Source organism: Mustela nivalis (assembly GCF_964662115.1).
Source record: "Mustela nivalis genome assembly, chromosome: 16".
Classification (NCBI taxonomy): Eukaryota; Metazoa; Chordata; class Mammalia; order Carnivora; family Mustelidae; genus Mustela; species Mustela nivalis.
The window spans coordinates 48,512,066-48,647,460 of record NC_139035.1 but is presented as its reverse complement, the minus strand read 5'-3'; the positions used below and the strand labels follow the sequence as shown (position 1 = coordinate 48,647,460).

At 38.4% G+C, this 135,395-nt stretch overlaps 2 long non-coding RNA genes across 2 annotated transcripts; one reads left to right on the top strand and one right to left on the bottom strand.

Annotated features, from left to right (window-relative positions):
* Nucleotides 1–14,110: 14,110 nt before the first annotated feature.
* LOC309850269 lies at nucleotides 14,111–128,766 on the top strand. Its single transcript, XR_014304160.1, has 3 exons — nucleotides 14,111–14,190; nucleotides 51,083–51,255; nucleotides 128,715–128,766. It is a non-coding gene; the product is annotated as an uncharacterized lncRNA (long non-coding RNA).
* On the bottom strand, nucleotides 55,083–84,563 carry LOC309850230. The gene is made up of 3 exons (XR_014304145.1): nucleotides 84,417–84,563; nucleotides 57,289–57,434; nucleotides 55,083–56,661 (listed from the first exon to the last, which is right to left on the bottom strand). It is a non-coding gene; the product is annotated as an uncharacterized lncRNA (long non-coding RNA).
* Nucleotides 128,767–135,395: the final 6,629 nt, after the last annotated feature.

The following is a 135,395-nucleotide window of genomic DNA, read 5'->3' as shown; positions in this document are numbered from 1 at the left end:
TTTATTGGCAGTCTTAGCGTCAGGGGCTAAAGTAGAAGGAGTCGAACCTCAGCCATTGATTTATCCCTGAGCATGGATTTGGATACCAGCTGAGAAGCTTAAGTAAGAAGTGATGTGGGAACTTCCACTTACCTCAGCTGTTGAAACAAGGATTTTGTTTTTATAGGATCAAACTACATCTTGTGCCTCACTAAAGTCAGGTTAATAAGAAATGATATATGTTACAAAGATTCTTTGAGTCTCATTTAATTGTGATAAATATTTTCTTTCTCTTTTTAAATTATAGTACATTGTATGTGGACAAAGAGAGTAGTTAAATTTAAGGACAGCTGTAACCTTTGTTTAAGGTATTGGTGATTTTATTCCTTTAGCATAGCATAGTCATTGAACAGAATTCCAATTTTCCTCATCTTTAAAGTTCTGCTGCTGTTTGTGGCTTAATTTCATGGCGCGTGTTGTATTTATTCTTTTTCATTCATCGTGCTTTTTAAAAAAAATCTGTGACACATCACTTCTGGTCTTTACCCTGGCCCTGAGATCTCCCTCTACTATTTCCTGTGTTTCCTTTCACGGATAGGACCCACTGAGCAGAGTACTGGATGCCAAGGAAGATATGAGTTATGGAAAACATGATCTTTGCCCTCATGTTCTCCAGTCTTAAATATGATTCATATAGAAAGTCAAACATCGTTGTTTTCATTTACAGAAGGCCTGATCAAGTGTGAAATCTGCTGACATCATGCGTGTGATCTAGGGTTCACTCCCAGGGTTCCCTGTAGGGCAGCCCAGAGGAAAGAGCATTACGGTATGAGTCTGAATCCTAAGCAGTTGTTCCAGGTGTGTGGCTCTCTAGCCATCTAATCTTTTGAGAGCTCTCAAAGACTCTCTAAGCCTTGGTTTCCCCATCTATAAGATCAGGATAGTAATATTTATTTTAGCAACTGGATGAAGTTGTGAACATCAAATGAGACACAGAGAGATTGTTGAAAAATTGAACTATGCTATATGAATGTACCATGAAATTGATATTTTATAATGATCAGTTGTATTTGTGAAGTTGTCATTTTTACTGCCTGAAACAGAGACCCAAATTAACAGTGCCTTGAAAAAGATGGAATTTTATGTCTCACTCATGATGTGCATAGTCATCAGGGAATCAATCTTTTTTATCTCGTTATTCTGCCATCTGTAGACTTTTGTTCTCATTTGCAAGGTCCAAGGTGGTTCATCACTTTATCTAAATTCCAGCGAGTAGTGGGAATGAGACAAAAGGAATGGAAGACGATATCCTTTCTCTTTAAAAGCCACGCATCACCTCCTTTCATTCTTTCATAGACCATTCACGGTGCAAAGCCAGGGGACTGCTCTTCAGCACCGCCCCACCCCCGCACCCCGCCAGCCCCACGCTGGATGGGAGGCTGACAACTGTGGCCTTCGTTCTGGTAGTCACCTACCCAGCTGAAAATTACAGGCACTATCACCAAAAAAGAAGGCAGGGTAAAAAGATCCTGGGATACACTTCTAAACCCGTGCCACATGAATTGAGAAGAATAATAGTGGCCTGAACTTTAAAAGGCACATTACAGAAGCCCTGTCACATATGTAATTTCTAAATCCCGAGTAGCCACATGAAAAGGTAGGAGAGAAACAGGTGAAGTTAATTTCAATAATATGCTATATTATATATATTTTCCAGTCCACTTCCTACCAGAAGTAGCTCTTAGAATAAGAATATGAGAAGAGTAAATATGAGAATACAGACAGATTCACAGAATCATGGAAGAGCTTTGTATTCACACACGAAGTCAAGTAAATCAGGCGAAGGTTATTTGGGAAAGAGGCAATGAGATGTCGATCCCAAAAGGAGACAGGATGGGTGTGTGCATGCCCCTTATTTAAAGGTTGAGAACATTGGTCCAGTCATTGGTTATTGTCCATCCAAACAGCAGATAAAGCTCTATATTGGCAGGTGCTTGGTTTCATGGCTTTCAGCTGGAGTGGCTGTTCTAAAAGTTAGAAGGTCCAGCTGCTGGGGGTGCTGGGCTACTTGCACTCAAGATGCATTTAGAAGGAAACAAAACAGAAGCCTGGTCACTAAGTCTCATAATTGAGGGTGGGGACCTAGGAACCAGGGCCAGACCTCAATCAGACGCATGACAAGTTCCACTTGCCATGTGATGTTTCCAACCATAAGGATAGCAATAGCATCAGGATTTGTAGTGGGGCAGAAATCTGTTGGTATAGATTTAGGAGCTTCATTTGGTCAAGTGTGAGGGCATCCTAGGGCAAAGAAATATAATTCTTACACAAACCTTCAATGTAAATAATAAGGATGGAGTGAGAATATTAGAGAGCAAGTAGCACTAACTCATTACTAAAATGCAAAGAACAGTTTCCTCATAAAGTTCTCCTACCCCAAATGCCCACATCAACACAGGCATCAGGGATCTTCAAGATGCAATGTGCAATTAGGTGGAGGTCCTGGATTCTTCTTAAGGATTTGATTGAGATAAACAGGCCCAATATACATGAAGCATGATCTAGCACAGTGGTTCTCAACTCTGCCTATGCATTAGAATCCCCTGAGGAGCTTTTAAAATTCCTGATGTACCAGCCTCATCAGGGCCTAATTGACACCAAAATCTTTGGGGAGTTGGTCCTAGCAGCATTTGGTTTTTAAGCTCCCAGGTGATTCCAGATGTATAGTCGAAGTTGTAAACCACTCTCCTAGGAGAATTCAGCAATTAAGACAAGGGATATTGGGAGAAATGGCCAAATGAAGTTAGAGCTAGAATGGAGGATAAGGTGGTAGCTGATTAAGAATTCATTAGATGACTAAAAGCAAATAGTTCAGATTAAGGTAAGGGGATATTACATAATTAGAAAGTCAATTTTTAGCCAAAAATAGGTAGATGCCATGCTTTCCTATTATTCTGCCTTATTGGAATTTTTTTTTTTTTAAGATTGTATTTATTTGGCACAGAGAGAGAGAGAGAGAGACAGGCAGAGGGAGAGGGAGAAGCTTCCTGCTGAGCAGAGATCCTGACATGGGGCTCAATCCCGGACCCTGGAATCATGACCAGAGCCAAAGGCAGATGCTTAATCGACTGAGCCACCCAGGCACCAGCTTCTTGGTATTTCTTAATGAAATTTCTAGGTGTATTTTCTGTGATATTTGTTTCCTGTAATGTTTGCCAATAAGACCAATATATTTGTTGCCACATTGGAGAAAAGCTATTTGTAATTTATAAAGTACTCTTCTTTGAGAAAAGGAAGATTTCAGTGGAATTTAAAGATAAGTAAAATGAGGCAGTTTGAACTAATTTGTTGCTGATAAGACACAATTCCTTGAATTCTAAATGCTCTCTCAGTGATTTTAAAACATTTTCAAGTGAGATATGCAATGTACGTAAAATGAGACCAATATGGTGAGAAATTGTTGATATTTTTGCCTTGATATCACCTTGGTTTCTTTATTTACTCATTCAGTTAGTTCCTTGATTAACCCATCCTATATCATTTATCCCATCTTAGAGTGCTGTACTGAGCATTATAAGAATTATTAAGACAAAGATGAATAAAGCTTTCCTTGCTCTTAGGAAGCTGAAGAAGAGAGAGAAATATAGAGAATTATTAAACAATATAGAAGAATGGTCATAGAGATACACATTAAAGGTAGGAAAGAGAATCTATGAAGGCTTCTTAGGAGATATGTCAGCTTTAGTCTAAAAGGATGGTTAAGATTAACCTTGAAGCTCCAAAAGAGAAGGCCATTTCAGGGACAGAGGCAGAATTACCTTTTGAGTCCTTCTATTTTAGATTCAGGAAAAAATTGCTGAGCATTGGGTGTATGCACAGAGGAGTAATTTATGACTTCTATCACTATCGGAATCACAGATGAATTTATAATACCGTAAGAGAAGATGGAGTCGGAGAGTTGCTATTTCAGAGGTTATATGATCTGAGATGGGTTTTTTATTTGTATATTTTATATATTTTTTAAAGCTTTATGTACATAATAGAGCTTTCTTGGCAGTTCCAGATACATTTTAATAATAGTAATAATAATAAAAACAAGCATTTTTTGAGTGCTTACTATATGCAGGCTCTATTCTGAGTACTTCTTAAGCATTAATTAATTTAATCCTCACACCCAGCCTGTGACATACAGAAAACCCTAAGAACAGAGAGCAGTAGTATAGCTTGTTCAAGGTCATCTATTAATGAGAAAATCCAGAATTTGAACCAAGGCAAAATTTTACTGCTGACTCTCATTGACAGTCTTAAAGCTTCCATGAACAATAATAGAACATGAATCAGAAAGTATTAAAACATTGAGTTTATTATTCCTCTGGGGTGATAATATTGCCATTCATCTTTCCTGACAATGATAAATGCATGGATAAGGCTTGATTGGGAAGGAAATCTTTTATTGGAAGAAAAACTGAAGAGAAAGTACATTCAAGCCAATTTTAAAGTAGCATTTGAGGAGCTGAGAGGAGAAACTGTCTCTTAACACAATACTCCTCAAACTGCCTGTCACAGGAAACCTCCAGAAGGAATGTGTGGGGGAGGGGCCGAGGGGACACATAAAACCTGTGGTCACGCTAACTCCTTCACCAAATAAAAAATGGATTTTGAGAGCTCTAGCATATTAGACACTTGTCAAAATATCAGCCCAGGAGGGAGCTTGCCCAGAAGGAACTTGACAGACTGCAGGCTTGGGGGAGCACAGGAACCAGACGTTGTCACGCGCGAGCATGCGGACAATTACAACAGAGACTAAAACAAAGTACTTCACTTGAAGAAAGTCTAATAATAAAAAAATCCAGTGTGTATCAGTATACCACATTATCTCCCAACGGGAATGGTGCTATCAAGTATTAGACACATTCACCAATCACAATTAATTTTGAGGGAAAAGTTGTTCTAAGTCTGTCTTGGTTTTTTGTTTTGTTTTGTTTTTTTAAAGATTTTATTTATTTATTTGACAGAGATCACAAGTAGGCAGAGAAGCAGGCAGAGAGAGAGGAGAAGCAGGCTCCCCGCTGAGCGAGAGCCCGATGTGGGGCTCGATCCCAGGATCCTGGGATCATGACCTAAGCTGAAGGCAGAGGCTTTAACCCACTGAGTCACCCAGGCGACCCTAAGTCTGTCTTGTTATAAGTAAGTTATTAGGCTTAACAGTTAGCCCAAATCCCGTTTGTCTGGATCAGTTTCACACTGGTTTTAATTCATTTCGAAAGACTTCACGTTAGTAAGGAAAAAGCACATGGCAGTGAAAATTCACGGCTCTCATATGCAATTCTGAATTCTAAAATTCTCTGTAAAATGAAAGTTTTTAAAATAAGTTTGGCATCAAAATGCATTTGGATATAAAACCTGACCTGAACTGACATAAGGTTATATGTGTTTTTATTTGCCACACTTTATGTGGATATTCAGATAATTTTCAGTAAAATGAATTTCATTCTGTGATTCTTCTCTAGACTATTGTGGATGTTATAAATAGTGTATATGCGGTATTAAAATTCTGACTTCTTGAATGCATCTGGCCCTGTGGCTTGGCTTGGCTCTTCTTTTCTTTTCTCTTCCTTTCTTTCTCTCTCTTTTATTTCTTTACTTCTTTCTTTAAGATTTTATTTATTTATTTGAGAGAGAGAGAGATTGATAGAGAGCAAAGCAGGGGAAGAGGGAGATGCAGACGACTCCCCACTGAGCAGAGAGCCTGAGACAGGGCTCAGTCCCAGACCCCGGGATCATGACCTGAGCTGAAGGTACATGCTTAACTGACTGAGCCACGCAGGTGCCCCTTGGCCCTGTGTCTTTTCAAGGAAGTGTTATAGATACACGCTGGCAAACTGAATGAACTGTGAACTTCCTGTCTTTATTTAGATTATGTTCATATTATTGCCTTAGTTAAATCTTTACGGAGCAGTCAATATATAACCTGTATGAGTCATTCATATTAACAAAGCCAGGGTAAGGCAGTAAAATTTTCTGAAATGTTTCAAAGAAAAATTGAGTTTCTCTTTCTCTTCTGAAGGCAGTTAAAACCAAGGTAGGTCTTCAAATCATTGGTGGAATAGATATGAAAAGATTAGATACTTGTTAAACCAAATTTCTCAAACACGTAGTTTTGCTACTGTACGCCAAAGGTTAATTTAACTTTTAAAAAGGAAACCAGTAGAAAGACAAAAAGAGCTATTACAAAGGGTTAAGTATTGATAGATATACAATGTCCTGGAAAGGAGAGTCTAGATAAAACTCCTAAGTTATGTACATGTCTGGTTACTATTTAATAGATCCGTTAGGCTATAATACTTTATTTTTTTTCCAGACTTAGTTGTTTTGAGAGAGAGAAAGAGGGAGAGCATGAGCAGGGGGTAGGGACAGAGGGGGGGAGAGAGAGAGAGAGAAACAAACTCCCCACTCAACAGGGAGCCTGCTGTGGGGGTTCGATCCCAGGACCCTGGGATCATGACCTAAGTCAAAGGCAGGCACTTAACTGACTGAACCCCACAGGTGCCCCTAGGCTATAATACTTTAAAAGTTTATTTTCTTGAGGCTTACAAAGTTTTATTGAATGCGCCAGTTAAACAGCTATAAAGTCATTGCATACTTAATAATTTTAGAGTTTTGGTCAAATATATAAAAGAAGGGACAACTGGTGTGAACTATTGAAAGACCCGCGGATCCCCTTACCCAAGAATCCAACACTGCCACTGGATGCAAACAGCAAGAGGTTTATTGTCACGCAGGTACCGGCGGGTGTTCGGCAGCTCCAGCTAACCGAGCACCCCGACCGGAGCCAAGCGGGGTCTTTTATAGGAAGGTACAAACAAGTTTTGGGTGGGGCGCAACTGATTGGTGGACAGTTTGAACTTTTGAAAAAGGCATACTTGGGTTTTGCTGATTGGCTCTGAGGACCCCCGCGCGCGAAGAGAGCGGCGGGAAGGGGGAACAAGCTGATTGGTTATGAGGGCCCGCCGCGAAGGGAGAGGCGGGAGAGGGGAACAAGAAGGGGGAAGGGAGGAATGCCATCATGGCGTCTCCATTATATCTATAAGCCAAGCAGTTGCAGAAAAGAAGAAGAGCAGTTAATCACACAATTATTAACCTAATCTTATACCTAAAGCCAGCGGTTCACAGAAAAGCAAACAAGCGGTTAGTTATCCTATCTATCTTCTAAGGGAGGGGGCTTTCCAGGGCAGGGGTCTTTCACTATGAACCCTTCCATGGCAAAAAGGACTTGCCCCAACACTGTATTAAGAGATTTCACCAAATTTTAGCCTGGCTTCCACCCGCTCTAGACTATGTTCTCATGGTGACCCCGGCTCCCATGCTGAGTTTTGTTCAAAAAACACAATGCTGCCAAACCACCAAGTGTTTGTTGTCCAAACCCACTTCGCCAAACCATTTTCAGTAATTCTCCCTTTCCCCTCCTTCTCTAATTTTCCATTTACCCCTTGTCCCTCAAGCCCTCTTTTGTTCCCTGCTTTTCATTTCTGTACAGTCAGTCCCTTTCTTATTCCCTTAGTCACCTTTGCCTTAGAGCTGAGCTCAGTTTCTACCAGAGTCTTCTCTACTGAAATAGTCTGAATACAATCTCTGCGGCTTCCTTGAACAAGTGTCCAGCACTGTTTCCCTCTCACCCTGGTTTCTAGTCTGCTGTGTAAGGTTTTGGAAGTCCTCCCTCTATCCTTACAAGTGAGAGTCTGAATAAATTCACTTCTTATATCTGTCAGAGAATTAAGGTCACAGGGCAAACCACTGCCCCCCCCCCCAATTGGAGAGGCAGACAGGTAGACAAAGAGAGTCACCGTCATCGAAGGATAAACCCATGAGCAGTAACTTCCTGGGGAACCAGTGCTGGAAGAGGAAAACCTGAACTGGGATTTGAATCCTGGAGGCTCAGTGTGGACAAGTCTGAGAATTAAAAACTCTAGTCTTAGAAAGGCCCCACATTTTTGTAAATTGGATTTCCTGGAGCCCAGCCAGGTTCTCTCAGTAATGACTGGAGGAAAAAAATCCCATTCTGCTTCAGAGGGAGGGGGGAAAGTCATCATTTTGAAACATGCATTCTTTTCTTCTTAATAAATCTTGCCATCAAGAGGGACTGTTTTTCTGGAGCCTAACATACTTTGGGGAGGCAAAAATAGTACAGCCACTTTGGAAAAGAGTTTGATGGTGTCTAACAAAACTAAGCATACCCTTATCAGCGGTCCAGCTGTCATGCTCCTTGTTATTTACCAGAGAAGTCAAAAGCATTTTCACATGAAAATCTGCACATGGATGTTTATAGCAGCTTTATTCATTAGTAATTGCTCAAACTCAAAAGCAATCTTCACTTATTCCTTCTCTAAAATACTTCCTTTCTTTATGTAGATTTGACTTTCTGACCTATAGCCTTTACTTTTCCTCTGAAGAATGTCTTTTAATATTTCTTTAATAGGTCTACTGGCAACAAGTCCAGTTTTTGTTTTTCTGATATAGTCGAATTATCTCTCACTTTTTTTTTTTTTTTTTTTGAGCTAACATCCTCACCATACTTGGTTATCAGATTTTTTTTTTTCTAATGATGAAAACATTTTTTGTTATGAAAAAATTTGAGATTTTAGTCTCTCAGAAACTTTTAAATATGCAGCGTCCTATTAACTATAGTTGCCATGCTGTACATTGCATCCCTATTACTTACTCATTGTATAAATGGAAGTTTGACCTTTTGATCACCTTCATCCAGATTGTACACTCCTCACCTCCCACTTCAGCAAGCACCAGTCTGTCCTCTGTATCTATAAACTTGTTTTTTTTTTTTAATCCACATATAAGTATGGTCATATGGTATTTGTCTTTCTCTCTCTGACTTATTTCACTTAACATAATGCCCTCAAGCTCCATCCATGCAGTTGCAAATGGTAAGATTTCTTTCTTCTTCTTCTTCTTTTTTTTAATGGTTGAATAATAGACCATTGTATGTATCTTGGCTATTGTAAATAATGCTGCAGTGAACATGGGAATACATGTATCTTTTTGAGTTAGTGTTTTTGTTTTCTTTAGAAAGTGGAATTGCTAGATCATATACTAGTTGTAGTTTTATTTTTGGAGGAAACCCCACACTGACTGCCACAAAGGCTGTACCAGTTTACATTGCCACCAGCAGTGCGTGAATGTTCTCTTCTCTCTACCCCCTCCCCAACACTTATTTCTTGTCTTTTTGGTGCCAGCCATTCTAACTTTGGTGATGGGATACCTCATTGTGGTTTTGATTTATATTATCATTCACTTTTCCTGATAAAAATTCTCGTTTGGTGGTTTTCTTCTTTTACCACTTGAAGTATTTCCTTCTGTTTATTTCCGGCTTGCCTGATTTCTTGGGAGAAGTCTGATGTCGTTCCCATTTGTATGCTTTCATAGATAAGGAGTTTTGTTTTACTGGCTTCTTTCAAGAGTTTCTCTTCGCGTTGGTTTTCTGCAGTTGGAATACTATATGCTTACATGTAGAATTTTTGTCTTTTATCCTGCTTGCTATTCTCAAAACTTCCTGGTTCTGTGGTTTGGTGTCTCTCATTAATTTTGGAAAAATATCAGCTATTATTACTTTAAATATTTCTTCCGATCCGTTTTCTTTTTCTTTTCCTTCTGGTGTTCCCATTACCTATATGTTATACTTTTCTAATTGTCCCACACTATTTGAATATTCTATTCTTTTTAAAAATACTTTCTCTTTGTGTTTCAGTTCTACTGTAACTGAATAAAAAGTTTTTATTAAATTTCAGAACAGAAGGTTTTATAAACATATCTTCAAGTTCAATTATTCTTTCCTTGGCCATGTCCAGTTTACTGATAAGCCCATCAAAGATATTCTTCATTTCTGGTACAGTGTTTGTGACTGCCAGCATTTGCTTTGGATTCTTTCTTGGAGTTTCCATCTCTCAGCTACATTTCCCCATCTGTTCTTGCATGTTGTTTACTTTTTTCCACTGGATACTTAACATATTAATCACGGGAAGTTACACTGCTGATTATTCTAAAATATGTGCCATATTTGAATCTTGTTCTGCTGCTTGTTTTGTCTCTTCAGATTGTTTACTTTTTCTAGACTTTTAACATGTCTTGTAATTTTTGATGAAAGCCAGACTTGGTGTGTCAGGTAGCAGAAACTGAGGTAAGCAGGACTCACACATGGAGTTCTATGTCAGTCTGGCTACGAGCTGGAGTATGTTTAAGGTTTTCTATAGCTGTAGTTTCTAGTAGTGTCCTGTAGTTTTCCCTCTCTCTTGTCTTTGGGTTTCCCTAAGAAATTTTTTTCAGATAGTCTGTCTTGTAGCCCAATCAGTTGAAATTCACTGTTACTATACTGGAGACCTGCTGATGTAGTGATAAAGTGGGTGGGAGGAGCAATGTTTCATAATCCTATAATTAAATCACAGTCTTTTAGTGCACCTGAGTCCTTGGGCTCTGGCCATTATAGGGGTTCTTTGCCTTCCCCCCGCCCCACCTTAGGTAAAAAGAAAATAAGACTCCCAGATAGACAAGGCTCTGATAAAGTAGTTTCTCTTGAACAGCAAGCCTTTGCTATGTAAAATATTCTGGATTTATTAAAAATGGTTACTCTCCCCCTTCCTCTGCCTGAAATAATTTGTCATTTCCCCCTCAGATTTTCACTGTGAGAAACTGTGGCATTCCTGGAAGTAAAACCCACAAAACACCGGGCCCCCAGAAGTTTATCACTTGTAAAGCTAATCCACACTCTGCCTCAAGCAGTTGGTCTAAATTACCTATCAAGAGTTCTTATCAGCCTATGGCTCCAGTGGCTTTTGCTCCAGGTAAGCTGATGGTGACTGTTATTCTCTATATTTGCCTGTCTCATCAAATTTCAGGATGATTATTTCCCTGTGACCTCATTTTTGCAGTTGATTTAAGAGAAGTCATTGATCTGCATTTTGCTTTTTTCTTGTTGTGAAGACAGAAGTGATGGTCTCCATGTTGGAGCTGAAATTGGAAGTCCTTCATTGCATTTAAAAATACACCATGGAACACTTCTTTCTCCCTGGTAGAGCCATTTTAGTTAAGATGTAGAGTAATGGGAATTGTTAGAAGATCAAATGAGGTGAAGTGATCTTTGAGGAATTTGTTGAGTTAAGAGAGTTTACTTAAAAATAAAACAGGGATTCTTTATTTTCATGAAGAATATTTTTTGTCCTTAGCTATATAGCTGTATTTTTGAATAAAATAGTGTCAATGAAGATAAAAATGTCAATATAGACAGCTTATAACTGTTATATTCCTTGGAGATTTAAATTACCAAGGAGATATAGATATATTTATAATACAGTTCTATATATTTTTTCAATCTACTGACCCAAAGTTTTGAAGTTTGTTTGGTTGGCACTGATTTAAGCACTGTGGGGGTATCTGCCCTCAAGTATATTACAATCCAGTTGGGAAGCTAAAACTAATATGAAACAGGGAGCCACTAAATACAACTAGCTGAACTGAAAAAATGACAAGACCTGTGACTGATTAGAGGTAGGAGTTGAATATTCAAACATGGCTCCAGTTTGGAGAGGTATATTGTTCTGTGAGATGTACTTTGTTGGCACCATTGCCCATTGACAGCTCAAAATAATCATATTTGCAAGTAATATGCAGTTGGCATACACTTATAGTGAAATTCTAGTAAACAGCTGCTCCCCTGAGTCCCATGCATGTCCGCACCCCCACCCTCCACAAACCCTGTCCATTCCCAACACTGCCCCAGGGTCTCCTGGACCTCCACATGATCAGGCAACTAAAGGGCTAATGGCTGATACAACAGGAAGACTCTAGGACTCTTCTCTGATACCCAAGGCATTTTGGTTGATTGTTGTTAAATATTTTGAGTAGAATCTTGTGTGTGTGTGTGTGTGTGTGTGTGTGTGTATAAAACATATATATTTTCACTTATCTAGAAGGTGGTGATATACTCATAAAAAAATGAAATATTGTATTTATCATTTAGATGCTGAAGAAATCCAATCAGGTGGTTGAAAGTTTCCAACAGAGTCTTAAACTAAGTGATGGTGAACTGCTAACTTCTCCTTGGAAAGGCAGGTCACAGAACTTGCTTTGTGTTAGGATTTTAGAATGAACTGGGTGTGATGATAAAAAGGATCATATAAAATAATCTCTCTCAAATGATGTTTCTTTGGACCTTGTTCATCATTAAGAAGTTGTACCATGGTGAGGTGAAGAGAATTTGTTTTAAACTGTAGATGAAAAAACCTATTGGATTTTACTTTTCTTGTATTGTGTAAATCAGGGGTCAGGAAACTATAGACCATACACCAAATCAACCTGCTGCCTGTTTTTTTAAGTTGAGTTTTAGGGACACACAGCTATGTCCACTTGCTTGCATATCTTTTGTGGCTTAGTTGCTGGTCCTTTACAGAATAAGGTTGGAAACCCCTGGTTTGAATGCTGAAAACAAACTTTTTAAAGCATCAGATCAAGCACACACCTGTTCTAGGCAACCTTAAGTAAACAAGTCTTTTCAATTTTTTAAGAAATTATTTTTGTGAAAACAATTTACAAAGGTTTAGTTGTCTATGTTTTGCATCTGTCTCTTATCAAAAAAAGTTGCTATGTATTGCTTATTTAAAAATTTCTATTTTTCCCTTTTTCTACCCTTGCTACTTGAAAATTCTTCTAGACTAGTTAAATAAAATATTGGAATTCAATGTCATGTCCATAGTTCCTTTCAAATTTCCACTGACAATAAAATGCATTTTGTGTTATGACATTTCTCGTAAGAGCTAAGTGTTGGAATAGAAGATAAAATATCAGAAGATATCTAATAACCAGCTTTATCTAGCAGAATTCTGAAGTATCCTCCTGAGTTCAGGAGGTGAATGGATATTCTAGATAAAGCAGCAACATTTCAGAGATTTTATTTTTTTCTTCTTCCTTCTAAAATAAGTACTGACTTTATGAGTTTAAATAACCCTATAAGATTCTCTTGAAAGATATATTTATTTTAAAAGCTAGACGCTTCAACTCAATTATACATTAATTTTATTGTTGTCATTTAATACAATGCCTGGCAATTTAAAATTAAGAACATTAATACAACTATATCCTCAGAAATAATTGAGTTGTAATACAACAGCCTTTTCAAAAAATTAAATTTCCTATCAAATGAGGATCATTCGGAACAACCAAATACTTAAATGCCCTTGATTAATATTTAAGGATCTTTATGAATACATTTGCATTCATATGTATTATGAAAGCACTATGTGAAATTAGTTCCAATTTGAAATAAAGATTTGGGGAAGAGCATTTATATGCTTTCCACTTTCACCTTGTATCACAACAAAAGGTAGATTTTCAAACAAATGAGAAACTCACATTATTAGAACCATGTGATAAGATTTAAATCCACTGGGGCGCCTGGGTGGTTCAGTGGGTGAAAGCTCTGCCTTTGGCTCAGGTCATGATCTCAGGGTCCTGGAATCGAGCCCTGCATCTCATCGGGCTCTCTGCTCAGCAAAAAAAAAAATTAAATACACTGATTATTTGTGTATCTGCTAAGTCTAATTTCATTATAATTTCCTTGTATTTTTGACAAATTTTTATAAACATGTATCAGATACTTATTCAATTATCTTACTGCAGGAAATTCTGGGTATTATAGAAACTGCCATCAAGGAGTTTATATCTTAGAAAAAAGATAAAAAAATAGATTAAAATAATCATTTATTCATTTAACAAATCTTTAGTCTGTAGTTGCTGTATGATTAGCATTGTCTATGAGCGAGGCCCGAGGGCAACAGTGTACAGTGTAATCTTGCTTTCATAAGATGTAATATAGAAAAAGCTGAGTGAATAAAGGCCCCAGGAGAAGAAACAAAGCATGCTAAGAGAGATTCGAGCAGAGAAAAATGAATTTGGGCTGTTGAGAATAAGAGTTGAAGTAGAAAAGCTTCATGGAAGATGAGGCCAATGAATTGTACCCAACAGGCTGGTGGGATTCATCACACGAGTGCGGAAAGAGCATTCCAGGAATTGAGAGGAGGATGCGTCAGGATGCAGAACTGAGAAAGTCAGGAGAGGAAGGGCAAGAACAGACCCTCTTTCAACCGGTCCCCTGATTTAAGCTGCATATCTACCAGAGCATTCTGAACACCCATGAAATCAGCCTGAAAGGTAAGATGATACAATTCTGGATCTCTGTGTGGGGAGAGGGTCATCAGTAGAGAGGTCCAGAGGGGTTGGGAGTGTCGGACAGATATCAGAGGATAACACAGAAGGGGGAGGGAGCTGCCAGAAGCCACCCATTGGAAATACTGCCCCAGTGTAAAAGTGCACTGCACTTGGGGACCAGCAGTAGCTTGGAGACAGGTGGCTGTGAGATGGGAAGGGACTGGTAATAGCAGTCAAACAGAATAAATGGACTTAAGGGATGATTGTTGGGACCAGGTGGCCGCAGGTGCAGACCTAAGCCCACCATCCCAGGACCCACTGCAGCCACTGCCCACCCACACCTTAGGGCCCAGTGCAGCTGCCGCCACCACCCACAGCCAACTCTGCTGCCTCTGCTGCCCCTGGGGCTGAGGGGACCTGACAGACTCAAGTCTGTGGTCTCCTGAACAACAGCTGTTGGGACCGGGCTCGCCAGGACCAGTATTGCTTGCGATTTTAGTGACACGGGGTACACAGGTACAGAGACAAGCAGGGCCTCCGGTGACCACTGAGACAGTGGCTGTGGGTGTGCACCACCTGTGGGAGGCTACAGCGTTCAAAGGGTTTTGCAGACAAGGGTCTGTGTGCTCTTGAGCATTCAGAGAGGAGCAGACTGTGGCTTCGCTCTGGGGAGGAGGTCTGCATGCAGACAGTTTATTCTGTTCTGAGCCTCTGAAAAGTCGAAAAGCCACCAGAAAACAAAAGCCAGAAAAACCGGTTTCCACAGAGCCCAGCCCCAGGACAGCAGGCAGGGCGACTCCACCCAAGCAGGACTGACTGAAAAACAACACGGCAGGCCCCTGCCTCAGAAGACAAGCCGAAGGAACAAGAGGACAACAACCACAGGCTCCCCTTAAAACTATAAAACCCCAACACCAGGGGAAAACAGTATATTCAGCTTCTGGTATTGCCTCACAGCCTGTATATTTCTTAGATACAACTTTCCTCTCTCTCCTTTTGTCTTTTTGTTTTTTTAATTCTTCCTCATGATTCTTATTCTATTTTTTTTAACCTACTTACCATTTCAACTAGATGTTTAATACAGCATATTCCATAGTAACTTTTTAACTTGAACCTTTTCATACACATACTTTTTTCCTATTCTTTATATATATATAGATAGATAGATAGATATAAGCTTCAATGTAGTCCTTTTTTCCCTTTTCTATAATACACACACACACACACACACACACCAGTTTTAATTTCCCTGTATCTCTAGAAAGTTGAGTCCTCCAACAAAGATAACAAGATAAACCCAGGAAGAACTGAAATACCCTTCCTTGCCTACATGGAGGGATTATAACCACCTTCCTGTCACCTCCCCACCCCTTTTATTTTGTGTGTGTGTGTGTGTTTTCTTTTTCTTTTGTCAGTCTTTCTGTTTGTTTTTGTTTTTGTACTTTATAAATCTTACTCTTTGGGTTCATTCTGGCTGTTTTTTCTTTCTTTCTTTCATTTTTGGTGCTAACTTGTGATTGCTTCACAACTTCCCAGGGTGGATCTTGCCTGGATAGTGGTTGATGTTTTCAGCTATATAACCCTTCAACAACTCAACAGAATGACAAGGAAGAGGAATTCCCAACAAAGAAAAGACCCAGAGACAATGGCCTCTCCAGCAGGTCTAATGAATACAGATCTAAGCAAGATGTCAGAGATAGACTTCAGGGTAACAGTTATGAAGACAATAGTCAGCCTGGAGAAAACTATTAATGGCAACACAGATTTGTTAAGGGCAGAAGTGAGAGCAGATCTGGCAGAACTTAAAAATGCTATTGATGAGATCCAATCTAATCTAGATAATCTGACAGGGTAAATGAGGGAGAAGATAGAAGAATTAGTGATCTAGAAGACAAACTGATAGAAGGATCAGGAGGAGGACTGGAACAAACAGCTTAGAATCCATGAAAACAGAATTAGAGAAATAAATGATACCATGAAATGTTCCAATGTCAGGGATACCAAGAGGGGGTGGAGAGAGAGAGAGAACTAGAAGATATAGCTGACCAAATCCTAGTTGAGAATTTCCCTAATCTGGGGAATGAAACAAGTAATTGTGTTCTAGAGACAGAGAGGACATTCCTCCTGCCCCAAGATCAATGAGGGTAGACAGACCCCTTGGCATGTGATAGTGAAACTCGTGAATCTTAGAACCAAGGAAACCATTTTCAGGGCAGCTGAGGGGAAGAGATTCCTCACATACAGATGAAAGAACATCAGAATAACGTCAGCCCTGTCCACAGAGATCTGGCAAGCCAGAAAGTGCTGGGAAGACATATTCAGGGTACTAAATGAGAAGAACATGCAGCTAAGAATTCCTTATCTGGCAAGGCTGTCTTTCAGAATAGATGTAGAAATAAGAAGCTTTCAGGACTGGCAGAGACTGAAAGAATATGTGACCATTAAGCAGACCTTGCAAGAAATATTAAGGGGGTTCTATAAAAGGAGAAGGACCCCAAGAGTGATATAGAACAGAGATATACAGAGACAATCCATAGAAACAAGGACTTCACAGGCAACATGATGACAGTATAATCTTATCTGTCAATAATCACTCTCAATGGCCTAAATTGAATGGCCTAAATTCTCCTATAAAATGGCCCAGGGTTGCAGACTGGATAAAAAGACAGGTCTTTTGCTTTCTGCAAGAGACTTATTTTTAACCAAAAGATACATCCAGACTGAAAGTGAAGGGATGGGGAACCATCTTTCATGCCAACGGATGTCAAAAGAAAGCTGGGGTAGCAATCCTCATATCAGATCATTTAGATTTTAAGCTAAAGACTGTAGTTAAAGATACAGAAGGACACTATACTGTTCTTAAAGTGTCTATCCAGCAAGAAGATCTAACAATTGTAAATATGTATGCCTCCAACATGGAAGTAGCCAACTACATAAGCCTACTGTTAACCAAAATAAAGAGACATATCGATAATAATACATGAATTGTAGTAGACCTTAACACTCCACTCACAACAACAGACAGATCAACTAAGCAGAAAATCAACAAAGAAACAAGGGCCTTGAATGAACCAATACCAAAAGACTGAGATTATTCCCTGAATATTCTCAGACCACAATGCTCTGAAACTGGAACTCAGTCACAAGCAGAAGTTTGGAAGAAATTCAAACACTTGGAAGCTAAGGACCATCCTGCTCAAGAATGTTTGGATCTACCAGGAAATCAAAGAAGAACTTAAACAATTCATGGAAACCAATGAGAATGAAGATACATTGGTCCAAAATCTATAGGATAAGGCAAAGGCAGTCCTAAGGGGGAAATACATAGCCATCCAAGCTTCACTCAAAAAGATAGAAAAATCCCAAATACACAAACTCTCTTTACACCTTAAAGAACAGCAAATTAAGCCTACTCCACGCACAAGAAGGGAAATACTTATTAGAGCAAAGATCAAAAAATTAGAAACCATAGATACAGTAGAACACATCAATGAAACTAGAAGCTGGTTCTTTGAAAGAATTAATAAGATAAATAAACTACTGGCCAGACTAATCCAAATGAAAAGAGAAACAACCCAAATTAATAAAATTATGAATGAAAGGGGAGAGATAATGACTAACACCAAGGAAATAGAAACAATCATCAGAAATTATTATCAATAGCTAAATGCCAATAAGTTAAGAACTGAGAAAGTTGGATGTGATATGTTTAAAGAATAGCAATTATATGAATCACTTTGGCAACCATTTTCTAATAAAGTTAAACAAATACCTCCTTCCTCACCCAAAAATCCCAATTCTAGGTATTTACCCAAGAAAAATGAATGCATATGTTCACAAAAAAAACCCACAGGAATATTCATGTTAGCTTTATTAATAATAAGCCAAATTCTCACAAAAGGAGAATGGATAAACAATTTATATTTTATCTGTATAATAAAAATAAATGAGCTGCTGATACATGCAGCATGAACACGTGGACTGTTTATGGATAAACCTCATTAACACATTGAGCTAAATAAGCCAGACAAAAGAGTACACACTGAATGATCTTGTTCTAGTGAAGTTCTAGCAGACAAAATGAATCTATGATGATAGAAATTAGAGTCATTTTTGCCTCAAGGCATGGGAGTAAATTGCCTGAAAAGGGGGCATGAGAGAACATTCTAGTGTGATGGAATTATTCTAGATCTTTATCTGGATGATGATTACATGAGTGTATATATTCGTCAAAATTGAACATGACTAATTGAACATGACTAATTTCTATCATCATAGATTCATTTTGTCTGCTAGAACTTCACTAGAACAAGATCATTCAGTGTGTACTCTTTTGTCTGGCTTATTTAGCTCAATGTGTTAATGAGGTTTATCCATAAACAGTCCATGTGTTCATGCTGCATGTATCAGCAGCTCATTTATTTTTATTATACAGATAAAATATAAATTGTTTATCCATGAACAGATAAATAAATCATGGACTATTTGATAACAACTTCTTGTGTCCACTTTTAATGTTCTATCTAGACATAAATTCAGTTTCATTGCATTTAGTGCCTTTTAAAATTAATTACGGTGTGGAGTTGTGTCTTATTTCTATTTATTGTATCACTCTGTGTCTCATTTTTCAACTGGTTTCAAAGAAGAGAGTGGAGCAGAAATGACTCTACTCTTCCCCCCCCCCCCTCTGGAAGTACTTTTTTATATTAAAATTTTCTTAGTGCAGAGTGCAGAAGCATGTTGGAGATATTTATGATGTCGATTCATGCTTAACACTGCTTAGAAAAGATGTTCCTGGTATGTTCTTTAAAATGAAGGCTTTGCAGCTGGGAAGATCTGTGTGGCCTTCAGAATGTTCTCTTGGTTTCAACTTCCCTATATGTCAAATGGTTATATCCAATAGTTACCAGGAGGCCTATTTTGACAACTAGAAATGATATAGGTACAGTGGCTACCAGAGTAGGAATACAACAGATGTCAACTATAATTATTAATTGGTGAGCTTATTGAGGTTTTTTTTTTACACCTATAAAACTTGATTATTATGCCTACATTCTATAGTCCTTCAGTTTCATTTGGCTTTGGGGATAACTGTAGAATTAATTTATTATTAATTATTCTTAATAATTTATTATTTTGTTATATTTTATGATTTTATTTTATCAACAGTATTAAGTACACTGTCTTTTTTGAATAAGCAGCAAGCTTTTTCTGTAAAGGGCAAAATAATAAATATTTTTGGCTTTGATTATCATATAATCTTTGCTGCATCTACTCATCTCTCCCACTGCAGTGAGACAGCAGCTGTAGACAGTACACTAGGGAGTGTCTACATTCAATAGAACTTCATTCACCAAAGCAGAAGACAAGCCATATTTGGGCCACAAGTTGTATTTTGGTGTTCTAGGTGCTGGCTGATTCAATTATTATGTGACATTTGTTACCTTTTTGCCATTTACTTACTTAATAATGATTACTTCCAATGATTTTATTTTGTAGATGAAATTACTTTTATCTTTGGGTGGTATTTCAAACAAGGAATTTTTTTAATGGTCCTGGATATGTTCTATATATTTCCCCCCAATTTTATGTTGGTATAGCTGACATAATTTTAAGATATTTAAAATATACAATGTGGTGATCAAACATGGAATTTTTAATATTTTGAAAATGTTTACAAGATATCCTTTACAGATAATTCATCTAAGTAACTCAAAGAAATAATATACAGAAAAAATTCAGTCATGACGTAATAGGCATTAGCTCCTGCAATCTCAATCTAAAAAATAATAGTTTGTAAATCATATCCACGGAAAAAAGTTGTGGATCTGTGTATTCTTTAAAATTTTAACATACATATAGGCCTGTAGTACTTTTCTCTCTTTAATGACTATTTTAAAGGAAGTTACTTTTTTCGTGGATTTTGGATTCCTAATTATATTTGGGTTAACCTGAGGTCTTAAAGTGAAGACTGGTGCCAGGCTATTGAGGAGAGACCTTGCCCAAAGCCCCATGAACAGTCCGGCATCTCTGTGCTTGGACTTGAGAAATTCTAGCAGGAAGTCAACAGGGAAGACATATGAACATGAAATACAGGATAGGCAACCAGCAAGAGAAACTCACATTTATGTGATGAGGGAGAAAATAGACACATAGATACATATATGTCTCTTTTAGGACCCTGTTCCCCTGTCCCCAGCTGGTGATTCTATTATCAGTTTATCCTTCAGGTAGTGATGCTTGCAGTATTGTTTCTAGAGAAATGGGCTTAATGTGTTTTCTTTTAATCACAGGACAGTGGAAGTAAACCAAGGTTATCTACGTTTGGGTTGGACTGTAGAGATTGTAGATTGTAGGTTTTTATAAAACCTGACACTTGTTATTCTACCTTAAAAGAGATTGCCCAAGATTATGGCATGAAACTGGAATTCAAGAACAGAATCTATAGTTCAAGTGTCATTTGTATGGTTTAATATGGAATTTTACCCTTCAAATAGATGCGTTTTTGATATTATCATAGGAACTACCAGAGTGCTAGCCACACAGTAGATTCTCACTAAATACTTAGGAACTCCCCAGCCTTATCATCTATAGAGTCATTCTGTTAATATTTGTAGTTGGCCTATGTGGCCTCATGCTTACTCAGTATACTGTCATTGTTAGATTTTTAGCATATGTCAGGTAGAGATAAAAAAGTACTGTACACAAAATGGTCCCCATATTTCCATGTTCAAACATGACTGTGTCAACAACCATAAAATTATATTGCAGATGTAACATAGCAGTCACAAGAACAGTATGAGGGTGTGTTAAGCTTTTAAGAAGAGTATAGCTTATTTCTGTGTCTAATAAGATGACAGTGTCATCCCTCAAAATGTAGAGTATCAATGAGGAGAATTTTCATTACTTAATTCTGACAGACAAGAAAATGTGGTTAGTGATTTATAATTGATGGGAATTGAGACAATGCCTTGTCATTCTTAAGTATGTAGAATATGGGAGAACAGGCACAGTCACATATTTCCTAAATTGAGTCAGTTCTTCAGTTAATATTTGCATGCCTTTTTATGAGCCAACAACTATACTAGTTTTGGACAAGAAAGAAAACCAAGCCCCTGATCCTCACCGAGCCCACAATCTTATAGGTGAGACAGCGGGTGTCTGAGCTATAGGAATCCATGGTATCCTCGGATAAGTGACCATTTATGCTAGCACACAAACTCAAAATTTCAGAAAGAAAGAGATTGGATGACATTGTCAGACACTCAGAACGAGAACATAAATCAAGAGTATTAAGGCCTTGTGTATATAAATGCTGAGGGTTTCCTATGTGCTAGACAATTTGATGATGTTTTGTATTAGCTCATTTACTCTTTACAACAGTGTGCCTGATTATTCATATTTTGTGGATGAGAGAGGCTATGAGAGGGTGAGTAATTTGCCCTAGTAACAGCCAATCGGTGGAAGATCCAGGACCAGATGTGGATTTGTCTGTCCCGCCTGTGGTCAGGAGCAGTCTGCGGATGGGAAGGTGTTGAAAGAAATAAATGCCTCCATCTCAGAAGCACTCTGTGGAGCTCAGAATTTAAAGAGGGTCTGTATAAAACTAGTAGGGGGAAGAAACTGAGAACCAATACCCAGAAGAGGCGTAGAATTTTAAGGGTATCCTGACCTGAAAATCCCCTAGAAAGCCTAATAAACAGAATAACTTGAAGTTCATGGAAAAGAATAGAATGTTCAGGTGCCATTAGAACGTCATTTCCCTGGAAAGTAGGTTCAATGAGGGCGAGGAATTTTGGCAAGAATTTTTGTCACTTTTTAAATTAATTATTTTTATTAAACATGTAATGTATTATTTGCCCCAGGGGCACAGGCTGTGAGTCGTCAGGCTTATACACTTCACAGCACTCACCATATCACATACCCTCCCCAATGTCCATAACCCAACCACCCTCTTCATACTCCCCATTCCCCCAGCGACCCTTAGTTTGTTTTGTGAGATTAAGAGTCTGTTATGGTTTGTCTCGCTCCCGATCCCATCTTGTTTCATTTTTTCCTACCTTACCCCCCAAAGTCCCCACTTTGCCTCTTAAATTCCTCATATCAGGGAGATCATATGATAATTGTCTTTCTCTGATTGACTTATTTCTCTCAGTGTAATACCTTCTAGTTCCATCCATGTTCTTGCAAATGGCAAGATGTTATTTCTTTTGATGGCTGCATAGTATTCCATTGTGTATATATACCACCTCTTCTTTATCCATTCATCTGTTGATGGACATCTAGGTTCTTTCCATAGTTCAGCTATTGTGGACATGGCTGTAATAAGCATTCAGGTGCACATGCCCCTTCGGATAACTACATTTGTATCTTTAGGGTAAATACCAGTTGTACGATTGCTGGGTCATAGGGTAGCTCTATTTTCAACTTCCTGAGGAAACTCCATGTTGTTTTCCAGAGTTGCTGCACCAGCTTGCATTCCCACCAACAGTGTAGGAGGGTTCCCCTTTTGCTGCATTCTTGCCAACATCTGTCATTTCCTGTCTTCTTAATTTTAGCCATTCTGACTGGTGTGAGGTGGTATCTCATTGTGGTTTTGATTTGTATTTCCCTGATGCTGAGTGATGTTGAGCACTTTTTCATGTGTCTGCTGGCCATTTGGATGTCTTCTTTGCAGAAATGTCTGATCATGTCCTCTGCACATTTCTTGATTGGATTATTTATTCTTTGGGTGTTGAGTTTGAGTTCTTTATAGATTTTGGATATTAGCACTTTATCTGATAAGTGATTTGCAAATATTTTCTCCCATTCTGTCAGTTGCCTTTTGGTTTTGTTCACTGTTTTCTTTGCTGTGCAAACTTTTGACCTTGATGGAGTCCCAGTGGTTCATTTTTGCCCTTGTTTCCCTTGCCTTTAACGATGTTTCTAGGAAGAAGTCACTGGGGCTGAGGTTGAAAAGGTTGCTGCCTGTGTTCTCCTCAAGGATTCTGATGGATTCCTGTCTCACATTGAGGTCTTTCATCCGTTTTGAGTTTATTGCTGTGGGCAGTGTAAGGAAATGGTCCAGTTTCATTTTTCTGCATGTGGCTGTCCAGTTTTCCCAACACCATTTGTTAAAGAGACTGTCTTTTTTCCTTGGACATTCTTTCCTACTTTGTCGAAGATTAGTTGACCATAGAGTTGAGGGTCTTTTTCTGGGCTTTCTATTCTGTTCCATTGATCTATGTGTCTGTTTTTGTGCCAGTACCATACTGTCTTGATGACGACAGCTTTGTAATAGAGCTTGAAGTCTGGAATTACGATACCACCAACTATGGCTTTCGTTTTCAACATTCCTCTGGGTATTTGGGGTCTTTTCTGGTTCCATATAAGTTTTAGGATTATTTGTTCCATTTCTTTGAAAAAAAAATGGATGGTATTTTGGTAGGGATTGCATTAAATGTATAGATGTAAATGTATAGATTGCTTTAGGTAGCATCAACATTTTCACAATATTTGTTTTTCCAACCCATTTCCAACCCAAGGGACATTTTTCCATTTCTTTGTGTCTTCCTCAATTTCTTTCATGAGTACTTTATAGTTTTCTGAATTCAGATTCTTTACCTCTTTGGTCAGGTTTATTTCTAGGTAGCTTATGGTTTTGGGTGCAGTTGTAAATGGGATCAATTCCTTGATTTCTCTTTCTTCTGTCTTGCTGTGGGTGTATAGAAATGCAACTGATTTCTGAGCATTGATTTTATATCTTGACACTTTACAATATTTCCTGTATAAGTTCTAGCAGTTTGGGAGTGGAGTCTTGGGTTTTCCACATAAAGTATCGTATCATCTGCAAAGAGTGAGAGTTTGACTTCTTCTTTGATGATTAGGTTGCCTTTTATTTCATTTTGTTGTCTGATTGCCAAGACTAGGACTTCTAGTACTATGTTGAATAGGAGTGGTGATAGTGAATATCCCTGCTGTGTTCCTGACCTTAGCGGAAAAGCTCTCAGCTTTCCCCAATTGAGAGTTATATTCTCTATGGGTATTTCATAGCTGGCTTTGATGATATTGAGGTATGTACCCTCTATCCTTACACCTTGAAGAGTTTTGATCAAGAAAGCATGCTGTACTTTGTCAAATGCTTTTTGAGCACCTATTGAGAGTATCATATGGTTCTTGCTCTTTCTTTTCTTAATGTATTGTATCACATTGTTTGTTTTGTGGATGTTGAGCCATCCTTATAGCCCAGGAATAAATCCTACTTGTTGTGGTGAATAATCCTTTTAATGTGCTGTTGGATCCTATTGGCTAGTATTTTGGTGAGAATTTTCGAATCTGTATTCATCAAGAATATTGTCCTGTAATTCCCTTTTTTGATGAGGCCTTTGGTTTGGGGATCAAGGTAATGCTGGCCTCATAAAATGAGGTTAGCAGTTTTCATTCCATTTCTATTTTTTGGAAGAGTTTCAGGAGAATAGGTATTAATTCTTCTTTAAATGTTTGATAGAATTTCCTGGGAAGATGTCTGGCCCTGGGCTCTTGTTTGTTGGGAGATTTTTGATGACTGCTTCAATCTCCTTACTGGTTATGGGTCTGTTCAGGTTTTCTATAACTTCCTGGTTCAGTTTTGATAGTTTATATGCCTCTAGGAAAGCATCCATTTCTTCCAGATTGTCAAATTTGCTGGTGTATATTGCTCTTAATATGTTAATATAATTGTTTATATTTATTTGGTGTTGGTTGTGATCTCTCCTCTTTCATTCATGATTCTTTTTCTCTTTTCTTTTTGATAAGTCTGGCCAGGGGTTTATCAATCTTATTAATTCTTTCAAAGAACCAGCTCCTAGTTTTGTTGATTTGTTCTACTCTTCTTTTGTTTTCTATTTCATTGATTTCTGCTCTTATCTTTATATTTTTCTTCTGCTGGCTTTGGGCTTTCTTTGCTGTTCTTTCTCTAGCTCCTTTAGGTATAGGGTCAGGTTGTATACTTGAGAACTTTCTTATTTCTTGAGAAAGGCCTGTATGGCTATATACTTTCCTCTCAGGACCGCCTTTGCTATGTCCCACAGATTTTGAACAGCTCTGTTTTCATTATCATTTGTTTCCATGAATTTTTTCAGTTCTTCTTTAATTTCCTGGCTGAGCCATTCATTCTTTAGTAGGATGCTCTTTAGACTCCGTGTATTTGAGTTCTTTCCAACTTTCCTCTTGTGATTGAGTTCTAGCTTCAGAGCATATGCAGGTAATAATTCCAATATTTTGGTACCGGTTGAGACCTGATTTGTGACCCAGGATGTGATCTATTCTGGAGAATGTTCCATGTGCACTAGAGAAGAATGTGTATTCTGTTGCTTTGGGATGGAATGTTCTGAATATATCTGTGACGTCCATCTGGTCTAGTGTGTCATTTAAGGCCTTTATTTCCTTGTTGATCTTTTGCTTGGATGATCTGTCCATTTCAGTGATGGGCAGGGCTGTTAAAGTCCCCTCCTATTATTGTGTTATTGTTGATGTGTTTCTTTGATTTTATCATTAATTGGTTTATATAATTTGCTGCTCCCAAGTTAGGGGTGTAGATATTTAAAATTGTTAGATCTTGTTGTTGGATACACCCTTTGAGTATGATATAGTGACCCTTTGAGTATGAAACGAGTGTTCTCATCTCTTATGATAGTCTGGCTTAAAATCTGATTTATCTGATGTAAGGGTTGCCACCTTAGCTTTCTTTTGATGTCCATTAGCATGGTAAATTGTTTTCCACCCCCTCACTTTAAATCTGGATGTGTCTTCAGGTCTAATCTGAGTTTCTTGTAGATAACATATATATATATATATATATATATATATATATATATATATATATATATTTTTTTTTTTTTAATCCATTCTGATATCCTGTGTCTTTTGATTGGGGCATTTAGCCCATTTACATTCAAGGTAACTATTGAAAGATATGAATTTTATGCCATTGTATTGCCTGTACGGTGACTATTACTGTATATTGTCTCCGTTTCTTTCTGGTTTACTACTTTTAGGCTCTCTCTTTGCTTAGAGGACCCCTTTCAATATTTCCTGTAGAGCTGGTTTGGTGTTTGCAAATTCTTCTAATTTTTGTTTGTCCTGGAAGCTTTTTATCTCTCCTTCTATTTTCAATGATAGCCTAGCTGGATATAGTATTCTTGGCTGCACATTTTTCTCATTTAGTGCTCTGAATATATCATGCCAGTCCTTTCTGGCCTGCTAGGTCTCTGTAGATAAGTTGCTGCCAATCTAATATTTCTACCATTGTATATTACAGACCTCTTGTCCCGAGCTGCTTTCAGGATTTTCTCTTTGCCACTAAGACTGGTAAGTTTTACTATTAGATGATGGGGTATGGACCTATTTTTATTGATTTTGAGGGTGGTTTTCTGGGCCTCCTGGATTTTGATGCTTGCTCCCTTTGTCATATTAGGGAAATTCTCTAGTATAACTTGCTCCACTATACCTTCTGCACCCCACTTCTTCTTCTGGAATCCAATTATTCTAATATTGTTTCATCTTATGGTATCACTTATCTCTTGAATTCTTCTCTCGGGGTCCAGTAGTTTTGTGTCACTCTTTTGCTCAGCTTCTTTATTCTCCATCATTTCGTCTTCTATATCAGTAATTCTCTCTTCTGCCTCATTTATCCTAGCAGTAAAAGCCTCCATTTTTTATTGTACCTCATTAATACCTTTTCTGATTTCAGCTTGGTTAGATTTCAGTTCTTTTATTTCTCCAGAAAGGGATTTTATTTCTCCAGACAGCATTTCTCTAACATCCTCCGTGCCTTTTTCAAGCCAAGTTAGCACTTTGAGAATCATCATTGTGAACTCTAGATTCAAAATATTACCAATATCTATATTGATTAGGTCCCTAGCCATTGGTACTGCCTCTTGTTTTTTGTTAGTGTTTTGTTTTGTTTTGTTTTGTTTTGTGGTGAGTTTTTGTGCCTTGTCATTTTATCCAGATAAGAATATATGAGTGAGAGAATAAAATACTAAAAAGGTGGCAAAGACCCCAGAAAAATGTACGCTAATCAAATCAGAAGAGACCCCAAAATGGGGGGTGGGGAGAAGTAGAAGGGAGGTATAAAAATATATATATTAGACTAGTGAATAGAACAGAGCCACTCACTTGATTTTGGGTTGTATTTTGGTCTCAAAGAAGAAACTACCTCCCAAATTTTTAAAGAAAGAATATATATATATATATATATATATATATATATATATATATAAAATATGATGAAGGGATGGACTATGACTGTAAAGATGAAAAATTTTTAAAAATTCTAAAAAAATTAATAAGATAAATTGGTTGGGAAAAGAAAGAAGAAAAAAAGGGGGTAGGGAGAGAATGTGCTCAGGCTGGAGACTAGAACAAAGCCCTGTGCTAGATTTAGGGTATATTTTGATCTATTAGAAGAAATTGTATCCAAAATTAAAAAAAAATACCCTATATGTATACAAAATATAAGGTTTAATACAAAGAAGGATAAAATATGACTATAATAATGAAGATTTAAATAGATTTTTTTTAGAAAGATATTGTTAAGGTAAAGTAGTTAAAAAAACATTAAAAGAGGAAAGAGGAAAAGTTTTAAAAATTAGAATAAGAAAAATATAAAATTAAAAAAATTTAATTTAACTTTGCAAGACTAAAGGATCATGGGGAGAAAGCCATGAATTACATGCATGGCTTTCTCCTTTCTCTGGAGTTCCACTGTTTTCCTTGATCGGTGAGCTTGGTCTTGGCTGGATGTTCTTGCTGATCTTATATGGGAAGGGGTTGTTGTAGTAATTCTTAAATGTCTTTTCCCAAGGTGGAATTGCATCACCCTTGCCAGGGGCCAGGCTAAGAAATCTGTTCGAGTTCACTCTCAGGAGTTTTTTCCCCCTGATCACTTTTTGTAGAGCTCTGGAGGACAGGAATGAAAATGGCGGCTTCCTAATCTCTAGCCCAGAGGAGCCAAGAGCTCGGGACCCCATTCCTCAGGGTGCCCTCAGAGAAAAGGGATTAATCACTCCTGTCTCCCTTGTCTCTGGCCACGCCCTGGGCTCACCCGGCCTGTGATTGAGCATTTCTGTCTCTGATGCACAGCCCCATTTGGGATCTCCAAACCCAGCATATCCCTGCCTCCAGAGGAGGAAGGTGAGTCTTCCTGGATCTGCCACTTGTGGGGTCCCCGCTCGAAGAGCAGTGGCCCAACAGTGCTTTGTATCATTATTTAAGGTAACCCCGAGCTGAGAGCTCACTCCTTGGCTCTGTCTCTGTAGTCAGCTTCCCCACTCTGATCTCTGGGAGCTCTCTCACACTCAGACACCCCCGATCTTTCAGTGACCCCACAGGTCCAGACACCACACTGTCCCTGCGAGGACTCCACTGCTGCTTAGCCTCTGGAGCAATATCCCTCAGTGGAGCAGACTTCTGAAAGTTCGGATTCTGTGCTCCACTGCTCCACTGCTTGCCGGGAGCCGGCCCCTTCCCCTGTGGTCTATCTTCCCATGGCTTTGGATTCACTTCTCCGCACACCCTGCCTTTCAGAAAGTGGCCAATTTTCTGTTCCTAGAATTGCTGCTCTTTTTCTCTTCAATCTCGTGTTGAGTTTGTAGGTGTTTGGAATGGTTTGATCACTATCTAGCTGAACTCCTGCAACCGATTTCATTTCAGTCCGCTACTCCTCTGCCATCTTGCCTCCCCTCCAAAATTTTTGTCACTTTTAATCAGTGCTGTATCCCTCTAGAATGGGACCTGGCATGAAACAGGCATGCCGAGTTGGCACGACACTTGGCTTTAACACAGCCCCCAGAATCCATGAGTTCTTTCCTGATAGCCTGTGGACCAGATGGAGAAATGTGATTTGACAAAGAAAATGACAGGATTAAATTAATATATTCATATAAAAATGGATGAAGTTCTCTATATTTGTCCCAGGAGACTTCTTAGCCCCATAATGAATGGGCAACTTTTTCACAAATAAAGAAATACAGAAATTCCTGGCAGCCTCTTCCTTGCACTGGACTTTAGTACATAGAACAGAGCTTGAAATGAAAGGTGAAGGGCATTGGGAGGCTTTGAAAGTCTCTGTTCTCTGTTTGCTGATAAAGAATCATTTCCTGCCATGGGATAAAAATATAGAAGGGTTGCTTTTACAATATGGGGGTGACACACATCCTGGAGAGACCTATAAGCCTGATACTATATTGAATGAATGAGGAATCAGAAGGATCACAATAGCCAAGCAGGTCAGTTTGAAACTGACAAAGATTTTTTGAAAGTAGATGGAGAACATGTATTTTGACAATATATTACGTGAAATACCTTTGGGATTTCATTGACTATAAACTGCTTAAGAGCCTGTTATAGAAACTGGCTCTTCAAATTAATATAATCTTTTTTTTTAATTAATAGAAAGTAAGAGATAGATCAATGCAGGTAACAGACCCATTATACTAGATGCCAGAGAGATCACATTCATGGTATTATGTCCCTGTCAAGGCGTTCTGCTTGAGAGGGACATTTATACACTGAGAGGACATAAAACCTAGCCTGTATAGGTGTCTCCTCTAGCTGTAGGTTAAGCCTTGGTCATATCTTGCCTGGATTATTCCAGTCTTATTCCCACTTCCCTGTCTAAAATTTTGCTTTCTTCAATCCATTAAAAAAAAGTGGGGGGAGGGGGGGCTTCCTTTTGCAGAGCTGTTGTAGGTTCACAGAAAAACTGAGCAGAAAGTACAGAGATTTCCCTTATACTCCCTACCCCCACAAAGGCACACCCTCCCCCATTATCAACATCCCCACCAGAGTGGTGCATTTATTTACAGCTGATGAACCAACACGGGCACAGTCCTAGCATCCAAAGTCCATAGTTCACATTAGGGTTCATTCTTGGCATTGTACGTTATATGGATTTTGACAAATGGCTAATGACAATGTAGCCACTATTTCAGCATCACAGAGAAAGTTTATCATACTAAATGTTTTCTGTACTCCATCTATTCATCCTTCCCACCCCCTACCCCCTAGCAACCACTGATCTTTTTACTCTCTCCATAATTTTGCCTTTTCCAGAGCCAATCCATTTTTCACACTGTGGCCAGAATGTTCTTTCTGTGATGGTAACCTCATTCACTCTCCTGGCCGTCCATCATTTTCAGAGTCAGGTGTAAACACTATGCTCATCTGGGAGCAAATTAGGTATTTATGTCCTCTCTTTTTTGAAGATTGTTCTATGTGTGTGTGTGTGTGTGTGTGTGTGTGTGTGTGTGTAGACTGATCAGTAAATTGTGGAACTAACAATAAGATTAGTTCATGTAGCAGTAAAGATGACAGGATAGAAAGTGTTTACAACATGGAAGACATCTCTGAGGTGGCAAGATTTGGGCTGAAAGTGAATAATGGGGAGTTAGCCATGGAAAGATCTTGGGCATGAGCCTTCTGGGCACAGGGAACAGCCAAATGCAAAGGTCCTGGGGAGGCTCCAATCTGGGCCAGTATTCGGGAGAGGTGTGTTCAGTAGGGGTGGTGGTTTGATGAGAATGTTGAATAACATCTATGGACGAAGGAAAAGGAACTAGCACTTTTTGAGGTTTTTTATCTTTTTAATTTTGATGATATTAGAAATTATCTATTTTTACCAGATGAGAAGAAAAGAAGGTCCTGGAAGTTTAAATAACATGCCCAGGCTTTCCCAGCAAAAGTGGTAGAATTAGAATCTGAAGTGTTATGTCTGGTTTTAAATATACTTCCCACTTTAGGTAAATTTCCTGATAAAAGAATTCAGGATGTTATTCTCTACTGAAGAGCTTATCCATGAATGTCCTTTATTCATTTTTATTTGCATAGTAGTCATCTCTTTTTATATGTGTGATATCATTCTGCATAAGAAAGTAAACTAGGAGGAGTCAGGAACCATTTCAATCTTACATTCCCCACTATACTTCCTCATGTTTAAATATAAACCCATCAGGACTGAGTGATAAATAAAGGAGTTACTGTGCCTCTCAGCAGAAACTCCCTTATGATAAGGGAACAATTTAGGACTTGAGAGATAATGGCTCATTATATGTAATCCTGGAGTTTATATTCTCGTTTTCCTTGTTGATGATGCGAAGTAGTTTAACGGTGTATGTCAAACAGAACAGAACACTTATATTTGAAAGCGATTTCCATGTTCCTGAGGGGAAATGACCCTAGAAATGTAAAGCTTTTTTTAAATGGAAAAAAAAATGCACAGGATACACTGAGTTATGGTGGTTTAACTGCAAGACAGACAGACATGGTGGACTGTCAGAGTATCCCAGGATAAAAGCACACAAGAAAGGATGTGATGAAGACTAGCCCACCTCATAAACTTCTGAAATTGCAATTGCACCTTGGCTAAGGAAGAATTAAAAATCAAGGTTGAACCTCCCAGCTTGGAATCCCCGATGTTTCCCTTTACTCAAAAAATTCTCTAATGCGCTCCCTCATTTGGCAACAATAATTAATATTACAGTTCAGATGCAGTGGCTGGAAAATGCACTTGACTCTTGTCCAAAGGCTCCAAGTTTCCACTTATTTAAAGAATACAGTGCCTCTTTCTGGTGGGCAGGGATCATTTAGAGTTGTTCTGTATCATATTTAATTATGGTTGATGAGTTTCTGCCTGAGTGGAAGTAGCCTCACTTCCTGGAAAAGTATCAAGATGGACCAGACACGGGGAGCGCAGACATTTTTTTTTTTTTTCCAGACATTTTTGACCATTGATCGATGAGCTGAGCTTTCTGCCTGGAAAGTTTGGGAGCTAGCTTGCGAACGTTACAAAGACATACAGTGAAAGGAGCCACAGTAAAAGTACTGTAGGAAAAAGCATAGTAAAGATTTCAAAAGTAGGGAAGACAATAGGAATTCTACAAGGCAAAAGGGCAAGACAGGAAATAGCTCAGGCCGCACTGAGGTGCAGACAGGACAGGGAGGATAAAATATGCAGCCGAGTGCAAGAAGCCAATCCAGGGGTCAAATAGCTGTGGAAACGTGTTAGAATCCACATCGGAATCCCGAGAACAAAGCCAAAAGCAATGGAGAGGAGAGCTGGGGGACAGACTGAAGTCCTGTCAGCAGATTGGAAGCGGCGGAGGCCCAGGTCAGGGCAGCCTCCATGATGGAATCGCAGGGAATCGGGCAATCCAAGAGGAGCGAGGTGTGGGACCAATTTCTGATTTCTCCTCCCTGCCTTTGTTTTGTGCTTGCTACCAGATCTAGCAACAGAAGCAAACATTTCAAAACTTCTGTGTAAAACTGTGGTTTCAAAGGACCAAACCTCAAAAAACAACCAGGAGATTGACTGCTTCAAAATGGGTCGCCCGGCGTAGGGTCAGTTTAGCTACGGCTTATAACCTGTCTTGAATTTTCTCCTCTGTTTTGGTTTTGTTTTTCCTCCCTTGCCTTTAGCGAGACCTTTTGCATTCTGTCAGATGGTGTATTGTCAGCTTGCAAAGTGCAGCGGAGAACAGACCGACTTTTTTATTTGAGTGCTATAGCTTTTGTTACTTAAAGTACCAAGGCATTATTAGTTAGTCAGATTGATAGATTGACTGAATGTTCCAAGAATTGGGAGAGGGGGTGAGGTGGGAAGTGCTTCGTGCTTTGGAGCTGATTGCTCTCATATAGTTATTTCTTTTCTAGAGGGTTTTTTTCCCCCCTCTGTGGTAATAACCACAAAACATGCAATCTGTTGGTATCTCATTTCATTACATTGCAGATTTTAAGTGCTCCTGTACTCTCGTATATAAATCACTTATGCTTTTGTATGACATTTACTGTTTTCAAATTCAATATAAGTTGCTGCCTGACAACGTAATTGACAAGCCTCCATTACGCTGGCAAATGCCTGCAGGGGGTCCTGGCACAGTCCACTCGGCCATTCTCGCGCTCACCCGTTGTTGTCAATCACTCAGCCGCTTTGACGGGGAAGGTCCACAAACAACGGCCATCCAGAAACAAACTTAGCAAGATTCTTGTGTTTGTTCTTGCATAGGCCAACCGCCGGTCTGATGAACGTCACTTGGCATCTTATTTAAGAAGGGAAAAATGATGGTGTGGGACAGAAGGCGTTTTATTTCAGCAAGAATGGGTTGCGTGCGGTTGTGGGTAGCTCTGGATTCCATCTATTTTGTCGTGTCCAGGTGTGCTTTCCCTCTCGTTTTCCCACTGTCCTTGCACACGGCACCACCCACAGAGATGTGCCTTCCCCTGCTCTCCCACTCTGGAGCTGGATTCTCCACTGCCATCATGGTTTAAGGGTCATTCCTTGAACAGGAGGGACCGGGGTGCAAGGGCAATTGAGAAATGTTGATTCTTGCAAAGAACACTGTCTTAGGTTTATAGATTTTCTAAAGTTTCTCTTCTTTTTCCAGCGATAGCTGGACAACGTTCTTCCAACAACCAGCTCTAGAGTTGCTCTTAGAGAGACACTTGTTATGCTTAAGGATTATACCGAGGTGGCTACTCTAGAGAAGGAAAGTGAAGGCTTAAGGTTATGATCTGCTGTGTCACGTTGAGATGGTAAATAGTGAGATGGCCCTGCCAGAAGGCGTAAGAGGAATTTGAGGAAGGGGAGGAGGTCAGAAGAGAGCAGTCTGTTTGAGGAACTTAGTACCCTATGCCTTTTGTGGTCTGCAGGTCCCTCCCTTCTCCAAGCCCCAAGCGTTGTTATTTTCCTGTTGTACCCACATCTACTACCAGTCGGCACTGAACCTTCTCTTACTGGTCCTACAAGGACAGCAAGCTTCCCCATTGTAACCCCTCCGTGACTTAAGTGGGAGCTATTTACTCTCTGCCACTTGACCCTCTGGCTTCTGCCCACCGAAGCTCCCTCCACGGAGTCTGTCTTTTGGTTTGGGGCTCTGGACAACCAACTTTGTTTTTCCAGGTGGAATACACTTTCCGTGTCCTCTCTCCAACCCCTCTTTCCTGATCTCCCTCGAATGTCCTTTTATCTCGCTCTCAACCTTAACATGATTCTAGTGAGGTGAGTTCTGTTTTAATCAATAAGCACTTTGAGTTTTAGTTGCCTATTCTGGATGGACTCTTCTGTGTTTTGTCAAGCTTCATCTTGGAACTCCAAATAAAACCAAAGTTAATTTTTAGTTCTCCAAAATCACGATCTTCTTGCTCTTTTGCCTTCTAAAACAACTGATCTGAAGTTTTCATTTCTCCCCGAGGTAGCTGCACTAAAATGCTTGACCCCAGAGAACCCTACCTGCTTTCCTCAAGGACAATACTTCATTAAAGCTCAATAGATGTTTGTTGACAAAGTAATTAAAATCAAGCTGTGGAAGAATAATTAATGACATAAATACTCATTATATATTGTTAGATTAAAATAAAGCAGCTTACAAAGATGGATGAAGAATAAGAGCTAAATTTTGTTTGAAAAGTTGATGCATGCACAAATAGAAAACAGAACTATGAGTACATGATGCCAAAATTTTAGCAGTGGCTCTCTGAGAGAATTTTGACCAATTTTTATTTTCTTATTTTGGCTAATATATTGTTTAGAGTTCCCATCTGAAAGTATTATTTTTGTAAAAGGAAGAAAAGCTTCATATAAGAGTAACATTTGAACATGCCTAAAACCCCACCTTAATATTGGATCACATCTTGCTTTATCTTTCCCTGCTAAATTCACAGTCACTTCTTGGAGCAAGGCAGTTCTTACGATGTCGGAATTTAGACATACCACAGTAAAGGGGCATTGGCCATTTTCCAAATGACTTGTGATGACCTACACTAGAAGGGTTGAGGAAGTGAAATAAAGGGGTTGATGGGATTTTAGAGGGTTAAAACCCAAACTAGGGAGTAGGAAACTGACCTAAAAGAGAGAGACTTGTGCAGATGAGATGGCATTCATTTTAAGCACTTAACAGATTGATGAAGCATGCGCTGAGCACTAGGAACTATTCTGGTGTCTGGTCCCTCCCTGCTCTTCTGAAACTTCTGTTTCAGCAGAACAGACAGAGTGTGCAAGTACATACCAATAAGTGCTATGAAAAAAGAGAGGTGTTCTCTGAGATAGAGGAGTCAGGAAGAACCTCAGTTAGCAGGTGACATGTGAGTAGTTACCCAAATGATATGAAAGAATAAAGCATGTGAGGGTCTCAGAGAAAGAAACATTTTAGGAAGAAGGAATATTGCAAGTGCAAAGGTCCTGAGGTATGAAGAAATTCGGCCTGCTAGAGGGAAAGTAGAAAGTTTGGGGTGAGAACGGTAGGAGGTTAGAGAGGGAGGCAGGCAGGGATCAGGGCCTGGTCTTGCCAAGGAGTTTGATTTTTCTCTTCTAAATGTGATGGGTAGCAATGAGACGGCTTTATGCAGAGGTGTGACAAACTGATTTACACCTCAAGAAAAATGCCATGATTACTATGCTATTTTTCCTCTACCCTGCCAAAACTTCCTAGACTTAGGGAAGAGGGGAGAACGGAAGAAAACCTCTACCATTCTTTGAAAACTTTACCTATTAAACTTGGCTATGGGAAATATAATCTTTTATCAGTCCTGTTGCGGGGTTTTCTTACACTGAGGTAAGGTGGTTTGTGGTGAGAGCTAGTCTCTGCCTGAGCAATTTTAGAAATGAAATCTTTTTTCTCCTCCGTAAGTGGTACGTGGCAGTCAGTGTAGGGGTAAGTGCCTCCTAAGATACTCTACGGGCTTTCTTCCCCCTTGAACATAGTTCAAGATTTGGTATGTAACAATTCAATCTTAAGTGGAAAAACACATCTATTTGGGGGCAATTACTTAAAAACCATACCACAGAGCTGGGTAATCAAACAGTCTCTGTTTTCACAAATTCATTAGTGAGGTTCAGGTTCCTCAGAAGGAAGGTACACAGATTTAAAGGGAACTGGTTCCTAGGAACGACACTATTGTTATCTTTACTTTAGAATCCTTCAAACACAATTAGAAAACAATTTAGTCTTCCAATTTGGCTTCCCAATTATTTTGAGAAAAAAAATATTTGCCTAAATTTTTCAATTCATTTTCCTCACGAATTAAAACAAGTATTCATAATTGAGCTGTTAGCCTCTTGTATTAGCTAGTTACCTTAATAAACTAGTCTTGTAATACCTTTACCCTGGTGTCTAATCCTCAGACGTTAAGGAAAAGGGTTAATAGATGTACAAAAGAGGCTAGCTTAAGCAAGCTATGCTGCAAATTTGGGGTTGCTCTTTCTGCACAAAGAATAAAATGAATCTAGGGAAATTTATTAAATACTAATTTAAAGGTCTGTGGCATCTTTAGGAAATTAAATCTGGTTGTGTGTGATTTAGAACAAAGGAAGCCAACTGTTCTCATTTCTTTATAGATCAGGTTTTAATCCTTTAGATTAGGATTGGCAAATAGATTTCATTTCATGTGTCAGCCCTTATTTATAGGTTGTGGTTGCTGCAAATGATATAATGAGGAAGACTCTGTGTCTTTGTCCCCGGTCCACGGGAGAGAGTACAGTGCTGTGTGGATAACATGCCCCCCACCCCAGGCTGAGGACTCAAGTGGGAGGAACGGTGCCATGCATTTGCTAGCCCTGATTTAGAGCTTCCTGAGAAGGTGTGTTCTCAGGTTGGGTGCAGCTGTGAGTAGATGGTGTTATTAGGACCATCGCTTGCATTTTAGAAACTAGCCATGGCAATGTGTGTAGCGCGAGAAGCTTTGCAGTGACAAATCGAAACCGTTTATTCTGATGTTAAACTGAAGCAGTGATCGTGGGCCTTCTCAGTGCCGATCGTCAAACCAAAGTTTTCGACATTTGCTGTAGGTTTTTTCAGGTGCTGTGGTAATCAGAATAACGCTTGGCCTTGCCTGCTTTCCTCCTTCCCCCAAGGCGTCCACCTCCTAATTCCTGGAACCTGTGGGTAAATCAGGTTGTATGGTGAGAGGAAATTAAAGTTGGTAATCAGACGACCTTGAGATGAGAAGATAATCCTGGATTATCTGGAACGGCTCACTAACGTCCCAGGGCCCTTGTAAGAGGAAGGGAGAGGCAGAAGGCATGACAAGAGAGAAGGCAGCATGAGAAAAACTCAGGCTCTGTGGCTGGTTTTGAAAATGGAGAAATGGGCCATGAGCAAGGAATGTGGACGGACTTTAAAAGCGAAAAGGCAGAAAAGGCAAACCCGACCTAGAGCATCCAGATGGAAAGGCCCAATGACATCTTCGGTGTAGCCCCAGAGAGACCCACATCAGACTTCCAACTGTAAGGAAATAAATTTGTGTTGTTTCGTGCCACTAGATTTGTGGTAATTTGTTCCAACGGCCAAAGGAAATACATACAGGCACCCTTTTACAGATTAAGGAAGTTATTTTAAAGTCTTAGTTCATAGTTTTTTTTTTTTTTTAAAGGTTTTTTTTTTTTTTTTTAAAGATTTTATTTATTCGACAGAGAGAGATCACAAGTAGGCAGAGAGGCAGGCAGAGAAAGAGGAGGAAGCAGGCTCCCCACCGAGCAGAGAGCCCGATGCGGGGCTCGATCCCGGGACCCTAGGATCATGACCTGAGCCGAAAGCAGAGGCTTTAACCCACTGAGCCACCCAGGTGCCCCCTTAGTTCATAGTTTAAAAGCATGGGCTGGTAGTGACTTTTGTCCAATGTATTTTTTTCTTCATGGGTTTTATATCTTCTAGTCTTCCAATGTGGAAGGAGTCTTGGTGCTCTCAGCTAGGTCTTTGTGTTTCCGTGAGCGGCTCAGGCATTCACAGCTTGACCTTGGTGTTCTCACAGTCACTCTGTGACCATGATGGGTCAAGGCACAAACAAGCCCTCTCTAATTATGTCTGAACAAAGAACATGAACGTCATCCAAACCACAAGAAAAGCCATAGAGCCTTCTATCCTGGCTAAGTGAGTGACCACAGCTTTTCTTTTCTCTCTCTTTCTTTTCTTGCTTCTCTCTCTTTTTTAATACCAATTATATCTTCAGTCTCAGTATAGTCATCCCTCATGCTAGATAAAATTTTAGGTGTCCAAAGGATTACTCCTGCTTACTGACAGCATCCAATCTAAAACACAGCCCAGCTTCCTTAAACTCTCCTCAAAATCATCTAACATAAACCTGAGTCCTCTAAGTCCTTCCTACTACCTTCCTGCTGAGATGCCCATTCAATATCCCTTTGGTTGTTTTATTTATTGCTGCAATGAGTAATAAACCCAGGCTGTCCAACCAGACGTGTGTTCCTGGTAGTCTTTAGCTGGAGGGCATTAACAAAGGTTAGGTTTTGTATTTCGTAGGTATCCTATCAATTTAAAAAACTGAGATGCATTTCAGATACCATAAAATTCATTCTTAAAAACTGTATAATTCAGTGGTTTTTAGTATATTCACAATGTTGTGCAATCATTATCAGTATCTAAATCCAGAACATTTTTATCACAGTCAAAGGAAACTTTATACTAATTAGAAGTCACACCCTAGTCCCTTCCTGCTCCGACTCTTGGCAACCATGGATCTATTTTCTGTCTTGATAGATTTGCATGTTTTAGATATTTCATATGAATGGAAGGACAGAATATGTGGCCTTTTGTGTGAGGCTTCTTTTACTCAGCATAATATTGTCCAAATTCATCCATGCTGTAACATGAATTAGTACCTCATTCCTTTTATGAGCGCATAATATTCCATTGTATGCGTTTGGCTTATTGACTCATCAACTGATGAATATTTGGGTTGTTTCCTTACTTTTTGCTCTATTAATAATGCAGCTAGGAACATTTTGTGTAAGTTCTTGTGTGGGCATAGGTTTGTGGTTCTCTTGGACGAATACCTAGGAGTGCAATTGCTGGGTCATATGGTACCTCTATCTTTAATCATTTGAGGAACTGGCAAACTGTTTTACAAAGCTGTTGTCCCATTTCCCATTCTCATTGGTAATGTATGAGGGCTCCTCTCTCTCCATATTGTTACCAACACTTGTTATTGTCTGTCTTTTTGGTTATTGCTAACCTACTTGGAGGGAGGTGGTACTTCATTGTGGTTTTCACTTGTATTTCCCTGGTGCCTAATAATAATGAGCAACTTTTCATGTGGCCTTTTTTGGTTTGTTTGTTTGTTTTTGGGGGGGTTTGCCCCTTTTATATCTTATTCATCTATTTTATTTACTTTTTATGTTTTTAAATATTTTGAGAGAGAGAGAGAGGTAGAAAGAGAGAGTGCACAGTGGGAGGGGCAGTGAGAGAGGGAGATGCACACTCCCTGCTAAGCAGGGAGCCAGATGTGGGCTCAATCCCAGGTCAATCTCAGGACCCTGGGATCATGACCTGGGCCAAAGGCAACAGTTAACTGCCTGAGCCACCTAGGCACCCCATCTATATAATTTTAAATATTATTTATTAGAAATGTCTAATGATGGGTGCCTGGATGGCTTAGTGGTTTAAGTGTATGACTCTTGATCTCAGCTCAGGTCTTGATCTCAGTGTCGTGAGTTCAAGCCCTGTGTTGGGCTCCAGGCTGGGCATGAAACCAACTTAAAAAAAAAAAAAGAAAGAAAGAAAGAAAAGAAAAACTATCTAATGAGATCCTTTGCTCATTTTCAAATTAGTATATATATTTTTTGTTGAATGGTTCTTTATATACTCTGGATGCTAAAATATTATCAGATATGTGATTTGCAAATAGTTTCTTTCATTCTATGGGTTGTCCTTTCACTTTCTTTGAAGCACGAACGTCTTTAGTTTTGATAAAGTGCAATTAATCTTTTTCTTTTGTTTCTAGTGCTTTTGCTGTCGTAAATTCATTGCCAAATCTAAGATTATGAAGATTTACACCTATATATTTAAAAAGTGTTCTATAGTTAGGCCTTTGATCTATTTTGAGTTGCTTTTTGTACATGGTGTGAGTGAGGGGTTTTGCATATAGATATCTAATTTTTTAGCCCCATTCTTTTATATATTTCATTCTTTGCATATAGATATGAAGTTGTCCTAGATATTTCATTCTTTTACATATAGCTATCTAGTTATTCTAACCTCATTTGTTGAAAAGACTTATCTTTCTTCATTTAATGGACTCTGCACCTTTTCTTTTTTTTAAGAGATTTTTTATTTATTTATTTGACAGAGAGAGAGAGATCACAAGTAGGAAGAGAGGCAGGCAGAGAGAGAGGGGGAAGCAGGCTCCCTGCTGAGCAGAGAGCCCAATGCAGGGCTTGATCCCAGGACCCTGGGATCATGACCTGAGCCAATGGCAGATGCTTAACAACTGAGCCACCCAGGTGCCTCTGGTTTGTTCTTCTTTCTCTAGTTTTAGATGGTGGAAGTTTAGGTTATTTTCTGATCTTATTTCATACAAGACTTTATAACTATAAAATCCTTCCAACACTGCTTTAGCTCCATCCTATATGTTTTAGGATATTATATTTTCATTCGCATCTGTCTCAAAGTATTTTCTAATTTTTTTTTCTAATTTTTTCTTTGGCTCATTTTTTAAAGAGGTGTGTTTAATTTCTACATAATTGTGAATTTTTCAAATGTCCTTTTCTTATTGAGTCCTAACTTTTTTCACTGTGGTCAGAGAACATACTTGTATAATTTCAGTCCCCAAAGATTTATTGAGGGTTGTCTTATGACCTAACATGATCTACCTTGAAGAATGATTTATGTTTAGTTAAGAAGAATATGTATTCTATTGGGTGGTATTATATAGTACCTGTTTGATTTTGTTGGTTTGTAGTGTTGTTCATGTCTTCAACTTCCTTATCGGTCTCCTATTCTGTTGTATAATATCTTTTATAAGCACTTATGGATTTAATTTGCTGAGCTTTGTTCAGAATTTTTGTATTTTGGGGGGTCTGAAAATATGTGGTCCTATGGGGATAAGTTGGTGACTGAATATGCTATGCTTCAGAGAGAAATTCCTCATTATTCATGCTGGAAGCTCAGGAGATGCCACTGACCTGGAACTACTTCATTCTCTCTTGAAGGTCTGCTCAGTACGTGAATCTTAAAATTTACCATTCTACCCCTGACCCAAGACTTAAGTTTTCAATAACAGTGGTGAAAGGGGCATCAGCATCAGGCAACCTTGCAGCTTGGGCTGTGACTCAGCCTCTTCTACTTCCTCCTCTGGACTTCCTCTGAACTGCAGTGCAGGTTTTTGTTTTTGTAAAATAACATCCCTTGACACACTTCCCAGCGATGTCTCAAAACTGTGTGTCCTTTCCCAGGTTTAGTTACTCTTCAGTGGAGGGTTTTCCAAAAAGCCTAGGATAAAAGTAGATCTCACTTACTCTTTACTTGACTGAAATATAGATACTGACCTTCCTACTGAAAGGGTGGCATTTTCTGGTATCTACTCTAAACTCCTTTTTATTTTTTATTTTAAAGAAGGAGAGAGAGACAGGAGAAAAGAGGGAGAGGAGGGGCAGAGAGGAAGAGAGAAAATCCCAAGTAGTCTCCATGTCCAGTGCAGAGCCCAATGTAGGGCTCAATCCCACAGTCCTGAGATCATGACCTGAGTCAAAATCAAGAGTTAGATGTACAACTGACTGAGCCACCCAGGTGCCCCACCTCTTGATTCTTTTTCTTCTTCTTCTTCTTCTTTTTTTTTTTTTTTTTTAAGATTTTATTTATTTATTTGACAGACAGAGATCACAAGAAGGCAGAGAGGCAGGCGGAAAAAAAAAAAAAGAGAAATAGGCTCCCCGCCAAGCAGAGAGCCCAACGTGGGGCTCCATCCCAGGACCCTGGGACCACAAACTGAGTTGAAGGCAGAGGGTTTAACCCACTGAGCCACCCAGGTGCCCCTTAATTCTTATTGAAGGTTAACTCCAATCCTTTTATTATTGATTTCATAACCTTGAGTCTCTTTACTTTTTTCTACCGTTATATTTTCTCTTCGGTGTCTTCAATTCCTACCCTACTGGTGGCTCCTTCCGCTCGGTTTGTGAGCATTCTCAGCGACTCTCAATACCAGAAAACCAGGTAACACATCTCCCTTGACTTGTCCTCTGTACCACACCCTCTTCCCACTCTTCTGAACAATAGTTTCCTTAACCACTTCGGATCACTCTGTCTTCAGGTCTCCTTTTGAATTTAAACTTCCTAAAAACAGTCAACACTGACAGGCTTCACTTTTCCACCTCCCATTTACTTCTTAACTAATGGCAGTTTGGCTTCTGTTCCTAACTCCCTTCACTAGGGTTACCAAGGGTGTTTTAGTTCCTAGAGTCAGAAAGTTTCCAGTTTTTACCTCACTTGATCTTTCTGTAGCACTTACCACTGCTGATCATTCCTTCCTAGAAGCTTGGGCTTCTCTTGGATTTTGAGATACCATTTTCCAATGGTTTTCCTAGATTTTCTCTGATCTCTCCTACTTGACAGCTTCTTTTCTTTTGCCCACCCCTTGAAATATTGGTTTTCCCCAAGATCATGACTTTGGTGCTCTTTCATCAACACACATTTATATGCTGATGATTCTAAATCTATTTTGTCATACTATCTTCTTTTCCTAAACTCAGACCAATATATCCAACTCTGCCAGCCATACCCATTCAATTATTCTATGAGTATCTCTTTCCAAACTTACCCCAAACTAAATTTATTTGTCCAGTAAATAGTATCCACTATGTGCCTGAGATGCACTTATTCCTACATTCATGAAGCTTATGGTCATCAATTTATTACACAGAGAATTGTTCTCTTTATTCTGTATTTCTTTCTTTTTTTTTTTTTTTTAAAGATTTTATTTATTTATTTGACAGAGAGAAATCACAAGTAGTCGGAGAGGCAGGCAGAGAGAGAGAGGGAAGCAGGCTCCCCACTGAGCAGAGAGCCCGACGCGGGACTCGATCCAGGACCCTGAGATCATGACCTGAGCCGAAGGCAGCGGCTTAACCCACTGAGCCGCCCAGGCGCCCCTATTCTGTATTTCTTTTGTCAGAGAGACAAATCACTATTATCTCTCTGCTCAACCAAGCCAAACCTAGACATTTCCTTGGACATACACTCTCTGTAAACTCCTAATTCTAACTTGTTTTGAAGTCCTGTCATTTCTACCTCTTCTTGATTCCTCCTTCCCCATTCACTATGTCATTGTTGTGGTTCATATCCTTAGTCCTTAGTTCTTACTAGAATGAAAACAGAACTTCCTAAGTGGTTTCCCTTTTTTTCTCACCCCTCCTTTGCAATGCTTTACATACTGTAATTCTAATGTTATGACTTATTTCAAGCCCTTCAGAGTCTTACTGTTGCCTTGGATTGGTACACAATTTTCATTCATTTCTTAGTTACTGTTATCTTCCTCCAGTTTATCTCTCACTTTTCTAGCACATTCCCCATTGTGTAGGAAACAGGTTTATTGAGGAATTATATCTTGTTGAAGTACATATATGAATTCTTGGATTTTTTTCTTAAAACACACCCTGTCAAGTTACCTTTTTCTATTGGATAATCATTCTTTGAAAGTTTTATTATGATTCCATAACTTTCTAATCATCTTTATTAGAATAGTCCAATTTCAGTGCCCAAGAATCAGTCTGGCCTATTTAAAATCTTTTCACCTCAAAATCGGTTCAGAGTTTGCTTCAGACTCTCACTTAAACTCAGTTGGAGAAAGGTGTGATCCGGCTCTGAGATATCTTTTTTCTATATCTCTTTTAAGCACCAGTTGCTCAAATGTTTGGAGTAGGGAAGAAGGTTGGAGAAGCAGAGTTAATTTGATTTACTTTTGGTGGCCTTTGCTGGTATGGTTTCCATGCAGATTTTACCTGGCCCTTCTGTCTCTGAGGAATTTACCTAGAGGAGCTGACATGTCTTACTTATTCTGATACTCCCAACATTGCTTTCTCTAGGTTGGGAATAGTATTGCTTGGTCTTAAGGCTGTCTGAGTGGTTTTATGGCTCTGTTACTCCATTAATCTCTTCATTTCTTCATGTGGAGCTACCATACTGCCAAGGTCCTCTTTCATACCTTCTCAATTTTGTGAAGTTTTGGTCCCCAAATCCTCAGAGACATTCTGTAGTTTAGTTCTTTCAGGCTCTCCCTACAAGGCCTACTCCAGCAGACCTACTGCCTCCAGAAAAATCTAAACCAGAATTCAGCATTCATTTTTTTGATGTGCTCTGCAGGTGCTCTGCCAAATTTGAGAGAACTTAATGTCAAGCATTACTTTCTTCCTTTCAGTGGGGTACCGGGGCTGGATAGGACATCAGTACTTAGGCTTTTAAGATCCTCTCCCAAGATCTGTCTCACAGTGTGAGTGATGTTACCTGGGTGATCCAGATATCAATGAGTACGTTTGACTAGGACTGGAGATTGAGGATGGTAGTGGTTGCAAAACAATGTGAATGCACTTAATGCCACAGAACTGTACTTACGAGTAATGGAAGTTCTATATAATGTGTATTTTTCCATGTAAAAGAAAGAAAGGGTTTGGTGGGAAGGGGTTTCTGCAGTTCAGCAGGCTTCTAGTTGATGAGGGGAGGCTAGTTTTCATTTCTTACAGGTGCCCTGATTGGGTTCTCTTGGAGCTGTCTCAGCTTGGGTAAGAGAATGCATCTCCCTTCCCTCCCTGATAGAGAAGAAAAGAAATAGTAGCTTTTCTCAACAGGAACTGCATGCCCTACAAGGCTGATGACTTATTTCTCCCCAGGGTTCCTTTTCTATTGCTGGGAATTAAGTGTTTGTTTCTTATTTGGGGTTTTTCTGACCTGATGCTTCTCAGTAATTCCTGTGGGAATGTGAGTAGCCCATCTACTGGGGCTGGAGTCTAAATAGAATGTGAGGTAGTTAGTATGTGCTTTGGGTATTAGCCTCTTTCCAGAATAGATAACCTCACTTGACATTCCCTTACATGAGTTTATACTGATATGTCAAAGTACAAAATGAAAAATGCTGTAATAGGAGAGAGAATAGACAGAAATTGAAGGATTTCTCATGTTGCCATGCCTTTTTAGGTGGGTGTTTCATATCTTCATTTAGAAATGAGAAGGATAAGGAAGATCTTCCACCCAAAATGCATGTTTGGGCTGCTGATTATGAATGCTTGCCTCGCTTTCATAGATGCCTGTGTTTGGTGTGTAATCAGCCTAAGATCACAGGCTGAAATTTGGAGGCAGAATAGGGATCCAACCCTAGTAAGTGAAGCTCAGTTTCAGATGTTGGAAGTGGGGCAAAGACTCTACTATGACAGTATATGTGGATGTGCCCCTCCTCCATTTATGCCTCAGTACCTTTGCACTTGCTGATATAGAATTCTAAGAGAAACCACTTACACTGAAATCAAAATAATTCTATACTAATTGTATAGAGCAGGTAACGTTCCAGAATACCTAACTTGGATCCCCATGGGTGTTCAACTGATTCTCAGTTTTTATCAATCAATTTGGGAAAGTGGCCAGGATCCCATTTGAATCTTAGTAGGTTCTGATAACACATGGATAATCTCTTCCACAACTTCAGATAAGGCATGTTTTTGATTGTGGAAAATGAAGAGACAGACAATCGATGGGAAGAATTCCCTGTAAGTGTAGTCATTGCCTGAAAGCACCACGAACTTCTTAAGCCTCACTGTGTTTGATTCTGCTGCCACTCCAGCATGATGCGAGTTTGACCATTTGGAAAAAGCAGCTATTAAGAATCTTGCATGTGCTATGCCAGCTGTCTGTCATTTTTAGAATATGGCTTTGGTTCTCTATTTTGAGAAGGCATTTTATTCAGTTTCCAGTTGGTCAGCATTACTAAGAGACACTCAATTCATCAGAGGTTACTTACAGGGCAAGCTCAGTTGAGAGAGGGAGATGCCGTGATTCTAAAGCATTATGAATGCTGTCCTTTCAAGGGAAGGCAACTGCGTTTCAACTTGAGATGCTACCATGTTCTGCTAGACAGCAGCCGCCATCCCACAGTTCAGCGTTGGGTTTTTGTTGTTGTTGTTTTCATATTGTTAAGGAATTCTTGTGAGTTATTTCAGAGATGTTTGGAATGATATTCTTTATTATTCTAGGAACTTGTTTGAGAGAGACTGTTGTGTATTCTAATGAAAGATACTAGGTCCAAAGTGTAACAACCTCTCAGCAAGGGATAACTTACAGCAAAAGCAACACTTTCTCCTGTTATCTCAGTCACTGGTTTTAACACTCAGAATGGTCAATACTCACAATTTTAGCTTAGAGCTGAATTTGATAAAAAATAGGTTTCTTTTTTTATGTTCCTTTTTTTATTGACATAAATTTTTCCTGGAGTTAAATGTGCAGATTTTAAGCATATGTAAAATTCAACGAATTCTAATATTCATTCCTGTTTAACCATCTTTAAATCAAGATATAGATTATTTCCATCACCCCAGAAACTTCCTTTATTTTTACTTCTATTCTCTTGATCCTCTTCAGGCAAATATTGTTTTTTGTCACCATTGATTAGTTTTACCTGTTCTAGAATAGCATATGAATAAACTCATCTATATGTATCTTCTATGCCTGGCTTTTTTTTCACCCATAATATTTTTGAGGTTTGTCCTCATTGTTACATGGATCAGTACTTCTCCTTAAGTTGTTTTCACCAAAAATGGGAAATTTTAGCCATTATTTCTTTTGAGTATTCCCCCCCCCCCTTTTTTTTCATCCTCTCTCCTCTCTTTTTGGGACTCTGACTCTGTGGTTAGACTGTTTAATATTGTCATTTATGTCTTTATAAAGTTTTGCTCACTTTTCCTAATTTTCATTGGAATAGATTTCTATTGATATTTCTTCAAGTTCACTAATTTTTATTCTCTAGTCTGCTCTTACATTCATCTGGTAAAATTTTTGTTTCTGGTATTATAATTTTCAGTTTTAGAATTATCCTTTGGCCTTTTTCATGGTTTCTAGATTGTTGAGATTATTATCATTTAGTTTTTACTTTAACTCCCTAAACATTATCATAACTTCTCTAAAGTATGACTATGCTAATTTTAACATGTGAGCTACCTCAGGGACTGCTTCTATTGATTCATTTTTTGTTTTTTGCTTTTTTTCCTTGATTATGGGTCTTCATAACCCTTTTTTAAAATTGTTATTTTTTTTATTATATACACATTTTATGTAATGCGTTATAGAGACTCTAAACTCCATGATCTTCCTTCCATGAGTGTTGTTTGGACTTCAAAATGAGTTTCAAACTGAATATTTTGTATTGTGCACTTAATGAACTATGAAATTTGGGAAGTGATTAGATAAATATTTACAGATATGTTTTCCTTTCTCTGTAGCCTGATCTTTTCTGCATGCCTCAGCAGTTTGAGCCTCTAGCATTTTTCCCTCTCACATTCCCAACCTTTGCTTAGTATTTTCGCTGATCACAATACTCTTTACACTAAATTGTGATAATCTGTTTACTTATTTATATACCCCTTCAACTATGGGGGCATGAGGGCTTTACCTTGTTTCGTCTAGCTCAGTATTTGTCACTGAACATACAAATATACTGATAAATGAATAAGTAAATGGAAGAATTAAACAAAATAGAAATATTTGAAATGGAAATTTGAAACTGAGATTTTCATGAAATGTCTGTTTTTACAAAGGTCTTAAGTAGTGGTTATCCTGGACTGAATTTTGTCATATGTTATCAGTATTTGAGTTGAGTCATTTTAACACTAATAAAATATTTATGTTGAAAAATATATACACGTTTATATAATTGAAAGGCAGAGGAAGTCTCGAGGTCTCTGCAGCTCGCAGCTGGAAGGTAGGAGGCAGGTTAACAGGAAAGAAAAAGATTAAATTCTCAAGCGATCTGCTCTAATTTCTCTTAAGCTGTGATTCAGGACAGGACTCTGGAAATCTGGAAAGATATGAATGCACTAATGCATTCCAGAAGAGTGGGTGACAGTGGTTTTATGTCACTTTATGTCACATAGGTTAAATTTTAATGTACAGTGAAACTCCATTTTGCCAGGTAAGAGAACCAGGGCCAATTTATACAGAAAATTCTAGTATAATAACATAACAGGCTAACATTAATAAATGGTCTGCTTTTTCTTTTTGAAATAAAGATGGCTGAGATAGTGAAAAGAAATTTTAGGATGCGGTTTGGACCTTATGAAAGGATTGGATTTAATTGTTTTGCATTCTCAAATTTTCCTGTAACATTAACTAATAAGCCTACTTATTCTTTCATTTATTCCTTTACGCACAATCATTTTTTATATGCATACTTCAGGCTAAAGGTGGTGCTAGGCCTTGGTTACGTATAAATGGTTAAGACACCATCCCTCCCCATTAGGCCTCATGGGAAACTCTATAATGTACTTCATTATATATAAATATTGACTTAAACTACAGGAATCCCAGGGAAGAATGTTTAACTTTGCTTGAAAAGAAAGAGGGAGTGTACCCGGGAGAAAGTGCCTCATAAATTAGAACTTGAAAACAAAGTCAAGGAGTTTTTTTAAAAAAAAATCAGCAAAGTTGCAGATGTAAAGAAGAAAAGGAAGGAGAGAACAGTAGAAGGAAAAGCATAGAGAGAGCTAATGCCTTAGAAGAGAAAGTGGTCTGAAGGCCAATGGAAATACGAATCAACCTGTGCAGTTTGGTGATTAGTAGTGTCTAGTGCAACATATGGCTTTGGGCAATTGTGTATCATCTTACGGTAGTGCTATTTTCTTATTACCAGTGGCCTAAAGATTAGTATTAGCCAACTTATGCTATGCAGCTATATTTGAGGGTACAGCTACAAATTTAAAGAATTTGCTCTGCGGACACGTTTTATTTGGCCAGCGCAATCATTTAAATAATTTTTTATTTTTAATGTGCTTATCAGTTTGCAACAACTTCCACATGTCTTTGTTGCTGTAGGTATGGTACTTCACACACTTAGGTTTTCTTGCTGATCCCTAAAGGTATTTTAGCATGCAGTCCTTAATCCAGAGTCTGGTTTTATGATCGTTTAAGAAATCTTTCCAACGTAAGACACAGTGTGAGTAAACAGTTGGATTGACATTGATTTCAGACGTTGTGCTGTTTTGTGTTATTGTTTGAATCTGAGGAAATTCTGTTACTTTGGGCAGTAGAATAAACAGTGTTGGTTTTAATGGTTGGATTATTGGACATTAGTCCAATTATCCAGCCAGAAGAGTTTAAATTACAAGAGCCTAGAAATTAGCTTGGACACATGCCTCAGCAGTGACTTCAGGAATGTAGTTACTGAAGCTGGCAAAAATAATTATTTTGTTGCACACTATCGTGCTTGTAGGAAGGAAGAACAGTGATAATAAAACAACAATAACGCAACAGAGTTATTTTAAGGGAAGTGTTATCCTTGATAGAAGCAGAACAAAAAGCCCCCTGAGATCTGAGTAAAGGAGATCTTAGGACAGAATCTCCAGAGGGGCAATGAGGGTGAATGCAACAGACCCCAGTGCTTTTCCCAGAACTGAACCACTCGCTTAATCCCTGTCCTTTTATCTCTTGCAGTGAAAACCTAGCTCAGCTCCCAGGGCTGTGATTCTCACTCCAAAAAACTCTCACCCCCATATTTAGGTGGAACCCCCTTGTGTTCTTTACTTCAGCACACCAGGGACACAAAGAAGTAGTAGCAAGTAACTCTCTTACATATTAAGAAAGATTAATATATATATAAAACTTAAAAGGGAAGACTTAACATTATTCAGCATAGCTCCTGATTCTCAGGAGCTACACTGTAGCCTCCTACGGACCTTCTGGTGCCTTGCTTGGCTCCCCTCCTCAATCCACACCTTTACTAGACACCTGTCTCTGCCCTTGTAGGGTAGGCACCTGCTGACGACCAATTGCTTTGCTGTAGTGACTCCCAAGAGCTTTTCTAATGACCCATCTGCTTGGGATCTAGACTACTGTAAAAGACTTCGTTTTAAATCATTAAGTCCCTTTCCTTATAAACTTGGGATCATTCGCTCTGTTTTGACAGATGAGAAACTCTTACACAGTAGATTGGCAGCCCAATTGATAATTGCTACTTCCGTCCATTAATGATGGAGCCTCTTAGGTTCAGCTGATTAGCCACACCTACTTTTGAAGCTTTCTAAGATTTGTTCATAGAAAGGAGAGAGGATAGGATTTTACTTATTTCCATCTCACGGTGGTTCTTAATCATACTATAGCAAGTATTCATGGGATAATACAAAGTTCAGCTTTTGCCCAAGTTCACCAAGAAATATATCAGTGTCTGGCACAGTTGCCCTTATTGTGTTGTTATTGCTGTAGTCCAGTTGGTAGTGCTTGGTAAGCCAATGTGAGAGTGCCCATATGCTGGCACAAAGGTCTGGATCAATCCTATGAAATTACCACCAAAGCAATCGAAGGGAAGTGTTTCACTGAGACAATCACTAAAGCTCTTAGCTCCTAAAGGAATCATTTGTTGCTCAGAGGCTGCTGGTGACTTCCAACCACTGATATGTTAATGTGGGTGTTTGTGTGTACCCATTGTGTGTATTCAGGAAGCAACCAGTAGCTAAATACATTGTTATTCTGAAAATTGATGAACAGTATTTGTTAGTATTCTTCTCTACCACATCTGCCATTCTAAGTGTGGCCATTAAACTGCATAAAATGTGTTTCTCATTAGACTTTTTTTTAGTAACTATAACATGAATTTTACATTCAAATAAATATTGAATTCACTGAAAAAAATTCTGATGTTGCTGCCTTTACTTAGAATGTTTTAAAATCTATTTTTATAGAAATCGCCTTTAGAGGTTTTAACAAATTCTTTTGCATATTCTCAGTAGTGACAATTTTTTTTTTTTTAAATCATTTCTGGGTAAGTTTGATTTTTGAAATAGTCAGGAGTTATTTGGTGTGAACTCTGGTAAAGTGGCGGGTGATCGTAGGTATCATAATCTTGCAGAAGGAAATAAAGTTGAATATGAGGATAAACAATGAGGTCTTCGTTTTGTCTTGTTTTGTAGATCAAGCTGGCTGCCTCAGATCTTCCTCTTCTCAACTATATTCTCTGCTCATCTATACAGCTGGAGAAGAAATGGTGGCGTGAATATCAGCACGATATTGGTCAATGCCTGAAAAGTCTCTGACAATGTATTTTCCAACCAGCAGGTTTTAACTGGGAACTCTCTCATTAAAAGTGAGTAAAACCTCTTTTCTCTCCGAAATGCTTTACTGTAACTACTACCATGAGACATTTTGTGAAAAGAGGGACAATGTTCTGTTTTGTTTTGTTTTTTATGCTCACGCTCGTGTTTCCCACACCTCATATTCTGCATGGCACATAGTAGTGTATTCAATAAATACTTGTTGAGTGAACAAAATGTAAACATGTTGACTTTTTAATGAACATTGGCCCTACTGTTAGTGAAAGCAGTGCTAACAAGATAACTTTTAGATAATTATAAATTGTAAGTGAATGTAACTAAGTTTCCATTATTAAAAAGATTATTTTTGCTTATATTAATATATTTTAAAAGATAATAAAAATTATTTCATAATGGCCATGTAAGATTATTTAGATTTTGTTATGATCTGACAATATAGGACAAGTATTCACAAAAATTACGATGTATTCTAAGAGTAGTCTTGTTCCTCTATTGAGTAAGCACAATGATCCCGCTAAAGGTCAGTCAGAACTGGGACCAGTTCTTTGCCCAAAAGCTTCTGCTGGCTCCACATATACTATGATGGGCTCTCTCCAAGGAACTTTGGATTGGGCAATTCCCATTGCCTAGAATCCACTTCTGCACATATCTCCATGGTCAAATTTTTTATTGTCTGTAAGTTTTAGCTATAAACTATAGGATTCTAGAAGATAATTTTTCTAATTCTCATCAATTTTATGAGCTTTTCAGGAAAAACTAGGTTCAGTTTTGAAGTAACATTATCTGAAATAAAATTAAGGTAAATAAAAAAGCAGAAATTTGGGAATGGTATTAATAGGCAGATAATTTATTTGAAGTCATTGTTGGTAGATTGAAAAGCCTTTCTTCACTTTGCAAGATTTCACGTCTTTTCAAGGAAAGGAAAGGAAATACAGAAACATGATTTTCTTTTCTTTAAGCATTTTATTTATTTATTTGAGAGAGTGTGTGCCAGAGAGCATGAGTGGGGCGGAGGGGATGGGCAGAGAGAGGGGAGAAGCAGATTCTCCACTGAGCAGGGGCTCGATCCTAGGACTCCGGGATCATGACCTGAGCTGAAGGCAGATGCTTAACTGACTGAGCCATAATTTTCTAATCTACTTAGTTTTGGTTGGTTATTGAGCATCTTGTTTTTTAAGTACGTTAATTTTATGAAGTGATGGATTAATGGTCCTTGAAACTTATTGTCATTTCTCTTTACTTTTTTTTTGTTTATTTATTTGTTTATTTTTTTAAAATTTTTTAAATTTTTTAAATTAAATTTATTTATTTTCAGCATAACAGTATTCATTATTTTTGCACCACACCCAGTGCTCCATGCAATCTGTGCCCTCTATAATACCCACCACCTGGTACCCCAACCTCCCACCCCCCCCCACTTCATTCCCCTCAGATTGTTTTTCAGAGTCCATAGTCTCTCATGGTTCACCTCCCCTTCCAATTTCCCCCAACTCCCTTCTCCTCTCCAATTCCCCATGTCCTCCATGATATTTGTTATGCTCCACAAGTAAGTGAAACCATATGATAATTGACTCTCTCTGCTTGACTTATTTCACTCAGCATAATCTTTTCCAGTCCTGTCCATGTTGCGACAAAAGTTGGGTATTCGTCCTTTCTGATGGAGGCATAATACTCCATAGTGTATATGGACCAGATTTTCCTTATCCATTCGTCTGTTGAAGAGCAGAAAGATTCCCTTCTTCTTCTTCTTCTTTTTTTTTTTAATAAACATATATTTTTATCCCCAGGGGTACAGGTCTGTGAATCACCAGGTTTACACACTTCACAGCACTCACCAAAGCACATACCCTCCCCAATGTCCATAATCCCACCCCCCCTTCTCCCAAACCCCCTCCCTACTTTTTTTTTTTTTTTAATCAATTAGGCCTCTATTCTACTTCATATTCCTACAGGCACATTCGATTGATAAAATATCTTCTAAGAGCAATACTTTCGTGTTATTTTGAGGCTGGTATACTTAGCCTAGAAATAAATAAAAGAACATTGCCATTTTAGGAGAAACAGCTGAAAAATGAGAAATACAGAGATGCTTGCCAAAAGACAAATATTTAGTAGAAAGAACATTTCTTACTTTTGCATTGAGTCTGGGAGTATTAGGAAAATGGAGGAAATTTGTGAGAGATCTTGTAGAGAATGTGTCTAGCTGACTTTTAATGGAAGTATAATCTTGAAAATGAAAATACTGATATATCCTCTAAGTGTAAATTAAGCTTTACTTTACAAAGATATATGTTCTTAGTTAAGTGGGATATTATTAGAGTTTTACAAACTCTTTTGTTATCACTCCATTTCCATGAAGTTATGAGAACAGTTTCTATTATAATGTTCAAAATCTTGTTTTTAAAAAATCCATGTCTCTAATTTGGATTATCTCTGGGAAACCTGTTCCCATGAGGGGATATACTGCATTATAGTTTTGTAAGGGAAGATTTAGGGCTGGAAATTGGAAGAGAAGCTGTGTCACTGCACTTAAATTTTTGTCCAGAAAGATCATTTCCAGTAACTTTGTTTTGAGAGTTAAGCTGTATTTTGTATTTTTAGGTAGACTGGTGATTTGTTGCTGTGTGTTTTTTTTTTTTTTTAAAGATTTTATTTATTTATTTGACAGACAGGATCACAAGCAGACAGAGAAGCAGGCAGAGAGAGAGAGAGAGAGGAGGAAGCAGGCTCCCTGCAGAGCAGAGAGCCCGATGTGGGGCTCGATCCCAGGACCCCAAGATCATGACCTGAGCCGAAGGCAGAGGCCCAACCACTGAGCCACCCAGGCGCCCCTGTTGCTGGTGTTTTTACCAGGAGGGAGATTTGTAGAGGATTAGTAAGGTCACAGGAACTTTATTATTTTAATTCATTGCATAGACTACATAGTGCTGAGATAAAAGGTGATTTGCAACTGCACTTTGGAAGAGAATGGTCATTTATTCAGCATCTTTTGATATGAAAATTTTCTGTTTGTTGTAGCAACATTATTGCCACAAGTCAAATAAGAAATCTCATAGTATAGCTTCCTTTGTTGTAGTCTCCAGAATATTACTCTTCTCTTTTAGGTTTATACTAAAAATTTGATTTTAGAGTCCCAAAATTCCAATACCTGGCTACATAGTTCTTCCTGTAGTAGATAAAATACTAGGAACAGATTTGTATCAGCTTTCATATACTAGTTTTCCTCTCACTTTCCTCTTTGACTTTGGAAAAACAGCTGCAAAGGTTGGTTTGAGACCTTTTATGACTTCTCTCACTCACAGATTTGACTATTTTAGTGTTGACCTTTGTCCCTTCTCTCAGGGGTAGAGATAACTTGATACCACTAGTCACAGAGAAGGAAATTGAACATCAAGGATCGAGAGAAGTAAACTATAGAGAAGCAATATCAGTGAATTTTAAGGCAAAAAAGAATGGCAATACCCTCTGGGTATTTTCACATAGAATCAGGTTATAGAAGCAGATAAAAATGTTTTATTGTTTTAGTTTCTTTGTCTAGAAGCATAAAAAGAGCTGAAGAGATGGAAAGCCATAAAGTCTTGCTTGAAAAAGAACTCTGATAATCTTGTTAGGCTGAATTTAGATTGTTACCCAATGTCTTTTTTCTTTTTACCTCTTCTACTTGTAACTACATTTTTAAGTTCTTTCTGAATTTTGAGCCTCTGTATTTCACCTGAAAGCCCATGCCAGATAACTGAACGGATTGCTGATTCTTTTACTGCCAATACATTAATCTTTCTTCCATACCCCCCTCCAAATATATATGCCAACAATTAAGGTATATTTACATAAAAGGAACATGCTCACGAAGTCATCATCATGTGTGTTACTGCTGGATTTATTTTTATTATGACATTTATCACTCTCTGGTATATTCTTATTTATTTGTTTGTTTGTGTCTTCGAGGCCACGAGATGGTAATTTTTATGAGAGGGAATATTCGTTTTAGAAAACTAGAAAGTGTCAGGCACACAGCCGATGTTAAATGTTGGTTGAATAAATGGATGAATGAATCACCCAAGGCAGACCACTTCCACAGTGAAATAGTACCCTATCTTGACTTTGCAGAAAATTCTAACCACTGTTTGGAGACCCACACCTAAATGTCCAACTGGCTTCTTATCTCTTCCACTTGACTGTCTGACAGGAATCCCACGTTTAACATTGTCCACAATATACCTTCTAATTTCTCAAACCAAATCTGATCTAAGTTGGATCCATGTTTTAATCATCTCAAGTAAATGGCTACTTGATTTCTTTTTTTTTTTTCCCCCCTTTCCCCCTCTGTGTACAATCTATCAGTCCGTTCAGACGGCTCTACTTCCAAAAAAACTTTTCAAATCTGTCTACTCTTCTTCACCTTTCCATTTTTCACCTGGACAAGCTACCACTGTCTCTCACGGGGACATCTGCAATCACCTCTAAATTGATGGTTTCTCTGCTTCCATTCTTGCCCTCCATCATCCGATCTCCACACAGCAACCAAAGTGCTATTTTAAAATCCCAAGCCCCTTTAGAATGCCTTCCTTTTACCGTTCGAATGAAATCTGAACTCTTTAGTGTGGTTCTGAGGACTTGTCCTCTTCCACCTGACCCTGTTCTACGCTTCTCGCCAACCTCCGGCCACAACGATGCTCTTCCTGTTCATCAACTAGGCCGTGGTCACTCCTGAACTTAGGGCCTGTTGAACTTGCCATACCCTCTGTGTATGTTTTGCTCCCAGTTTTGCCATTTCTAGCTCATGTTGCCGTTCAGATATCAACTTGAATCTACAAAAGTGGCCCCCAATCGTTCTATCACATTCCTGATTTATTTTCTTTGTAGAACTTAAACGATAGAAAGGGATGGTGAGCTTTCCTTCTGGAACAGAAACTCCTCAAGAGCAGAGAACAAGGACTTTCTTTCTTTCTTTCTTTCTTTTTTAGGACTTCCCCTTTTTTCTTCCATATTATATCCCAGGACCTAGAACAGTGTCTGACATGTCGTGTGCAAGTGCTCAATAAAATATAATGAGTGGATATGCAGATGAACATGCAGAGATATATCTTCATAGGAGTTAAAAAAGATAACTAAAATATCCTTACCTCTCTTTCCTTAGCTATGGAAGCGTTTCAGACTTGCTAAAACTACCAACTGACACAAAGATAAGGTAGGAAGACAAGATAAATAGTTTTGTGAGCTCTGAGCTTACGGAGAAAGGCAGAGGTAGGGAAAAGCCTGTGTGTTCAAGTGCCTAAGGAAGAAGTCAAGTGCCTGTGTGAATGGCTCTGTTATTAGTAGGAACGTGCAAGTCTCCATATTATGGGGCCTTCCCGCCAGCTGCCATTTCTCTGAGTTCGGGTGTCGCCTGGAAAGGATACTTCCCGTAAATCTTCCTTGAGCAGCCATCAGTGCTTTTTCTTTAAAAAAAAAAAAGTGAAAGTTTCAATTAGGTTTTTGAAAGGAAGGTTATCTCTGAGATGTAAATAATATGTTAACGTTGTACTCATCTCTAAAAAGCGAAGTACATTAACTTGGACTGTGCTGAGCTGAGGTAAATGGATACCCAGTCCGCAGCTGCCAGCGGATTTTTTTGTCTTGTTTCTTTGCACAGGAGAGAAAATGCAAGGGAGCAGGGATCAATTAATTGCCTGCTGAGGTACTGCCCTATCTATTTCGGGCCGGGAAAACTGGAGCGGGCTGGCTGGTTTACCCTCTAAGTAGCTTCTTGCCGAGGGAGCTCAGTTTCCAAAATCCTAGAAACCATATGTGTTCATTTCATCTGAGTTTGGCCCTGAGGAGAATTAAAATGAAAGGAAATTCCACAATGAGAAGGTGTGGACGTGGAAAGCCGACTAAATCAAGCCCTTAGAGAGGCAGTGTGGATTGGGGAGATTGCATTCTTAGGGTGCATAATAGGCCAAGGTTTTAATTTCCAGATTCTTTCACTTAAAGAGATTCTGTGTCTGCATTCTGGTGGAATGGAAGCCTGTCCAGGCTTTTCTTCCCACTATTTTAAGGACCTCACCTTTGTAGTTCCTACCTACCACCAAAAAAGGGTAGAGTTCCATGTTTGCAGGGGTCTGAATAGACGTTTGTAGCAAAGACCTGGACAAAAAGCCCCGCTTCACAATGGGCTTTGTTCTCCTTCTTTCCCAGGATGTAGTTCCTGTTCTATCAGGTTGGCTTTTCACTAAAAAAAAAAAACAGAATAATGAAGAGAAGAAAGTTTCATGGAGGCTCATCGGAGCCACTGTTTGTTTTGATTTGGGATCCCTGCGGGAAACCTCTGCTAAATTAACTGGGTGACAAGTTATGAATTGTGCATCGTTAATCAACGTTGACATGGAGCCGTGCACAGGGAGGTGGTCCAATCAGATAGCATGGGGCCGGGACAAAGCCTGGTGGCATTCCCAGCAGAGATGGGAAGATGGAATCTGAGTTTACAAGTTTTGAAGGAGAGATGGATGCCTAGTCTTAAATCCGGTACTAACATAGAATTGTTCTATTTTTAATTTTTTGAGGAACCTTGATATTGTTTTCTGTAGTAATGATACCACTTTATATTCTCATCAATGGTGTTTGGAGGTGCTGTTTTCCACACCCTTGCCAACACTTTTTATCCTTTGTCTTTTTGAGAAAAGTGACTCTGACAGGTGTGAGGTGATATCGCACTGTGGTTTTGATTTGCACTTCCCTCATGGTGAGTGATGGTGAGTATCTTTTCATGTGTCCGTTGGTCATTTGTATGTCTTCTTTTGAGAAATGTCTATTTGGATCTTTTGTTCATTTTTTAAATCAGGTTACTTGTTTTCCTGTTACTGAGTTGTTGGAGTTCCTTGTATATTCTGGTATTAAACCCTTATTAGATATATGCTGTGCAAATATGTTCTCCCATTCTGTAGGTTACTTTTTCCCTCTGTTGATTGTTTTCTTTTTCTGAGTAGAAGCATGTGGTTTGGTGTAATCCTACGTGTCTGTTTTTGCTTTTGTTGCCTATGCTTTTGGTGTCATATCCAAAAAATTGTTGTCACCTCCAATGTCAAGAAGGTTTTTCTCTATTTTCTTCTAATAGTTTTATGGTTTAGGGTCTTACATTTAAGGGGTTTTTATTTGGTTTGGTTTTACATTTAAGTTTTCAATCCATTTTCAGTTGATTTTTGTGTATGTATAAGGGTCCAGTTTCATTCTTCTGCATGTGGTTATCCAGTCTTCCCAACACTGTTGGTTGATAGGACTTTCCTTTTTGTATTGTTTGCTCTTGGCAGGGTTCTCAAAGTTTGGTTGACCATAAATGGTTGAATTTATTTTTGGTTTTCTTATTCTGTCTTATTGGTCTATATGTTTGTTTTTATGCCAGTACCATACTATTTTTGATCGCCCCCTAAATATATATATTCAAAGAGAATGAAACCAGGATCTTGAAGTGGTAACCATACTCTCGTGTTCATTTTAGCATTAGTCACAATAGCCAAGATATGGAAACAACCTAAATGTCTGTCAACAAATAAATGGATAAAGACAATGGCATATGTCTGTACACATATATATATATAGACACCATGCATTAGCTTTTGGAATACTAGCTTTTGTTAATAGTCAGTTGTGGCCATTTCACAATTTATAAATACATTAAAAATCAAGTTGTCCACCTTCAACATACATACTTTTTATTTCTCATTTATACCTAAATAAATCTGGGATGGGAACCAATTTAAAAAAAAAAAAAGAAAGAAAGAAACCCAGCATTAGCAACCTTAATATGGGAAGAGAACGTGATTAAAAAAAATAAAGTATAAAGAGTACAGAGACAAAAACCCACTAATAAACAAGTAAAGGTCTAGAAATGGTTTTTTTATTATTCACATATCCATTGGCTACCTCTGTCCTCCTCAGGAGCTTTATTCCGACACTTGCTTCCTTCATGCCTCTTTCCCTCTCCTCTTCCAAATATAGGAAAAGCTCTTCAATTAACCAATGATTTTGAGTCTGCAATTTGCTATGTACCAGGGACAAAGCAGTGAATAAAATAAGCTATACTTCAAGGTATTTAAATAGGAAGGTAAACATACATGTACACACATTTAATTTTATATAGTATTTTATGTATGATGAATATCTTCAAGGGGTACAAAGAGCACTGATGCAAAAAAAAAAAAATGCTTCAACCCATGTGAGGTGTGTAAGGTGCTAGAATGAGATATTTAAGTGCATTTAGCAAGGGGATTATGGAAGTGCTAACCAGCTGACTGATTACTGTGTTATTTTGGGCATGATTTTTTTTTTTTTTTAATCAGAGGGTAGAAAGGCTATTTTAGGTTAGCTCTGCTTCATTCATTTCTACGACATAGGCCTGTTAATAGAAAATTTGAAATCAATAATAATGTTGTATTTATGTAACTCCAGTATAATTAATTAGGACATTAACTTTTAAAAAAAGGTTTTATTTATTTATTTGACAAAGAAAGAGTGCATGTGAGCACAAGCAGGGGAAACGGCAGGCAGAGGCAGAGGGAGAAGCAGCTCTCCGCTGAGCAGAGGACTCTGGGGTCATGATCTGAGCCAAAGGCACATGCTTAACGGACAGAGCCACCCAGGTGCCCCTAGAACATAACCTTTTAAATAAGAGTGTCAGTAACATAAAACAGGTTCTTTTTGACACAATAAATAAAAATGATAGTCTACTGGGTTTTTTGCATGATTTGTCAGGTTAATTTTTTTTTTTTTAAGATTTTTCTTTATTTGTCAGAGAGAGAGAGAGAGAGAGAGTCCATAAGCAGGCAGAGCAGCAGGCAGAGATGGAGAGAGAGGCAGGCTCCCTGCCCAGCAAGGAGCCCGATGCAGGACTCAATCCCAGGACCGTGGGATCATGACCTGAGCCAAAGACAGAGGCTTAACCCACTGAGCCACCCAGGTATCCCTATCAGGTTAATTCTTATTTGTACTTAAGTCCTTTTTTTTTTTTTTTTTTAAATCTAGAATCAGAAAATGTTTTAAAAGAAAATGTACCAGGCACCTGAGTGGCTCAGTTGGTTGTGTGTCCGACTCTTGGTTGCAGCTTGGGTTGTGACCTCAGGGTTGTGGGGTTGAGCTCCTCACCGGGTGCCGTATCAGCACTCTGCTTGCAATTCTCCCTCTCCCTCTGCCGATGGCCCTCCCCCCACTTGCATGCTCTCTCTCTCTCAAAATAAATAAATGAAAATCTTTAAAAAGTAAAAATAAAAAAATTGAGAAGAAATACATCAATGTATTATAAAACTCATTTTATAAATGGACTTAAACCAGGACTTGGCTTAGATTATTAGTCTGTTCAAGCTAAGCTCCCATGAATTCTAACTTCTTTGCAGGACTTCGGCTGCTGCATACACAAGGATTTATCTGAGACGGGTGCAATAAACTCAAATGGTTATTAGATGATCTTAAGTCAAAACTGTGTGATAATCCAGGTTGAAATTAGAGGAATTGGAAGTGAGTTCCTCTTTTACCTTTTATTCAGTAACAACTTTAGTTTAAAATATGTTATTCAAAGGCTACTGGAGCTTTCATAAATTATTCATTTGCAAAGATATAGCTATTTCTAGCCACATCCCCTGAAACAGAATGGGTTGAGTAAGATGGTTTCGTTTTGCCAAAGCATTCATAAATTTCCCTTTGCCTTACTTTGAAACTAATTTGGATGTCTGTTAGCTTAAGGGACGCTTATTTCCCAGTATCAGGTGATCTCATCTAATAGTTCCTTTTTCTAGTACAACCCGAGGATGAGATTTTCTCGTTATGATTACCTTCTAAACTGAGGGAAAGATTAACTGCATCTCTGGGAATTTTAGCAGTTCTTGAATCTTTCTAGGCAAGCCAGCCTTTTCCTTAACATTGGTGATCTTGTGTCATATAGGAAGAGCAAGAATTGTTTTCTTTATGTGTTTTCCTATTTATACAGATTTTGATAGTAATATGCTTATCTTCTTTGATTCTCTTGTTTGTGTATTTTTGTTATAGTTAGGATGACAGTAGATTGATTAGGAATAGTTCTTTCTTTCTTTTCTTTTCTTTTCTTTTTTTTTTAAGATTTTATTAAGTAATCTCTACACTGAACATGCTCAAACTCACAGTCCTGAGATCAAGAGTCACATGCTTCACTGACTTAGAATATTTCTAAGTAAGGTATTTTCTGAGTAGATTTCTGTTAGTCTGAATCAGCCCTCTCCATTATTGGATACAGATGCTCAGCTGGTAATCAATCATCTAAAATTATGCTTTGGAAAAACCTCATATGCAGAGATACTCAACTTGTCATAGCTACAATTTGTAAGTAATTCTACAAAATTTATGTTCTGTAATCTCTTTGAAAGATTAACTCAGTGACTGAAAGATTGCTTCTCTTCCTGAAAACAAGTATTATTTAGTAAAAATGGTGCTGTTTAGTGCAATATTATAAAGCTTTGTTGGGTTTCAAGTTCTGAGTCATTTATCCTTTTCCTGTCTTTGTCCTTCCCTGCAAAAAAGTCCCTTGATTGACCTTGTGGTGAGACCTGGAGACAGGTTGGGGTGGAGAATCAGGACAGGGAATTACATTTCCGTGGCTTGAAAGCAGCCTAATGGGAAGAGGTAGCAGATTCCAAAAGTCATGGGAATGGAAGCCCCAGAGAGCTTCAAGTAGGAAGGACTTAATGAGTGATAAGTAAAAGCAACAAACACAGATTGACTAGTTTTACAAGAAATTTGATCATGACGTTAAGGAGACTGAAGAATGAATTAGAATAAGGAAAGTTTCCTGAAAGCTAGAGAGATTTCAGCATATTTACCTAGAAGAAGAGCCAATGAAGATGGAGAGACTGATGATAGAAAAGAGCAGGAATAATTGTTAAAAACTTTTGGAAGAAGATAGAAGGAGAAAGATCAAGAGCTTGTGTGGAGGGGTTAGCAATAGCAGAATACCTCTTGAGAGGCTAAAATGAGGTGAGAAAGAATTATGAAGATACAGAATGTGATGGTTAATTTTATGTGTCAACTTGGTTAGACTATGATACACAATTGTTTGGTCAAATACCAGTCTAGGTTTTGCTGTGAAGATATTCTTTTAGATGAGATGAATGTTTAAATTAGCAGACTCAGGGTAAAATATTATTTTCCAAAAAGTGGGTGGGCCTCATCCAATCAGTTGTGGGTTCTAAGAGCAAAGTCTGAGGTTCTTGAGGAAAAAAGAATTCTGCCTACAGATGGCGTTTGGACTTGGGCTGCAACATCAACTCTTCTCCCAGTCTCCACCCTATTGAATTTCCCAGTCCCATAATTATGTGAACTAATTCCATAAGATAGATTTCTTTTTCTTTATATACATTGGTTTTTAAAGATTTTATTTATTTGACAGACAGATCACAAGTAGGCAGAGAGAGGAAGAGGCAGGCTCCCTGTTGAGCAGAGAGCCTGATGCAGGGCTCCATCACAACCTTAGGCAAAGGCAGAGGCTTTAACCCACTGAGCCACCCAGGCCCCCAAATATACGTTGGTTTTTAATCTCAGTAGTCCCCTGGGTGAAATCTGAAACTAGCCCCTATGCAAGGAGAGACCTAAGAAAGAGACCACTCCAGACTGGCAGTTTTATTAGGCAGGGGGACTTACATATGAGGCTTGTCTTGGGAGGCCATAAAACAAGTACATCTCACGAATTTCTGCCAGAAACTTAAGAATTTATACAGAAGGCCTTATCAGTTTCAGTCGTGTATTAAGTCCAGATGGTCTCAATAACACATTGCTCTCTCAAGGCTGCGTCCTTGAAGAGGCTGCTAGTACAGGGATAGTGAGTGGAAGGTACAGTCCAAGAATGAGGGGGTTAGATAAGGAGCCTCAGATTGCTCAGGTGCAGCTTGAGGATCAACCAGTAGTCACGTCCTCTCGGTGACCTCCTCTCACAATGTATATACATCTGACTGGTTCTGTTTCTCTGAAGAACCCCAACCAATACATAGATTCAGAATGAAGTGGAAGTGTTTCGAAGATGTTCAGGTTGGTAATATCAATCTTTTGGTATAATGGGGACTAAGATATGTCATGGAAGTGAGGATGAGGCTAGAAAGTAGAAAAGTTTTCAAAGAATTTTTAGGTGGATCCATGAAACGATGAATTCTTCCAGAACAGGAAGTTTATCTTACTCATTTTGTGTCCTAAAATTATAGCATGACAGTTGACATCATGGAAGTACTCAACAAATGCTTGTTTTCTGTCAAATAAGTGAACAAAAAGACTATGAAGGCCCCAGTTAAGACTGGATACTACAAACTCACCTTCAATAAATTGTTACAGCTGTGTAACTTTTTGCAATAACGTTGGTCCTCCAGATGTTGGATCAGAATCAGTGAGCCATGGGAATCAGCACACAGAGAATTCTTGAAGGTCAAGAGATCAAAGACAACCAGTATGGCAGTAAATGAACTATGTACCATGAAAATGACACAGTGAGACCTGGGCAGGGTCAAAAAGTGAAAGAAGACAGATTGGGATCATTGGTCTGAGAGAACTGGAAAGAGCCAAGGTAATTAATGATTTAACGAAGGCAGGGGGGATGTGTAATGGGAGAAGTAGTGTAGAGAGATGAAAAGAAAGGAAGCATTTGTTTATAAGCTTCATAAGTCTCAGGACCATGGTGGTAAGAAAGTTTCAAGTGGCCAAAGTACGGGTTAGATAAAGATTGGTATAGTCAAAGAATATACGGTTACTTAGCTATTTATACATACTGTAAGTCCATAGTACTCAATTAGTATTTTCATTCTTGCTATTTATATGTATCTTAATTCCTCAGTATATAATTTAAGAAGGTCTCGACAAATAGAAAATATAGTCAGTAATTGCATAGCATTATCTACTTTAGCTTATGAAAAATTATCTAGAGTGGCAAGGTGCTGGTTCTTTCTAGACTCCAGTGAGGGTGCTGAGTCTTAAGAGCACTGCCAGGCTTTTCTATTTGCTAGATGGATGAATGTGGGCAATCCATGTAACCTCATTAAGCTTTTGTCTTACAAAAAATGAATGATGATAGTTCGGATTATTGTAAAGATTTGATAAAAATACAGAGGCCCTATTCAACTATGAAGTCTAAATATGAGGTAATATTTAACAAATATTAATTAAACATGATACTTTCCTTCGAGGAACATTTTCCTTGAAAAAGATACTTAAAGGTTCACTTTTAGTCTGATGCTGGCATAATTAAATTAAAACATCTTAATTATGTTTATGAATTTTATTATATTTAATAATTACAAGTATTCAAGAGAGCATTATGTATAGTTTAATCTAATGTAAACCAAAACCAAAAAACAGATTTAAAAAGTCTCAGAATATACCTTAAATGTTGTGATTTCTCTTGTATTCAAAGGGATAATTCTTATTCTTATGGTTCGCCCTCCTAACAGCAGGGATCGAGTAGATTTGCATGTATGTGCTTAATTTACTTATTTTCTTCTTCTTCTTCTTTTTTTTAGCTTTTGATTTTTTTAACTTTTAAAAATTTTTAAAAGATTGTATTTATTTATTGGGAGAGAGAGCACGAGAGGGGGAGGGACAGGGGGAGAAGCACACTCTCTGCTGAAAAAGGGAGTCTCATGTGGCACTTAATCCTGGGCCTCCAAGATCATAACCTGGGTTGAAAGGAGTCACTTAGCCAACTGAGCCACCCAGGTACCTCTTCTTCTTCTTCTTCTTTTTTTTTTTAACAGATTTATTTTATTTATTTACCTTAGAGAGAAGGAGAGCGAAAGCAGGGCGAGGGGCAGAGGGAGAAAGAGAGAAGCCAACTCCCTATTAAGTGGGGAGACTGACATGGGGTTGCATCCCACGACCCTGAAATCATGACCTGAGCAGAAACCAAGAGTTGGAGCCTCCCAGGTGCCCCTAATTTGCTTACTTCTAATATAATAAAATCCTAGCCATAGAAGAGTAACTATAAATTGTATATACTCTGAATGCAGCTAAAGTTAACCAAAAAGATTCATTTCATGTTAGACTTTAAGCCAGGAATAAAGAAAAAATAAATGTAGCATATAAGTGCAAAAAAAATTATGTAATTTTTTTGACTAAGTGTTAATTTTTTATAGTTAATATTGTAAGTTCTGACATGCAGGCTTTTAACAGAATTCCTAGGCATGTGTTAAACATCTATCCTTAAATGACAAATTTTAACTTGAATGTTATACCCCTGTATAATCAACACATTATTTAATAAAAAATATATGAACAGTTAACACCCATGATTTTCTGTACCTGAGGTGATATTTAATGCATTGTACAAGACCTATCATGACATTGTGCAACAGGAAATCCTTTTCACTTTGGACTCTATGGAGAAAAGAATTCTTTCCACCAACATGGCTTTCCTTCAACATGTTCCAGCCCTCATTATCACAGAGAATAGAACCCATGTTTTGGCAGGAGGCAAGAACACATGTACAGAACATTCAGGTTTAGAGAGAGAGAGAGTTTGGGATTCTTGTAGCCATTTTGGAGAGTATTAGGTTATAAAGAGAGCTACTGTAACCAAACCTCTGAAGTATGGGGGTTTAAGCGAGGTAGAATCTTAACTTCTCTCTCACATATCAGAAAATAAAGAAGGCAGACAGTCCAGGGCAGAGACCAACCAAGAATTCTGGATAGTGGGATGGCTTTGCCATCATCATGTGACTTTTTTCTCTAGTTCTAAAGCAGCTCCTTTAAGTGTCCCTCTTCCCAGCCATCTAGAAGAGTGAAAGAGGAGGAAAGCTCAACTTCTCTTTTTGCAGATGTGACCCAGAGATTGCTCATATCTCTTCCATTCACATCCTCTTGTCTAGAACTTACATGGTCATATTGAACTGCAAGAAAACCTGGGTGATATACTTTCTAACTGGGAAAATTTATGCCCTATAATTGGTGGTGTCATCTTTTCCTCTCAAGTCTTCTACCACCAATGTGTAATCTATAAGTGAGTTCTGGTATTTTGACTTCCAAATGATTTCCATTATTTTCCATAGGCCTAACAATACTCTACATTCCTTGCCTGGCCTACTATAGTAACCTCACTGGTCTGCTTACCTCACTATCATTTCTCACATAGCACTCACTGAATTTTAAATATATAAACCAAATCTCATCATCCTTCTTCTTAAGCCATTGGTGTCTTCTCATTTCTAGAGAGTAAAGCCCAAACTTCCCATCATGAGCCATAAGACCCAGTAATGGGGCACTTGGGTGGCTCATTTGATTAGGCATCTGACTCTTGATTTCACCCCAGGTCATGATCTCATGAGTCCTGGGATTGAATACCACATGGGGCTCCCCACTCAGCAGGGAGTCTGCTTGGGATACTCTCTCCCTCTGTACCTGCCCCCACTTGTGCACATGCTCACTCTTTCTCCCTAATAAATAAATAAATCTTAAAAAAAAAAAAGAAAGAAACATAGCAATGACTAAGCTCTAGTTTGTCCACCCCCATTCTTGTACTATGCTTTTGCCTGGTCACTACTTTCTGGCCACTGTAGCATTTACCTTTTTCTAGAGCTCAGGGATCCCTTCCCAACTTCAGACCTTTCAACCTACTATTCCTTGTCCAAGAAGTTTTTGTGGGGATCATTGTGTGGCTGGCTTACGCTCATCTCTTGATACTCAGCACAAATGTCATCTCTTCTGAGAACCTTTGATGATGCTCTCTCTAAGCAGCATGGCTTGTTTCCGGTTATGCTTTATCAGCCACCTTGTTTGTTTCCTTCATAGCACTTATTAAATTATGTAACAATCCTATTTGTTTGCTTATTGATTGATCCATTGTCTCCTCGGTAGAACGTATTCCTTAAGATTGCTTAATTTACCTCTGATTCTTGGACACTGACGTGTAAAAAGAGCTTATCAAATAGTTCATTGAAGAAGCAACTTAATAAATTGGTAGATTTCATATACTTCTTACAAATAAAAATCTGGTGTCCATGATGGAAAAATCAGGTAAACAAAGCTTTATACAGGTTTACCTTTATTAGTTTCATTTTTGGTTTTGGTGTATTACATTTTACACTTGACCCATAAATTTATCAACCTCAGATTGTGTTTGTGGAGTTTTAGCCATACTCTTCTGTGGCAGGTTGAATGGCAGACCTCCAGAAGTTACATTCGTGTCTTAATATCTGGATCCTGTGAATGCTACCTTATTTGAAAAAGGGTCTTTGCGATGTAATTAAGGATCTTGAGATGAGATTATCTTAGATTAACTGGATGAGCTCTACATCCAATGACTGATGTCCTGGTAAAGGTAGAGAGAGATCTGAAGAACTAGAGAATATGATATGGAAAGAGAAGTAGAAATTGGCATTATGCTGCTGTAAGCCAAGGAATGCCTGAGCCCCTGGAAGCTGAAAGAGGCAGGAAGCATTCTCTCCTAGAGGCTTAGCAGTGACTGGGACCCAGCTGGGACTTGATTCAGACTTCTGTCCTCCAGAACTAAGAGAGAAGAATTGAAGAAATCTTCAAGTCACCTGAGTTATTTTTCAGTATAAGTATGGCCCAAATATTGCACGGAACATACTTATACCAAAACACTATTTGTTATTTATCTGAAATTCTAATTTAACTGGGCATTCTGCATTTTTATTTGCTAAATCTGGCAATTTTACTCTAATCACAAGAATATGTGAAAATGAAGAATTGGCTGGGAATGATATGTAGATTCTGCCAAGTAAGAATTGGCATCACGTTTTTTTAAAAAAGTCTATTAAGTAACTAAAAGAAAATGAAATTGGTGGCATGGGAGTTTTAAATATGCTACAAGATCCTGAAATTTTGCCCAGAAAAGTAACTAAGCAAAATTCTTGGAAATCTAAAAGGTCTTTGGTGTTCTAAATCTGATCTAAAACTATCTCAGGAGTGGCTCATTTGTTTCTTGTGACTGTAAAAAGTAAGAACTAAATCCCATCTGATCCTGCCTTAATTTCTTTTTACATCTCTGGGGAATTAAGATTGAATTAAGGACTGCCTCTTATTTCTACTACCAACAGTTTATTAGATTCAGCTTGAAAAAAGGTAGATTAAAACATAGGAATTAAAAAAAAAAATTAGACTGAAAGTAGCATTCAGTGAAGCGCAAGGAGAGGCGGTCTTCCCTAAAGGCCTCCAGGGATTCCTTAGCAAAGAGTGAGGAACCTCTATGAGCCTATATTTTCTTCACCTGCCTCAGGAGCAATAAAACCACCCATGAGGCAAAATTCTGGCTTACTCTGTTTAAGTTTTGTATTCCTAATGTTTATAATCACTTTCTTTCCCCCCCCCCCCTTGTGAGTTTTTAGGCACAAATATCATGAAAGCTATTAAATAAGTAATCAAACCCATTTCAGGATCAGTTGAATAGGCAAATGGGGGAGGGGCGGCAATGGGGAGAGAGAGGAAGAAAATGAAGACAGAGCACTGAAATTACCCAAATCTCTGTTTTATTTAACAAAAGACGAAGTGAATTGGATGGATTTCATGTCTCTTACAAATAAGAATCATGTGCCTATGGTGGGCAAACGAGGTAAAACGATCCTTATATAGAGATTTTCTTCTACAAGCTTTATTTCTGACTGGAGTGTACTGAGTGATATACTTAAGCAAAAGACAACCTCACCTCCCCTGTTAAAACTGAAGAATTAAGACTCTTTAGGAAGGAAAGAGCAATAGAGAAGGAGGGAAGGAAAATAGAAAATGACAAATGGTGGATGTTAGTGCTGCAGAGGGTCCCAGAGTCTCTAGAGGGCCTTGAGGCGGTGGTGGCTTAGAGGGGCTTCAGCAGTGGCATCTGGAGCGAGGGCTGAGGCCATGGAGCTCTCAGAGTCAAGGCTGAGGACAAGGAGTGGATCCCTATCCCCAAACTGGGCTGCTCCGTCAAGGACAGGAAGATCAAGTCTGTGGAGGGGATTTAGCTCTTCTTCTTGCCCAACAAGGATTTTGAGATCTTTGCCTTTTTCCCCAGGTATCCCTCAAGGACGACGTTTATGCATAGAAATAATGCTCTTGGACACTCATCTGAGGGGTGGTGCAGGGCTGCCTCTACAAGGGAGAGTAGATGCCCCTGAATTCTGTGCATAGCTTTTCTTTAGGTTTTTGGTTTGTTTGTTTGTTTGTTTTTTAATCAGCAAAGCAAGGACAGATGTATCAAAGTATGGGGAAGGAATACAAAGAGATAACAGTTATCTTGAAGCCTGAAAGCAGGCCTGCACCCTCCCCTATCCAGGGACAATGAAGGAGGGGGTTATGGGATAAAGGAGGAACAGGATGTATGTTAGCTTCTGCCCAAGGGTTAGTTTCTTTCATAGCTCCTCATCTCTGCCTTGCCCCCAGGAGATGACGAGATCCTATTCCTTCCAGACCATTGCATTCAACACCTGGAGAACAGGAACGCTGATGCTGTTTCAGCTGCTTCCTTAGTCACCCCTGAGGGTTTATAATACATTTTCTAAGAATAACTCCACAGGTGTTGAAGATTATGCCAGTGTAAAAGCAGACCTGTGCTGGCCAGTGGGCCAGGATTAGGACATTTGCCACCATTAAGGATTGCAATGGACATGTTGTTCTGGGGGTAAAGTGTTCCCAGGAGGTAGTCATTGCCATCCGTGGTGCCAACATCTAGCTACATTCTCCATCATCCTGTGCAGTAAGGCTACTGGGTGAACAAGATTAGCAAGCCCCACACCATCGCTTGCAAGGAGACCTGCCTCTGTGTCTCTGTGCCGGTGCCCTGCACCACCATCTCCTCCCCAACCCAAGGCTCTGTCATCATCTAGGCCACTTTGCCTGAGAGGGCCAGCATCAATGACTGCCACACCTTGGCCAGGGGCTGTACCACTACCCTTGACTTCACCAAGGACACCTTTAATGTCATATCCAAGACCTACAGCATTCTTACCCCTGAGCTCTGGAAAGACATGTGCTCACCAAGTCTTCCTATCAAGAATCCACCAACCATTTCTATGGACCCACACCAGTCTCTGTGGACAGAACCCATATTCCCTGATTTCAAACTACATTACAAAACTATAAGAATTAAAACAGTATGGTAATAGACTAAAAACAGACACGCAGATCAATGGAATAGAATAGGCAGCCCAGAAATAAACCCACATACACGTTAGTTAGTTAGTTAGTTAGTTAGTTAGTTAGTTAATTAATTAATTTCTAGAGAAAGAGCCCATGCAGGGGAGTGGATAGGAAAAGGAGAGAGAGCATCTAAAGCAGGCTCCGTGCCCAGTGTGGAACCGAAAGTAGGCCTCAGTCCCTCCACCCTGAGATCATGACCTGAACTGAAATCAAGAGTTGGAGGCTTAATTGACTGAGCCAATGTTAACTAATCTATGACAGAGGAGCCAAGAATATACAATGGGGAAAAGATAATCTCTTAAATAAATGTTGTTGGGAAAATTGGACAGCAACACACAAAAGAATGAAACTGGGCACTATCTTACAACACACACACAAAATTACCTCAAAATAGATTAAAGACTTGAATGTAAAACCAAACCGTAAAACACCTAGGAGACATAGGTGGTAAGCTCTTTGACATTTGTCTTGATGGTGATTTTTTTTTTAAGATTTTATTTATTTATTTGACAGAGAGAAATCACAAGTAGACGGAGAGGCAGGCAGAGAGAGAGAGAAAGGGAAGCAGGCTCCCTGCCGAGCAGAGAGCCCAACGCGGGACTCGATCCCAGGACCCTGAGATCATGACCCGAGCCGAAGGCAGCGGCTTAACCCACTGAGCCACCCAGGCGCCCCCTTGATGGTGATTTTCTTAATTTGACACCAAAAGCAAAGGCAATAAAAGCAAAAATAAATAAATAAATAAGACTACATCAAACTAAAAAGCTTCCGAGGAGCAAGGGAAATAATCAACAAAATAAAAAATCAACCTACTGAATGGAAGAAAACATTTGCAAATCACTTATATGATAAGGGGTTAATATCCAGAATGTGTAAAGAACTTACACAACTCAATAGAAAGCAAACAAAAAAAATTCAGTTAAAACATGAGCGGAAGATCTGAATAGAGTTTTTTCCAAAGAAGACAAACAGATGGCCAAAGGTATATGAAAAGATGCTCAACATCACCAGTCATCAAGGAAATGCAAGTCAAAAGCACAATGAGATACCACTTCACATCTGTTAGAATAACCATCATCAAAAGGACAGAGTGACACCTGGGTGGCTCATGATCCCTTGAGTCCCGGGTCGTGCTCCCTGCTCAGCGGGGAGTCTGGTTCTCCCTCTCCCTTTGTTCCTCCCTCTACTCATGCTCTCTCTTTCTCACTTTCTCTCTCTCAAATAAGTAAAATCTTAAAAAAAAAAAAAAGGACAAGAAATTACAAGTGTTGGCAAGGCTGTAGAGAAAAGAGAAACATTGTGCCCTTCTGGGTTAATGTACACTGATGTAATGACTATGGAAATCGGTACAGAGATTCTTCAAAAAAATGAAAAAAGGAGCTGCCATATGATTTATCATATTTATCTGAAAACAAAAACATTACCTTGAACATGTGCCTGCCCCCCTCCCATGTTCACTGCAGCATTATTTACAGTAGCCAAGATATGGAAACAATCTAAGTGTCCATCAACAGATAAATGGATAAAGAAAATATGGTATATATTTACAATGGAATATCATTCCGCCATGAAGAAAAGAAATATTGCATTAGGCTAAGTGAAATGGGTGACAGGAGTCTAAAGTTACAGACTTTCAGTTATAAAATAAATAAGTCACGGGGCACTGACTGGCTCAGTCAGAAAAGCATGTAACTCTTGATCTCTGGGTCATGAGTTTGAGCCCCATGTTGGGTATAGAGATTACTTAAAAATAAATAAACAAAAACTACTTAAGTCAACAGGATATAGTATACAGCAAGGCAACTATAGTTAATAATGTGTTGTATATTTGAAAGTTGCAAAGAGAATAAATCTTGAAAGTTCTTATTACAAGAAAAAAAGCATGTTAAGTATGTACAGTGACTGATGTTAATTACACTTGCTGTGGTGATCATCTCACAATATATACAAATACCAAATCATTATGTTTTATACCTGAAATTAATATAATGGTGCATGTCAATCATGCCTCAATTAAACAAAAAAAAGGGGGGGGGGAGGTCTAACTGTGTAGGGAGTTGGAAAAGGGGGTGGGGAGTGTAGGTGAGGAAGGCAGAGACTTTCCAAAGAGATTGTCACAGGAGAAAAGCTGAGAATACAGTAATGATTTTCTACCAAAGTCAGAGCAATAGGGAGTTATTGATCATTGGCAAAGAAAGTTTCTGGAGGGTCTGATGTTTATTCATTAACTCATTCCTCATTTATTGACTACTCAGTGTGTGTAAGGACTTGTGTTAGATGTGGAGGTTTCTCCAGAGAAAAAGTGTTAAGCCGCTGACTTTAGAGAGTGGGCTGTATAGAGAGAGGAGAAAGATATGCTACAAAGAGAGAAAGTTCAGTAACAACTAAGTGCTATCATAATAGAAATGTTTATAGGGTGTAGTAAACAGACCAAGGAGATAGGCATGGAATGCAGGGGATAGGGTATGGGTATCAAAGTCTTTACAGTGTTGGCGCCCAGGTTACAGTCCTTGTGTTTTATTAGATTGATCAGTTCTCTAAGGTTAGGCACATATTTTGAAGCAGCTAGTGAAGATTCTGAGAATATTATATAAAACAATCATATTTATGAGCAGCTACCCTTTATGGGCCCAGCACGCTGAGCAGCTACCCTTTATGAGGTGTCTCTTATGTGCCAGGCTCTATAGATGTCATGTTAATCTTCACAAAAACCTTATGAAGTAGAGTCTTATTCCCATTTTAGAGGTGAGGACATTTAGGGTTGGAGGGCTGGAAAAATCATCTAGGTTAGCACAGTGATGGAACCAAAACCAAACTTGATTGCCATGCTTTCCATTTTGCCTTGCTGTCTGTGTATTAGAAAACACATGAACCAACAGTTGCTTTGCTCTGAAGCATGTCCTACCTAATGTGTTGATGATTTAATAGTTAACTTCCAATTATTGTAAAGGAAAGAAACCACTTTCTATTTTTTTTAATGGGTCATCATTTTATTTTATTTTATTTTTAAATTTTATTTTATTTTTTCAGTGTTCTAAGATTCATGGTTTATGCACCTCACCCAGAAACCACATTCCTTGAGGAAAATAAAAGGTGACGATCTTTGATTGAAGTGGCTCTGCTTTCTACTAGATCCACATAGTCTTATGAGATAGTCAAGGCCAGCTTTCACTGAAAATCCCCAAACTGAAGTACAGTTTTCAGAGAATGTGGTGTTTTGGCTCAGCATACAAACCAAAACCATTGTATTTAGCACCTACTAGGATATGCTAATCTGATCAACGTGATTTTTGATATTTTGATGTTCTTTTACTGCCTGTATCCCTAGGAGATGGCTTCAACTGGTGTTTTTTAGGTAGAGTCACTGTGAGTGAGTCAGTCAGTGCTCAGAAGTGTGCTTTAGTGCAGTGCTCCTCACATGTCCGTGTGCTTTCCGGTCTCCTTGGGATCTCGTGAACTTCTATGTCTGAACTAGGCTGACATTCTGCATTTCTCCGTGCGGTTGCTGGCCATGCTTGGGTTCCGATTCGCAGACCACACTCTGAATAGCAGCGATGTAGAGTGAATGGCCAGCCTCCATCTGATTTAGAATACCTTCCTCTCATAATGCTAAATGACTTAACCCATTTATTAAAAAATTATTGTTCAGTGCCTATAACGTAGATGCCATGCATGACTCAGAAGATACACGTGTATGTATGAAAAAGTACAATCTGTATGGATTCTACATGTGCACTTCTGTCGTGGGAATAGTGCAGAAAGAGTGCGTCTATTATTCTTTTTATTCTTAATTGCATTGTGTCAAAATTTACAGTATTTTTTTGGTAATTTAAAATTGAAAAAATTAATTTTGAGTAGTTAACATTGTAGGGAAGAGAAACAACACACTACATGTTAAGGGAATAGCGTTACTATGAAAGCATGCAAGGGAGGTCATAGAAAGTCACTCTGTGCCTTTTAAGTTTATCTGAAAACAAATGTAGATATGTTAAAGGTTCTTTCTGCAGGGAGGGGAGACGTGATTATATTTGGGCTTAAAGTAATAGTTTAGGATTCAGACTGATGAGCAGGTGGTAAGTCTGGAGGCAGGTAGAGCAGTTAGAAGGTTATAAACTAGGAAGGTTGAGATTTTAAGAAGGGTGGATTTTAAGAATCAGTAATAGGTTGTATGTGAAGAAAAGGGAAAGTCAGCGATGACTGCTTGATTTTTGGTGTGGGCAGCTGAATGGGTGGTCATCCTATTCATTGACTAGAGAAGACAAGAGGAGGAGATTTGGGGATTTGAAATGAGAATGGCACCTCTAAGTTAAAATGTCTAATGGGTTGTTGGAGATAGAGTTGTAGGACTTAGGAGAGGTGACTGGGTTGGAAATACAAGCTTGGATGGTGATCAAAGCTATGACTCTGGTTAAGCTCATCTAAGGAAAATATATATTGATGAAGCTTTTTAGCTGGAGAGCACACATATGGGCTTCAGTGAGTCTTGAACCTTCATAGTTTATATGAAAAAATTAACTTAGCGATTTTTATTGAATTATTATTTTAAATTTCAGCATAGTTAACATACTGTGTTATATTAGTTGCAGGTGTACAATACAGTGATGCAACAATTCTATACATTTCTCAGTGCTTATCATGATAAGTGCCCTTCACTTATTTTTTTTAAGGTTTTATTTATTTATTTGATAGGCAGAGATCAAAAGTAGGCAGAGAGACAGGCAGAGAGAAAGGAAGGGAAGCAGGCTCTCCGCTGAGCAGAGAGCCCGATGTGGGGCTCGATCCCAGGACCCTGGGATCAGGCTGAGCTGAAGGCAGAGGCTTTAACCCACTGAGCCACCCAGGTGCCCCGATCCCCTTCGCTGATTTCCCCCGTCCCCCCACCCACCTCCCCTCTGGTAACCATCAGTTTGTTCTCTACAGTGAAGGGTCTGTTTCTTGGTTGTCTCTCCCTAGGTCATAAAAGACTTTAAGACTTCCATCTTGCTTTCGCTGATGGAAGAGGAAGGGAAGCAAATTATTAACATTTATTTTAATTTTATTAGCATAAAATTAACATAAATTTTAAAATTTATGTACATTTTTACATAATTAACATTTATGTCCATTTTTCTGGGGACAGTGATCCTGAGGTTTTATGAAATTTTACCCTGAAAAGTTTAAGAGCCATTAGGGTGGAATGTGAAGAGAGATCAGGGTAGAGCCTGAGACGCCAACAAAAAGCTACGTGAAAGAGAAGAGTTAAAGTCTCAGAACAGAATCCTGGGGAAATGCCAATACAAGGGAAACTTCATCAGGTGTTCTAAGGCCCTGAAGCTTCAACTGCTTATTTATTTTGCCACATTTTTCCTGGTATAGATTCTAGCAAAAGAAAGGTCTGGCATCTGGAAGGCTGGGCCACAGACACTGATAAGTTTTGGGGGGTAGAAATAACAAATTAAAGGGGAGAGGACTAATGAGCATTTAGTTGGACTTCAGGCCTACGGGTTTTCAGAGACACAATTCTTAGACTTTCCTGAAACCTAGAAATGTCCAATTATACCTTCAGTAAAGAAAATTAATAAATATAATCCCTTTGGGATAAAGAGTTGTCCATGGGATATGTAATTGCTTTTTATTCATCAGGCTATTTGGGATAAGATGAAAGCAGCGTCCAGCATTGGCTTTACCTGGTAAAATTAAGATAAATGATCAAATGTCTTTTGAAGTACAAATAGAATATTCATTTTTCATTCATGTTCCTTGCAAATACATTATATTTTGAAAGGTTTTCACACCAATTGGACTAAGAACAATTCAACCTTGATCCTGTACCTGTTTTTGTTTTCTTTTAAATTACCACTTAATACTAGTGACACTTTAATATTGTCCCCACAACTTATCTTTATAGGTTTAGGGCAGGAACTTTGTTACAGAGTGCTAAAAAATAGAGGATACCAGTAATCAGGAAAGAGAAGGCACGGGGCTCTCTACCACTAACAAGTTTCTGACTGGAGTATTTACTCATTGATCAAATATTGTATTTCTATCCTGGTCAATCATCTTTGTGTTGGTAACTGTATTAGTTTTCTACTGCTGTATAACAAACTAGCCCCAAACCCAGTGTTTTAAAACAAGCAGTTATCTCATGGTTTCTTTGAGTCAGGAGTGGCTTAGCTGGGTGATTCTGGTTTGAGGTTTCCTGTGAAGTTGCAGTTAAGATGGAGGTTGGGTGTGGTGCATTGACAATGAATTCTGGAACACTGAAAAGAAATAAAATAAAGATGGAGTTTGGGGCTGCAGTCATCTGAAGGCTTCATGTGACCTAAAGATCTGATTCCAAGATGGTTGATTTGTATGCTGTTGGCAGGAGGCTTTAGTTTCTTGTCATGTGAATTTCTCTGTAGGATTTCTTGAGTGTCTTCATGGCACAGCAGCTAGTTTCCTCCAAACTGAGGGATCAGCGAAAGCAAGATGGAAGTCTTAAAGTCTTTTATGACCTAGTTTGGAGGTTACACTGTCATTTCTGAAACATCCTATTGGTTACCAATGTTTGTATTACGCAATGTGGGAGTCTATACCAGCATATGAATACCAGGAAGAAGAGGTTGTTGGGAGCTCTCCTGGAGGCTGGCTATCACATTAATGAAAACTATTGTTTTTTAAGTAAGTGTTCTCCTGGAGATTATGCATTCCATTAAAACAATCATCACTACCGCTACCACAACCAAGCATGCTGCTTTTTCCCCCCCCCATTTTATTGAGATATAATTGCCAAATAACATTTTCTAAATTTAAGGCATAAACATAATGATTTGAAAAACGCACATATTGTGAAATGATTACCACACTAAATTTACATAACATCCATCACTCTAGCATACTGCTTTTAAGGTATGTCAAGGATCTACTCAGTTACTAATTAAGACTGAGACACAGGTCTTGATATAAAGCTATTGTCAATAACATCACTTTAGCTATAAAGAGGAATGATATCTATGTGTTTTTACTTCCATTTTTAACATAGTGACCTCTACACTGGGAGCCTTAGTTCTCACTGAAGTCAGCTTTAATGGATAGGAGGATCAGGTAAAGGTGGGGTTCAGCAGAATAGTTAATGGATACGTTTTTAGTAGATTGAATTTGGCAAGGTATCAGTTGCTTTTAGTCAAGATTTTCTCCCCACGAGGATTAAGCCTTTGTTTCACGGAAAATAATTACTCCATCTCTCCCCAATCCATACAACCTATAAAAGGCTAGTTTGTGAAAAGTATTTACGTACACAGAGTTTCATGATCCTTTAAAAAGTCTTTCATTTCCCTTCCTTCTGTTTGAGGGCTTCCAAAAATCCCATTCCTTATTCAAACATTCAATTCTAAGACAAGTTGGGCCAAACTGTAAACTTAGAATTAATGTAAGCCGTGAACTTAACAAGATGTCTTTCGAATGTCCCACGAATGGTTAATAAAGACATGAAGTACATAGGGGAAACTCAAAATAGAATGTGGTATAGGTCAGTGTTAGGCCTCATTCTAGACTCTCTGTCTAACAGCTACTTCCTGCAGCTCTGTCGGGCTGCATTCTGTAAATATGGGAGTCATTGCCATGAACTATGGGCATTTCCAACAGGATGGATTCCATCCTTCTAGATACAGAGAAGGGAGTTAATTAACATGAGAGTATGGGGGGATGTTTTCTGAGGTCATTGCTCGCCTTTATGTTACTAAAGATGAAGGATTACTCTTGAAATTTAGAAAGAAATCTTGGTTATGGTCTTATTGTAGCTTTTTATTCTGTCAGAGGACGTAAGTGCTAGTTATATTTGAGAACAGTTTGATTTTACCACCTGAGGAATAAATCAAAAAGAAGGGAAATTTAAAATGGGCTATCTAGGGGGGATAGTAAGCTTAACTAAATCACTAACCCTCCAGTGGCTCTGCTTGTATTGATTCTTAAAAGCAGAGCTGCAACTAAATCTGCTTTAACTTCAAATTATTTTACAGAAATTCATACCTGTTTTTATCCCTTTATTGATAAAATAATGCAAATATGCCTCAAATTCTAATGGGAAACTGACTCCTTCTTTGAAGAATTTATTGCCCATTTTGTAGGTAGGGTATTTGTACAATTCTCAGAAAACATTACCTTAGTGATTCTTAGAGTGTATTGATAAAGTAAAGAAGTGGCACGCAGGGGATCTCCCATCTGTAGCTGCAGGTAATTTAATCAAGGTCACATATACTAATAGACAAGGAACTGCATGAGTTAAATATTCATTGAATGAGCGGATAAGGGTTTTAAGGAAACTATTGTCTAAAAAAGGCAAATAAAATATGTGTAAAAATAAATGCTAAATGCTAAAAGATCATTATACAACTTTGTGATAATTCCCCAGAAGAAGTAATGTCTTTCAGTTGGAGAAATCTGAGAGTGATTCAGACATCTTGGGTACGTAGAACCTTTCTCCAGCAATATTCCATAGCTAAAATCGTTGAACAGCCCGACCCTATTAAACCTACAGTATTCCCAAAGTTTGGATAAAGTCAATAAAGTGAAGTGAGAGCCTTGAAAATTCCAGAGCGCTAGTGAGGATATCACCAAAATGGTTGAGATCCACAGTGGGTCGAGAGGTACCGGATGTGAGGGGAAGTGGAGGATGGGAAACGAGAAGATGCAAATTTCCTCTCAGCCCGGCCTCATTGGTCAGACGGGTCTAATGAAGGGGAGGGGTGTGAAAGCACCTGGCCAGCATGCTGGTCAGTTTGCCGTGCTTCCTGATGGAATAGTGCCTAAGTTAATAAATTGGCTCTGACTCAATGCTGGGAATCTGGAATGGGGTAATAGAGTGGAATAATAAGGGAAGACCAAAGGAGCAAATGCCATTATGAGTGAGAACAAGGTTCCCAGAAGTGAGCTAATGGAAAGGATCAATAGAACCTATGGTCCTATCAGACTTTTTCTTTTACACATTAGAACTCTTGTAACCTAGCTCCTCTTTTTCACAAATGCTTTTCATGCTCTCCGTAATTCTTCTTGTACATAAATTTGATGCCTGGCCATGATGCACGCTCAATGTTAGAAAACTGTTCTCCAGCAAGCCGTGACACATTTGCTTCCCCCTTTGAACTAACTGCTTACAGAAAGTATTGTTTTTCCCCAATTCTCTTTATGACAGTTGCACCTGAAATTATGTATATTATTCAAATACGACATAAACTGATGAAATATAAATGCAAAAAGTTGGGAATATTATTTCCATAAAAATTTAAGTTGAATGATGTGGAGAGATGCAATAAAATTTAATTGCCAAAAAAGATGGCTCTCCCAAGTAGAGATGGGTGAAAGAAACATAAAGGACTATATATATATATATATATGAACATTCTGCACTTGGGTTTGTTTGGTTTGGTTTGTTTTTGCATGAGGCAATATCATGGTGAGTATATAAGGGAGCCAGACCTGCCTGAGTTGAAATCTGCTTCACCCACTAGGCAGCTAGGTGACTCTCAATGCCTGTTTCCACATCTGTAAAGTAGGGATAATAAATGGCCCCAATTTCAATCAGTGTGGCTGCAATGATTTTTTCTACTAACTACAGGAGTCAGGCCAAACATCACAGGTTAATGTCACGGTTTCTCGTAAGACCCCTCCTCTCACTTCAGACACCAGCTGCCAGTTAGGGGTTCCAGGCCATCCTCACTTCCGAGCAGCTTGCTACAAATTGAGGATTTCTACTCACGTTCCTCTCAAGTTTGATCATGGGCTAGAATGATTCACAGAACTCCAGGAAGTGCCATACTTATGACTACACTTTTACTAGAGCAAAAGGATACAAATCAGAACCAGCTTATTTGGAGAGATGCATAGGGTGAGGTCTGGAAGGAACCCAAATACAAGACAGACTCCAGTCATCTCCCTGTGGAGTTCCAGGCATTGTTACCTCCGCCAGGCGCTCAAAAATATGGCCAACCAAGGAGGGTCACCTGAGTTTCTTTGTTGTCTGCAGTTTTAATTGGGGTTTCGTGACAGAGGTATGGTTGATTAAGTAACTGGCCTCACAGTTGAACTCAAGTGTCCCAGCCTCTCTCTGCTACTCAGAGTTTAGGCTGATATAAGCTGGCTTAATGCCCCAACCCTCTAATCACATGTTTGGTCTTCATGACATGGCCAGCCTCTTTCTGAGTCATTTCCTTAGCAGAAACTACTCTGGGGTGGATCATGAATCATCTCATTACCATAAACTATGAGGGACCTCCATAAGTATTAAGGACACTCTTCTCACTTGGGATATTCCAAGGGTTTGGAGGCTATTTGCCATTAACCAGGGACAAAGTCAAGCTGAACGCACTATTATACAGTGGCTAAAAGATTTTGTTAGTGTCTGAAAAGCACTTAGAACAGTGCAGACACATAGAAAGCACTGCATCAATGTTTGCTAAGGAAATAATACATTCTCACTCCACTTTGAAGATGCCAAAATTCATCTATTTGCTGAATATTGATATCTTTTAGAACAAATTTTTGGGTATAATAGCATCAGACAAAAGGACTTTTGTTGTATTCTTTGTGTTTTTCTTTTAGGTCCTTTTATAAAATCTAGAAAGCATAATGAACTATAATTTTATGCCAATAAACTATGTTGGGAAGTATGTGGCATGAAACCTACACCAACAGATAGGCTGCCAGAAAATTTGGATTCTAGTCCTAGCTTTGTTTTCAATTAGTTGTTTGACTTTAGGAAATTCCTAACCTCCTTGAACCTCGGGGTTTTTTTTTATCTGGCATTGATATCCTTGCTTAGGGATCATTTGGCACCAAAATATTTCTTGGATGAAAAACACATTTTTTTCCTTATCTCTATACTCCTCCCTTTGGCCTCCTGTCCACCATGTTTTTCTAAGGAATTAAAAAAAAATAAATTTCATCTAGATCAGATCTGAAATGTTGTCTGGTGGGAAAGTCAATATTCTGATTCATTTGATGTTATTACTCATAGTATTGTTAGTGTTATGATTATTCAGGTCACTGATGCCTGCAAGTATTAGGAATCACAACATCATTATAATGGTAAATGTTAAATGAGATAGTGAAAATGCCATGTGCTGGGAAAATTTGATGGTAGAACATGTTTTTATCCTATTTCATGGTGTTTTTTTTTTTAAATGGCTTGTCTAAATATTTGTTGTTCAGTGATGACAATATAAATTTATAGCTAGCATTTATTGACAGTAAGATACATGTAAACGTCTATTCCCAAGATAGAGTAAGACAGAAAGCTAATATCTATAACTAGATCTATATTTATATCTGTATCTATCATCTATTTAGCTATCAATAGCTAGCTGGTTATAAACAACTATATATAGAAAGACCAATAGGATGAAGAAAGTATTAAAAAAATCATATAAAACTCTTTGATGATAATAATGAAAAGACGTTACTTGAGTGAAACAGTTTTATATTCTTTATTTTTTTAAAATTTTTAAATTTAAATTCAATGTAGTTAACATTTAGTATATTATTACTTTCAGGAGTAGAATTTGGAGATTCATCAGGTACATATACTCTCCAGTGCTCATTACATCAAGTGCCCTTCTTAATGCTCATCTCCCAATTACCCCACTGCCCCCCACCAACCCTCCAGCAACCCTCAGTTTGTTGCCTGTAGTTGAGTCTCTTATAGTTTGCCTATTGTTTGTATTTTTCTTTCAGAAAGAACATAACATTAAAAATATTCGTGGGCACCTGGGTGGCTCAGTGGGTTAAGTCTTTGCCTTCGGCTTGGGTCATGGTCTCAGGGTCCTGGGATCAAGCCCCATGTTGGACTCCTTACTCAATGGGGAGTCTGTTTGAGGATTCTGTCTCTCCCTTTTCCTCTGCCCCTTCCCCTGCTCATGGTCTCAATCTCTCTCTCTCTCAAGTAAATCTTAAAAAAACCATTTAATTACTACTTGAAAATTTTATAGCCTTTATATCCAGAGGTTGTTCTTGTAAAACTTCATACTTGTAGGAGAGCATTTTTTTGGGTAATGAGTTTCTCTTTCTTTCTTTCTTTCTTTTTTTTTTTTTTTTAAGATTTTTATTTATTTATTTGACAGAGATCACAAGTAGGCAGAGAGGCAAGCAGAGAGAGCAAGGGGGAAACAAGCTCCCTGCTGAGCCGAGAGCCCAATGCTGGGCTTGATACCAAGACCCTGAGATCATGACGTGAGCGGAAGGCAGAAGCTTAACCCACTGAGCCACCCAGGTGCCCCTAGAAGACCATTTTTTACGTGGTTCTTGTGAGAGATGAAAGGGTCCTGTAGTCAAGTATACTTGGGAAATACTGGAGTGCTTTCCACAGTCAAAGAAAAAAGAAGCTAGAATATCTTTACAGTATCCAAGGTTAAGGAATTTGCAGCATTTTCCAAATATATTTACCCATGCAAATCTTTCTTAGTGAAATACTCTTTAATGCCACAGGAAACACTAAACAGCAAAAAAAAGAAAAAAAAATCCTAACAAACAAGCAAACAGGTAACCCCCCCACCAAAAAAAACATGTTTCAAAATAGCCCTTAAACCAAGGCAAACACTGGACTGTTGATCTCACACAGAAAGAATTTGACTTATATTTTCTAAGTAGTTCATAGTACATTGGCTATTTTATTACCTAGTTAATAGTTTTTAAAAGAGCAATGTAGAATATAATTGGAAATAATTATAAAAAACCAAAATATCAGCAGATCTTAATAAGACTAATGCTGAATGAGAAAGCAGAAATACATGAATGGATATAGAACTTAATTTTATAGAACTTAATTTTGCATAGAATGTAACAGATGTTCATAGTATGACTGTGGCATTAAGGAGAAGTTAAATCATGTTTATGATCTTTGTAGACGAACACATTTTTGGCAAGGTATCTGTAAAAAAATGATTTAAAAAACCATTTGTTAAAAATTTTTGTTTTGTTGGTAAACTCCTGTTATCTGGAAAATTAATTTATACAAAGCATCTCATTCTCTAACAGCGCCAGGCCATGGAAGGGAGATTAACTATGATCTGAAGGAAAAAACTCTATGATCAGGAAACTGGGACTACTTGTGCAACTTTGTTATATTGGATCCAGCTTTTAAATTTCCCCGAATCCAGCTTTTCTCAGATGTAAAATAAAGATGGGGCAGTCGGCTTCCCAGGATTATCATGAAATCAAACGAGACCCGATACATGAAATCATCTAATACTCACTTACAAAACAGGAGCCTGTAATAAGGGTTCTTCCAAAATAATTTACTATTGTTATTTGAAGTCTAAAATGCCTTGGAATCATTTAATGTTCCAAAACCTCTTTAGGCTGGTGATCCAACAGGTTTGGCATTTTTAGAAAAAGCAAACTGTCGTTATGAGGGCCAGATGCTGAAGGGGGGTGGAAAGAGGATTTAGCAATTGATGATTTTTAAGAGCAATTTCGTGAGTGGTGAGGTTGGAGGCCAGATTTCAGGGCTGTGAGTATCAACAAGGAATTCGATCTAGAAGCCTGGCAGAGAAGAAGAGAAGGAAATAGGGTAGAAGAAGCCTGAAGGGTTTAGGCAAGGGATCCCCCCCACACCCCGCCCCCACATTGGGAGGAGATGACATCCTTAAATTTCTTGACGGTCAGCAAGAATAAAGAGGAAGAGTAGAAGGAGTATGGATAAAAGAATCGGGTCCGTTTCCAAATCAGGCTTTCTCACTCACTCAGTGTTGAGCACCACCCTTAGCCCCTCCGAGTCCCTGTGAAAAGGAGATGCTAATAATACCCTCCTTCTCCCCTTCATGACACTGGGGTGAAGCAAAGCCAGTAAAAACACCTTAAAAGCTATAAGGTATGCTATCCTATAAAATAAGTATAAATCTTTTCAGAAGATGGTCTCTCTGTGTCCAAGGTGCTTACCTTTATAGGGGGTGCAATGAAAATGTTCTTTGGCTGCTTATAAAGGGCACTCGTGGAGAAGTGTTTATGGAACTGAACTGCTCTAACAGGGCAAATACACTTTTAGATTACAAGGCAAATCAGTCCTCCCGTTTACAGGCTGAGAGCCCTTCCCCGGCTCTCTGGACATTCGGCCTCGGTTCTTGTTTTCATTACTTACCAACTGCTGTGCGGCCTGTCAGGTCTGTGTTCTTCATCTCACACACTTTCACCGGATCTCACAGCAATTTTCTGTCTGGAAAAATTGCCTGCTCTTTGTTTTCATCGAGGTAAAACGGTAACCACTTAAGTCCCATTTACACAAGGAGAAAAAAAAGACGGTTTAGAAACCTAGTGTCAAATACGGCTTTTTCAAATCGTGTTGTGTTTGGAACACTGTAGTATCAACAGAGTCAAAAGTTAGATTTTTTTTTTTTTATTTTGAGTATGCAGACTGTAAAAGGTCTTCTGGAGTCTGAACTTTAAATACAACCCCTTAAAGTCTGATTGAGTTTATTCTTCAGCTCTTTAATTTATTTTTGGCACAGCATAGGCTATGTGGGGCCAAGGAAAAAAGACATTTTCCAAGAATTGTGGATCCTCAACAAGAATCGAAACACCTTAGAAGAATAACTTCACAAAGATTTTTAACAGTTTATTTTCTGATTTAAAGATTTATTCCTCAAGCAGGTATCGTTCTAGACATGGGGAGAGAAAGATGAACAAGGCAGTATATTATGTTCTTTTTCATTTATTTATTATTTTTTTAAAGATTTAAAAAGAGAGAGACTGTGCTGGGGGAGGGGCAGAGAGAGACAGAGAAGCAGACTCTCCATTGAGCAGGGAGCCCGATATGGGGCTGCATCCGAGAGATCAGGACCTGAGCCAAAGGCAAACAGATGCTTGACCGACAGAGCCACCCAGGCGCCCGGCATTTCATCGTTTTAAATGAACTTTGGCATATAGGAAAATAATTGTAATGCAGAATGGCGAACGTTATGATGGATTGTGTATACAATCTAGTAGTTGCAGAAGAAGCCTTGCAGGGGAGCAGAGGGGGCCAGAGGTCAGCTGTGAGAATAAATGGTGGCGTGTCGCAGGCTGCTCGCCAGACCAGAGGTTTTTAACAAGCTGACAGCTACTGCAAACAACCTAAGTGGGAGGAACCCAGAAGGGCGGTGCGACCAGAACGACTTTTTATTTTGTTTTGGGGATTTAATTTTTTATTCATTTTTCTTTGCAGCTTGATTGAAGCAAGAGTGACATATAATAAACTGTACATATCTAGCTACATTTTGACATATTTCTGTACTTGTCAAATAACCACCAGGATTAAGATAACGAACGTGCCCATTACCCCACATGCTTCCTTGGGTCCCTTGGTAAGCCTTCCCTTTTGTCCCTTTTCTCTCCCCTTCTCAAGGAACCACCGATCTGCTTTCTGTCACTTGGGATTAGTTTGCATTTTCTGAAGGTTCATACAGAGAGAACCGTACACGGCGTGCTCATTTTTCATCTGGCTTCTTTCACTCACCATAATTATTGAGATATTCACCCATGTCATTATGTGTATCAATATATCATTTCTTTACTTTCTTTTTCTTTTTTGCTTTTTTTGCTTAGTAGTGTTTCACTGTGTGGATATGTCCGCTTTTGCTTTTCCATTTACCTGTTGACAGACATGCGGGTGGTTTCCAGTCTTTGGCTACTGAATCTGAAGTTGTGAGTATTCCTATACAAGCTTTGTAAGGGCATACACTCTCATGTCTCTTGGGTAAATGCCTGGGAGGAATTGACAAGATCAAAGGTATATATAGGCTTAATTTTTTTAAAGATTTTATTTATTTACTTGACAGAGAGAGAGATGGAGAGCCCAAGTAGGCAGAGAGGCAGGCAGAGGGAGAGGGAGAAGCAGGCTCCCTGCTGAGCAGAGAGCCCAATGTGGGGTTCCATCCGAGGACCCTGAGATCATGAACTGAGCCGAAGACAGAGACTTAATAACTGAGCCACGAGTCACCCCTATATAGGCTCAATTATTTTTTTAAAGATTTTATTTATTTATTAGACACAGAGAGAGAGATCACAAGTAGGCAGAGAGGCAGGCAGAGAGAGAGGCTGAGCAAAGAGCCCAATACGGGGCTCGATTCCAGGACCCTGAGATCATGACCTGATCAGAAGGCAGAGGCTTAACCCACTGAGCTACCAAGGTGCCCCTATAGGCTCAATTTTTTAAAAAATATTTTATTTATTTGACACACAGAGAGAAAGACAACAAGAGAGGGAACACAAGCAGGGGCAGTGGGAACGGGAGAAGCAGACTTCCCACTGAGCAGGGAGCCTGATGCAGGGGCTCAGTTCTAGGACCCTGGGATCATGACCTGAGCCAAAGGCAGACATTTCACAACTGAGCCACCCAGGTGTTCCTAAGTGGTTGTACCTTTTTATATTCCCACTAGCATTGTATGAGACGTTTAGTTCCTCTGTATCCTTGCCAAAACTTGTTCTAGTTTGTCTTATTAAAAGTTTCATCTATTCTAATAAATATGTAGTGGTATCTCATTGTGGTTCTATTTTGCATTTTCCTAATGACTAGTGATATTGAACATCTTTTCATTACTTATAGCCATTCATATATCTTCTTTGTTGATGTGTCTGTTCAGATCATTTGCCCATTAAGAATATTAGACTATTTTTTATTATTGGGCTTTAAGAGGTCTTTATATTTTCTGGGTCTTTTATCAGACATATGATTTGCAAATAGTTTTTCTTGGGTAATGACTTTTAATTGTCTTAACAGTGTCTTTCAAAGAGCAGAAGTTTTAAATTTTAATCAAGTTGAATTTATCAGTTTGTTCTTTTTTGAAACAGCTTTATTCATCTATAAATGACATAAAAAGTTGCCCATATTTAATAGTACAATTTAATGAGTTTGGACACATGAAAAAGTCTGTGATACCATTCCCCAAATCTAGGTGGTAGACATATTTAATACTCCTGAAGTTTCTGTGGGTCCCTTTGCTTTTTGGGGGTGTGTGTGTGTGTGTGTGTGTGTGTGTGTGTGTGTGTTAAGAACACTTGGTATGAGATCTATCCTATTCCAAAATTTTGAAGCTTAAAATGCTGTATTATTGAGTATAAGCACTGTGTTGTACAGCAGATCTCCATAATTTATTCATGTAGCGGAATTGAAACTTTATACCCATTGAATAAGAGCTCCCCATTTGCCCTCTTTTGGTGCCCTGGTAACCACAATTATATTCTCTGCTTCCAAGAGTTTGACAGTTTTAGATGGTATTATGCAGATATCTTCTGTGACTGGCTTATTTCACTAATCTACGTCCTTGTTTTCACAAATGGTAGGATTTCCTTCATTCTTAAGGCTGAATAATATACTGTTATATGTATAGGTTATATTTTTCTATCCTTTCATCCATCAATGAACATTTAGGTTACTTCCATATCTGGAAGCTGTAGTGAATAATGTTTCAGTGAACATGGGAATGCATGTATCTCTTCAAGATGCTGATTTCAGGGACACCTGGGTGGCTCAGTTGGTTAAGCATCTGCCTTCAGCTCAGGTCATGGTCCTGGGGTCTTGGGATCAAGTCCCACATTGGGCTCCTTGCTCAGCAGGAAGCCTGCTTCTCCCTGCCTGCCACTCTCTCTGCATGTGTGCTCTCTCTCTCCTTGACAAATAAACAAAATATATATATATATTTTTAAAAGATACTGATTTCACTTATGTTGGATGTATACCCAAAAGTGGAATTGCTGGATAAGGAAGTTTTGGAGGAATCGTCAAACTATTTTCCATAGCTGCTGCAAATTTGTTTTTTTAGGGATTATGCTTTTTGTGTATGTAAAAAAGCTTTACCTAAGCCAAGATCACAGGAGTTTTCTCTTACATTGTCTTCTAAAAGTTGTATAGGCTTAGGTTTTAAATTTAGGTTTGTGATTCATTTTGAATTAAATTTTGTATTTGTCAAGGTATGCATTAGATTTTTTTTTCATTAGATATCCAATTGTTTTTAGCCCTATTTATTGGAAAAGACCATCCTTTCTCCATGACAGAAGGTAAAGGAGGGGACAGACTGTAAAGTATCCTCCAAACTGAGAAGGCACTTGGAGACTGAAAAGGAAGGAGGCAACTTCCTACAGCTTACACAGAGTTTTATTCAGGGTAACTTACTGACAGGGAGGCTCAGGCCGATGACAATCCAGAACTCTGCAGCTATTCTCCACATAGTCCAGACCTTAGTCTACAGAATTTATAGAGTGAAGAGATGCCCGGGAGGGCACTGTAGTGAGATCAGAGTGTTTGTATGCATCTAACTGACAGCTAACATTTAGTTAGATGTTGTGGTGTCCCACCTGTGCATCAGGAAAGGGAAAGACTGGGTTATCTCTAACAAATTCATGGGAGGCTAAAGCAAGTCTCTCTACATTCTAGACCTGGTGGGTATTTTTAAGTTATGTCTATTAGTCTCCAAGGGGCCTGGAACATACAGCCTCAAGAGAGGTCATCTAGTGGACGAGAACAAGATGGAAGGCTAAGGATGGAGTTGGTATTGTCAGCACTCCTACCTCCACCCATGATGTCTTATGGCCAGTGCAATCTTTTACATGCCATTCTTCTGCAATGACCATACAGCCAGATGTCAGGAGGTGACTTGCATCCCTATGTCACAGGAATAATATAGATAGCAATGTGAGATTAATATACCTGTCAGTCAAAATACTTGGAATTAGGCTTTCCCATTGACCTTATAAAGAGATGAGCCATCTGGTGAAAGCATTATCAAAAGAGATCTTTACACGATCAATAACTTTTGTGTATGGGACACTAAGTCCAGCATTCTGTAGACCCAGCGGTCAGAATGATTTTGTGAATTTCAACATAATGGTGGCCCATGACACAGAGATGTTACCTGAGGCAACAGGGGGGGACATCAAGACAAATGTTTTAATTTTTCTTAAGATTTTATTTATTTATTTGACAGAGAGGGAGAGAGATCACAAGTAAGCAGAGAGGCAGACAGAGAAATAGGGGGAAGCAGTCTCCTTGCTGAGCAGAGAGCCCGATGCGGGGCTCGAACCCAGGACCCTGAGATCATGACCTGAGCCAAAGGCAGAGGCTTAACCCACTGAGCCATCCAGGCGCCCCATGACAAATGTTTTAAAGGAAATAAATGTGGTAAATCTTCATTTAGTAACAACTAAAGTAGCTGTTTGGTCCCCATGAACCACTACCATCTCTTGCTTCTCACCATTACTCGTTCTTGAGGGACAGGCTGACAACCATTCTAGGTACTTCCTGTTAGAAAGGGGCATAGATTAGGATTGAAGGAATGAAACGGCCTTGCATCTAGTTTTTCCCTAGCACGAGGCTGAGCCCCCATCCTTCACAGAGCCATTGTTTCAGAACTCTCATGCATAGACTTAGGTGGAACCTCATTTCACATTTTGTGATCTGAGGTCACTTCAGCTGAACAGTTGTCTCATTTCAGGAGGCAGTTCCATAGGCGAGTGCTTATACTCATTGTCCTACTATTGGTAGAAAATTAGACACATATGCAAGGAAACCAGGATTCAGGATCCAGCCCAGTTTTATAGGTAAATAAGAAACAGTCAAGGACGATTAATCAGAACCAGACTCTAAAATCTATAAAAGTGCATTACTGAAACACAACTTTTTTCTCTCTAAAGTTACCCTATTTCCCTCAAAGCTAGCCAAACTAATCTGCTTGTGAAACAAGTCCAGTTTTAACAAAATTGACCTAATTATTTACATTAGTACAGCAAGAACAGTGGCTGGCCATGTAGGTTCTTTTAAATCAGCTTTGCTGGTACTTTCCATAAGGAATTTCAGATTAAACATTTAACAGCATTTTGCAGCTAAGAACAAAGTGAAATACTTGCCATTAGACTTGCCTATGATACTGTACATTTGGGTTACTTCTTTTCTTCTCCAGGTCCCCCAAATATTCTGAGATTCCTGAGCCTGCCAGGAAGTGATGTTCCTTACTCATCTGGTACGGCCCCTAGGAATCCTGTAAACTAGGTACCAGGCGAATTTTTCCGAGGGGCTTCATTAGCTCCATAAAGTCAAGCTTAGCTCCTTAATGCTGTTTGGTCATATATGCCTCCCTCAAATATGACATTCTAGTCAAAGCCTTGATGGTGTCCTGTTATAGGAGCACAGATTCTTATTGAACTTAAGCAAATAATTATCATTTCCATGAAAGTAAGAATACGCCTCTCTTGCTCCATCAGCCTCTCCCCCTCCTTAAATAAATAAACAGATCTATAAAAAAAAAAAAAAAAGGAAAGGAAATAAGAATACTCATTGAGGGGGCATCCGGGTGGCTTAGTCATTAAGCATCTGCCTTCGGCTCAGATCATGATCCCAGAGTCCTGGGATCGAGCCCTACATAGGGCTCCTGCTCAGCAGGAAGCCTGCTTCTCCCTTTCCCACTCCCTCTGCTTGGGTTCCCTCTCTCGCTGTCTCTTTCTCTCTGTCAAATAAATAAAAAAAACTTTTAAAAAATAAAAAAGAATACTCACTGAGAGTTTCCGAATTTTGGAGAGACCAGGTAGGGAGAAAAAGATAACTGTTTCCTTAAATCTGGAAGAGTAAACATTAGAGAACCAGCAATGTTTTAAACAAGAGTCAAAAAACTGTAATTTTCCTCAGTTCATTCAGTCTCATGTTAATAATTCTTGCTCTGTATGAATGCAGTTTTTCCATTAGTTCAAGAAATTCTTATTCAGCTTGGTTTTATGATCCTAAGGGTATAAGAAATCTGTATTTGTCAAAAGTTCTCTCCATGAATCTTCTTGAAGATGAAACACATTTAGCAAAAGCATCAGAATAATAACTGTAAGCGACAAAAGACTCAAAAATAGCCACAGTTAAAGATCTGATAAAGTTCACTCTAATGCAACTGACAAGAAAATTTGTTTTTTTTTTTTTTTCTGTGACATACACTTCAATAATTAGAATTACAAGTGATGACATTATACCAGGACATATCAAAATCTTAGGAACTTTATATGATTTCTAGAATAGTTATAGAATTCTTCCAGATAATATAACCTAAGAAGGTTATCCTCACTTATTGACATTACTTCCATGTAACTTGACATACCAAGACTAATTAATCAAGAGCTTCATTTAGAATTTAAATTTGGGGAAGTTTGTTAAAAATATCAGAAGGCTTTAAGCACATGCCTAAATAGAGCACAGATCATTATAAAACTTTATTACCTAATTAACCAAGGTGGCAATAAGAGGTTCTTAAGGCAAATATAGAAGGTGACACAGTTGTTAGCAAAACTTAGTTCTTTTAATATTGGTAAAATTCCATTTTCTCAAGCAATTGAAGACCTGATAATGTTAAAATATAGAAACTGTTTTGTTTTTTCCAGGCAAAGAGAAAAAAATGTTTATTTACAATTTCTTATCAAGAGTAGACCAATAATCTGCAAGAACTTTATCTTAACAGAGAAAAAACAAATTCTAATCTCTTACCCATACTTTTAAATATCTTTCATTCCAGTCTTTGTCCTGACCATGCACAAACTTCTTTTTCAAAGATTCCTATTTCACAAACTTCCTACAACTTTCTTTTTTATTTAGATTTTGTTCTAAGATTTCCCTCTAAACATCCAGTCTCATTTTAGGAAAAACTTACTTTCTTTTCCCTCAACAAAAATGTATTTCCCCTTTTCATACCTTTTTTTTACTAACAACACATACCTTACTTCTTCATCTTCTTCTTCTTCTTCTTTTTTTTAAAGTAGGTGCCAGGCCCAACATGGAACCCAACATAGGGTCTGAACTCATGACCCTGATATTAAGACTTGAGCTGAGATCAAGAGTCAGCATCCCACATGCCTTACTTTGCTTGCATCCAGTTGTCTCCCTTCTTATTTCTAGTAGTCTTTTTTTTTTTAATTTTTTTTTTCTTTTCAGCAAAACGTATTCATTGTTTTTGCACCACACGCAGTGCTCCATGCAATCTGTGCCCTCTCTAATACCCACCACCTGGTTCTTCCAACCTCTCACCCCTCACCCCTTCAAAACCCTCAGATTGTTTTTCAGAGTCCATAGTCTCTCATGCTTCACCTCCCCTTCCAATTTCCCTCAACTCCCTTCTCCTTCAGAAAGGATGAATACCCAACTTTTGTAGCATCATGGACGGGACTGGAAGAGATTATGCTGAGTGAAATAAGTCAAGCAGAGAGAGTCAATTATCATATGGTTTCACTTATTTCTAGTAGTCTTAATTACATTTATTAGAATTCTTAATGCTTAGAAACTTTCCAGTGAAAACTGAGTAGTAGGCAATTGTGAACTGTCTGTTACACCAGAATTCTTTGGATTGGCAAGTTTATGAATATATGTTTTGTAACTTCCAGAAACATTTTAAAAAATAATTTTAATGTTGATAACTCTGAACACATATTTTTTAAAACAACAACCTTAAATTAGCTTTAATACTAAGTATTTTTCCAGATCACATGAACTTGGAAACACATCTGGGTTGCTTTCCTTCTTTCTGAGCTTTAGAATGCCCAATTCGTGCAAGCACTTGCCTTTGAACCAATTAAATAGAGCTCTTTTACAAAATAATTTGAGCAATATGATTTGGAAGTCAAAAAGTATTTCACATTTACAATCACATAGGTGGACACACACAGAGACAGATGTAAAGACCCTATAGGTACTGATATTTATGGAGAAAAACTTCAAGATTTGTATTTGTCCCTGAAATTAGTCTTGAGGTTACTGTGCTGGAGTTTGGACACAAGAGCCATCTTAGCAGTTTGTATTTTAAAAAGTCTTCTTCCCGCCTCTACTCCACCTTTTTTTCCCCTTCAGTGTTAGGTGATTGTAGGCTAGGTTTACATTTCAAGGACAGGACAAGTTGTGTAACTTGGAAGAGGTGGAGAAAGAACACAACTTTTCCCAAAAATGACTTTGGTTTCCTGAAGTCCATAATTCATAAGCCTTCAAGATAAATAGGGGAAGATTTGGGATCAGTAAAGGAATAGGTGACCTTTGGATTGCCTCTAGAGTTGCATTTCTAGCTTTGTAAAGTTTTGTAAGATAAGGAAAGCTGCTTTCAAAACTTCAAAGAACTGGGCTGCAGGTGAAGTGACATTATGGGTTGATCTCATCTGATTCCATTTTCCTCAATTTGCTTCTTCCTCTCTGGGTACATTTTGTTAGTTTCCTGCAAGGATAGTATCCTGTCAGTGTTTTTAGAAACTTCGGAAATACCAATCAAAATATGCATTCCACTCTGATTGTTTAGTTCAATAGCCAGCTTTCTCAAATTGGGTCTGCAAATACAGTAATTAGGTATTTTAAAGGATCCTCATGTAGGTTTTGAGAGGTAAAACCATCCATAGCATAATCCTTTGAAAACCTTTCTTCTGACATCCTTCACCCAGGGATTTCAAGGCTCAATTTGAACAGGCATTTAATCCCATAGGGCATTTACCAAAGGGATCTTTCTTTTAAAATATCCCCGCCATCCCCCCACATTCCTTTAGTCTTTGCAATTAACAAAATGGAGATTTTGTTGTGGCGGAGTCAAAGCTCACTTACTGCCAATCCCTTCAGGTGCTGAACAAAGGATGTTTAGGTGGCCACTTCACCTCTCAGGCCATGGGATGGGTGAGTTCAGTCACCAGGGACTCAAGTGGGATGGTGCTCACGGAAAACTCAAGCTGACCAGTTGTCCAGAGTAAGTGAGCCCCATGTGTGCTGCTGCTGCCCGCTACTTTGCTCCTGCTCCCAGACCACCCAGGCACACACACCACTGACATCCCCACCTAGCTGGGCAAGATTTATAACCGAATGTAAAGGGTTCATCGTTTGGGGTACATCAAATTCAACATAACCCAAAGGAGTGTTGAAAGCAAAGAACTTTTTTTATCACTTGTTACAAGCGGGGAGACAGGAGATAGCTCTCAAAGCACCACCTCTTTACTCATAATTCCTTTTCTGTGGAGTGTTGTCATGTACAGAGCTGGGCTTGGGGAGGGTGCTGGGCAGCTCGGGATTCCCCCACGGAATGTGGGCTTTGCCCTCATGACCCCTTTACCCATGCTTCTTTCTTTTTCCATCTCTTGCCCGGCTCACCAGCTGGTAGAAGGTGCAAGAGGAGAGGGACTGTAAAGTATCCCCCAGACTGAGAAGGCATTTTGAGGTGAAAAAGCAAAAACAGGCAACTCCATACAGTTTACACAGTGTTTCATTCAGAGACACTCACTGATGGGGAAGATTGGGTGGACGTCAATCCGGAGCTGTGCAGCTATGCTCTGCAAAGTTCCAACTGTAGTCTACAGATTTTATAGAGTAAGGGGATGCGAGGAGGGCACTGTAGTGACATCAGAGGGTTCCCATGCACTTCAAAGGGTTTGCGTGCTCTTAGTTGACAGCTAGCATTTGATTAGATCACATGGTGCCACCTGTGCATTAGGACGAGGAAAGACTATGTTGTCTCTAACAGATTCAGGGGAGGCCAAAGCAAGCCGCTCTATATTCCAGACTTGGTGAGCATTTCTAAGGTGTACACATTAATTCTCCAAGGGGCCTGGAACATGTAGCCCCATGAGAAGCCATCCAATGGTTCAATAGCCCCAGGAGAAGCCATCCAATGGTTCAATAGCCTCTCCAAGACAGAGGGCCAAAAATGCAGTCACTGTTGTCAGAACTCCTACACTCCACTTAATTGCCTTTGCCCATCTGTTGAAACTCAGTTGTCCACATACATGTGGATCTATTTCTGGATTTTACAATCAGTTCCTTTCCTTACTTTGTGTGTATGTCATTATCACACCACCTTGATGACTGTAGTCTTATAATAGGTCTTGATATCAGATCATGTTAATGGTCCAATTTGGCCTTTTTAGAAGTTATTTTGGCTATTTCTAGGTCCTTTGCATTTTCATATAAATTCTGGAAACACTCTTTCAGGAGCTACAAAAACTCATGCTGAGATTTCTTTTTGATTGTGATAGGCTATACATCAATTTGGGAGAAATGAAATATTAACAATATTGAATGTTCCACCTTATTACGTGGTATAGCTCTGTGTTTACTTAGATCTTCAATTCCTCTCCACGGTGTTTTGTAGTTTTAAGGATGCCAGTCTTTTCCACGTTTTGGTAGGTTGGTTTATCCTTCAGCATTTCATATTTTTTTGATTCCATCTTTAAAAAGCAGAAGAGTTTTTTGTTTTTTGTTTTTATTTTTATGAACAATTTTAGGTTCACAGCAAAATTGAGCAGAAAGTTACAGGGGTTCCTATACACTCCCTATCCTTGCAAATACACAGTCTTTCTCACTGTCAATACCCCACACCAAGTGGTACATTTGTTATAACTGAGAAGCCCATACAGACACATCATAATCACCTACAGTTCATAGTTCATACTGGAGTTCATTAATGATGTTGTACATCTTGTATATCCTATGGATTTTAGCAAATATATAATGGCATTTATTCACCATTATAGCATTATACAGAAAGTTTCACTACCCTACAAATTCCCTGTGATTCATTTCTCCTTCCCCATTAATGCCTGGCAAACATTGAACTTTTTACTGTTTATAAGTTTTGCCTTTTCGAGAATGTCATATATATTGGAATCACATAGTCTGTAGTCTTTCCAGATTGGCTTTGTTCCCTTAGTAATACACAGTTAAGGTTCCTCCATATCTTTTCATGCCTTGATAGCTCATTTCTCTTTAGTGTTAACTAATAACTTTATTGTCTGGATGTGCCACAGTTTGTTTATCCATTCACTCACTGAAGGATGTCTTTCTTGGTTACTTCTAAGTTTTGAAAATTATAAATAAAGCTGCTATAAGCATCCTGATGAAGGTTTTGGTGTGAACATAAGTTTTCAGGATCTTTGGATAAATATCATAGTGCATGATAGAGCATAGGATCATATGGTAAGAGTATGTTTAGCTCTGTAAGAAACTACAAACTGTTTTCCAAAGTGACCATACCATTTTGTATTCCACCAGCAGTGAATGAGAGCTCCTGTTTCTCCAGAAGTTCTCCAGCTTTTGGTGTTGTCAGTGTTCTTACGTGTTCTTAAAAAACACAAAGTGTTTTGCTGTTCTAATAGATGTGCAATGTTATCTTGTTGTTTTAATTTGCAATTCCCTAAAAATGTATCATGTGGGCCCTCTTTTCATATGCTAATTTTCTCCTGCATATTTTCTTTGGTGAAGTGTCTATTCACATCTTTTGTCCATTGTTCAATTGGGTTGTTAGTTTTCCATTTTTGAGGTTTTTTTTTTTTAAAGATTTTATTTATTTATTTGACAGAGAGAAAGATCACAAGTAGGCAGAGAGGCAGGCAGAGAGAGAGGAGGAAGCAGGCTCCCCGCAGAGCAGAGAGCCTGATGTGGGGCTCTATCCCAGGACCCCAGGATCATGACTGAGCCGAAGGCAGAGGCTTTAACCCACTGAACCACCCAGGTGTCCTTTCCATTTTTGAGTTTTTTTTTTTTTTAAGATTTTATTTATTTATTTGACAGAGAGAGATCACAAGTAGGCAGAGAGAGAGGAGGAAGCAGGCTCCCCGCTGAGCAGAGAGCCCGATGCGGGACTCGATCCCAGGACCCCGAGATCATGACGTGAGCTGAAGGCAGCGGCTTAACCCACTGAGTCACCCAGGCGCCCCCATTTTTGAGTTTTAAGAGTTCTTTGTATGTATTATATAACAGTCCCTTATTAAATATGTGTTTTTGCAAACAACTCTCCCAGTCTGTGGCTGGTCTTCTCATTCTCTTGACAGTATCTTTTGCAGAGCCTAAGTTTTTAATTATAATAAAATCCAGCTTATTAATTCTTCCTTTCATGGATGATGTTTTTAGTGATTTATCTAAAGAAGTCATCACCAAATCCAAGGACCGTTAGATTTTCTCCTACCTTATCTTCTAGGAGTTTTAGACTTTTGTGTTTTACATTTAAATCTATGAATCATTTTGAGTTAACTGTTGTAAAGGGTGGAAGTTCTGTATCTATGTTCCTTTCGTGAAAATGGATATCCAATTGTTCCAGCACCATTTGTTGCAAAGACTATCTTTTTCCCACTGAATGGCCTTTACTCCCTTGTCAAAAATTATTTGACTGTATTTGCGTGGGTCTATTTCTGACTCTGTTTTGTTTCATTGATCTATTTGTCTTTTCTTTTGCCAATACCACATTGTTTTGATTACTGTAGTTTTATAGTGAGTCTTGAAATGAGGTGGTGTCTGTTCTCTGACTTTGTTCTTCCCTTCAGTGTTTTGTTGGTTATTTTGGATCTTCTGCTTCTCCATAAACTTTACTTCTCCATAAACTGAAATCCCATGATAACTTGCTGAGATTTAGACTGGAGTTGCAGTAAGTCCATGGATCAAGTTAGGAAGGACAAGCACCTGACAATATCAAGTCCTCCTACCCATGAACATGGAATATTTCTCCATTTAGTTCTCCTTTGATTTCCTTCATCAGAGATTTCTGTTTTCATTGTATAGATCTTGTTCATATTTTGTTAGATTTATACCTATGCAGTTCACTTTGGGGGGTGCCAATGTAAATGGCTTAATTTCTGATTTCATTTGTTCATTGCTGGTATATAAGAAATTAATTGACTCTTATGTATTAACTTTGTGTCCTAAAACTTTACTATGATCATTTATTATTTCCAGGAAATTTTTTTTTGAATTCTGTGGATTTTCTACATAGATAATCATGTCATCTATAAACAAAGACAGTTTTATTTCTTCCTTTCCAATTTGTATATTTTTTATTTCTTTTTCTTGTCTTACTGCATTAGCCAGGACTTCCAGTATGATGTTGAAAAGGAATAGTGAGAGAGAAAATCCTTGTTTTATTCCCGATCTTATTGGGAAGGTTTCTAGGTTCTTAACATTAAGTCTGATGTTAGCTATAGGTTTTTGGTAGATGCTCTTTAACAGGTTGAGGAAGTTCCTCTCTATTGATAGTTTGATGAGGGATAGTATGACAGATGAGTATCAAATTTGTCAATTTTTTCTCCATCTATTGATATGATCATGTAATTGTTCTTCTTTAGCCCGTTGTTGTGATAAATTATATTAATTGATTTTTTTTCTTTCTTTGCCCCAACTTTATTGAGGTATGATTGACAAAAACAGTACATATTAAGGTTGTAAAAAATATTACAGAAGTACAATATGAGGATTTAATATACATGAACATTTTGAAATGATTACTACAATCTAGTTAATATACCCATCACTCACACAGTTACCTGTGTGTGTGTTGAGAACATTTAGGACCTATAAGTATATAATACAATATTACAAACCATAGTCACTATGCTATATGTTGTATCTTCAAGACATATCCATTTTGAATAACTGTATAACTTTGTCTAACTAATAACTTTCATAACTGCATAAACTTTGTATCTTTTGATCAACACATCCCCATTTCCCTCACCCTGCAGCTGCTAGTAATCAGTTTTCCTCTTTGGTTCAATGAATCTGCCATTGTTTTTTTTAGACTTCAAATATAAGCGAGATCATTTGGTATTTGTCTTTCTGTATCTGGCTTATTTCACTAGCATAATGTCCTTTGTTCATTCATGTTCTCACAAATGGCCGAATTTTCTTCTTTTTTATGACTATATAATAATATTTCATTGTGTGTGTGTGCATATGTGCCCGTGTGTGTGTGTGTGAGAGAGAGAGAGAGAGAGAGAAAGAGAGAGAGAAGCATTTTTAAAATCCATTTATCTATAGATGGGCACATAGGTTGTTTCCATTGTCTTGGCTATTTTGACCAATGTTGCAGATGAACTCTCTTTGAGTTATTGATTTCATTTCCTTTGGATATATTCCCAGAAATGGGGTTGTTGGATCATGCAGTAGTTCTGTTTTTATTTTTTTGAGGACTTTCTACAATGCCTGTACCAATTTACATTTCCACCAACAGTATACAAGGGTTTTTCTTCATATCCTTGCCAACACTTATTATGTCTTGTCTTTTTTGATAATAGTCATCCTAACAGTAAAGTGATATACTTCACTGTGGTTCTGATTTGCATTTCCCTGATGATTAGTGATGTTGAGCATGTTTTCCTGTACCCATTCACCATTTGTGTGTTTTCTTTGGGAAAATGTGTATTCACATCTTTTGTCCATTCTTAAAACAGGTTATTTGTTTTTTTTTTAATCTTTTATTTTTGCTATTGAGTTGTACGAGTTCCTTATATATTTTGGATATTAACTTCTTATCAGATTTATGGGTTCTTTCCACCTGTACCATGGCCTGAAAATGTTCTTCAGTAAAGTCATAGATTTGTTACCTGTCCCTCAGGGACCATTATCCCTCATTGCCTGATGTTCAATGTCTTGAAAATCATTGTTTCATGCATTTTGCCCATTTGTTGAGTGTTGTTTAAGACAATATAAATCTGGTTTCTCTTACCCCATCTTGGTCAGGAGCTAAAACTTGAAGATACCTTTCCATATTAGAATGCATTAATATATTTCAGTTTTTATTAAAGGAAGCACTATATTTTTATTTTATTTTATTTTACTTATTTATTTGAGAGATAGAGTGAGAGAGAGAGAGAGATCATGAGTAGCAGGGAGGGTAAAGACCCCACCCTGAGCAGGGAGCCTATTGCAGGACTTGATCCCAGAACCATGGGATCATGACCCAAGCTGAAGTCAGATGCTTAACTGACTGAGCCACCCAGGAGCCAGAGGAAGCACTGTATTTTGTATTTGTGCTGTAATTTATAAAGGGTATTTAGGTTGTTCCACTTTGTTTTCTTTACAAATGAGATGTAGTGCATTTTCTCAGTGTTATCTGAATTGCATTAAATTTTGCATGAAATGACTACTTACTGAGATACTTAAAATCGTATACATATCAGCAAAATTGAATGCCTAGTACTTGGCCAGAATTATATTAAGCAATGTATATAATCATATTAAAAATTCTTATTTAAAGACATGATACTTAAAAGAATTAAAGCATAAAGTAAAATAGTAAGAATGTACAGTCACCTTCAGTTTATCTGGAGTCCTAGGGGAATTAGGTAGGCTGGATAAATGTCAATTTTGGACATCTGTAAGGTTAAAAAATCAACTAAAAAATGATTTGAACTCAACTTAGTTGAAATCCTGAAAACTATTATTTACTTCTTAACTTTAGTATAAAGAATAAAATTAAATAGTTTAACCATATCTCGATGATTCACAATTATTCTTGTAAACTCAAACACATATATGCTGATGTAGAAGTTGTGGGACATCGAGATGAATTAGTACTGGCAAATGCCATCAGGATTAGAGTAGAATGGCCATGCATTTTAGCTGACTTCTTGGTAGAATGTCTCTTTTCTTCCAAGTATTTTCATAGTGCACATTTTATCTTAGACTTAGTATATCAATTTTTAGAGTGGTTTATGTTTATATCTTTTTTTTTTAAGATTTTATTTATTTGACAGAGAGAGACACAGCGAGAGAGGGGAACACAGGCAGGGGAGTGGGAGAGGAAGAAACAGGCTTCCCGTCAAGTGGGGTGCCCGATGCGGGGCTCGATCCCAGGACCCGGGATCATGACCCAAGCTGAAGGCAGACACTCAATGACTGAGCCATCCAGGCGCCCCTATGTTTATATCTTTTTATTCTGCTATATTTTCAGTTCTTGGAAGGCAGGAACACTCTACTTGTCATGTCTTTCAACCCCACAGTTTCTGGGTAAGTATTGGATATGATTAATTAAACAAAGTAAACAAAGGACTTAGGAGAGTAAGAAATTTCAAACTCTTTTGGGATGAATTGGGATATAAATAAATATGTAAGTTAAGGCAACAGTATTGAAAAGGCTAAGAGTCCAATATTACAGCAAGACAAATAGTTTGTATCTTAATCTAAAATTTATCTCTATACATGCTGAAAGTTTGGTAATGTGTATGGGGGCCAGCAAAAATATACAAAGAGAGTGAGAGATGAATAAATTGGAAAAAGGAATCTCTCCAGGAACTCTAAGGATAAAGAAATTTTACCTTTTGGCTTCTCAGGAGGAAGAAGAAAACAACTTAGGTTTGAGTGTTTTGAGTTTTCTTTCCCATCCAATGTATTGTCATAAGGCCAATGAGAGGGAAATTCTGAAGAGTCTAATACAGTAGTGGGAGGGGGGGGGGAAAGAGTCTAATATAGTAATTAGTTAGTTGAACAAATGTATATATTGAGCTCTTACTATTCAGTTATCACTTTGCTAGCAAAATTCAGAATCTACTTTTTACATGTTTGCTAACTAACCATCGTTTACTTCTGAAATGGAATTTTTCTTTGGGATCAGGAAGATAAACCCTAACATGGATGAACTGGAAATTAAGATACAAGGCACTTCTCAAAGATTTTCCTTTACACTAGGGATAACTTTTGCTTTCACCATTTGAAACATAAATATGGAAAAGTGACAGCAAGTTCCCAGTTTGAGAGAGACAACCTTTAGGAAGATTTTGATATATTTTAACAGAATTACCATCTGTGTTTTAAATTTTATTCATAATTTATGATTGCTACCCCTGCCCACTTTCCAAGCAAGGTCTAAACTCAGAGGGAAAATTTTTCTTTCCTTTTTCTTTTATCTTATGTGTATTGAAGAAGTTGTATTTTGAAATTGAAAAGTATAGAGGATAGCTGATCTCTTTTTTGCTATGGGGATTACTTCCACATCCCAGAGAGTGGTGTGAAGTAGGGCTACAGGAAAGATGTGCTGCAGAAGAAAAAAGCATAGTGAGAAGCATGATGATGCTGTTTCCAATTTTTAACCACATACTTTGGAGAAAAAAAATGATCTTAGAAAAAATGATTAAGAATACAGATGGTCCCTGGCTCACGATGGTTCAATTTAAAAATTTTAGACTTTACAATGATGCAGAAGCAACACACAATCCGTAGAAACCATACTTTGAATTTTGAATTGTGATCTTTTCCTGGGCTAGTCATATGTGGTAAAATATTCTCTTATGACGCTGGGCAGCTCCCAGTCAGCGATGTGCTCACCAGGGTAAACAACCGATAGAACTATGACCGTTCTGTACACATACAAGATTCCGTTTTCTACTTCCATTGTTTTTCTCAGTATTCAATATGCTGCATGAGATATTCATCACTTTATTATAAAAGAGGCTTTGTGTTAGACAATTTTGCCCAAGTGTAGGTTAATGTAAGTGCTCTGAGTTCATTTAAGGTAGGCTGGGCTAAGCTATGATGATGGGTAGGTTAGGTGTATTAAACGCATGTTTGACTTATGATGGATATATTGGGATATTGGAATGTAATCCCATCATAAATTGAGGTAGATCTGTACTGAATTCAACACTCTCTTTTTAATCTGCAGACTTCTAAATGCAAAAGATTCTATTTTAGAACAAATCCTTCTCTGACAAATTCTCTTTCCTGATACATTTTGGTATGTGGTTAATTTTATAAATTGCCTAAAATATAACTTCTTTCTATTTTGCTAACTCATTGAATCAGTTTTGTAACAATTGAATCAAGACCTGAATGAGAGGATAATAAAGATAGGATAGATTAAGAATAAGTACTTCAAACAATGGAAAAGAGTTATTTCAACATGTTCTTTTCTTGCCACAACACACTCAACTAGGCACATCTGGATTTTTGACTTTCTGAAAAAGTTATGGAGATGTAAAGAAACAAATATTATATACAATTGTACCATTCATTGCATTTGACAAATGTCTCCCCATATTTTCCTTCCCAACCCCCACTCCCTGAAACCACCCTTCTATTTGTTTTTATGAGTTTGACTCCTTTACATTCCACATATGGTGGAATCATGTGGTTCATATCTCAATAGGTGAGATCATGCTGTATTTGTCTTTTTATGTCTGGCTTATTTTACTTAGTATACCGTCTTCTGGGGTCATCCGTTCTGTTGCACATAGCAATATGCAACAATATGGTTGCCCCGGGAAGACAGTATAATAAGTCTAATGTCTTTTTTTTTGAAGGTGGAATAATAGGCTGAATAATATTCCAGTGTCTGTGTGCATGTACGTGTGTACACAGCAATACACAGCTCTACACACATACATTGAGAAAATAGTGAATGTGGGAGTGCAGATTTTTCTTCAAGAAAGCACTATTCTTGGGGCGCTGGGAATGCTCAGCTAGTTAGACACCCAACTCTTGATCTCAGCTCAGGTCTTGATCTCAGGGTTTAGAGTTTAAGCTCTACTCTTGGCATGGAACCTACTTAAGAAAAAAAAAGAAGGTACTATTATCAAACATATCTTCTTGCTAAGACTATTTATGGATTTTTAACCCATCTCATGGAGAACATCATGGCTAATATTACCAGCATCATCACTCGGTCTTCATTTGATTTGATCATTTGGACTGTTACTCAGTGTCAACAGCATCATGGTGGTTCAAGTATCAGGCCAGTGGAGACCACTGGTTTTAAAATGATGGTCAGTGGAATCCTGGGGTTCTGTGGATGTGCCTCAAGTGTCAGTTAAGGGCAGAAGCTAAAGGCTAAATGGGCAACCTTGTGCCGAACCAGGGTTTGAATTAGAACAATTTCATATTTATCTGTTTTGTATTTTGGGGTTCTACTAAAGTCTTCCTTTGAAAATAGTTTTCCCTTACAAAGAAGATACTTGAATACTTATGCTATAAATGACTTGTTATGGTCTATCTCTCCTCTCTTAATAAAAATGTATCCATGGTTAAAACTAAAACAAAAATGGAACCAAATATAAAATCATCACCAAAAGCACTATAATGATTCATAATTGCTATAGTGATTAATGACATATCATTAATGATAGCCCACTAAGGGATGTGGCAGAGGAAATATAAATTGCCGGCTATGTCTAATTCTCTGTACCTGCAACTTCAACTACTTCTTCCAATTTTAGAAAGCAGATAGGAAAGCAAGTGAGTGAGAGAGTGGTACTATTCAGGGGATAACCTTGAATCTATTCTAATTTAGAAGAGAAAGTAAATCATTTGTATGATCGACATCCTAATTATTACTGTTAAAAGTATTTCAACATCCCTCATTACTAATGACATCACACTGTTTGAGGATATTCTAGGGTAAGGAGCTGAGAGCAAGAAGTCACTGCACTGGTTTTAAAATATGGAATTGTTGCATGCAAGGGATACAGTCTGTTGAGGACACCTTATATTTTTGAGTTACAATAACCCTTATTCTATATTTATTATTATTTTATTATTATTATTATTTTAATTTTTTATTTTTTATAAACATATATTTTTATCCCCAGGGGTACAGGTCTGTGAATCACCAGGTTTACACACTTCACAGCACTCACCAAAGCACATACCCTCCCCAATGTCCATAACCCCACCCCCCTTCTCCCAACCCCCTTCCCCCCAGCAACCCTCAGTTTGTTTTGTGAGATTAAGAGTCACTTATGGTTTGTCTCCCTCCCAATCCCATCTTGTTTCATTGATTCTTCTCCTAATCACTTAAGCCCCCATGTTGCATCACCACTTCCTCATATCAGGGAGATCATATGATAGTTGTCTTTCTCTGCTTGACTTATTTCGCTAAGTATGATACGCTCTAGTTCCATCCATGTTGTCGCAAATGGCAAGATTTCATTTCTTTTGATGGCTGCATAGTATTCCATTGTGTATATATACCACATCTTGATCCATTCATCTGTTGTTGATGGACATCTAGGTTCTTTCCATAGTTTGGCTATTGTGGACATTGCTGCTATAAACATTCGGGTGCACGTGCCCCTTTGGATCACTACATTTGTATCTTTAGGGTAAATACCCAATAGTGCAATTTCTGGGTCATAGGGCAGTTCTATTTTCAACATTTTGAGGAACCTCCATGCTGTTTTCCAGAGTGGCTGCACCAGCTTGCATTCCCACCAACAGTGTAGGAGGGTTCCCCTTTCTCCGCATCCTCGCCAGCATCTGTCATTTCCTGACTTGTTGATTTTAGCCATTCTGACTGGTGTGAGGTGATATCTCATTGTGGTTTTGATTTGTATTTCCCTGATGCCGAGTGATATGGAGCACTTTTTCATGTGTCTGTTGGCCATCTGGATGTCTTCTTTGCAGAAATGTCTGTTCATGTCCTCTGCCCATTTCTTGATTGGATTATTTGTTCTTTGGGTGTTGAGTTTGCTAAGTTCTTTATAGATTCTGGACACTAGTCCTTTATCTGATATGTCGTTTGCAAATATCTTCTCCCATTCTGTCAGTTGTCTTTTGATTTTGTTAACTGTTTCCTTTGCTGTGCAAAAGCTAGAAGATAATCTACCTGGCAAGAGAGAAAACATCCTTGGAGGATGATGGTGATTCTGCCTCACAGGACTGATGTGAGACTCTCATGAGGTCCTCTGTGAATGACGTTCATAAGGAAACAGTTCTTAGTGCCCTGGAGTGAAACGGAGAAGGCATACCTCACTTAGTGTAGCCAGGAAGAGTGGGGGACTGAAACCTGATTAATAAGTTAATTGAAATGAAACCAAACAGCTTGTTTGCAGTAATACAATCCTCAAAGCACCGTTTTGTAGGAGACTTGGATCTCTAGGAAAAGGGGAATTTATGCTAGAAATAGAATCAAGAGGGTAAAAACCTGTAGTATTACTAGAAATTAATAGGCCAGGGCTTTGCATGTTCTCTTCAGGAATAAGTCATGGATTTACAAGTGACTTATTTAAATTAGAACTGTCACCCACTAACTGTTCTGGTAAGCTGTGGCAGCAGCGAGTCTAGGCTGGGCTTGGGGACATAATACACGGAGGGAGCAACAATACCTAGAGGATACTTTCAATAACCTGACCCAACTTCCTTTTTTTTATTAATTTATTTTTTAAAAGATTTTATTTATTTATTTGACAGAGACAAAGCGAGAGAGGGAACACAAGCGGGGTAGGTGGGAGAGGGAGAATCAGGCTTCCCGCTGAGCGGGGAGCCTGATGCAGGGCTTGACCCCAGGACCCTGAAATCATGACCTGAGCCGAAGGCAGAGGCTTTATGATTAAGCCACCCAGGCGCCCCCCGCCCCAACTTCCTTTATTTTATTTTATTTTATTTTATTTTATTTTATTTTATTTTTATTTAAGTAGACTCCGCACCCTTCGTCGAGCCCAGTGCCTAGGCTTGAACACATGACCCTGAGATCAAGACCTGAGCTGAGCTGAGTCAGACAATCAGACATTTAACCCGTGGAGCTACCCAGGTGCTTTACTTTCTTATATTTTAATAGCAGGTTGGTTGTAAATGAGGTGAGCAGGAGGTAGGTGTGGAGGGACCCCTAAAGGATCCAGTTAAGAGGTGAAAATGTTCAAGAGAGAAAATGCTTCTAGACCTCCTTCCTTCACAACCAGCATTTCTGAAAACTTTCTGGGTTTTGCGACTTTCAGTAGCACATGCAGAGATCTAAATAACCAATCCAATGAAATTAGATACAATAACATTCTTATCTGTAACTTTATAAATCAAAACTTGTTCCAGACAAATCATTAGCGGTTGAGAAACTGGGTGCTGCTAACATTACTAACAGAGATCATAGGACTTGGTAGGAATCTTGCTTCAGAGTGTGAGGAAAATTGCCTGAGATGTGTTTTACTAGATGCCAGGAGTGTTTCGAAGGGCAGAAAACAGGTTACAACAATGGAGCTTCAGAGCATTCCCAGAATGTGCCAAAGGTGTGAGGTGAGACACTATTTGCTAGATTTGAATCAAGAAAGAATCCTTCCAATTAGATACATCATTATGGTTAAAGACGGAGCTCCACGATGACACGCACCCAGGGTTGAATTCCTGATTGCTCAGGCACCTGGCGACCTTGGATACATTCTTTAACCTTACCAAGACTTGCTTTCCCTATTTTTGAAATGGCATCATAATGAGAAATTTTCTCCTAAAATGGGATTAAACGACCACTTGCAGAGTTGCTGATAACTCTTCTTACACCCGTTATCATGAATAATAACCAAAATGCTATGCAGAATCATATAAAGCTTCTAAAATGTGAGAAGCCACAAAATACAAATGTGACCCCCATCACTATGCTCCGTGGGTTGTCTGGAGGGAGGAAATGGAGGGTCATGAGAAGGGCTTTCACCTAAAATTAAGCCGTTGTCCTGCCCATCAAAAATACATGTCAAATTTGGGAGACGTGGTAACATCAACTTGAATTTAAGACAATTTTAGATTATCTGAAAAACTAGTCGTGCTGATTGTGGGAGGTCTCTTTGCACAAAACATGCAGGGCTTTCAAAAGAGGAAGAAAGGAACAAAGGTTGGTTTATCTGACCTCATGCCAAGTTTGTCTTTTGCTTGCCATTTTGCTCTTGAGAAACTGAATATAGAAACAGACAGTTGCCAAAGCATAGATGACAACGGAACTCTGTCCCATGTAAGAAACCTGGATGCCAAACCACAATCTCTTTAGCAACCAGTACAGGAAACCAAACCACAACCCGTGCAACAAACAGCCCAGAATGGTAAGGACTTTGTCAGGAAATGTCAAGTTCCCTCTTTTTGCCCCAACTTCCAACTCAGAACCAACCAGCCAGATAAAGCCAGAGATGCTCTCCAAACCAGTCGCAGAAGATGACCCGCTTTTAGTGCGTCCCCTCTGCCTTCACCATAGCAACAGCCTCCAATCAGAGCACACCTGAAGCCTTGTCTTTTTTCTTAACAAAGCTTTCCCACATCTGTGCCTGCCTTTAAGTTCCCTCCAAACCCAAGCGATGGGTGCTGATTCCCTTATCACAGCAAGCTCTGAATAAATACCCTCTGTTCTCCTTTGGATTGTTTTCATTTATTACCAATTTCTATAGGAATATTATGTTTGTTTTCATGAGACCATAATGTTTAACATTAATATATGAAATTATCAGTGAGTAAAATGAATGTTTCAGAGCAGCACTGTGTTTAATCCTGACCCTCTGGGTGCTCACAAGCCCTGGTTGGAGGACTTTTTCAAAACAATTTTATTCAATTGTAGTTTACATACCATATAATTCAACCGTTGGAAGTATTCTCCCACTCTGTGTTGATATTTCATTTTATTAATTATGCCTTTCTTTTTCTTTTTCAATTATATCTTTTGAAGTGCAAGAGTTTTAAATTTTGATGAAGTTCAGTTTATTTATTTATTTATTTTTATTTTTATTTTTTAAAGATTTTATTTATTTATTTGACAGAGAGAAATCACAAGTAGACGGAGAGGCAGGCAGAGAGAGAGAGAGAGAGAGGGAAGCAGGCTCCCCGCTGAGCAGAGAGCCCAATGCGGGGCTCGATCCCGGGACCCCGAGATCATGACCTGAGTCGAAGGCAGCGGCTTAACTCACTGAGCCACCCAGGCGCCCGATGAAGTTCAGTTTAAATCAGCTTTTTCTTTTATGGGTTATGCTTTTTGTGTCATTTCTAAGACATCTTTTTGAACTCAAGGCCAAAAAGATTTCCTGTTAATGTTTTCTTCTGGAAATTTTATAGATTTAGTTTATGCTTAAGTCTGTGATCCATCGTGAGTTGATTTTCATGCCTGGTGTGAGGTTAAAGTATAGGTTTATTATTTTTTTTATATGAATATCCAGTTGTCCCAGCACTGTTTGTTGAAAACGCCATCCTTTCTCTCATTGAACTGCCTTGACACCTTTGTCAAATATCGACCATAAACATGTGAGTTTATTTCTGGATTTTCTATTCTGTCCCATCGATCTTATATATCATATTATTGATTACTATAGCGGTATAGTAAGTTTGAAGTCAGGTAGTATAAGTCCTCCAATGTTGTTTTTCAAAATTGTTTTGGCTATTCTAGATCCTTTGTACTTCCAAATGAATTTTGGAGTCCCTTTGTCTAATTGGCTGTAGACCTCCATGCAGTTTAGGTGCTGAGATGAGTCAGGGCTTGGTCGTACAAGCTGGGGGAGTCTCTTTCATTTCTTACTTATTTTAGCAGATACTATGTTTAAGTGAAATATTTCTACAATAAGATTCACCAGAAGGTCTTGGAAAGCTATTTCTTTGCTTAATTCTACATTCTCTACTAACATCTTTGACTTCTCTAAAGGAGACTTTCTCTTCATTCTCTGAAATGTTCTTTTCTGTTTTTGTCCTTTAACATGGACATTCTTCAATGTCATACAAGCAGTCACATCTGCTAAAGTGTATCTCCAAACGTTTTGTTGAAAAGAACAGGAAAAAAAAAACTAGGATTATTCCTTTATAAATAGGAAATTATTTTTTGTGTCATCTGGAAAGGAGAATATTGAATATAGTAATATATATACATATACATTTGTTTTTGCAAAAGAAAGTAGTGGTAGGAATTATCGTCTGTATAAACATAGATGGTGTTCAGAGTAAAATGTCTCCCTTTATGGAGAAAAATATATATATATATATGCTCATTGCAACTAATTATGAAAGTGATTGCATAACTCACTAGCTGGCTAATCTTTAAGGGCAAGTGGTAAGAAAAGCCTTTTTGAGCTTTCCTATTAGAAGTCTTAATAATATATAAAAGGCTGACTTTTGTTTTCCTCATCTTTTTCTCACATTTCTCAATTTTTCTCATATTTCTCTTTGAAATAACACATCAATTTATTTACATGGAAGTTCCTAACAAAGTGCAGAACTTTAAAAGGTGGAAAAATTTAAGGCAGATTTTAGCATGAATAAAGTGCCTTAAAAGTAGTATGCATTCAATCAACATTTAGAGCCAATGATATAGCATTTATTTCACTTTTTTTTAAGTTTAAAAAGATACTACATACATCTTATATATTTTACATAGTATTAATGTAAATTTTGTACCAGAAAAAGCAAATAAAAAGGCGTTTAAACATTCTACCAGACTGTGTCTATGTATTTTTAGGAGAGCAAAAACAAATAACCTCAGGGTTAAAAAAAGCAATTCTGGGAATTTAAAAATAGTTTCCTTCAGCAGAAATAAAGTAACCAACTCTCCAAGCATACCATTTTATTGACTTGGGAGAAACAAATTCAAAATATGTATAAACCAGTCCAGTTGAGTACAAAGTAAGCAGAATCACTTTATATTTACCATGTAACTGTCTTGACATCTTTTATTACTTAGTGTGTTCATTGCGGATTGAAGGGGACTGGCAGAAATTCTAGGCTTTGAAAAAGTTGAGTAATTTTCATCTAACTGCACTATAAATAGAAATAGCTCAGTAAATTTTTAAAAGATTTTATTTATTTATTTGACAGAGAGAGAGAGAGACAAGAAGAGAGGGAACACAAGCAGGGGTAGTGGGAGAGGGAAAAGTAGGCTCCCCGCTGAGCAGGGAGGCTGATGCGGGGCTTGATCCTAGGACCCTGGGATCGTGACCTGAGCCGAAGGCAGACACTCAATGACTGAGTCCCATCTCAGTAATATTAATAGCCATCAATTAATTGGGATTTCTTGAGTTTACATGTAGATATTCATACAGTAATAAGCATATATGTAAATGAGCATATTAAGTTGTTAAGTGCTCTTTAGAACAGCTCTTGGCTGCTGGTAAGGAGTTAATAGGAATTAGTTATTATATGGACATATTAGTGTTATCTACATATTATTTCACTGTATGTTTATTAAATAAGTAGAGGAAAATCCTGCTGTATACGTTGTAAATGGAAGTAGCTGCTTGTCAGTATAAACTTTTGACTCCGGGGTGGCCTATTTCAGTAATGAGCCTATGGCTGATACGCATATAATACTGAACGGTCACCAGTTCTCTCAGCGCCGGGTGTTCATTTTGACATGGTCTTGCCAGGGAAAGGAAGAAATGTGACATAAATGACTGAGGTAGAGAAAGTAAAAAGAATGATCCTGCAAAAGTGATATGTATTTTACACTGTGAACGGACTCAACCTCCTCCTTTGACAGAAGTATAGACCCTCTGCTGACGGCGTCAGTTGGCCTTTTTGTAAAACAAGTCGCTTTCTATTGACGTGAGATTCTCTAACAAGGAGTCATGATTTAATATGTGTTAATTACATAGATTAAAAATTTTATTCAGCCTATTCATTTTTACAACAAAATTGTGAGTGAATGGTAGGCAGCTTCTGGCATACCTCCCAACGAACTCTACCTCCTGGTACTCTGTTTTTATGGAATCCTGTGGAGTGTGAGCTGAACCTAATGACTCGCTTGTAATGAATAGCAAGTGGGGAACGTGATGGGGTACCACTTCTGTGTTTGGGTTGCTAGCATTCTGTTTCCTGCACTCTCTCTTGCGACTGCCGTATTGTGAGCTACTCTGTGGAAAGGCCTCCATGGCAGGGAATTCAGGAAAATCTCCAGCCAGTAGCTCAGGGGAATTGAGGCATGAGTCCAACAACCTGCTAAGATCCGAATCCTGCCAACTACCGCGTAAATGAGCTTGGAAGTGAATCCTTCCCATTGGATCTTGAGATGACCCAAGTCTTCCTTGAGTGACTCTCAGGGCTTAAGTACTCAACAGAAGTTGAACCTGGATTCCTGATCCAGAGAAACTGGGAGATAATAAGTGTTGTTGTAAACCCCTAACATTTTGGGGTGGTCTGTTACATAATAACAGATAACTAGAACAATGAATAAACTGAAGAGTCAAATATTTACTCAGTGAATTTGGGTTACGGAGACAGGCAATTTGGTTAATTTGATGCCAATTATCTGAGATATTTATAAAATGTCTCTTAAGAGTTAAAAAGAACTATACAATATTATGAATGGACACTACTTTTCTAATAATTTTCCCAAATTACAAATAACAAAAATAAAATAATTTGACAAAAATGGTTTGTATGTCATAGCTCTAGGCCATATCATGTCAGAGAACATAAAATATAGCATTTATCTATAATACATTCATTACCCATGAAAAAAGTTACTTCCCACGGGGTGTTCTTGGCAGAATGTTCCTTTGAGATGATCTGCCTGGATTACACCAGTCATGATACATTACATCATACAAGAGAATGAGGATTGCCGCTGTCAAATGCGATGTGCCAGATGGAAACGGTCAAAGAAAATTTTCTTGGAGCTTACATGATACAAATCTTTTTGTGCCTCCCCTCACCCGAAATAATTTGTAATTCAAACACCATTTTGTGGACAAGTAGGATTCTGAAAAAAAAAGTGACTACAGATATTGTGTCAGTTATTTATGCACTCTTAGGAGTTAGCTGTGTTTTCTTCCTACGACTTTGGGCTAATGCATCCAGATGAGGAGGGCTGTCAGGAAAGTAAGGCTGAAGTTTATTGAGTAACCTCACTTGGCCAGACAAACTAAATGAAATTCAGTGGTGTTTCTAGTTTCGCTTTCTTCCAGGTCTAACAATGGTTTCGTGCAGTTTGGCAGCTCTGGTTTGAAGTGTTTCTGTTAACATGTTGCGGTTTTCATCTCCTGATGTGTATAGCTGATTCTAAATAATTTAGCTGTTAGCTTAAGGGCAGTTTTGTGATGATATAGATTCTTCTCTTCTGGGTCTATATTTAGGGCACTCTCATTAAGCATTTCAACCAGAAGCAGAAGGCAAGCTCAGGTTATCCTGCAGTTTGGCTTACTGGTGGTTTTGATAAAGAGAGTCAGTGGAGGAAGAAGTTGGGTTTAAGAAAAAACATCCACTAGTGCTCGCTTCGGCAGCACATATACTAAAATTGGAACGATACAGAGAAGATTAGCATGGCCCCTGCGCAAGAAAAAACATCCACTAATTTCAATGATCCGTATTCATTTGGGTCCTGTTAAGAAAGGAATCCATTTGATTGGTTTTAAATTTCAACCCCTGCTGGCTCAGTACAAATGGTCAAGGTACAATAGAAAAACGAATTATTCACGAGGATGGGAATTTGCTCTAATGATAACTGCTTTGAAGTTCTGTAGTTTACCATTAATACTCTCAACATTATTGCTATGGATGATTGGATAAACATAGCCTATGAAACCATGAGTCAAATTTACTAACTTTCTGGGCATCTGCTGGTCTGTTTAGAGAGAAATTGATCCTGATTATCTGTTATTTGCTCGGATTACTTGTAATCAGTGAGGTGTGGCAAGTTTTTCTATATCCAGACACATGTAATCCTGACAAAGTTTGCTTTTCTTGTAGAGGGTTCTACTGGTTGTTGCTTTCAGGTGCCTGGAAGAGATCATTCTTTCCAACATTATATAAAAGATGAAACACATGCTCTAAGTAATTTGACAGTGATGGAAGAGAATGGTCAATTATTTTTATGTATCTAGCTTTAGAGTTATTACTCCATTATGAAATCACCTAAATAAAAACTCTCTATTCCTTCAAGAAGAAAAATAAATCTATGGCATGCTCTCTTGTTTTATAAATTAAGGTGTGGTTTGGAAAATAAAGCTCTAAGAAAAAAATGTGCACAGGATACTGCATTATCTTTCAACTTTTTAGAGGGAAAGAAAAAAACATGTCAGTCAGTCCCGAAAGATTGTCCTGAGGTTATTTGCCAAGTCTGTCATAGAAATGACTGATTGGATCGGGAAAAAATCTTCTTTCTTAACTCTTGTGTGAAATTGGCTATAACCTCATGGATTAATATCTTTTTATATATAGTAATTTTTATAAAAGTATTCATTATTATAAAATAATACTTATAGATAAAAGTAGAAAAGTAGTTTGTCTAAGAAATCTATAATTTCACCAAAGGTTAACATTTAACCCTTTAATTATTTATTATAGACCTTAGAGAGAAACACACGCACATAATTTTTTAGCCAAGATGGTATCAAGGATTTCGCTACTTTGTCCTGACCTTAATTTGTTTTTTAATTAAACAATATTTTGCTAACACAATTCTTTTTAACAAACATCAGCATTATTATTCTTTTTTTAAAATATTTTATTCATTATTTGACAGAGAGAGATCACAAGTAGGCAGGGAGGCAGGCAGGGAGAGAGAGAAGAGGAAGCAGGCTCCCTGCTGAGCAGAGAGTCTGATGCGGGGCTCGATCCCAGGACCCTGAACCAAAGTCAGAGGCTTAACCCACTGAGCCACCCAGGTGCCCCCAGAATTATTATTCTTGATGACTGTATTAATATTTCAGCATATGAATGTACCATCATTTGTTGAACCAGTTGACATTACTGGCCTTACTCTCTATTGTTAAGCAATCCTGAAATAAATATCCCTTTTCATAACATTTGGAGCCCTTGTCAAATTCTTTCTTTAGGACACATTCCTAAAGGTAGAGTTTCAGTGTTAATCATAGGCATTTTAAGTGTTTTGATCTATTCTAAATTTATTTTATGGGGCGCCTGGGTGGCTCAGTGGCTTAAAGCCTCTGCCTTCGGCTTGGGTCAGGATCTCAGGGTCCTGGGATCGAGCCCTGCATTGGGCTCTCTGCTCAGTGGGGAGCCTGCTTCCCCTCTGTCTCTGCCTACTGCTCTGCCTACTTGTGATCTCTCTCTGTCAAATAAATAAATAAAATCTTTAAAAAAAATTATTTTATAAATGAAAATTTCTGTTACCTTAAAGGACATTTTCAGGATCCTTCTTGTTATTTGATCATTTTGTACTTTGTAATATAAAGAGCTCTATTTCACACGCCGATGTGCCTCTTGGGTGACTGTTAGAGGTCATCTAGGAAACTAAATATCCCACCTACAGCTCAGATTTTTCAGTCAGCAGTTGACCTTTATGTAAATCAAAGAGGAATGATAGTCTCGAGTTTATGCTTACTAACTCTAATAACATTACATATTAAGCTCAAATCTCTTTCTTTCCTCCACACCACACCTACTTTAAGAAGACGACTTCCTATTTGTGGAAGTCTCCAAAACATTTGATTGTATTTCTTTTGTGTTTGAGAAATAGGTTATGGCCTTTTGTTTGGCACATTTTCTTTATCACGGTCTTCCTTTCACATTTTTTTGCTCTTTTATACTTACTTGAGAGAATTTAAGTCAAATAGTAGATCTGAGAAATCTTGGAGTCAAAATGTCTGGCATGAAGCATTTTGATCCCGTTTTATTAAAGGTGCAAGTATTTTTACTACTGTGTTCTTCCCATCCTTCTGTTAGGATGTAGATTATGCATGGATATGCCAGACTTTGTTTAGCGAATTGGTATTGTTTTTGTTAATATATTTTCTTCACCATTTTTATTCTGGAAGGCTGTGGTTATTATATATCTTAACCTGTTAGCATTGGTCTAAGTATGTAAGAATTATTTCTATCTATGTTCTACTATTCTCTACATGGGGAAATAAGGCAGAAAAGTTTTTTATAAACCCACAAAAGGCACATAATAAAAGTTGAAAAAAACATTTTGATCTACAAATCTTCTCTGGTTACTTTGTTCATAAACTAGAGATGACAAAAACCATCTAAATATACACATGTTCTGTACGAGGACATTAGTTTGTATTGTGAACATTTAGCTAGCTACCCACATATTAAGAAAGTTGTCACACTGATCAAGAGGACCTCTTAATTTCTTCTGTCACTTAGCTAGTTTATTCAGATTATCTGTATCTATATGTATCTCTCATAGTGTATAACACATACTGTGTTATATAATATAGCAATTATATATGATTTCATTATGGTTACATTTTTGTAACTTTTTTAAAAAAGATTTCATTTATTTATTTGACAGAGAGAGAGAGAGAGATCACAAGTAGACGGGTGAGGGGGGGAGCAGGCTCCCCACTTGAGCAGAGAGCCCGACGCGGGGCTCCATCCCAGGACTCTGAGGTTATGACCTGAGCCGAAGGCAGAGGCTTAACCCACTGAGGTGCCTACCCAGGTGCCCCTCCCCTTTTTTGAGGGAAAGACTCATCATAGTTTATGGCAAGCTAAGCTCTTCACCCTCTTTCAACATACTGTGTTGAAGGAATTCCTGGATAATCTTTTAAAATTTGAAGTCCTATTAAAACATACACAATAAAAATCTCATGATAAAGGCGTTCAACTTCTCACTTCCTAATTCATATTCCATTTTACTCCCATACAATTTTTTAAAATCACAGTATCACCTGACAATAGTCTCATGGAAGGTCTTGCATCATAGAAAAATGCCTTCCGTTTGGGTGGATGCAGTAATAAAAATGACATTCAATTTCAGGATACCCAAATAAGTGCCAGGCTAAATTAGATGCTCATTGAAAACTACTCCTTGTATAATCTTGTTTTCTCACCTATACTCATGTAGCGAGAGACTGGTCTTAAAAGCTGTGCGTGTTCTTTAAGGTTCTCAATCTCTTTGTTCTTAGGATCCCCTTTAGACTCTTAAAAATTGGGACCCTCAAAGAGCTTTTGTCTATGTGTATTATATCTAGAGATTTTTAGTATATTGACACTTAAAACTGAAAAGATATGTATTGATTATTTAAAAATAGCAAGCTCATTACATGTTGACATAAATAACATTTCAATGAAAAATAATCTTATTTTCTAAAACTAAAAAAAGCACTTTAGCGAGAAGTCTGCATTGCTTTGTATTTTTGTGAGTTTCTCTGTTGCCTGGCTTAATAGAAGACAGCTGGATTCTTGTATCTGCTTCTGCATTCAATCTGTTGTGACATCACAGGTCATATAGCCTCTGGAAAACTTTACTCTCTGCTCATGAGAGAATGAGAATAAAAAGGCAAATAATGTTTTCGTATTATTATGAAAATAGTTTTGACCTCACAGTCTTTCTGCCAAGGCCTTGAGGACCCCCAGGAGTTCGCAGATCACACTTGGTGAACCACTGTGCTAGATTATAAAAATATGGGTGTCTTTATACGTCTTTATTGCAGAATAAAAACACTTACGGGAGCTATTACTGCAGGGTGGTATTGGAGGGTTACAAGTTAGGTTTAAAAGAGCAGCTCTGCCCTTTAGTTGCTTTGTTATCTTGGGAGCATGAAACTTCTAGACCTCAGTTTCTCATGATGCATGAATATGATGATGTTTACCTCATGGGAATATTTTTGAGGATTGGCATTCTTAGTTACTTACCATCTCTTACAGTTTTAGTTGTAATGAACTTGTTACTGAGAACGTGGTGGACTCTGGATTTATTGAGAAGGACCCTTTTCCGGTCTTTGCAGAGTAGATACCCTGGCTCAGTTTTGTGGTAAAATCAGAAAACAAATGAACAGCTGAAAGATACTGTGGCATCTGTATATAAAATTAGTGTTGCTGCCACCAGCATTAGCCCTGTGTTTGACTGAAGACACTGAGGCCCACAGAGGTCAATCAGCAGAGCAAGACGGATACCAGCAGAAGTGGCTTGAGAATCTGTGCCGTTCACCCGCAGTGCCCACGTTCCTAACCAGTACCCTACACAGCTGCCCCACGTAGGAATTTGATTGTCATACTCCAAAGGATTCAAATCTAGAGTTTGATTCTTGTGATTTTCCCGAGTGCATTTTACATTATGGAAAAATTATCACAATTTACATCCATTGTTGAGTTAACCATTGCTATAAAGTCACAGGTGCTTCATGTGGATTTCTTCAGTCAGTCCCTTGTAGTCAGTCACTGCTCCGCGTACTTAGGGATATTGCCACATTTACTTCAATTATAATTGCTTTTCTTTGCATCTGGTGTGACTTTATCAGAAATTCATATTACTCATTGTGTAGCTGTCTTATGATGTTCTTTCTATGAGTTTCTCACCCTCGATCATGTAAGGAATAATTTCCCCAAGGAAATATGTTTTCAAAACTTTTAAATGAAGAGAACTTTACTACTTTAGATAAAGGGAACTCCCGTTTGTTGGATTTCATGAATGAAACATCTCAAAAGTACTTTTTCTTCTTTCATATTAATTTCTAGCTGTTCGGGGCTATCTGATTGTATCAGTGACATCATTCCTCAAAGCAATTGAAATTAGAGTAATAGGTTTAATTTGGTTTTCCCAAACACATTTTTGATACAAAAATTATATTTTTCTATTTAGGTAGTAATTACATGGCTGACTCAGATTTCAATGTAAGAGGAAAGATTGATCTTTTCTGATGAGTGCCCTTTCTTTCATCAGAGAAGAAATTTCTTTATAGAGCTGGGTTGCTAATATTCATTGTTTTTCTTGGATAAAACCATGTGGCACAATTTAGGTGATATGTGCAATTTAATTTGAGTTAATAAGGGTCAGCATTACCATCTGGACTATAAAATAAGGCTGCCTCTTGAGAAAAGAAATGATCTAATTTCTAAACTCATTATAAGGGTTTCCTTTTAACGACATTTATTTAATTATGATACTGAAGGGAAATTTCATTCTTTGTGAGTCAGTTTAAAAAAAAATATTTCATAAAGCTCGCCCAAATGCTATGAAATACAATGGTTTCAGCAATTTGAAGAAAGCTCTGAATGAAGTTAGAGACTGATCGTAGTTTCTGTGTTTGCTGGCTGCCATGACTCTGAAAAGTTCTGGCTCTCTTTGCTGCCTCATCTCCTCTAAGCATTTTGTTTTTAATCTCTTTTTAGCCCTGAACTGTGTTAGTTTTGCCTCTACAGGGTTTCTCAGAGATCAAAGGCATCAGCATCTTTCTTCCTCCATACTAATTCTCTCTAAAACAGACACACCCGTACCAGGATTTGTCTATAAGGTTTCCAGATCATTTGTTGTATTTCCATTTTTCTCTTCTGCAGCCTTTCCTACCCTACTCCCAACACACCTCTATCTATGCTAGCTATAAGGAAGCAGACTCCTCTTGGGTTAGACTGAATTAAAACACCATTTAATAAGGTAGCTTTAAAAAAAATTGCAACTGGAGATATAATTCATTCTTGTTTTAAACTATAATCCTTCTGATGGCTCCCAAATTAATTAGGTGACATTAAATTTTTTATATCAGCTTTTGTAACTCAGTAGAATGATCATATGTCATTTTCATACCTCTGGGGATTTTTAAATCAAACGTATTTTTAAATAATTTCAAACATAAGTGATTTTGAATAGAGCAGCTCTAAATATTTAACTTAAAGAAACATTGGAAAAACTTCCTCTCATAATTTGGTTTACATATTGGTAAACCAATTGGTTTTGATTTGGTTTGATTGGTTTTAATTTTAATAAATTATTTTAGTCCCAGAATAGATAATAAGGAAGAGAACAAAAATTGCAGTAGACGAGAGACGGTGAGGATGAACAATACTTTTGGTGTCCTGGAAGGATTGCTCAGTTTACACCTGGAAAAAAATGACTAAGATTTTAAAGATCTGTTTTCCCAGGGATGCATAAAGAGCTGCTTTTGAAAGAGTCACATTGAAGGCAGGGATTTTAGGATTTCTCAGTTGAAATCCCAGGGGAGCACAAAGGCCCTAAGCATGGTTCTCTAAAAGGTATAATGCAGTTACAAAAATTACGCATCGTACAGCATCCCATGTATGAGAGTCCATGTCGTTAGCGATTCTGATTTCAAACTGTTTATTTTGTCAAATGCATGCATTTTGTGATTTTGAGGTGGTAGACCACATTTTTCTTTGCGCTAATTCTTGAACTTGTCCTGACAGTTCAGGTCTATAATAGGAAGGAAATGAGAATTGTCACATAAAGCCTGAATGATTCAAGAAGCAAAGGTAGTCAGTATACTTTCTGTTTCATAAGCTCTTCTGAGTTATAAGGATGTTCCAAGGGGCCTTCCTTTCTTCTCCAATCCACATTGTATTAAGAGCATCCTTGAAAGAAACACTGTCTCTTTTTATGGGGGTGGGGTGGGGTGGGGGAATACCTATGGCTTATTCATCGCTTAATCCATTCTTCCAATCAGCAGCTAGCTAGTGAGCATCTTTGGTATTCTTCTAGTGCTTGAAGATCAAGTCGTGAATAACAGACACTGTCACCTCCTTTTGGTTTAGTTGTGGTAAATGGGTTGCATGATGTGAGGGCAATACATCGAGGTAATTTCAACAACCAGTAAAGGTAGTGCTGAAAATAAAACGGGGCAATGGGTTAGAAAGTGATAGAGATTCCTAGCAGAGACAGCGGCTTGAGCAAAGGCCCTGTGGCAACAGCAAGGTGCGTTCAAAGAACAGGCAGTAAGGCTGGAGTGCAGGGATAGAATAGAGTAGGAACTGAAGTCACAGAGGAGGGCAGGGGCCATGTAAGGCCTTGCAACCATGGTAAGGATTTTATTTTATTCCAAGTAATTGGGGGGTTTTAAGCAAGAGACTAATAAATTATATTATTAGTCTGCTCTGGGGATTATGGGTTGTAGAAAAGACACAGTTCTTGGCACTTCAATATATTATTTTTCATTTTCATTATGTACTGATGAAAGAGGTATTATTATGATTTTCCTATAAAAAATTAAAAAAAAAAAAAAAAACACTGGAGCTTAGAGAGGTAAGATGTGCCAAGTCACATAGTCTGTAAGTGGCCGAGCTGGGACTTGAAACCCAGTCTCTCTGTAACGTTTGTAAAAGATGCACAGCTAAGATAATATAAAGAAGAACCACTGAGGAAGATGAACTCGCAGAATTGCTATGTCTGAAAAGTTTTCTCTTTTAAGTAAACTTACTTAATTGATGTGTAACATTCATTCAGGGAAAAACAAAGTGCACGATCATCACTTCACAGCTCAAGGAAGGTTTACAGGGTGAACGCACCTGTGTTTCCATCGCCTGCTCACGAAGCCGCCTTTGTCCCCTTCACAGGTGCCAGCCCTCACAAACATAACCATTACTCCGATTTCTAGCGCCACCGATGAGGCTCATCTGGTTTTAGACTTTATGTATATGAAATCATTATTCTTTGCCATCTGGCTCTTTTGATCAACACCGTGTTTTGAGAGACTCCCCTGTGATGCCGTGTGTGGCGGTAGTTTGTTTTTTGTTGACTGTTATTCCGTTGTAGGCAGACACATGACTTATTCTTTCCCTCATACGTGGACATTTGGGTTGTTGCCCGCTTCAGGCTTTTATTTATTTATTTTAAAAAGATTTTATTTATTTATTTGACAGACAGAGATTACAAGTAGACAGAGAGGCAGGCAGGGGGGGGGAAGCAGGCTCCCCACTGAGCAGAGAGCCCGATGCAGGGCTCGATCCCAGAACCCTGAGATCATGACCTAAGCCGAAGGCAGAGGCTTTAACCCACTGAGCCACCCAGGCGCCCCCGTTTCAGGCTTTTAAAAATTGTGTTGCTATGAATGCTCTTGTAGGTTGCTTCTTGTGAACATATATGTGCATTTGGGGGGACTATAATGAGGAGAAAAATTTCAGGGTTACAGGGAAGATTCAGCTCTAGTCAAAGCAAAGATGGAGTGGCCTATACCAGGTCACACGGATCTATCTTTGCACATCTCTTCCCAGGTTCCTGTTCAGCGATGTCACAGTAGTACATGAACGTGGCCGTGGGAGCAGGCCACTGCTACAAATCAGACTCCCGGCCCCTTCCTGAGACTCTGTTGTTAAACATGTAAGAGTTAAGCACACCACTGGCTTTAATATAATTAGTTACAGGTTTTCAAGTTTTGTTTTGTTTTTGTTTTTATGAAAACAAATGTTTTGCTTTTGTTTTTATGTTTTTGTTTGTGAATCTGTGTAAGCATCAACATATAAGAGTTCGTTCGCTCTATATTTTCACCAACATTTGTTACTTTTGTTTCAATTTGAGTCATTTTGGTGGGTATGCAGTGGACTCTCATTTTGAATTTAATTGGTATTTGGAATAAGTTTTGGGGTATTCAGATCGGCCAGCTACCTGCATTTGTGAGCCCAGACATAATTCTGGTGGGCACGTGTTTCTTAATGAAGACAGGAGCCGTTGAACAAATAAAAAGACCTACCTGCAACTCATACCACAGGTGAAGTGCTTTCATTCTGTAGAAGGTTAGAAATGTTTCTAAAGTTTAGATGGTTTTTAGTCAAGGTAAAGGTGTTTGAGACTTCATTTGAAACTTTCTCACCCTGGCTTTCACTTATAAACATATGGATTAATTTTTGATGGCAAATGGAAATTTATCAATGCCAGTAAATTAAATAATGACATCGTGGGACATGAGCATAAAAGATGCATTTCTTCTCATTTTCTCCTTGTGTGGTCCCGTGGGATGACAGATGGCAGGAACCCCTGTAAACTATCAGCTTTAACACCACATCAGCTTCTTCATGGGGTTTTTGGCGGAACGGGGCACTTTCCAGCCTCTATCATGGCTGCAAGCAGCCTTCTCCCTGTGATTTGTGGTGACTGCTCGAGCCGCTCCAGCTTTATCTAAGTTATATGCTCTTCCGCACCAGGCAACTGACGGATGGCAGCAGGGCTTAAAATAACTCCGTGCATTTGGGTTTGAAAAATTAAGAACTCTTTTATACTAAACCAGCATTCATGATTAGATTTGAAAATGATCTACCTACCCAGTTGGGCAAGGCAGAATAATGTGATTTATTTTAAGTCTCCTATTATTTCTTTCTTAATTTAGGAATGGGAAGTAAGTGAGGGGGATATAGGAATATATAAATGCACACATTTTCAGAGAAGAGATATATTCTGTAAAGCATCGGGGATAGTAGATTCAAGAAATGATTTGAATGCCACACTGATATAAAAAAAGCAGGTGTCAAGGATGGAAAAACGAGTATCAAGACCTTGACAATTTAATAAAAAGAACAGAGGAGAAATGTGTGGAACTCTGTATGCAGTAATTCTGGATTTTTCCTCTTTTTGGGGGGGAGGAGGGACCACCTTTCATTTCTCTTTTGTTCTAAAATATTTCACTTACCACCTTCTATCCTAGAAACAAAATCACAGGACCACCTGTTAAAAATAACCTCTGCTTTGGATTGGCAGCGCTTACTTTGCCAACATTTGTGTATTCAGGAAAATGAGCAATTATCGAAATGGAATTCATAAGGATTTTCGGGTGGATAGGGTGTATCAGGAGTTTACGTGGAGAGAGTTTCAGGAGGGAAAGAGCACGTAAATGTCAAGGTTCTGAGGGGAGGGGGTCGAGGAGAGGGACGCCAAAGCTTCTGCAGGCGGTTTCACACATCGACCTGGATCCGCACCGTCCCGTCTGCTACCTTGTTTCTGCTCATACCCAATCTTGTGCTTCTGGTCTAGAGCCCATCTATGCTTCTCATCAACTCCCACCTCTCCCCCGGACCATTCCCAATCCTACCAGCGCACATACATGCCTTAGTTTATCCTGAATTTGGAAAAAAAACCTCAAAACCTTCTGAGTCTCCATGTTCCCTCCAACAATCTTTCCATCCTCGGGTCCCCATTCACAGGCGAATGTGAGAGAGGGAGAGATGGGAGTCTCTTTTCCGTACTGGCCTTCTCTCCGGCTCATTCCATCGCGGCTCTGGGTAGTTGAATCGTCGTTACTACTTTGCGGTACCTGCTCTAAGGAATGTCACCCGTCATGCCACAGTTCTCAAATCTACTGGGCATCCTTCTGCCCTCATTTTTCTCTGCTTTCTCTCAGCAGTAGAGCTTAGAAGGTCCTCATAGTCTGAGCCCTGCCTTTCTCCAGCCTCATCCCTTGCCTCTCTCTCTGTCCACTGTGCTCTGCTCACACGCGTCTTCCTTTAGATCTTTGAACACATCTAGTTCTTTCCTGCCTCGGGGCTACGTGCTGTTGTTGCCTTTGCGGGAGAGAACTTCTCTTCACCCTTTGCAGGCACAGTTTCTGATTCGTAGCTCCCAGCTTTAATATCATCTTCTTAGAGACGCCTCCTCTAGCCATTTTATTTAAGCTTACCTTCTAATTCATCTCTATCTTAGCTGCTTTTCTATTTGGTACTTATGATGTACCTTACACGTTGCATATTTTTAGTTATATGTTCACTTTTTTTGTCTCCACCTCTCTTAGTAGAATATCAACTCTATAAAGACAGGAACCCTGTCTCTACATTGTTGACAGTGGTAGCTTTGTTACCTAGACCTATACCAGGTATTACTTACCAATAAGTAGAAAAGGGACCAAGGTAATTATGGTTTATATTAATCTTACCATGCTTTCATTCTAATAAATGGGTCTTGTTTTCAATTCAAATGGTTAAATGGGAAATGACATTCTCAAGGATTCTTTTTCTTTTTCTTTTTAAAAAAGATTTTATTTATTTATTTGACATAGAGAGAAGGAGTCCAAGCTGGGGGAGCAGGAGAGGAAGAAGCAGCCTCCCCACTGAGCAGGACCCTGGGATCATGACCTGAGCTGAAGGCAGTCACTTAACCCACCCAGGGTTAAGCCATCCAGGGTACAATGGTTGTGCCCCTCAACCATTCTTTTTAAGTCCCATTTTTCATATGTATCAGACTGCTATAAACAAATTGCCTTCTTGTTCGTTGAACTCTCATCCAAAAATCTTAGGTAACATTGAAGAGGGTTTGTATTTCATCCCACTTAACTGAATCTGAGTGCTTGGATTCAGTTTACATTAAGTAAAAGTTGCACCTTGATGCAATATCAATGAAGCTAAATTCTGCCCCTCGTTCCTGTTCTAAGATCTACTCCCCACTCTGATTTTAAAATTTTGCCTTCCTTCACAACTTGAAAGTCACGTGACTTGGGTTACTCTCCTAAGGCCTTTTAGCTTCCACTTCTTGGTGTAATTGCAGCCAAAAGTGCAGAGCAATTTGAATGCTTTTGACAGGGTTAGCTTGGAGAATCTTTTATTAATGCAATTAGTTTGGTGTAATTAAGGGTCAAAAGTGAGTGTTCTCCATCCATTGCGATCCTACACCCTGCATTAAATGCTTTTAGTTTTACTCAGGGTAATTCCATTCCAGGATAGATAAATCCCAGCAGGACATTCTGACCTGGTTCTGTCCCCAGTACACACCAACAGATAAACTCAACATCAGCTCCAAAGTCCTTGTGTTTTTGACTTGTTATTTTTCCAAGCCTGCCCTGTACAGACATTGTTTCTCTCCTGTTTTCATTTTATTCTCTCTTCTTTTTTTAAAATACAAAAATCAAAGCATTATCTTAAAAAAGCTGTTGCTAACTACTTCAATGTCTGAGAAGAGAGGCAGACTCTGACCGTGACATAAGGTTTTTCCATTTCTCCTCTCCTGAAGCCTAGAAATTCTTGGAAAAATCATCACTCATCATTTCAAAATTTTGGTAGGCAGAGAGAGGTAAAGGATAGGAAATAAAGACAAGACATTCTTCAATGAAAGGGAAAGAACTTGGCCCACTGAGAAATGGAGAGCAGGTGGGCAGGCTGAGGGCAGTGAATTACCAGGAGGACTTGGAACTGAAATGAAGGCCAAAGTACTGTGTTGCGGTAAATAGTGGATCTATAACATACTCATTCTTGCAATTTTCTTTCTCTTGGGTTTTATTCCTACCAGACAAATGCCTGTGAGTGTGTGGCTCTTGTCCACATTCAGTGGAGGGTTTTTTAATTCTCTGGGGAGGGGAAAAAAAATATATGGTCCTGATGAAACCCACCTTGGTTTTAGGTCCTTTCCCTTCCCATTCATTCTGTATCGTAGCTCCCAAACCAATTTCCTAATCCCCACCTTTCCTCACTTCACTTTGCTAGTCAAGAACCTGCCTCCTCCTTACCCACTGTGAAAAGCATAAACATTTCATCTCCCACTTGACACATCCGGCATCATTTCCCGCTGCTTCTCCACACATGCTCTTTGCTGTTTTCCCTTTCTCCAGGCTACTTCTTGGCTATTTTAAAATTCATTCCAGTGGAACACCTTTACCTTAGCAACAGTAAGACCAGGGCTACCCTATGGTGGATAAGACACATATGGATAATAATTGTGTGTGTGTGTGTGTGTGTGGTTGGGGAAAAACAAAAACACAAATGGCTATTTTCATGTCATTCTTGGACTGGAAAGACTTTCTTTTCTACTTAATATCATTGTGAAATAAATCTAAAGTGTTTGCCTTTTCTTATATGATATCAGTGCTTCTCAAACTTTAGTGTGGATAGAAATCACCTGGACACCTGATAAAGAGAGATGTGGGGGACCCCCTCCCATGGATTTGGAGTCAACAGGTGTGGGTTGGGCCTCCAGAATTTGCATTTCTCACAAGTTCCTGGGTGATATTGGTGCTGAGGCTTCAGGGATCATACTTGGAGTAGTGTTAGTTACATCCAACAACCCTAAGAGTGGATGGAATTATCTCTAATACATAGATGGGGGAATGACACGCCAAAGAGCATGGTTGACTCGTCTATGGCCTTAGGACTAGTAAATGACAACACTGGGACTTAGGTCCTCTAAGCTGTGATCAAGGGTCATTGCTATAGGGATCTACTCCTAGGTACGATCTAAACAACTTTGAAGGCTAAGCTCAATTCTTACTTCAGCCAGACAAAAAAGTGAGGACCTTTGTTGACACTTAGCGCCCACATTGGTAGTTCTCAAAGGACATCCATAGAGCCTGTGTGTCTCTGAAATACTTTCTGGGTGTCTTAGAAGACAAAATTATTTTCATAATAATACTAAACCATTATTTGCCTCTTTCACTGAGGTGATATTTACAAGCATGGTGAAAAGGCAATGGTGGATAAAACTGCTGTCACCAGAGCACAAATAGAGGCAATGGCATCAAATCTTACTAGGAGTCATTGTATTTTTCATTGCTGTACACTTGCAGTTAAAAAAAAAATGCCAGATACACATAAGAATATATTTATAAAGCAGTAAAGGTTACTAATTTTATTAAATTTCAACCTTTGAGTGTGTGTTAGGTTAACATTCTGTATGACAAAGTGGGAAGTAGGCAAGAAGTACTTAAGTGGAGAAACTCAGGAACAGCAGAGTGGTGGTTGGGAGGGGCTTGGTGGGGGAGTGGGAAAGTGGCTAAAGGTGGTCGGAGGATACAAACTTCTGTTATCAGATGAACAAGTGCTGGGAGGTAATGTACAGCCTGATGGTGGTTGTTAATAATACCGTAGTGTAGGTTTGGAAGTTGCAAAGAAGAGTAGATCTTAAAAGTGCTCGAAACACACACACACACACACACACACACACACACACACACACAGAGTTTGTAACTGTTTGATGGTTGTGTTCACCAATTTATTGTGATAATCATTTTGCATTATATACGTATCAGATCACTATGTTGTACACTTTAGACATACATGATGTCATATATTAATATCTCAGTAAAGCTAGGAAGAAATAAAGCACTATGGATACATACTGAAGGATGGTAGTTGTCTTGGAGAAAAACATGTATCTATCTGAGATATATGCTGAACTAGCTGCTTTTTTTCATGGAATATCATTTTCACTTGGAGGAACAACTGTCAGGGAAACTAGGGCTATTCTGATTTATTTGGCAGACGTTTTCTTGAAACTCAATGAAGTGAGCTGATCATTTTAAAGAAGCAACTGACATTATTTGTTGCCACTGAAAAAATTGGAGCTTTCACACAAAAATTCGAAATTTAAAAAACTTGTATCCACCACCATGAACTAGAGAGTTTCCTAATGCTTGAAGTCTAATGAGAATAATGAAGGTATTAATGAATATGATTTTTGATATGAAATGGGTTAGCACTTGGAAAATCTGAAAAGCTCAGTGGATCAGTGCTTTTCAAGTAACTCATCATGCATGGTTAACAAAAAGGTCCATTCAAAGTGCAAGATAGACCAAGGACTTTTAATGTAATGGAATACAAAAAGTTCATGGATATGGTTTCTAATTTCACATTTTGGGTAGAATCAATGAAGAATAACCACAATTATCCAAGAAAACTATTAAAATATTCCTTTATTTCCCCACAACATATCTATGTGAGGCCACTTTTTTTTTTCATGTCTCTTAACCAAACTGTATCATAATAAACTGAATACAAAAGCAAATATAAGAAATGAACTGTCTTTTCTTAAGCTGGAAGTTCAAGAGAATTGAAAATGTTCAACAATGCTGCTCTTTCTAAATTTTGATTTAGAAAATATGGTTATTTTAAAATAAAAATGTTATTTATGACAATATACAATTTAGATTTTTTATTATTTTTAGGTGAATCAATACACAAAAGTCTTTTAATATTTCAATTTTATTCTCTAACATCATCAATATCATTAACTAAAATGTATGGAAATTTTAAGAGTGTAAAGAGGTCCTTAGGCCAAAGAGTTTGAGAATTGCTGACCAAGTCTATCAATTTTGGTAATTGATTACAGTCAGTGTGTTCATAACGTGAAAATAGGCATGTCTTAGCTTAAAAAAATTACATTGATTTAGCCTTTCTTTGCTAAAATTTGAAGGAATTCCTAGTTAAATTAAGTGTCTAGAATAAAGTATTCTATTATGTAAAATACCTTTAATCCCACTATAACGGACTGTCTCAAGCCGCAGTCATTTAGATAGTCTTAGACAGGATGGTCATGTGAGAATAAGCCATCAGTCATGCTTGACATCAAGAGTAGCTGCCGTGGTTTACTACTTGACAATCACCTTTGATCAGAGCGTCCCTTTTATTCACTTCACTCTCCTCATTTCTTCTCCATTTTTGCAACCTGTAATAAAGGAGCAGCATTTCAGCCTTTGCCTCAGGCTCCACTTTCTGGGGAACCCAAGGTAAGACTCTTCATATGTCCCAATAGCATGTTTAGACTGTTGTCCCTTAATTTTTAAAATTTAAGACCTTATCAGATTATCTTTTTTGCATGCAAAAGATGAGGATTTTGTGTTTTTAAATTTCCATTCCTTACCACCCCATATATTTTTTACTCCCTTTCACTCTCTACATGTTCTGTGACAGTCTTTGGTTAAATGAATATTCAGTGCTTATGGTATTAAAACTGCCTTAACACAATTCACATATGAGTCACATAGTATACTAAAATATGTCTCTTCTTTTCAGTTACTTAATTTTTATATACTCCTCACTAATTAAACCCCATACCCTCTGACAGGACATTGAAACTTCTTTCAAGGGTCAAACACACCAAGGAATCTCTTCAATATGTGTGTGGGTGGAGGGTGGTGTGCTGTGCAGTTAGGGTGGGGAAGCTCATCCTTTCTGGAGTTTATCTTATTGCTGCATTCTGAATTTGCCGTCTAGGTTTGCTACCCAGCTGTCAGACTGGAATATCTTTTCACCACTATCACTGGAATTCAGTTCATTTCACTAATTTTTTTTGGACCCTGATTTATGTTTTCTGCATTTTATGTATTCCCCTTTCTTGGATTCTACCCTTACTTTTGTAGGCACATTTCCAGTGACTTCCTGAGAAAGTATTTAAGAGGTAAATCTTTGGAGATTGTATAAGTCTGCAAAGTCTGTCTACCTTTCATGTTAATGGTTTGGCTAGGTATAGAATCCTAGGTTGATCACCATTTTTTCTCAGAATTATGTAGATTTTCTCCATTGCCTTTCTATGTACTTTTTGAGAAATTTGATGGCATTCAGGTAAGTGCCTTGTTTTTCTCTCTCTGGACATTTTAGAATCTGCTGTTTATCTCAGGTGGTTTGAAATATAGTGATATGCCTTAGTGTGTGGCAACTGTGACTGACTGTCCACTAAAATCCACTCTAAAATCCACTCTTATCTTCTGTGATATACAGTTGACGCTGGAAAGAGGCTAATAGATGAAAAATCTCACTTTCCAAGTCTTTGTGCAACTGGATATGGCCATATAACTAATTCTCACCAATGTAATTAATAGAAGTGATGTGTATTGTTTGGGGGCCAAGGCTTCTGTGAAACAGGTGTGCTTCCCCTGTATTTCTTTCCTTTTTCCATAGGTTGGATGCAGATGGCAGTGATGAACTAGGGGATGGTAGAGCCACCAGGGGATTGTAGAGCCACCAAATGGAATGATCCTGGATACCAGAATTATTGCATGAACGAGACCTCCTTACCCTTCTTGAGCTCCTATATAGTGAGATATAAACTTCTATTGTAATTGAGCCGTTATGTATATGGTTCAGAAACATAAATGTATATTCAGTTAAAAGCTCTTCTTGGTAAGTCATTCAATATGAAACACAGAACTCTCCTTTAATCTCCCTGGAAAGTAACATTAAACTTTAAGACATTAAATTCTTCACTTAATCTGCAGAATATATTGCTCATGAGTTAGAAAAAAACCTGTTAATCAGATCTATCACTAAGTGTAATGTTTAAACTCTACTGTCAGTTGAAAAACCTTACCCTCTTGGGTCTAGATTTTCTCCTACCTGACAATTCAAATTAAAGAAGAAAAATGTGGGGTGCCTGGGTGGCTCAGTGGGTTAAAGCCTCTGCCTTCGGCTCAGGTCATGATCTCAGGCTCCTGGGATCGAGTCCCGCATTGGGCTCTCTGCTCACCAGGGAGCCTGCTTCCTCCTCTCTCTCTGCCTGCCTCTCTGCCTGCTTGTCATCTCTCTCTGTCAAATAAATAAATAAAATCTTTAAAAAAAAAAGAAAAATGTTATGTCTGGTGGATTAGAACCCAAAACAAACTTGAAGCCTAAATGGCCTCATATTTCTTCACACAAATGTCTTTCCTATGAATTTGCATTAAATTATTAGCAGAAGCTATGTTACATACTTCTTTTGTCTATCCTATTGGATTTCTAGGAGTAGTTTTAGTTTTGTCCTGACCTACCAGTATTAGACTCTCCTGTCAAATATAAATATCTCCTGAATCAGAATCTCTATGGAAGGATCTTGGAATCAGACTTTTAACAAGCATTAAAATTTGAAGCCCACTGCCTCAGTGCTAAGTAATTTAGACACTTTTAATCTTTTAAAAATTAATTAAATGTAAATACTATAACATATGTCACTGAAAGTTATTCACTTACAAAGAGAGTTATGACAATTAATAATGAGGAGGCTTTAATAAACAGAATCTCCAATGAAGTCTCTGTACTGATTTATATAACTGCAAAGAAAATTCTTCCAAAATTTAGGTAGGACCATTTTATAAGATGTGAATAACTGAATCTTGAAGTTTTAGTGTATCCATTCATAAGTTCAAAATACTCAATACAAATGAGCCCAGTACCCTATTTCCTCTTGGACTATTTCCATTATTTTGCTGGTGTTGCTGCTCTGGTTCTATATTGCTGGGTCATAAATCACCCCAGACTTAGTAGCAGAGACAACAGCCTTCTTATTATATGTGTAGATTCTAAAAGCAGGAGTTTGGATAAGGCAGAGTAAAGTGGATTTAAAGAAAGTCCATGACTGAGGCCTCCCCTAGAAAGACTCAGAAATCGTCAGGGGTTGAATCTTGTCTCTCTGTGTGTGGGGGTCCTTCACTCACATGTGTGAGCTGACAAGCCTTAGAGCCTGGGCTCTGCTGAGACTACTGGCCAGGGCACTGGTGTCTTCATGTGGTTCTAGTTTCTACAGCATGGAACTGAGTCCTGAGAAGCAGCATCTCCAGTGGGATGTTATGAGCTGTAAAAGTGCTTCACAAGAACCAGGCAGAAGCCACATGGCCTTTTATGACCCAGCCTCTGAATCCCAGAGTGTCACCTCTGCCCTAGTGTGGAGTTCTAAACAGTTACAAGTCCAACCCTCATCCAGGTGATGGTGGTGGGGGGGTGCGTATCTTAATGGGAGGAGTATCAAAGAATTTGGGAGCCATGTTTTAAAAGTACCACAACTACTAAATTAAGAAGCACTTCTAATCATTTAATTTACAAAATGAAATCTTTCTTAGCCCTTTGATCTTTATAATTTATCAATGATAATATTTCTTTGCTTTTCTGGTGAAGACAAATATAGCCAAACACTAAATCTATACATTCTTATTTTCATATATAATTTTCACAACCACTCTATAATATTGGTATTAACATCTCCACTTAACAAATGAAGACACTGACATGTTGAGAGGGTGAGTAGCTTGGCCGAGTTCACATAGTTGGAGAGGTTCTGACTTCAGAGCACAGGACCTTGACATCTAATCGACAGCATTTTCATATTCATGTGAGATCTTCTCAGAGCAAATCCAGGGAAGTTTACATAATCTAAATGTCATTGGTGAGAGCTGAAATAAATTTATAATCACACTCTATCAAATATCCTAAGCCTTTTAAAAAGTTGCTTTTGGCTAAATAATGGCTGGATCATAAACCTTATCATCTTATGCAAGCACTCAGGGGTTACATATTTTTAAGGTTTTCATTTCCTGTGGAAAAAAGAAAATGTCTTCCTTGCACTCTGCTGCTGAATTTTGCCCAGGGAGTAAAAGATGCCTTTCTCTGTGGAAAAGGGCAGGACACTTGCATTTGTTTTTCCCTGAGGGGTTGGCTATTTGGTCTAATTTTTGTGATAAGCTGACTAAGGGTCAGGGAATGTCAGGAGCGCAAAAGGCAGCAAAACCTTGGACAGAAATAAGAAAGACTGGTATCGGGTGAAGACCACAAATAATAGAATGCCCGTGCAGGAAGGGTCTGACCCAGGAGACACGGAGTTAACAATCTCAAATCAGTTAAAGCTAGACTTGGAATCTATGTACTAGGGCAGGTCAAAATTTGGTTAATGAAGTTGAAGTCCAAATTGGAGATGGAAATTTGAGCCAAGGAAGCTGTAAAAGTCACCTTTTTGTGAATAAAAAATGAGGGTGTGCCAGCTTGCACCTCCTCTTCACCAAGGACTGCTTAATAGTTAATGGACGAAGAGGCTGGACTGGTTCACCCTGCTAAAGGTCTGCTTACAATTTATAAAAAGAAGAACAGCAAAGTCCTGATAAGTCTGGAGGCAAGAAAGAACAAGGAAACACTCAAAACCATTTAAAATTTCCTTTTCGATATTTGTTTCTATGGAGAGAAAATGTGATACTAATTCCATTCTTAAGGATATGGGAGTGGCTCTTCTTGACCTTAGGATTTTTCCAATTCCTCTAGTTATATGTTTACTTACTTCCTACTTTCTGTACTTTGTTTAAATTTGCAGAATCAAATCATAGATCATTATTACCTAAACTTCTTCCCATTCTGAACAGTGTTAATAAATATTACAAAGCTTTAAGTCAATCAATAGTGTTTATTTAGTACCATCCCCTCCTTAATATTGTACTAAATTATAGGATAACAGATGTGCGTCTAATGTATATTCCCTCTTTGTCCATACAAGGCATCCTTTTGGTCAAGACATTCCAAATGTTTTCAACAAGTGTTTCAGGTGGTTATTCACATTTAACCTAAGTCGATACTTAAGTGAAAACTAAGGTATGATTAGGTGCCAATAGTGACTAGAGAAAAAAGTTATCTATTTGGACTAACTGTGGGATAGACTGATTAAAAGAAAAGAAATATCTGGTAATAATATATCTAATTATAAATAAAGGCTAACTTTAAACTAGACATAACAGATGCTGTCAATAGCCCCCCGGTGTCCCCTTGGCTAACCTGAGTTTTTTTGTACTTGCGGTCAACTCGCACACCTGACAGATTCCCACCTTAGGCACACCTCCGTTCTCTGCTTTCTGTGCCTGAGGGTCTCCTCCAGTGTAACTAGAGCTTCCCCAGCTGCAAAGCTAAACCAGAAAGTTTGAGGGAGCTAGCCCTCTGTGAGGCAAACCTTCAGTCAGTGGGGATGGGTTGGGAGTGGTAGACAAATCCCCTAGACTTCCTGTTCTCTGCTGGGAGGGTCTAGATGTTTTTCTCACAAGGTCTCTCAGAAGGTCTCCAGCAAGATTGAGCCCATCTTCCTTTTTTTTTTTTTTTTTTTTAAGATTTTATTTATTTATTTGACAGAGAGAGAGAGAGAGATCCCAAGTAGGCAGAGAGGCAGGCAGAGAGAAAGGAAGAAGCAGGCTCCCTGCTGAGCAGATAGCCTGATGCGGGGCTCCATCCCAGGACCCTGGGATCATGACTCAAGCTGAAGGCAGAGGCTTAACACACTGAGCCACCCAGGTGACCCCCCCTTCCCTTTTTTTTTTTTTTTAAGATTTTATTTATTTATTTGATAGAGAGAGATCACAAGTAGGCAGAGAGGCAGGCAGAGAGAGGAAGGGAAGCAGGCTCCCCGCTGAGCAGAGAGCCTGATGCGGTGCTCGATCCCAGGACCCTGGGATCATGACCTGAGCCGAAGGCAGAGGCTTTAACCCACTGAGCCACCCAGGAGCCCCCCCCCCCCTTCCTTTTTATTGGCTCTTCTCCCTTCTCTGTCTCATATTCCTAACTTGCAAACATGCCTTCCTGGGTTTACCTTCCAACTACTCTATTTGTCTCTAAGTCTTGATTTTGGGGTCTGCTTTTAAAGGAGCCCAAATTAAGATTCTAGGCTAACTGACTATTATAGGAACCATTATATAAGTGGATAATTTTTATAATCCAAAGATTCTAGGCTAACTATTATAGGAACCATTATATAAGTGGATAATTTTTATAATCAACATCACTTTTAATGTTTATATGGGAGTCATTGATTTTATCATATAGTTTTTTAGAGCTGGGAGAGTCAGTGGTAGGATATATATATATATATATATGGATGGATATATATATCCACATATACTTATGTGTGTGTGTGTGTGTGTGTGTGTGTATTTCCCTATGATTCATTTCCTCTCCCTGTGGCAAGAGTATACAACCCTACTCTGTTGAACTGAGGAGTGGGCATATGGCATGCTTCGGCTAATGAAATGTGTGTGGAAGAGACACATATCACTTCCTAACAAAGGCTGGATGAGCTAGCTGATAGCTTTCCATATCTCTTTTCCCTCTGCCATAAGGCAGTCAGAGTTCCAGTTGAAGCTGCTCTATCAGCACTGAGCGCAGATATGAAGATGACATTGAGCATAGCTTCAGCTAAACTACAATGAATATATCCAATGAATAAGCAATAGACATTTTTCTTGTAAACCAGCAAGATTTTGGAGAAATATGTTGCTATAGCATAGCTTAGGTTAAACTGACTAATAAAAAATCTTTAAAAATAATTCAGTACAGTGGTTCCTAATCTTGGTTAATAGTAAGATTTCTAGTGCACATTTTACACTCTAGATTTAAACTTATCCTAATTCAGTAGGTTTGGGGCAGAAAGCTAAGGGTGTTTTTGTATTTTAAGATCTCCCCAGATGGTTCTAATGATCTTGCTGTTTGAAACACAACCACTTGGCTTATTTTATTTTATTTCCATTTTGCTTATTTTAAGGGAGAAGAGAGACAGCTTGAAATGTTGTCTATTCTTTTAACTAATTTGTGAAATATACTGTTGTGATATAGATCAGAATTTGAGTTATTTATAAAATCTTTTCTCCT